Raw genomic sequence first — 144,179 nt, forward strand, 5'->3', positions numbered from 1 at the left:
GCGAGGACAGCGCATTAAACGAGCTCAAGTAAAACCACCAGAGCTCCAACAAGCCTTTCAATGAAAGAAGAGAAAAGGCTTTGGCAAAAATATTCCCATGGATTACAATCTCTAAGCCAAGCCTGTTTGTGTTATTGTTTGAGAAATGTCTCAATTAAAATGTTTCTGGGATGAGATTTTGCCTAAGCTAAAGAAGCAACATACAATATAAAGACATCTCACAACCATTAGCTACCACCCCCTTCAACTCAGGGTTGACTGATTGGGTCTATTTTACAGTAAGAGGTTCCCCACTGGACACACACTGGTTGAATAAACGTTTGTTTCAATGTAATTTGTCAATATATTGTGACGTGGAATCAACATGAAAAATACATTGGATTTGCAGTGCCATGCGGCTTGTGTGCCTGCGATGTATCACTCTGCCTCAAATTGAAGGACAGCCCGATCAGCGAATGAGTGTTAAGGTGGGACTCCTGAGCCTCCAATGGTTGTGGATATGTAACCCGATACCGCAAAGTCATCCGAGGCCAACTGAATTGAAACAGGGAAGCGGGGCTGTCAGCCAGAACAATCACAAAGCGAATGGGCCTAACAAAAGTAAAATTATAAGTGAATTACCCTGATAAAAACAATTGCATTATAACGAAAGTCCCTTAAAAATAGGGGACTTAATCTTTAAGAGGTCTACTATCATTCGTCCATGGTTGATTGGATCTGTGAAGTTTCTACTTTTACCTTTGGATATTGTCTTTAACATGTTATTCATAATATACACTATACAAGCAGAAGATACATTTCCTTCAAATGTTGATATTTGGTTGCATTCACAATTCAATATCCATGTTGGATTCACGCCTCCATCTCTACCAAAAACCTAAGTTAAAGAAGAGCACTAAATAAAATCAAACTTTAAATGCACTTCAAATAAAGTTTAGTCCTATTCTTCAACTGGTTGAAATGGAGGGGTGAACCCAATAAATTAATAACTTGTAGAAAATTTGAAATCAACCAACCATCCTCGATATACAAGACAATATCCAAAGGTAAAAGTGTATTATTAATATCATGAATTTGGCATCCTATTCATAGGACTAATGTTAATGTCTAAACTTCCAAAGATCCAATCAACCGTGGATGAATGATAGTATACTTAGCCACACGTTGAAATGATGGTGTCCTTTGTTGGGCAAATCAGATGTCAATGTAACCTACAAACTCAACCTCAACTCTGAATTAAACTTTCCCATACAGCTTGTGTAAGAAACATTTACAGGAGTTACCTTCAACTATTCAATGTTGTTTAGGTAGTCCACGCAAATGAGTATGGAAGCTGATCATTGTCTGAATGTGTTGACATGATAGCTCAGCTGAAACGAATACAGCTTGTTTCCTAAGCAAACCAGGGTACTCAGGAGGTAGGCATTTGGAATTTAGACTCATTATTTCAATATACCGCTATTGTAAATAAAATGTGTATTCAAATAAAAAAATCTATCAGTTTCAACCGCCCAATATACTGTATATAGACACTGAATGAAAACAGTACTGGTTGATGACTTTTTTCAAATCCAATGTACACTGCACATACCAAACAGTCGGAACACCTTCCTAATATTGAGTTCCATCCCCCCTTTTGCCCGGTAAACTGTTGTGTGACAAGCCCAGCAGCGTTGCAGTTCTTGATACAAACCTCTGTGCATGGCACCTACTACCATACCCTGTTTAAAGGCACTGAAATATTTTGTCTTGCCCATTCACAAATGCACAATCCATGTCTCAATTGTCTCAAGGCTTAAAAATCCTTATTTAAACTGTTTACTCCCCTTCATCTACACTGATTGAAGTGGATTTAACAAGTGACATCAATAAGGGATCATATTGTAGCTTTCACCTGGATTCACCTGGTCAGCCTGTCATGAAAAGAGCAGGTGTCCTTAATGTTTTGTGTACTCAGTGTATTTTCCACGTTGATCTCACATCACAATACATTAACAAATTATGTTGAAACCACATTGATTCAAACAGTGTGTGCCCAGAAGGTCTTGATTGGAATCAAATTGGCCAGATAATGAAAGAATTCAACCTGGCTTTGATCTCTGTGCCACCTGCACACCTACTCTCTAACCCCCGCCAGCCTTACAAAGGGCAGGAGGCTATTTCTGTTGCTGCCTCTCCACTCTTCAGCTGACTCTGTCACAATCAAAGCTGCTAGGCTACATCCCAAATGGCACCCAATTCCCTAATTAGTGCACAACTTTTGACCAGAGCCCTACTATATAGGGAATAGGGTACCAGTTGGGAAGCAGCCCTATACTCCTTATAGATTCATCTACACTCATCTCTCTCCAGCTTGTTTCCATCTTATGAATGTGTATGTATGTCTCCCTGGGGTTAGTGTGTGACAGATGCCATGGGGTCTGGTATGCCTTTCATCCAGCTGATTAAAGTGGTTATTGTTTTCGGGGGAGTTTTAAAAATGCCCCGTCATGCCAGGGGTATATTTATGTCTCGGAGCTTGTGACTGCTTCTCAGACACGTCAAGCTGCACCCAGATCCCAGATCAACCAGACTCCCATATGGTAAAAGAATAACATACATGCCTGTCCTATTTTGTGTGTGAGATTAAACTAAACAATGGTAAATAACAGAGGAAAGAGATTTTGGCTTTGTCCCAAAAGGCACCCTTTTTCCTATATAGTACACTGCTTTTGATCCTTATGGGCCCTGGTCCTATAAAGGGGATAGGTTACTAATGGGGTCTCAGCCAGCACAACCAAGTTTGTTTATCTCCCTACAGTGAGCCCTCCATCCCAACCCCCATCACATAACCCTCAGTATAGTATAACCCACCACTTAAAGTTCTTCCCAGTCTCTTACATAACCCACTGACAAAGGTATTCACACCCACACAATGACCTCAAACTGACCGGCCCTCCCAGCTGGCATGAGAGAGGACTGCCGGGCATGGTGACAGAGTAGAACCAGGGGGAAGAAAGAGAGAGCGAGAGAGTGAGCGAGAAAGAGAAAGAAAGAGAGAGAGACAGAGAGAGGGGGTACATGGGACAGCTGACAAGCGACAGGCCTAAATGCCAGGGTGTGGTGTATGGGGCTAGTGTTCTCCCTCCTCCAGAAGTCCAAGCCTGCTGGGTGTCTGTTTGCTCTGGTCAAAAATAGTGTTCTATATAGTGAATATTTGGAATGCAGAGGGAAGATGGTGGTGTAACGGTTTTCTGTATGAGGAGGAGAGTCGGACCAAAATGCAGCGTGTCGATTGCGATCCATGTTTTAATAAACAAACGTAAAACACGAATCAGTACAAACACTACAAAATAAAGAACGTAATGAAACCTGATGAATGAAAACCTAAACAGCCTATCTGGTGAAAACACAGACAGGAACAATCACCCACAAACACACAGTGAAACCCAGGCTACCTAAATATAGTTCCCAATCAGAGACAATGACGAACACCTGCCTCTGATTGAGAACCATATCAGGCCGAACATAGAACTAGACAAACTAGACATGTAACATAGAATGCCCACTCAGATCACACCCTGACCAACCACAACATAGAAATATACAAAGTAAACTATGGTCAGGGTGTGACAGTACTCCCCCCCCCCCCCCCCCCAAGGTGCGGACTCCGGCCGCAAAACCTGAACCTATAGGGGAGGGTCTGGGTGGGCATCTGTCCGCGGTGGCGGCTCTGGCGCTGGACGTGGACCCCACTCCATAATAGTCTTAGTCCACCTCCTTAGCGTCCCTAGATAGGTTACCCTCCTAAATGACAGCTCGGGACAGAGGGGCAGCTCGGAACAGAAGGACAGCTCGGGACAGAGGTAGCTCGGGACTGATGGGTAGCTCAGCACTGAGAGGAAGCTCAGCACTGAGAGGAAGCTCAGCACTGAGAGGAAGCTCAGCACTGAGAGGAAGCTCAGGCAGGTAGTTGGATCCGGCAGATCCTCAAATCAAATCAAATCAAATTTTATTTGTCACATACACATGGTTAGCAGATGTTAATGCGAGTGTAGCGAAATGCTTGTGCTTCTAGTTCCGACAATGCAGTAATAACAAGTAATCTAACTAACAATTCCAAAACTACTGTCTTGTACACAGTGTAAGGGGATAAAGAATATGTACATAAGGATATATGAATGAGTGATGGTACAGAGCAGCATAGGCAAGATACAGTAGATGGTATCGGGTACAGTATGTACAAATGAGATGAGTATGTAAACAAAGTGGCATAGTATAGTATAAAGTGGCTAGTGATACATGTATTACATAAGGATACCGTCGATGATATAGAGTACAGTATATACGTATGCGTATGAGATGAATAATGTAGGGTAAGTAACATTTATATAAGGTAGCATTGTTTAAAGTGGCTAGTGATATATTTACATCATTTCCCATCAATTCCCATTTATTAAAGTGGCTGGAGTTGAGTCAGTGTCAGTGTGTTGGCAGCAGCCACTCAGTGTTAGTGGTGGCTGTTTAACAGTCTGATGGCCTTGAGATAGAAGCTGTTTTTCAGTCTCTCGGTCCCAGCTTTGATGCACCTGTACTGACCTCGCCTTCTGGATGATAGCGGGGTGAACAGGCAGTGGCTCGGGTGGTTGATGTCCTTGATGATCTTTATGGCCTTCCTGTGACATCGGGTGGTGTAGGTGTCCTGGAGGGCAGGTAGTTTGCCCCCGGTGATGCGTTGTGCAGACCTCACTACCCTCTGGAGAGCCTTACGGTTGAGGGCGGTGCAGTTGCCATACCAGGCGGTGATACAGCCCGCCAGGATGCTCTCGATTGTGCATCTGTAGAAGTTTGTGAGTGCTTTTGGTGACAAGCCGAATTTCTTCAGCCTCCTGAGGTTGAAGAGGCGCTGCTGCGCCTTCTTCACGATGCTGTCTGTGTGAGTGGACCAATTCAGTTTGTCTGTGATGTGTATGCCGAGGAACTTAAAACTTGCTACCCTCTCCACTACTGTTCCATCGATGTGGATAGGGGGGTGTTCCCTCTGCTGTTTCCTGAAGTCCACAATCATCTCCTTAGTTTTGTTGACGTTGAGTGTGAGGTTGTTTTCCTGACACCACACTCCGAGGGCCCTCACCTCCTCCCTGTAGGCCGTCTCATCGTTGTTGGTAATCAAGCCTACCACTGTTGTGTCGTCCGCAAACTTGATGATTGAGTTGGAGGCGTGCGTGGCCACGCAGTCGTGGGTGAACAGGGAGTACAGGAGAGGGCTCAGAACGCAACCTTGTGGGGCCCCAGTGTTGAGGATCAGCGGGGAGGAGATGTTGTTGCCTACCCTCACCACCTGGGGGCGGCCCGTCAGGAAGTCCAGTACCCAGTTGCACAGGGCGGGGTCGAGACCCAGGGTCTCGAGCTTGATGACGAGCTTGGAGGGTACTATGGTGTTGAATGCCGAGCTGTAGTCGATGAACAGCATTCTCACATAGGTATTCCTCTTGTCCAGATGGGTTAGGGCAGTGTGCAGTGTGGTTGAGATTGCATCGTCTGTGGACCTATTTGGGCGGTAAGCAAATTGGAGTGGGTCTAGGGTGTCAGGTAGGGTGGAGGTGATATGGTCCTTGACTAGTCTCTCAAAGCACTTCATGATGACGGATGTGAGTGCTACGGGGCGGTAGTCATTTAGCTCAGTTACCTTAGCTTTCTTGGGAACAGGAACAATGGTGGCCCTCTTGAAGCATGTGGGAACAGCAGACTGGTATAGGGATTGATTGAATATGTCCGTAAACACACCGGCCAGCTGGTCTGCGCATGCTCTGAGGGCGCGGCTGGGGATGCCATCTGGGCCTGCAGCCTTGCGAGGGTTAACACGTTTAAATGTCTTACTCACCTCGGCTGCAGTGAAGGAGAGACCGCATGTTTTCGTTGCAGGCCGTGTCAGTGGCACTGTATTGTCCTCAAAGCGGGCAAAAAAGTTATTTAGTCTGCCTGGGAGCAAGACATCCTGGTCCGTGACTGGGCTGGGTTTCTTCCTGTAGTCCGTGATTGACTGTAGACCCTGCCACATGCCTCTTGTGTCTGAGCCGTTGAATTGAGATTCTACTTTGTCTCTGTACTGGCGCTTAGCTTGTTTGATAGCCTTGCGGAGGGAATAGCTGCACTGTTTGTATTCGGTCATGTTACCAGACACCTTGCCCTGATTAAAAGCAGTGGTTCGCGCTTTCAGTTTCACACGAATGCTGCCATCAATCCACGGTTTCTGGTTAGGGAATGTTTTAATCGTTGCTATGGGAACGACATCTTCAACGCACGTTCTAATGAACTCGCACACCGAATCAGCGTATTCGTCAATGTTGTTATCTGACGCAATACGAAACATCTCCCAGTCCACGTGATGGAAGCAGTCTTGGAGTGTGGAGTCAGCTTGGTCGGACCAGCGTTGGACAGACCTCAGCGTGGGAGCCTCTTGTTTTAGTTTCTGTCTGTAGGCAGGGATCAACAAAATGGAGTCGTGGTCAGCTTTTCCGAAAGGGGGGCGGGGCAGGGCCTTATATGCGTCGCGGAAGTTAGAGTAACAATGGTCCAAGGTCTTTCCTCCCCTGGTTGCGCAATCGATATGCTGATAAAATTTGGGGAGTCTTGTTTTCAGATTAGCCTTGTTAAAATCCCCAGCTACAATGAATGCAGCCTCCGGATAAATTGTTTCCAGTTTGCAGAGAGTTAAATAAAGTTCGTTCAGAGCCATCGATGTGTCTGCTTGGGGGGGGATATATACGGCTGTGATTATAATCGGCTGGCTGGCGGTTCTGGCAGATCCTGGCTGACTGGCAGATCTGGCAGATCCTGGCAGAGTCTGGTCGACTGGCAGATCTGGAAGAGTCTGGTCGACTGGCAGATCTGGAAGAGTCTGGTCGACTGGCAGATCTGGAAGAGTCTGGTCGACTGGCAGATCTGGAAGAGTCTGGAAGAGTCTGGTCGACTGGCAGATCTGGAAGAGTCTGGTCGACTGGAAGATCTGGAAGAGTCTGGTCGACTGGAAGATCTGGAAGAGTCTGGTCGACTGGCAGCTCTGGCTGCTCCATGCTGACTGGCTGCTCCATGCTGACTGGCAGCTCTGGCTGCTCCATGCTGACTGGCTGCTCCATGCTGACTGGCAGCTCTGGCTGCTCCATGCTGACTGGCTGCTCTGGCTGCTCCATGCTGACTGGCTGCTCTGGCTGCTCCATGCTGACTGGCTGCTCCATGCTGACTGGCTGCTCTGGCTGCTCCATGCTGCCTGGCTGCTCTGGCTGCTCCATGCTGCCTGGCTGCTCCATGCTGACTGGCGGCCCTGGCTGCTCCATGCTGACTGGCGGCCCTGGCTGCTCCATGCTGACTGGCGGCCCTGGCGGCTCCATGCTGACTGGCGGCCCTGGCGGCTCCATGCTGACTGGCGGCCCTGGCGGCTCCTTGCAGACTGGCAGCTCTGGCGGCTCCTTGCAGACTGGCAGCTCTGGCGGCTCCTTGCAGACTGGCAGCTTTGGCGGCATCCTGCAGACTGGCAGCTTTGGCGGCATCCTGCAGACTGGCAGCTCTGGCGGCTCCTTGCAGACTGGCAGCTCCTTGCAGACTGGCAGGTTTATGCAGACTGGCAGCTCTATGCAGACTGGCAGCTCCTTGCAGACTGGCAGCTCCTTGCAGACTGGCAGCTCCTTGCAGACTGGCAGGTTTATGCAGACTGGCAGCTCCATGCAGACTGGCAGCTCCATGCAGACTGGCAGCTCCATGCAGACTGGCAGCTCCATGCAGACTGGCAGCTCCATGCAGACTGGCAGCTCCTTGCAGACTGGCAGCTCCTTGCAGACTGGCAGTTCTGAACAGGCGGGAGACTCCGGCAGCGCTGTAGAGGCGGAAAGCTCTGACAGCGCTAAACAGGCGGGAGACTCCGACAGCGCTGGACAGGCGAGGCGCACTGTAGGCCTGATGCGTGGTGCTGGCACTGGTGGTACTGGGCCAAGGACACGCACAGGAAGCCTGGTGCGGGGGGCTGCTACCGGAGGGCTGGGGTGTGGAGGTGGTACTGGAAAAACCGGACCGTGCAGGCGCACTGGAGCTCTTGAGCACCGAGCCTGCCCAACCTTACCTGGTTGAATGCTCACAGTCGCCCTGCCAGTGCGGCGAGGTGGAATAGCCCGCACTGGGCTATGCAGGCGAACCGGAGGCACTGGGCTATGCAGGCGAACCGGAGACACCGAGCGCAAGGCTGGTGCCATGTAAGCCGGCCCAAGGAGACGCACTGGGGACCAGCTGCGTAGAGCCGGCTTCATGGCATTAGGCTCGGCTCAATCTAGCCCGGCCGACACGCGGAGCTGGAATATACCGCACCAGGCTATGCACCCGCACTGGAGACACCGTGCGCACCACTGCATAACACGGTGCCTGTCCGGTCTCTCTAGCCCCCCGGTAAGCACAGGGAGTCTGCCCAGGTCTCCTACCTGGCGTAGCCATACTCCCTGTTAGCCCCCCCCCCCAAGAAATTTTTGGGGCTGCCTCTCGGGCTTCCATCCGCGTCGCCGTGCTGCCTTCTCATACCAGCGCCTCTGCTTTCACCGCCTCCATTCTACGATAACCTTCCTCGCACTGCTCCAGCGAATCCCAGGCGGGCTCCGGCACTCTCCCTGGGTCGGCCGCCCACCTGTCGATCTCCTCCCAAGTAGTATAGTCCATACTCCTGCTGTCCATAACGTCCTCCCATGTCCATTCCTCTTTACGCTGCTGTTGCTGCCTGTTGACACGCTGCTTGGTCCGTTGGTGGTGGGTGATTCTGTAACGGTTTTCTGTATGAGAAGGAGAGTCGGACCAAAATGCAGCGTGTCGATTGCGATCCATGTTTTAATAAACAAACGTAAAACACGAATCAGTACAAACACTACAAAATAAAGAACGTAATGAACGTAACGAAAACCTAAACAGCCTATCTGGTGAAAACACATAGACAGGAACAATCACCCACAAACACACAGTGAAACCCAGGCTACCTAAATATAGTTCCCAATCAGAGACAATGACGAACACCTGCCTCTGATTGAGAACCATATCAGGCCGAACATAGAACTAGACAAACTAGACATGTAACATAGAATGCCCACTCAGATCACACCCTGACCAACCACAACATAGAAATATACAAAGTAAACTATGGTCAGGGTGTGACAGGTGGAGCGCTACAGTAGGCTAGGTAACGGCTCCTCATATACAGTGGCATCCGAAATTATGAACACCCTTGATAAAGATGAGCAAAAAAAAGGGTTGATAGGGGACAGAATGTGGTGGGACCATCAAATAATTGCCATATAGAGTGCCTTGCAAAAGTAGTCATCCCCTTGGCGTTTTTCCTATTTTGTTGCACTACAACCTGTATTTTAAATACATTTTTATTTTGATTTCATGTAATGGACATACACAAAATAGTTTTCATTTCACTTCACCAATTTGGACGAACGTTTGTCAAAAAAATTTAAGAAAAAATATAACTGAAAAGTGGTGCGTGCATATGTATTCACCCCCTTTGCTATGAAGCCCCTAAATAAGATCTGGAGCAACCAATTACCTTCAGAAGTCACGTAATTAGTTAAATAGATTGCACACAGGTGGACTTTAAGTGTCACATGATCTCAGTATATAAAGTGGGGAGAACAATTATTTGCTAACCTGCAAAATCTGCAGTGTTTCCTACTTAAAGCATGTAGAGGTCTGTCATTTTTATCATTGGTACACTTCAACTGTGAGAGGCGGAATCTAAAACAAAAATCCAGAAAATCACATTGTATGATTTTAAGTAATTAATTTGCATTTTATTGCATGACATAAGTATTTGATTACCTACCAACCAGTAAGAATTCCAGCTCTCACAGACCTGTAAAGTTTTTCTTTAAGAAGCCCCCCTGTTCTCCACTCATTACCTGTATTAACTGCACCTGTTTGAACTTGTTACCTGTATTAAAGACCTGTCCACACTCAAAAAGACTCCAACCTCTCCACAATGTCCAAGACCAGAGAGCTGTGTAAGGACACCAGGGATAAAATTGTAGACCTGCACAAGGCTGGGATGGGCTACAGGACAATAGGTAAGCAGCTTGGTGAGAAGGCAACAACTGTTGGCGCAATTATTAGAAAATGGAAGAAGTTCAAGATGGTCAATCACCCTCAGTCTGGGGCTCCATGCAAGATCTCACCTCGTGGGGCATCAATGTTCATGAGGAAGGTGAGGGATCAGCCCAGAACTACACGACAGGACCTGGTCAATGACCTGAAGAGAGCTGGGACCACAGTCTCAAAGAAAACCATTAGTAACACACTACGCCATCATGGATTAAAATCCTGCAATGCACGCAAGGTCCCTCTGCTCAAGCCAGCGCATGTCCAGGCCCATCTGAAGTTTGCCAATGACCATCTGGATGATCCAGAGGAGGAATGGGAGAAGGTCATGTGGTGTGATGAGACAGAAATAGAGCTTTTTGGTCTAAACTCTGTGTTTGGAGGAAGAAGAAGGATGAGAACAACCCCAAGAACACCATCCCAACCGTGAAGCATGGAGGTGGAAACATCATTCTTTGGGGATGCTTTTCTGCAAAGGGGACATGACGACTGCACCGTATTGGGGGGAGGATGGATGGGACCATGTATCGCGAGATCTTGGCCAACAACCTCCTTCCCTCAGTAAGAGCGTTGAAAATGGGTCGTGGCTGGGTCTTCCAGCATGACAACGATCCAAAACACACAGCCAGGGCAACTAAGGAGTGGCTCCGTAAGAAGCATCTCAAGGTCCTGGAGTGGCCTAGCCAGTCTCCAGACCTGAACCCAATAGAAAATCTTTGGAGGGAGCTGAAAGTCCGTAATTGCCCAGCGACAGCCCCGAAACCTGAAGGATCTGGAGAAGGTCTGTGTGGAGGAGTGGGCCAAAATCCCTGCTGCAGTGTGTGCAAACCTGGTCAAGAACTACAGGAAACGTATGATCTCTGTAATTGCAAAAAGGTTTCTGTACCAAATATTAAGTTCTGCTTTTCTGATGTATCAAATACTTATGTCATGCAATAAAATGCAAATTACTTAAATCATTTTTACTAGATTCCGTCTCACAGTAGAAGTGTACCTATGATAAAAATTACAGACCTCTACATGCTTTGTAAGTAGGAAAACCTGCAAAAATCGGCAGTGTATCATATACTTGTTCTCCCCACTGTGTGTATATATATATATATATACACATACACACACACACACACACACACACCTGTTCTGAAAGGCCCCAGAGTCTGCAACACCACTAAGCAAAGGGGAACCACCAAGCAAGCAGCACCATAAAGACCAAGAAGCTCTCCAAACAGATCAGGGACAAAGTTGTGGAAAAGTACAGATCAGGGTTGGGTTATAAAAATAATCTGAAACTTTGAACAACCCACGGAGCACCATTAAATCAAAATAAAAAAATGGAAAGAATATGTTACCACAATAAACCTGCCAAAAGAGGGCCGCCCACCAAACCACACGGACCAGGCAAGGAAGGCATTAAATGAGAGAGGCAACAAAGAGACCAAAGATAACCCTGAGGGAGCTGCAATGCTCCACAGCGGAGATTGGAGTATCTGTCCACAGGACCACTTTAAGCCGCACACTCCACAGAGCTGGGCTTTATGGAAGAGTAGCCAGAAAAAAGCCATTGATTAAAGAAGGAAATTAGCAATCACGTTTGGTGATCGCCAAAAGGCATGTGGGAGACTCCCCAAACATATGGAAGTAGGGACTCTGGTCAGATGAGAATAAAATGTAGCTTTTTGGCCATCAAGGAAAATGCTGTGTCTGGTACAAACCCAACACCTCTCATCATCCCGATAATACCATCCCCACAGTGAAGCATGGTGGTGGCAGCATCATGCTGTGGGGATGGTTTTCATCAGAAGGTACTTTGAAACTAGTTAGAATTGAAGGAATGATGGATGGCGCTAAATGCAAGGAAATTCTTGAGGGAAACCTGTTTCAGTCTTCCAGACATTTGAGACTGGGACGGAGGTTCAACTTCCAGCAAGACAATGACCCTAAGCATACTGCTAAAGCAACACTCGAGTGGTTTAACGGGAAACATTTAAATGTCTTGGAATGGCCTAGTCAAAGCCCATACCTCAATCAAATTGAAAATCTGTGGTATGACTTAAAGATTGCTGTACACCAGCGAAACCCATCCAACTTGAAGGAGCTGGAGAATAAGTATTTCCTAGAAGAATGGGCAAAAATCCCAGTGGCTAGATGTACCAAGGTTATAGAGACATACCCAGAGACTTGCAGCAAAAGGTGGCTCTACAAAGTATTGACTTCTGGGGGGTGAACAGTTCTGCACGCTCAAGTTCTGTTTGTCTTATTTGTTTGTTTCACAAAAAATATTTTGCATCTTCAAAGTGGTAGGCATGTTGTGTAAATCAAATGATACAACCCCCCCCCCCCAAGGGGGTGAAAACATATTACTCTTACAAAATGTCCACATGCCAGGATATTGGAAATTTAATCAAAGCCTATTGGATGATAACTTGTTTTTAACTAGGACAGAAGAATTGTCCGACATAACATCGGTACAGCAGGTCCCCTTATTGTATGGAACACTTTTAAATGTGACTTTAGAGGCCATGCAATTTAGTACTCATCTCTATTACAAAAGCAAATTAAGTCAAGAGTCCCCATTTACAAAGGAAAAACACTACCTGTACCTTAGAGGCACAGAATAAGTTTGAGAAAAAAACAAAAAGAAATGGAGGAACTTATTCAAGAAAGATCAAGTTTATTGTATTATAAAAAAAAAATAAGTGAACTGGATGGAATATCGGGAAAAATGCACCAAATTATTTTTTCTCATTTTCAACATAGAAATGCTACCTAAAATAATTTTGTGACACTTGTTACAAAGGGCAAGTTTCACCATCCAACCTGACAGAGCTTGAGAGGATCTGCAGAGAAGAATGGGAGAAACTCCCCATCCAACCTGACAGAGCTTGAGAGGATCTGCAGAGAAGAATGGGAGAAACTCCCCATCCAACCTGACAGAGCTTGAGAGGATCTGCAGAGAAGAATGGGAGAAACTCCCCAAATACAGGTGTGCCAAGCTTGTAGCATCATACCCAAGAAAACTTGAGGCTGTAATTGCTGCTGAAGGTTCTTCAACAGTGTACTGAGTAAAGTGTCTGAATACTTATTATTACATTTACATATGTTACTAATTTGCCCAAAAAATTTAAAACCGGTTTTTGCTTTTTTTAAATGAAGTAGTGTGTTTAGATTGATGAGTGAAAAAACAGATTTATTCAATTTTAGAATAAGGCTGTAACGTAACAAAATGTGGAGAAAGTCAAGGGGCCCGAATGCACTGTATATATTTACAACAAAAAATATTGGGGGGGGGGGGATTGGAAATAACAGACAATTACATTGATGGAAGTTACAATCTGCAATTCCCCCCCCCCCAAAAAAAAGAATGAGCAAAAATTACTGTATAAAATAAATAATTCAAATACTGAGCTATATCATATGGTCTAAGAAACAGGGAAATTATATTATTATATACCAATACAGTTGCTTCTACTAGTCTTGGGACCCTTAAGGTCAACGGCATCATGAACGTTACCCAGTACCAGGATATTTTAGCCCAAAAACCTGGTTGCGTCTGCAGGAGGATGAAAGCTGGCCACAAGTGGATCTTCCAGCAAGACCCCAAGTACACTTCAAAATGGTTAAGTGGCCTCAAAATCTACATTTTGCATTGGCCATCTCAGTCGCCAGTCTTGAAACCCATTGAAAACCTGTGGCTTGAATTGAACAGCGCAGTCCATAAGCGCAGACCAAGGATATGGAAGGGTTCTGTATGGACGTACATAAAACATTTTAGAAAAAGGTTCAGTGCTGTTACCCTCGCAAGGGGAGGAATTGAAAGGTATTGAAAACAGGCGTGTGAATTTCCTTTGAGGAAAAACAGATTTACTTCTCAAACAAAATATCTTTCCCTGAGCAATTGTATTAGTAGAAAATAATATCATTTTTTTTGGAGCATTCAAATATAGGTCAGTATTAGATTTATTTGATACATATCACTACTCAAGATATGACCCAGATGCAGACACAGGAGGCGGATGGTTCAGTTCTCAGATCATTTATTATAACACAGGTCGCAGGCAAAGGGCAGGTCGAGGACGGGCAGAGTTTCGTAACCTGATCAGAGTCCCGACAAGTACTGGACGGCAGACGAGTTCAAACACCAGGTCAGAATCAGAAAGGTACAGAACAGTAGGCAGGCTCAGGGTAGGCAGAAAGGTCAGGACAGGAAAAGCTAGAAACAAAAACACAGGAAACACGCTGGGACAACCTGACAATACAAGACAAAACAGAAAACGCAGGTATAAATACACAGGGGATAAATGGGAAAAATGGGGGACGCCTGGTCGGGGTGGAGACAAGCACAAGACAGGTGAAACAAATCAGGGTGTGACAAGACTGCTGAGGAGAGGTGGAGTTCCACTCTGCACAGTTTCAATGAAAGGGAGAGGTACTGACTGTTGCTCTCTTTGCCCGATACAGGCTGTTGTCTATCAACAGAGTTGCAGTTTGTTTGATTATCTGTTGATCGTCTATAGGGGGCTAGCCAAACAAAGTGTAACCGATGTCAGTGTTTGTTTTTTAATCTATTAATTTAATATCTTATTCATTTTTGTGTCTAACATAGGGCATGCAGGGTTCCGTTTCCCGTTTATTTTGGGAAGAATAGTTAGGTAGTTACTCATACAAAGTCCTCTTTATTTAGTCTCAGGTTTCTCAATTTATAGCTTGTTGCTAGTTGTCAGGGCCTTGAAATACATATAGGTACACCGCCAATTGAGTCCAATGATGTCAATTAGCCTATCAGAAGCTTCTAAAGCCATGACAATTTTCTGGAATTTTCCAAGCTGTTTAAAGGCAGTCAACTTATTGTATGTGAACTTCTGACCCACTGGAATTGTGATACAGTGAATTAACAATTGTTGGAAAAATGACTTGTGTCATGCACAAAGTAGATGTCTAACCGACTTGCCGAAACTATAGTTTGTTAACAAGAAATTTGTGGAGTGGTTGAAAAACAAGTTAATGACTCCAACCTAAGTGTATGTAAACTTCCGACTTCAACTGTACATAGGTTGACCCAAACAGTACAAACATCTTCTTAGCACGACTCCTAATATTTGAAATGTTTTTTTTTTTTTTTTCCCCAATCGAGAGATGCATAGAACCTTGTCACTGACATTGTTTTGAAAAGTTCTCCAATCACTGCATTAGACTGAAAATCGATAAGCTCAAGTTGCAGGTCAGTGGGAGCGTTATCCACATTGAAGGTGAAAGGAGAGGAACCAACAGCATGTCATTTTCCAATACTTTGAAATCCTAAAAACGGCGAGAAAACTCCCCGTTCAAAGCACACAGCAACGATGTATACTTCTCCCGCTGGTCAAAAAGGCCCTTCCCTTATAGTTTGACATTCAGTTCATTCATGAGGGCCATGAGGTCCACGGTGTAGTCAAGATTAGCCGACCATTCCTTATCTTGCAGTTGAGGGAAATCCACATTTTCCCTTTCATCTGCAAAAACGCAGCAATCTCTGACTTCAGGTCCCACACCCTTTTAAGCACCTTGCCCAAACTCAGCCATCTTACGTTTGTGTGGTAGGGGAGATCTGCAATACCCGACTCTGTCTCTTTCAACAGTGAGACAAACTGCCTGTGGTTTAAAGATTTTGCTCTTATGAAGTTTACCACTTTAGTGACTGTATCCACAACATAGCTCATTTTCAGAACACATTTACAGAGCACCTCCTGGTGAATAATGAAATGCAGGAAAATAATTTTCTGATCTGGGTTCAGCTCAGCTACTTGATATTGTGTCCTTTTCAAAAGGCCAACGTTTTTTTCCTGTCAAGTCTGGGCACCCATCAGTGGTCCCAGCTTTGCCACACACCTATTCATCTCCTCCAATGAATATTTCCCTGTGGTTGTGCTCTTCATTGACTGCACTGAAGCAAGCTCCTCTGTAATTTCAAAGTCTGGGATTATGCCTCGTAAGAATATCAACAACTGCGTCGTGTCATGTGCATCACTGCTCTCATCCAGGGCCAAGGAGAAATAGGTGAAATCCTTTACCTTGTCTTTCAACTGTTGTTACATATTCTCTGCAATGTCCTCACACGCCGTGTCACTGTTCATCTTGAAAGGGAAACATTTTCAAACAACTCTTTCTTGTCGGAGCAAAGTATTGCTGTAGAGCCAATGAAACATTCTTTAATATTCACTCAATTAGTATTTGGAGCACTGCTTTTAAATCGTTTAACTTGGGTCAAACGTTTTGGGTAGCCTTCCACAAGCTTCCCACAATAAGTTGGGTGAATTTTGGCACATTCCTCCTGACAGAGCTGGTGTAACTGAGTCAGGTTTGTAGGCCTCCTTGCTCGCATACGCTTTTTCAGTTCTGCCTACACATTTACTATAGGATTGAGGTCAGGGCTTTGTGATGGCCACTCCAATACCTTGACTTTGTTGTCCTTAAGCCATTTTTCCACAACTTTGGAAGTATGCTTGGGGTCATTGTCCATTTGGAAGACTCATCTGCGACCAAGCTTTAACTTCCTGACTGATGTCTTGAGATGTTGCTTCAATATATCTAAATAATTTCTCCTCCTGATTCCATCTATTTTGTGAAGTGAACCAGTCCCTCCTGTAGCAAAGCACCCCCACAACACGATGCTGCCACCCCCGCCCTTTAAGGTTGGAATGGTGTTATTTTTCCTCCAAACATTATGCCATTATGGCCAAACAGTTCTGTTTTTGTTTCATCAGACCAGAGGACATTTCTCCAAAAAGTACAATCTTTGACCCCATGTGCAGTTGCAAACCGTAGTCTGGCTTTTTTTATGGTGGTTTTGGAGCAGTGGCTTCTTCCTTCATGAGCGGTCTTTCAGGTTATGTCGATATAGGACTTGTTTTACTGTGGATACAGATACTTTGTACCTGTTTCCTCCAGCATCTTCACAAGGTCCTTTGCTGTTTGTCACGCTATGACCTTTTAATATCTCTGTTTTCTTTATATTTTGGTTAGGTCAGGGTGTGACGAGGGTGGGTATGCCAGTTTTTGTTGTACTTCTTTTGTATGTCTAGGGGTTTTGTAGGTCCAGGTATTTATATGTCTATGGTGGCCTGATATGGTTCCCAATCAGAGGCAGCTGTTTATCGTTGTCTCTGATTGGGGATTATATTTAGGTGGCCATTTTCCCTTTTGTGTTTGTGGGTTCTTGTTCTATGTTTAGTTGCCTGTCTGCATTACTCATATTAGCGTCACGGTTCGTTTTGTTAGTTTGTTCAGTGGTCATTCTTAAATAAAGAAGAATGTACCACGCTGCACCTTGGTCCCCGTCGTATGACGAACGTGACATTGTTTTTCTGGGATTGAGTTGCAGGTTTCGCACTGAAGTATGTTCATCTCTAGGTGACAGAACGCGTCTCCTTCCTGAGTAGTATGACGGCTGCGTGGTCCCATGGTGTTTATACTTGCATACTATTGTTTGTACAGATGAACGTGTAACCTTCAGGCATTTGGAAATTGGATGAACCAGACTTGTGGAGGTCTAAAAAAAAAAATTCTGAGGTCTTGGCTGATTTCTTTTGATTTTCCCATGATGTCAAGCAAAGAGGCACTGAGTTTGAAGGTAGGCCTTGAAATTCATCCACAGGTACACCTCCAATAGGCTAATTGACATCATTGGAGTCAATCTGAAGCTTCTAAAGCCATGACTTCATCTTCTGGAATTTTCCAAACTGTTTGAAGGCACAGTCAATTTTGTTTATGTAAACTTCTGACCCACTGAATTGTGATACAGTGAATTGTGTGATACAGTGAAATAATCTGTCTGTAAACCATTTTTGGAAAAATTACTTATGTCATGCACAAAGTTGATGTCCTAACTGACTTGCCAAAACTATAGGTTGTTAAGAAGAAATTTGTGAAGTGGTTGAAAAAATAGTTTTATTGACTCCAACCTAAGTGTATGTAAACTTCCGACTTCAACTGTACTTAATTTCGTCGTTCAGGCACGACTCGGTGAAGCATAAGATTTTACCGTTTGAAATGTCCTGTTGGTAGGATAAACGTGCTTTCAGTTAGTCCCATTTATTTTCCAATGATTGAACGTTAGCTAGCAGGACGGAGGTTAAAGGCAGATTAGCCACTCGTCGCCTGATCCTCTCAAGGCACCCTGATCTCTCCGCGAAGTCTAATTTTCCTTCTCCAGCGAATAACGGGGATCTGGGCCTGGTCGTGTATCTGTATTATGTCCCTCTCGTTCGACTCATTGAAGAAGACCTCTTCGTCCAGTGTGAGGTGAACAATGTCCAGGATCTTTTTTTCCGTCATAAGAGATGGTAGCAGAAACAATATCTAAAAAAACAAGGAACGAACAACGCAAAAAAAATCAAACAGCATGTGGTTGGTTAAGAGCCGATAAGACAGTAGCCTTCCTCTGTTGTTTTTTATATTTTGTTTTAAGCGTATCCCAAACCTTAACCCTTACCTTAACCAATCAGAGAATGTCTAACCTTAAATTGAGTTAATGCCTAATATTAACCTTTAACACTTTGAAATTTCACATTTGGAAAAACATGGATGAACATCTAATTTTGACGTGAGACTAGCTATCGATTTCCCCCCCACTTTTCCCTCTTGCTCTGTCACACCCACTCTCTCCCTCTTTCTCTCTTCCCTCCCTCCTCTTTACCCTCCCTCTCTCCATCCCTCTCTGAGAGATGTGATGTGGCAGGATGAGACTATATGATCTCAACTCCCTGGCTCTGTGGTGGGGCCTGGAGGCAGACAGCTAGTCTTCTGTCTGTTTGACACTCCTCCTGCCCTGCCTGGGTTCTCTGGGTGACTGAACACTTACAACACCTGGAATACGCTTACGTCATCACTTGTGGTTAGCGGTTTGTGTGTGTGTGAGAGAGAGAGAGACTGTGTCCCTATGACTCACATGCTGGGAACATACCACATACATGTATTCTACAGTCATTAAAGTGTTAAATTCCATTAAACAATATGTTCATAACATACAGTATAACAATATGTTATGTATCTCTTGGTGTACATTATGTCTAATTGTACAATTCAAAGCAACTGTAGAATATCAGATTGCCTTGACATTCCACATGAAAAAATACTACAGTTTACTACACTTACTATAAAATTCTATAGTAACACTTTTTTACCTATAGTAAAAACTACACTTTGATTTGCATGTTCCCTGCTAATTTCCCACTAATATTGCAATTTGTGCTACCCATAAGTGAGAAACCTACATGCCAAGTATAGACCATATATTGTGTCTCCTACAGGTTATAGAAAATATCAGAAGCTCTGAGGCAAAGGCCTGTGACCTGATCCAATATGGCCCATGGAATCATGCTCCGATCACATAAAGAATTTGCTATAGTAAACTTTTGAAAACATATTTTTTATTCAAATTAAAAGCCAAATGAGTTGTGTCTTTGTGTAATGATTTAACTCCCACCACATGTGGGACATTTATTTGAAGGCACATATAAATAGCAACTACACCAGGAGAGACAGTGACTGACAGGTTGACACACACGTCACAGCTACAAATAGTAGCTAGCCTTTTGTGACTAGAGGGCAGTAATTTTCATTTTTAGAAAAATAACATTCCCATAGGAAACGGGATATTTTGTCAGGACAAGATGCTAGAATATGCATATAATTGACAGCTTAGGATAGAAAACTCTAAAGTTTCCAAAACGGTAAAAATATTGTATGTGAGTATAACAGAACTGATATTGCAGGCGAAAGCCTGAGAAAAATCCAATCTGGAAGTGACTCATCTTTTGAAAGCTCTGCGTTCCAATGCGTCCCTATTGAGCAGTGAATGGGCTATCAACCAGATTACTTTTTCTCCGTATTCCCCAAGGTGTCTACAGCATTGTGACGTAGTTTTACTGAAAAACCAATTGTCCCGGTGGATATATTATCAAATAGATATTTGAAAAACACCTTGAGGATTGATTATAAACAACTTTTGCCATGTTTCTGTCAATATTATGGAGCTAATTTGGAATGTTTTTTGGAGTTTGTGACTGCAATTTCCGGATTTCTCAGCCAAACGTGAAGAACAAACAGAGCTATTTCGCCTGCAAAAATAATATTTTTGGAAAAAAGGAACATTGGCTATCTAACTGGGAGTCTCGTGAGTGAAAACATCCGAAGCTCATCAAAGATAAAGGATTTAACTTGATTGCTTTTCTGATTTCCGTGACCAAGTTACCTGCTGCTAGCTGGACAAAATGCTATGCTAGGCTATCGTTAAACTTACACAAATGCTTGTCTAGCTTTGGCTGTAAAGCATATTTTGAAAATCTGAGATAACAGGGTGATTAACAAAAGGCTAAGCTGTGTCTCAATATATTTCACTTGTGATTTTCATGAATAGGCATATTTTCTAGGAATATTTATGTCGGTTGCGTTATGCTAATTAGTGTCAGTCGATGATTACGCTCCCGGACCCGGGATGGGGAGTTAGAGGCTAGCTAGAAATTGTGCAAAAATTAGTTTCAAATATTTCAAAGAAAGGGAAAGTAGACATCGAAATATTTATTTGAGGTATCAGGGACATCTGTGTGCAAAGAGCATCGTTGTCTTGACAGACTAACTTGTCCTGACACTTCCAGACCAAGCATGCAGAGAAATATAGGAATATGTCTTCTGAGCAGAGGGCAAGTGCATCGAAAGAGTTGCTGCTTTTGCAACTGAGAAAGCAAGGATTTTTCACAAAACTGCATTCAGCAATTGACGTAATTGCGAGAGCTAGTTATGTACTGTCCCACAAAATTGCTAAACATAGCAAGCCATTCGCTGAGGGCTAGTCCATTAACTTCTGACCCACTGGGAATGTGATGAAAGAAATAAAAGCTGAAATAAATCTCTACTATTATTCTGACATTTCACATTCTTAAAATAAAGTGGTGATCCTAACTGACCTAAGCCAGGGAATTTTTACTCTGAGTAAATGTCAGGAATTGTCAAACTTAATTTAATTGTCTTTGGCTAAGGTGTATGTAAACTTCCGACTTTACAACTGTACGTACAGCCATACAGCTAGCGGGTGACACACTATCGGCAGAACAGATCAGCAGCCACTGGTAAGACACGGGGCAGGGCCCTATGCATTTATGTAAGCAACAGCTGGTGCACGATTTCTAAGGAAGTCTCAAGGTTTTTGTCACCTGAGGTAAAGTATCTCATGATACGCTATAGACCAGCTGAGATGGTTCGTCGGAGGTCATAACAGGATTTCTAATAAGCTTCCGAGTTAGAGTCCCGCTCCTTGAAATTGGCAGCTCTACCCTTTAGCTCAGTGCGAATGTTGCCTGTAATCCATGGCTTATGGCTGGGGTATGTACGACAACTGTGATCACGCTCTCCAAAGCCGATGTGAATAAGACCTTAAAACAGGTCAACATTCACAAGACCGCAGGGAAAGACTGATTACCAGGATGTGTACTCCGAGCACGCCCTGACCAACTGGCAAGTGTCTTCACTGACAATTTCAACCTCCCTTTCCTAGTCTGTAATACCGTCATGTTTCAAGCAGACCGTCATAGTGTTGTTGGGCACAGGGACTAAGGTAACCTGCCTCATGTCTGTAGCCATGATATGCTTTGAAAGGCTGGTCATAGCTAACATCAACACATTACTAGACCTACTCTAATTTGCATACCACACCAACTGATCCACAGATGATGCAATCTCTATTGCACTCCAAACTGCACTTTCACACCTGGACAAAAGGAACACCTACAGTGGGGCAAAAACTTGCACAATTGGTGGCTGACTAAATACTTTTTTGCCCCACTGTATGTGAGAATGCTATTCATTGGCTACAGCTCAGCATTCAACACTATAGTGCCCTCAAAGCTCATCCCTAAGCTAAGGACCCTGACGGGACGCCCCGGGTGGTAAGGGTAGGTAACAACACATCCGCCACATTGATCCTTAACACAGGGGTGCGTGCTCAGTCCCCTCCTGTATTCCTTGTTCACTCATGACTGCATGGTCAGGCACAACTCTAACACCATCATTAAGTTTGTTAATGACACAACAGTGATATATGTATGCCCGATCACCGACAACAATGAGACAGCCTATAGGGAGGAGGTCAGAGATCTGATCATGTGGTGCAAGGACTAAAACCTCCCCCTTAACGTAATCAAGACAAAGGAGATGATTGTGGACTACAGGAAAAGGAGGTTCGAGCACGCCCCCATTCTCATGGAGCAGGTTAAGAGCTTAAAGTTCCTTGGCATCCACATCACCAAGCACACCAAGACAGTCGTGAAGAGGGCACAAAAAACCTATTCCCCTTCAGGAGACTGAAAAGATTTGGCATGGGTCCTCATACATTTTTACAGCTGCATCACCGACTGGTATTGCAACTGCTCGGCCTCCGACCGCAAGACACTACAGAGTGTAGTGCGTACGGTTCAGTACATCACCGGGGCCAAGCCTCCTGCCATCCAGGACCTCTATACCAGGCGGTGTCAGGGGAAGGTCCTAAAAAAACTCCAGCCACCCTAGTCATAAACTGTTCTCTGCTACCGCACGGCAAGCGGTACCGGAGCGCCAAGTCTAGGTCCAAGAAGCTCCCAAATAGCCATAAGACTCCTGAACAGCTAGTCAAATGGCTACCCAGACTATTTGCATTGACCCCCCCCCCCCCCTTTATGTTAGTCTGGGTTGTGATTTTTTTTCCAGTCCTTACATTCCAGATCATCAGTGTTTGGGATTCCTTGATGTATAGGGATGTCTAGGTCCTGTCTGTCTGCTATGTTTCTCTCCTCCCCTTGCCTGCCTATCTGCCTTCTCAGGAAATTGATTATCCATGCCTACCATCTAATCAAGCAGTTTAATAACAGTGATACAGTCATTCTGACAACAGACACTGTGACATTGATCTGCCATCTGTGGCTGGAGTTACAGCGCAGATATCCATTTGTTTGTGTTACTGTAATTGAGAAATGGGTGATTATTGAACTGTCTGCATTGTTTGGTGGATGTCTGCTCTGCTTCTTGTGGTATCACTCCTCAGTAATTATTCTGCCGCAGGTCAGTGGCACTTTATCCGTGTCCCAAATGGCACCCTATTCCCTATATAGTGAGGGATATATCCGATATATCCTGGAGAATAGGATGCCATTTCGGACACAGCCATTGTGAATTCTGCCAAGTCATCAGAGCAAAGACGAAAGGGAATGATCTGTTGCACCATGAGGGCTGATCTCTCTCTGCAACTCTGTAGCACTGTCTATGATTTCTCATTTCACTCTGCTCCTCTCTTTTTCATCTCTCTCCCTCTTGCAGTGCATGCTGGGAGTGTTTGGCGTGCAGGGCACTGTCCTAACTTATTTACTTGATTCTCTCCTTGGTCTTTTCTTTCAATTTTTATTTTCTGTTGTGGAGGGTTAAATGCACTATTTGTTTTTTAGGTACCCACTGTTTTTTTTTCAAAGTTAGGGTGGAAGAGGACAGCGTTTTAGTTTCCTGGGGTTTGGAAGGTGTGGTGTGCACGATGGCTTCTCAGCCTAGTGTGGAAGAGACACTGTCGTTACGGCATGGATTCAGGTGTGTTACTGAGAACGGAGTTAAGATATGAGCTGAATTTATACATTCTACTTCCAGAATAAACAAAGCTGTGGTTGTGTTCATGAAAAGGGCAAATTTGATGAGTATGTTCATTGCTCGTGGAATATTTGTAAGGGGTGTGTTGGTGCCAATTTTGACTCTTTCTACCCCTTCGACCAGGGTGGTAGTTGCAAATTTGCCTTTTGGTGAGGGTATAAGCCTCAGTGGGGGAAATCGAGGTCAACGTGCAGGGAGCAATGAGATGCAGGCAGCAGAGGTTGGGCCTAGTCATGCCAGGGATGTTGGTGTAGATGAGGCTGGGTCTAGTCAGGCTACAGAGGGTGGTGTAGATGAGGCTGGGCCCAGTCAGGCTATAGATGGTGATGTAGCTGAGGCTGGGTCTAATCAGGTTATGCTAGTGGATGAGGAGAGTATAGTGGGGAAGTGTGAAAGACTAGGGGGGAGGAGGGTGACAAGTGGGAAAGGAAAAAGGGGGAGAAGAAAGGAGGTGGGAGGGGAGGGGAGAGGCTGGGGTGGTCAAAGGCACCAATAAACTTTTGCCTGGTGCTGGGGGTGGGAGGCCCTGCCCAGAGAGGAAGGTCAGGTGGTCAGGATGGGAAATGAGGAGGAAGGTGAGTCTGAGGAAGAGGATGATGAGGCCTTTGGTTCCGGAGCTGACAGCCTGTTAAGCAGAGGGGTAGTACACGGTGAGGGAACTGACAAGTTCCTGAATGAGACCAAGGGAGAAAAGTTAATTGAGGCTTTTTTTCTGATCCGAGAAAGTTTAAGATCAGTACAACATGCTATGAAAAATGAGAGGCATGGTGTCCTCTCACCCAAGGAACGGTTTAGGTTGAGGAAGTGGGTAACAATGGTGCGCAAAGGTCTACCTTCAGACACTTTAGATTAATAGTTTCTTTCTAGCACTGGGGATTTTTGAGCTTTGCTATTGGTCTCTTTCTTTGCTGTCTTTCTCCCACTTCTTATGGAGACTCTTTGGGTAGGCTCGCTTAATATAAATGGTGGCAGAAATGCAGGAAAGAGGAATGTGTTGGGTGAATATGTAAAACAAAAAAAAGTACAGGTGTTGTTTCTGCAGGAGACACAGTGACATGGTGAATGAAGTCGATTGGGGGTTCTGGTGGAAAGGGGAAAGTGCGTTGAGCCATGGGACAAATTGTAGTGCAGGGGAGGCAGTCCTTTTTGTATTGGGTCTGTCTGTATTGGGTCTGTCTGTATTGGGTCTGTCTGTATTGGGTCTGTCTGTAAAAGGTTGTGTGTAGGGATAGGCTGCTTGTTGTAAAAGCAGAAATGACCAACATGGGTTTTGTCTTTTATAAATGTGTATGCGTCTAACACAGGGAGAGAGAGGGGGGTTCTATTTGGGTGTCTAAGACCGGAACTCTCACAGGTAGCGCCAGAGGAGACGCTAGTGGTCGGTGGGGACTGGAACTGTACAATGGATTTTTACAAAAGACAGAAATGGGGTCTCATTCAGGGTCAGCGGGAGTGTTAAGGGACATCATTAATCAGTTTGACCTAGTGGATGTTTGGAGAACTAAACATCCTGACACATGACAGTATACATGGGTGAAGGTTGTTGGGGCTAGGGTAAGTGCAGCCCGACTTGATCGTTTTTACATGTCCAGGAATCAGAGAAATAGGCTGTTGGGCGCTACCATTCTCCCGTTGGGTTTTTCGGATCACCACATAACCATGGCTCAGCTCAGCTCATAACCAACAACCTATTGCTCTGACACATTTCACCAGGGCCTCGTCATGCATCCTATTGGAAGTTTATTAAAATCGAACAAGTCCTCCAGACCCCCTTGCCAGTCCCAAGTCTCTGCTGTCACCTGCAGTGGTGGAAACATTGGTGGTCCCTCCCCCTTTGGCCGCTCAAACACCTCCCTTTCCGGCTTAGTCAGTGCCTCCTGGACCATCTCCAGGAATCTCTCCAGTAGCCTAAGAGACATTATTCCCGTTTGTTGTGCCAGGACTTCCGGAGTTTTCCACCCCTCCTCTCCCAGCAGTCGCTGGGTCACCCCACCTTAATAAGCCTACTGCCATCAGCCGCCTCTGCAGGGTTGCTGACTGAACTGATCTCAAAAGGGATGACTGGGTTGTGGAAGATGTACAATGCTACTGCATTGCAGGTCTGCGAGCAGACCAGCGGGGGGGTTGAGGACAGCCAGTTTATGCCACAGGGAAAATGCCACCAGGTTGTCAATTATCAGCACCCTCCCTCTATATGACACTTGGGACAGGAGCCTCCTCCACTTGTCCAGTCTTGACACCACTGCCTGTGACAGCCCCTCCCCGTTCTTCCTAACCTACCTCTGAGTCCAGGTATACCCCCAAAGTGTTAAGCCCTTCACAACCCCATGTATTCTAGTGTCAAAATTGACCACAAAGTGTAAATATGATCATTTTGGCCATAGTCAGTTTTGTCCAAAACTGAGATTTGCGAGATAATGAAGAAAAAATTGTATCACGGAATGAATGGTAACGTAACATTTTCCTTGGGTTTGGGTTTATTTCAATCCTGCCCACATGCCCTGAATTCAGAGCCCAGTGGCAGCCAACCCCATTGTAATGCCCATGGTTAATTTGGTTTGACATTTGATATCCCTATGGGGCTCATTAGGGACCATCAGGAAATTAGACAATGTACATGGGACAATATTTTAAAATGTCAATAGCTCCAAATTGAATTTACTTAACCTCAAACCAACTATAAATTCTAGAAATTCAAATAAATATTGAAGCATTTAATGAGACAACTAAAATATGTGCACCATGAAAATATTGTCCCCTTTACATCGCATAATTTATTGAAGGCCCCTAACTAGCCCCACAGATAGGCTATCCAAAGTCAAACTGATTTTGCCACAGTCACACCCTGGCTGGATGAAGGTAATTGGCTTGCTATCTTGTCTAGGCTCCTACCAGACAAAACTTAACCTGGTTAAACTGTTTCATCTAAAAGGGGGCGTGACTGTAACTGTGTAATGTTTGTCAGCATGAAAGTACACACACTTCTACGTTTGAACACACACAAGAGACACCCACATCAAGCACAGTTCCAAAACCCAAATCTCATTCTCAGTTTCATTTTCTAATGAAGATCATTCAAACCGAGATTAAATCAGGAAGTTGAAGAAGTGCCTTTGTGCCAATGATTCACCATCTAACGGGTAACGATATGCAGTTCAGAGGCATGATAGGAAGTGAGAGCCTTGGAAACAAGCAAACCCAACACTTAATCCCTAGCCGGGTTCAATGAGAGCAAATTAAAGGTGAGGGCCATGCAGTCTCTATTGATTGGCTGACACATAATGTTGATACCTGTGGGGCAGAGGCATCTAGCCTTGCGTCAGGTAGCCTAGTGGTTGGGCTAGTAACCAAAAGTTTGCTAGATCAAATCCCCGAGCTGACAAAGTAAAAATTTAATTTTGTCCCTGAACAAGGCAGTTAACCCGCTGTTCATAGGTCGTCATTGTAAATAAAAATGTGTTCTTAACTGACTTGCCTAGTTAAATCTAGACATTTTACAGATCCTCATCTGTGCTATGCTATGATTACATTGATTATTGTGTGTGTGGTGTGTGTGCGTGTGTCATGTGCAGGGATGAAGAATGGCGCCAGAGGGGATGGCTGACGTTTTATGTGCTCCTAACCAACTGTGCTATTTTGTTAGTTTTCACGTTGTTTGGAACTTATTTTTGTTACTTATTTTGTACATAATGTTGCTGCTACCGTCTCTTATGACCGATAATAACTTCTGGACATCAGAACAGAGATTATTCACCTCGAACTGGAAGAAGATATTTTCTTTAAGGAGTCCGACGCGAAGGATATGCTGCTTTCTCTGACCACTTCCATATTGTGCGAATCACTGGTACTTCCTACTTTAGATTTAGCTTGTAAACAGGAATCAGGAGGATATAATTATGGTGAGATTTGCCAAATGGAGGGTGGGGGAGAGCTTTGTATGCATCTCTGTGTGTGGAGTAAAGGTGTTATTTTTCCTCTGGTTGCACATGTGACATGCTGGTAGAAATGAGATAAAACGGATTTAAATTTGCCTGCATTAAAGTCGCCGGCCACTAGGAGCGCCTCTTCTGGATGAGCATATTCTTGTTTGCTTATGGCATACAGCTGGTTGAGTGCTGTCTTAGTGCCAGCATTGGTTTGTGGTGGTAAATAGACAGCTACGAATAATATAGATGAGAACTCTTGGTAGATACAGCTTATCATAAGGTACTCTACCTCAAGCGAGCAATACATCGAGACTTCTTTAATATTAGACATCGGAGAACAGACGCACACCCCCACCCCTCGTCTTCCCAGATGTAGCTTCTCTGTCCTGCCGGTGCATGGAAAATCGCACAAGCTCTTTATAATCCGTGTAGTCGTTCAGCCACGACTCGGTGAAACATAAGATGTTTCAGTTAAAAACATCTTCGGGCTAGGGTCCTTTTTCTCAATTTCTCAAAGAAAACACTCTGAAGTTTGTAGAAATTGTAAAATAATGTAGGAGACTATAACACAATAGATATGGTAGGAGAAAATCCAAAGAAAAACCAACCGGAGCCAATGCTCTTACAATGGAAAATATAGGGAAATAATGGAATCTAGCTCCCAGTATGCCATTCCTATGGCTTTCACTGGGTGTCAGCACTCAATGTTCAAGGTTTCAGGCTTATTTCTTCCAAAACGATTAAGAATAATGTGTTTTAGTACTGGGACACACTATTGGAAATTTGTGTATGAGCGCGCGATGAAGACGAGACGCACCTGCTAACATCGTTTTCCTATTGAATGTACTTCTTTCCGTATGAAATATTATAGTTTGATTACATTTTAGGGTATCTGAGTATACATTTATTTTGACTTGTTTTATCAAAGTTTAGGGTAGATTGTTGGATACCTTTCTCTACATGTTGAACGAGTGGATTACACAAATCGATGGCGCCAACTAAACTGACTTTTTGGAATATAAAGGATTATATCTAACAAACTGACACTACAAGTTATAGCTGGGACCCTTTGGATGACAAATCAGAGGAAGATTTTCAAAAAGTAAGTGAACATTAATCGCTGTTTTTGAATTTATGAAACCTGTGCGTGGAAAAATGTTGATGTCGGGCGCCGTCCTCAAACAATTGCATGGCATGCTTTCGCTGTAATGGCTACTGTAAATTGGATAGTGCACTTACATTAACAATAATTTAAGCTTTCAACTGATATAAGACAATTCTATGTACCTATGTTTAATATCCATAATTGTAATAATTATTTATTTGAATTGCGCACCCTCCAGTTTCACCGGAAGTTGTCCCACTAGCGGGACGCCTAGCCTTATTAATGTCCCGTTGGTAGGATAATCTTGATCTTAGATCTGCTGCCTGTGGCTGGAACGAATTGCAAAAATCGCTGAAGTTGGAGACTTATCTCCCTCACCAACTTCAAACATCTGCTATCTGAGCAGCTAACCGATCGCTGCAGCTGTACATAGTCTATTGGTAAATAGCCCACCCAATTTTACATACCTCATCCTCATACTGTGAAGAATAAACAGAGCAATTTCGCCTACAAAAATAATATTTTTGGGAAAAAGGAACATTTGCTATCTAACTGGGAGTCTCGTGAGTGAAAACATCCGAAGCTCATCAAAGGTAAATGATTTAATTTGATTGCTTTTCTGATTTCCGTGACCAAGTTACCTGCTGCTAGCTGGACAAAATGCTATGCTAGGCTATCGATAAACTTACACAAATGCTTGTCTAGCTTTGGCTGTAAAGCATATTTTGAAAATCTGAGATGACAGGGTGATTAACGAAAGGATAAGCTGTGTCTCAATACATTTCAGTTGTGATTTTCAAGAATAGCAATATTTTCTAGGAATATTTATGTCCGTTGCGTTATGCTAATTAGTGTCACGCGATGATTACGCTCCCGCATGCGGGATGGGGAACAGCTTCTACCCCCAAGCCATAAGACTGCTGAACAATTCATCAAATGGCCACCGGACTATTTACATTGACACCCCACCCTCTCTCCACTTGTTTTTTACAATGCTGCTATGCGGTACCTGTACCCCTCTATATAGCCTTATTGTTATTTTATTGTTTTCATTTTTTACTTTATTTGGTAAATATTTTCTTAACTCTTTCTTGACCTGCACTGTTGGATAAGGGCTTGCATGTAAGCATTTCACGGTAAGGTCTACACGTTGTATTCGGCGCATGGGACAAATAAAGTTTGATTTGATATGAAAGTGTAATTAATTTCACTGATAAAATAACCAAAGCCTCTATTAAATTCGTTTTAAAAATGTCTTTGTGCATTGATTGGGGAAAAAACAGCTTCCAATCAAGAGAAAATGTTGCTATGAAAGTCTCAAAGGAAATAGAAGTTTCACAGAAGAATGGACAATGAAATAGGCATTCTTACCATATTTCTCCATTGTTAAACCAGTGTCTTGTTTGAAACTAAACGGTCGTCTGCAAATAATTAAATATTAGACATCCTTATGAATCTAAGCATGGCACTTTCAAAAGTTATCTTTCCACCCAGACAGAGGCTCGACTGAAGAAGAAAAAGTTCAGCTTCTGTCACACCCTGATCTGTTTCACCTGTCCCTGTGATTGTCTCCACCCCTTCCAGGTGTCGCTTATTTCCCCAAGTGTATTTATCCCTGTGTTTCCTGTCTCTGTGCCAGTTCGTCTTGTATGTTTAGTTAAGTCAACCAGCGTGGTTTTCCCTGTACTCATTTTCTATTCTCTTTTGCTAGTTTTCCAGTTTTGACCACTGCATGACTCTGGACTACTTTCCCGCCTGCCTGGTCATCCTGCTTGCCCTGACCTTGAATCTGCCTGCCCTCCGGTACCTATTGGACTCTGAACTGGCTTTGACCTTTTGCCTGTATACAACCATTCTCTTGCCTACCCCTTTTTGGATGAATAAAGATTGTAAGACTCCAACCATCTGCCTCCTGTGTCTGCATCTGGATCTCGCCTTGTGCCTTGATAGCTTCAACTGCTTGCTAGGCCTACTCGTCAGTTGCTTAACCCAACAACATAAAAGGTGTGTGGATTTAAACATCTCTTTTCAGCAAATAAAAAGCTAAATTAATGGTGATAGAACAGCAAAGTCCAATTTTCTTTCTCCTCAAATATTGAAGGCTGCAGATCAGCTTCAGAATGTCAGAGATTAATCAATATACTGTATCTCTATATGCATCAGTCATGTCTTTTGTGTACATTAGCGAGTTAAGCATTATTTATAGAACGCTTTATTTTATCCCAAAATATGGGTATGATTTTAGCCCTTTATCAAACGGTATGGCATACCCTCACTCAATTTGAGCCCAGATGGCTACCTAATCCTGATTTATAGAATCCCTATTAATTCAATAACATCTCTGTGTGCCTAGTCAAAAATGTGTCATTTAACTTTTAAAACGTATTACCTTTTATTGTGGCATAAACACAACCAGTCATGATGTTTTCATCTGATTGTCAAACATTAATTTCATGTTATTCTAGGCTACCAACATATTTCCAGCCCCCAAACAGGTAAATGGAAAGAGACATCTGTTACACAAAACCCCAAAAAGGGTAATGACATTTGGGGGATTGTCATTAGGGCAGAATTAATGCCTCCACTGCTATCCGTCAGCGTCTCGGTGTTGCCACTCATCTCTGCCTTGACAACATTTTGGAGTTTAGGCCATACCACCCGTTTTCAGGTTCATTCGCTCATTGTTCATGCCTCTGACATATGCTACTGATAAATCATGGTGTAATAGCCTACAGTTTTCTTGACATTTCATTTTCATTATTGTGAAAAGCTCATGTTTTACCGGCAAAATAAATACTGGGAGCACACCGTACTGGTAAAACATGAGCCTTTCACAATAATGAAAACGAAATGTATCGGACCATAATGTACCAGACCATACCGCCTTACTTTCTCCCCTGGTTGCGTGTGCTTACGTGTGTGTGTCTTTGTTTGCATGCTCGCGTGTGTCCGTGCCTGTGCACGTGTGCGTGCATGCATGTTTGTGCCTGAACTTGCGTGTGTCTACATGCATGCTTCACGCTTCATTCTCAGCAACACCTCACATACTATGAGTCACTGTCCTGCTCTGGCTTTCCCTGATATTCAGGAGATCATGCTCAAACCACAGCTCTTTGATTGACACTCCAATATTTGGAGAGTAGGGGATATTCTCTTTTTCTAAATCAGTTTAATAGCTCAGCCCTGATCTTCCATTCACTCCTTAAGGCCCCGATGACAGCAAGGTTCTTCTGCACTTTATAGCCCCCTGCTCAGAGACAGTGAGATAGTATTTAACATTCTACTGTGACATCATAGGCCATTGACCTAGCATTTCATGTTTCCTAATGAGGCCCAATCTGCCACATAGCTATTGATGGCTGTGCACCCGCACACACACATTCCTGCCTGCCTGCTGGAAAATGTGATGCTAGCTGCATCGCTAAGTCAGCCCAATGAAGGCAACAAGTCACCGTTTTATTATCAGAAAACCTTCAAAGAACAGGCACACAGGTTGGGGGAGATGTTTTTATTTGCTACTGAGGAGATGATGTGGTTTTTGTTGCAATAACAAGTGTTACTTCTTTGAATACATATCCAAGAAAGCAGTTCAATTGGTTGATTAGTTGATTGAATAGTTGATAGGTCCCATACAGTATGTATGAGTGCCATTTGACTGTTTTGCTATGCAACATACATGTAAAATGCAACATGTCATACCTGTTTGTTTTTATCATTTTCAATGTCTCAAAGGTATACTATTTTAGGTAGTGTATATCAACAGCCAAACCTACATGTTACAATAAGACAAATCTACACACAACTTAATACACACAACACAAATCTACACACAACGCAACACAAATCTTTACACAATGCAACGAACACCTACACGTTAACGCAACACAACACAGCACAAATCTACAAGGAATAACACACATGGAGTCAATTTGAGTTCAAAAGAATTGGACCAACAGCCAAGTCAACTGCTGCTGGCTCAGATTACTGCATAGTAGTCATGGTGGCCAAAAGAGTATCAAAACTCGGCGCAGAGAAAAGATGACAAGAACAGAGAATGAAAATTGTTTGACCAAAAAAACTTTAAGATTGGATGCAAACATCAATGACATGCTTTCAAAACATGTTTCATATACATTCGACTGTATTTCCATTTCAAATGGCATTGCATCACTTTCGCGTTTTTTCTTTTCATTTATGATATTTTTTATTTTGGCCCAATTCTTTTGAAATCAAATTGGCATGGGCTCCATAGATGCAACACAAATCTCCACACAACGCAACACAACTGTATCACTGCAGAATGCTGTGGGAGCCATGCTGTTTAAGTGTACTTTGAATTCTAAATAAATCACATGCCACCAGCAAAGCACCCCCACACCATAACACATCCTCCTCCATGCTTTACGGTTGAAAATACACATCCGTTCACCCACATCGCGTCTCACAAAGACACAACGATGGAACCAAAAATCTCCAATTTGGACTCCAGACCAAAGGACAAATTTCCACCAGTCTAATGTCCATTGCTCGTGTTTCTTGGCCTAAGCAAGTCTCTTCTTGTTGTTGGTGTCCTTTTAGTGATGGTTTCTTTGCATCAATTCAACCACGAAGGCCTGATTCACAGTCTCCTCTGAACTGTTGATGTGTCTGTTACTTGAACTCTGTTTGGGCTGCAATTTCTAAGGCTGCTAACTCTAATTAACTTATCCTCTGCAGCAGGTTACTGTGGGTCTTCCTTTGCGGTGGCGGTCCTCATGAGAGCCAGTTTCATCATAGTGCTTGATGGTTTTTGCGACTGCACTTGAATAAACTTTCAAAGTTCTTGAAATGATCCGTATTGACTGACCTTCATGTCTTAAAGTAATGATGAACTGTCATTTCTCTTTGCTTATTTAATCTGTTCTTGCCATAATATGGTATTTGTTTTAGGGCTATCTTCTGTATGCCCCCCCTACCGTATCAACACATAACTGATTGGCTCAAATGTATTAAGAAGGACAGACATTTCACAAATGAACTTTTAACAAGGCACACCTTTTAATTGAAATGCATTCCAGGTGACTACCTCATGAAGCTGGTTGAGAGAATGACTAGAGTGTGCAAAGCTGTCATCAAGGCAAAGGGTGTCTATTTGAAGAATCTCAAATATAAAATACATTTTGATTTGTTTGTCATTGTTTTTGAATACTACATGATTCCATATGTTTTATTTCATAGTTTTGATGTCTTCAATATTATTTTACAAAGTAGAAAATAGTACAAATAAATAAAAACCCTTTAATGAGTAGGTGTTCTAAAACTTTTGACCGGTAGTTTATTCTCTCCCAACGATTGAGGGAGTGTGCACAAAGAACAAGGAAACAGGTCCTCCCATATCCTTAATTTAGAGTTATTTATGCAAGTTGTGATTGATAGTTGTGATAGTTGTGATACAAACGTTGAGCTCAATGTTTAAATTTTTAAAACGTTCTAAGGCTGCATGATGTGACTAATGATGATTTGAAGACAGTTGCATGAAAGGCATGAGCTCAGATTTGTTTTTTTTTGTTGCATAGACTGCACACAATTCTTAAGTCTCTCATTTACAATTTGACAAACAGTTGAAAATGCCTTTTGCTGGTATGCCCTTGGGCTGAATATAATAATTACAATTCTCTTTTCCCGGTTGCACCTATCACTCACATGACTCTCTCAGATATCTCAATTCTTATTGTCCGTCACGTGATCGGTTCCTTCTAACAGGCTGCAAGTGAAGATGGACACAACTGCGCGCAAATTGAAGATGTTGGAAGAACTGTCTACATTTTACTTTTCGTCAGCCAGAAAAGGAGCAGGCCTAACGAACAGAAAAAAGCACTAGCCTATGCCAGTCTACTATCCCCTATAGTACAAAAGTGTACCTATTCTATTCTGTGCAATAAATAAATATTCCAAACAGTTGTGGGATGCTATAGATCCCAAATTAATAAAACCACGAGCATCAAAATACATTTTAAAAGCAATGAGGCTGACAAAACAGATCAGAATGTTTAGCTTAAAATGTTGATAAGCTATTAGGCTATTTCTTCACATTACAAGCGCAGCAATGCGCACAGGGCAGTAAGCTAGATGCACGAATGTTCCAAAATACAATCAATTAGAGTGAAATGCTTTTATTATAAAGTGATAGGCTAATATTGTCACCCATCAGACTATTCTTGATTTAATTTTGTCTTGACATATACTAAATAGTATAGGTGTGAAATGTATTTTGATTTAGAATGGACCATGCTCAGAATGGACCAAGCACTCGAAACAAGGGCAGGGGAAAAAAATGTCATCTTTGCACATCTTTGGAATTTGACTGCAGTCATGATTCATGACCACTGGTGAGGCTGTAATATGGTCACCGTAACAGCCCTAGTAGAGTGGTAACCCACACCAAATGGAAGAGTTAAGTTGAGATCTAGGTTTTCTGAAGAAAGCTGCTAAATGCTAAGCTAGTAAACCAAATAGACTCGTGAAGAGGAGTAGAAGGAGGAAACCAGAGCATTGTGGGGTGCCTCTAACGCTTTGAGTGGCATGTTATGCGTGATTGAATTAGTCTTCAGCCAAGTCTTCGAACCGAATCGACTGACAGAGGACCACACAACACAAATCTATTCACAACGCAACACAAACCTAGACACTAAGGTCCACTCTGGATCAAAACTACCCCAGAAATAGAAAGCCATGGGTCTGGTGGTGCATGCTGGAAAGAATGAGGGAGGAAAGAGGAAATTGTGAAACATAAAAGTGGAAAAAGAAAAGTGTAAACCATTAGATTCTTCCTGCCTGTGAGCGAGGGGCATGTGGTGCGGGTGCCTCTGCCTCTCAGGCAAGGCAATTAATGAGATTTTGATTTAAAGCCTGGTCTGAGATCAGTCGTCGTCAGCACAGTCTGTTCCTTTGGTGTGGTTGTATTTTCAGACATGTTAATCATGCCTACAAATGATTCTGCCATACATTTAGAATATGGCTGCCGTCTGGATGCAGTTTGATCCATTAATATATCCCTGTAATGGCGCTAGGGCCCAGGCTTTACTTAGTGCTTCAGACACACAAGCAAGCACACATAAAACAGACACATGCAGGCAGACACGCATATAGTCAGGCACGAATGCACACATGCACGCACAATAAACACTGCACAGGAGAGCAGAGATCACAAGCATGAGTTCACTTTAGCTTTTAATCCACAGAGGGTATGTTGTTTGATCAGGCTGGTCATTGTATTTGTCCATTGTAGAGATGACTTTTTTGGCAGATTTTATCTCCACACTCCCTTAGAGATTCCACCACCTTTTCACTTTACATTTTTCTACATATATTCCAATATGTTTTTTGGAGATGATTGATGATGTGCATACATGTATACCCAAAGCCATTTGCCTTCCTGCCAGCGAGCAAACCACCAATATAAAGGAATCTATAACTTTTAATAAGGTGTTCATTACTTTGAAATGTTTTTTTTTAAGTGTGCTGTCAAATCTGGGATTAAATGAGAAGAGGATGGGTGAACTAAGGGTCATAAACTGTAATTACACTGCATGCTTGTCACTTTCCACTCCGAATGTGTACACAACACCTAAACCTGCACTTCAATGATTTTGTTTTCTGATTGAATGCATAAATGAGCAACATCTGTATAATGCCATTTGAATACAGTGTGTGTATTTGACACATGTATCCACCGTCTGGTCGCAGCTGTCATCTGTCTTCCTCGTGATTAAAACGTTGTCCCTTTGGAACAGCCTTCATTCCGCATTTTTAAATGAGCTCATATGCTTCGATCAAATCTCAAGCAAAGGAGGGTGCGAGGGACGTCAGGACATCAGTGGTTCCATCACAAAGGTCTGTCAGGCCACATATTCCATCAGTGGAGAGGAAGAGAGGGGGGGGGGGAGAGACAGAGGGAGAGAGTCAGCGTGCCTCGGCTTGTTTGTGTGACAATAACATTACTCTGATACAAAAACATCTGTTCGCCCACCTCGGTTGCAGGGCTGGCGCTATACCAGGATGCACCCCAAAGGGCAACCTATTCCCTTCATAGTAAAGGACTTTGACCAGAACTCTGGTAAAAAGCAGTGCACTATAAAGGGTATAAGACAGCCCTGCCTCTACACTCAACGCAGAAGGTAAAAGCATTTCAATCTGGCCTCCTGTTTAAGTTTCATAGATTCAGATGAAGAATGGACCCTCTTAATTTACATGTGTCCTGGGGCTGAATAAATGAATATAAATGGTACTTTATTTCTCTGTGGTGGACAGGCAAATATTTTTTGATAACCTGGAGATGGAATGGAGGGGTCTATGCTCACAGGATGATCCATAGGGGCTTTGTGTGGCTTTAGCTTGATAATTATAATCCTGGTTCTATTCAAAATGTCCATTGTAATGTTGAGACGTTGGCATGGTCCCATGGTCCCATATTGAGGATTGTTAGATTTGTTATCAGACCTATAAGACCTTGTGAGTGTTTCTATGACTTATTCCACTGGGATTGCCTATTCTGTGTTAGAGGTCTTTACGGAACCGCCTGTACCTGAATACCCGAGACCCAATCAGGGACCAGTGCAGTTCTGGATCTAGAATTCTTAATAATGTCACAGGTCTGTGTAAGATCTGAGATGATTGTCACGGCTCTCAGGTTTGTGTAGTTTTAACGGACTTGTCCGAAAGGGCCCATACAGATCCAAATGCGACTGCTGCAGTAGAGCAAGAGAGAGAGAAATTATATCATTTATGCTGCTGCTCTTGCTTTTCACAAGTTCACAAGAGCGCTTGTAGCATGTTGTTGTCGGCCAATCATAAGTCATCAAAGCGGCAATAGGCTACGAACGTGTCCATGTGTGACAAAAATGAGGAGATATCTAAACAATGGAAGATGGAATTAAAGTGACAGAATTAAAAGTTAAAGGAGAAGGATAGGCTACAATGACCAAGAGCCAACAGGTAGACTGCTACTTAATATTCTGAATGGAGTTGTTGTTGTTATTTGTAACTGTAGGATGAGAACGTGCATGCTCTACAGTCTTAAATTAGCCTAGTTAGCTAAAATTAGCTAGCTTAACTAGCTACTCCTGGTTTGATGCAGTTAAGAGAGGTACTGTGTAATCATATTTGATGATAAATAACCTAGCTATGGCAGCTATTAATTTACTATAGCGCGAGTCGGCTTGGTTGGTTGTTGTCTCTCGTCTCTACCACCCTCCCTGCTTGCTGTGTCACAGCCTCACAGTACGGACCCTCCCCCGCCTGCTAGAGCAGCACCTCTCCCCCCTCGTGCTCGGATCGAACCGTGTCCAGACCCAGCCAGGTCTATACGGAATGTGTCTAATTGTCCTCAGGTCCGTTTGGAACAGGTCTCTATGTAAAAAAAGACCTCCTACCCTGTGTGACACATACAGCTGTACTGTAGCACCACATAGCTACACTTTGACTAGTGCTCTACATTTCACCTATGGTTAAGTTCAAGAGTACACAAGACAGGCCTTGGAGAGAGAATGCATGCAGGTCCTCTGTCACCTCATCAGCCCTACTCTAAGAAGCCGCTAATAATATTAACCACTAATATTTTATACGATATTCTCTTGAAACTTTGTGTAATGTTTACTTTTTCTGTGTGTAATAGGTTTTTGCACTTTGTTGATTTTTGTTGTTTGTTTATTTCGCTTGCTTTACCAATGTAAACACGATTCCCATGCCAATAAAGCCCATTTTAATTGAATTGAAAGGGAGGGTAGGGGGGAGGGGGAGAGAGAGAGAGAATCCTCTGTCACCGTATCAGCACTACTATGCTCTGTTGATCCAGCCAGCCAGTTCCTCCCATCATGTCCATCAGAAAGTAACACACTTTATCAGATCAGCCAGGCTGGTTATGATCTGTTCACTGATGGCTGACACACACACAGGGAAGGTTGCTCCAGTGCACACAAACCCAGGGAGCAGAGCCCTGTTCAAAGCTAGTGCACTTTGTAGGAAATAGGGTGCCATTTGGGATCCCAATGTTTTTCTTAATTCGGGCCTGGAATAGCACAAACGCTCTCATGTGACGAGGCGTTCAAATTGTTTCCAGCCTTACAATATGGCCTTGCTTGCTGATTTAATGTCGCAGGCTTGTATTTGCCACTATGCTGCGAGCTAAAGTGCTTCCAGCAGCAACTCTGTAGGCAGAAGCTGTAGGCTTGAAACAGACGCACACTCCTTCCTCAGTATAGGGATATATTGTGAGGTCCAAATGGCACTTTATTGCCTTCATCGTACACTACTTTTGACTAGGGCCCATAGCCATTTGTGTAGTATTATCCTTATGGCTATATTTGTTCTATTTAATCTTTCTCTGGGTTTTGTTGGCAAGGAAAGAGCTCCCCTTAAACTAGTAAGAGAAACTCTCATTACCGGACCTCAGACTGTTTAGATGCTTTTTATGAGGTATATTCTGGGATTTATGACAACATATTATCATTCTATTAATTGTTTATGATATGCTTAGAGTACCCTAGAAATGTATACAACCATGACAGTCTACAGTTTGTCATTCACAAATGACTTTGCCATGCTGCGCTGGTGCTTGAGAACTTGGCCCAGTGCTTCATCGGCACACCCCTTTTTAAAAGAAAGCTATTAATTATTTTCCTGAGACATGAACATAGTGGGCTAAATGCAGGAAGGCTTTTAATAATCTGTAAAAAAAAAAAAATCCATTTATATTTTAGTATACTAAGAAAGGGCCTGTAGTTTGGCTCGAGATGAAGAGTTAATCCCTTACTTTTTAACAGTTTTTTTTAAAGAGTTTTGACAGACCTCGGGAAGCCCCCAAATACAGGTCAGGTCCTTATAAGTGAGGACCTGACTTGTACCGCTGTAGAATAGTCGCTGTGCGGGTTCCAAATGGCACCCTATTCCCCATAGAGTACACTACTTTTGACCAGAGCCCTTTAGACCAGCAACCCCTGTGTTCCGTATTTACTCTCGATTGCTCTTTCCATCCTCCCCCCCCCCCCCCCCCCCCCCATCTAGACCTCATCTGTTAGCCGGTGCAGAGCATGGTCATTAGCAGGTAACAATTCCTCAGCTTTCAGAGAACGGAAAACTGTCCACAGTGAGCTGTAAAAACTCCCACATGTGCCATACAAGACCAGCCACCAGCCATTTGCATGTAGCTCTGCAGGGTATTCATTTGCCTTAGCGCTTAGCTATCTTTTCCCCTCTCAGGCCCTCTTTCTATATATGGGACAGGATACAGTTGCTGGATGTTATCGTATGACGGCACACGCACATCACTTAGCATGGCAGCAAAGGGACCACAAGAGAGGGCTGCTACAACCAAGCTACACACCCACATGCACGCAAGCATACGCACAGAGACACACACACACACACACAACCATCTTTGGTAAAGCAAATGAATGGCTTGAAAACAGCCTAGTCAGCCATGCTCTTACAAAACATAATGTACCATCAGACAGAACCATTCTAATGTCACTCCCACTTTCTCCCTGTCTCTCCATAGTTTCCCTTACTTCCCCCTATTTTAACTCTGTAGTTGCTGAGTAGCATGGACAAGCTGGTGATCGAGAGTCTGCTCTCAAATCTGCTGCTGTGTATACAGAGCAGTCATAGAATGGTGGAGAAAACCACTCAACACTGAACCTAATGGCGGATGTTTGTGAATGACCTATGCTTCTCAAAGAGCAAAAATGTTTTGAGTCAAGTATATCGCAGAGAATTCCAGCTAGAAAGAGGAACGGAGTGCAATGCAATAGTCAAGAATCTTAAATCCCTTTGCCTGTTTTCCCCCGAAGCAATGCACTTAACCTCAACCATGCAAATAAACAACAACTAGCTTATGGTTGTGTCCCAAATGGTATCATTTTCCTTATTGGCCCTGGCAAAAATGTTGCACTACATAGGGAATAGGGTGCCATTTGGGGGGTAATATTTTTAACAGTCTCCTGGTTGTTTTATTAGCCCAGTTCAGGCTTCAGCCTCTTACATAAATGTTAATGAATGTTTGATTGGAATATTAAAATGGCTCTGTTGATCCCTTTGAACTGGGTTGAACTGTTGGCCCTCAGGGCATAAGTAACCATTAGGCCTCTCCCCAACACTGCTCTACAGCTCACAGCAGTGGGCTGGCTATAAACATGCGCACACACTGGCTGCATATCTCTCTCTCTCTCTCTCTCTCTCTCTCTCTCTCTCTCTCTCTCTCTCTCTCTCTCTCTCTCTCTCTCTCTCTCTCTCTCTCTCTCTCTCTCTCTCTCTCTCTCTCTCTCTCTCTCTCTCTCTCTCTCTCTCTCTCTCTCTCGCTGGCTGGCTGGCTGGCTGGCTGTGAGCAAAAAAGATAAATGATGACTACAAAGGCTAATCCGTGGTTTAATGGCAGCAAAGCATGGTATTTTGAGGGGTTGTTAATGCACTGGATCACCACTGTAAAGTTGATGTTTGCTTTCTAGAGAATGATGTGTAATTTAAATATGCACGACATTACCCAAAGTGTGTGGACACCTGCTAGTCTCGTTCCAAAATCATGGAGTTTGCTGCTATAACAGTCTCCACTATTCACTAGATGTTGGAACATTTCTGCGCAGACTTGCTATATGTGCTAATTAGAGGTGATTGATTTATGCTCTTCACTTTTTTGTATCTATCTTATTTTTTTCTTATTTTTTGTTGTTGTTTATACACCTTGTGGGGGGGGGGGTTAAAAAAAATTGGGAGAAGACTAGTATTTTATAGTTGAATTCCTCATCATACAGTGTATAAGAATGTAACATTATGTTGCCTAAAAAGTTCAAGCCTGTTATTGTTTCCCTTCAATAAAATGCATTCAAAACTACTTTCTGCACATTTCTGCTACTTTCTTAGGCTATACAAGTGCTATCTCTTGCAAAAAAAATGCATGTTTACACCTATGCAGTAATAAACCTTTACTTTAGTAAAGAAAACAATTATGACAGGTGTGTTTTCATAAAAACGAGTGGTGTCCACTGATTAAATGCACTTCCTGCATTGTGAAGAGGGAAAACCCAGATATTCACAAAGTTTGTGATGAATGACAGGTTGTTCCTTCATGCAAAATAGATTTGGGGTTTAAAGTTAAATTAGGATGAGTGAAGGCAGGTCATTTTGACCCTTAGGACAAGGGGAGTATACAGAATGCCTACACAAGTGTTAAGTAAAAATGTTCTTCATCAACGTATACTCCATGATGACAAAGCGAAAACAAGATGTTAATTTTTTTTGCTAATTTATAAAAAATATTTAAAAAACAGATACTTATTTACATACACTACCATTCAAAAGTTTATGGTCACTTAGAAATGTCTTTGTTTTCCATGAAAACATACATGAAACGAGTTCCAAAATGAATAGGAAATATAGTAAAGATGTTAACAAGGTTATAAATAATGATTTTTAATTTAAACAATAAATTGTGTCCCTCAAACTTTGCTTTTGTCAAAGAATTCTCAATTTGCAGCAATTACAGCCTTGCAGTCCTTTGGCATTCTAGTTGTCCATTTGTTGAGGAAATCTGAAGAGATTTCACCCCATGCTTCCTAAAGCACCTCCCACAAGTTGGAGTGGCTTGATGGGCACTTCTTATGTACCATACGGTCAAGCTGCTTCCACAACAGCACAATAGGGCTGAGATCCAGTGACTGTGCTGGCCGCTCCATTGTAGATATAATAACAGCTGACTGCTTCCTCCCTAAATAGTTCTTGCATAGTTTGGAGCTGTGCTTTGAGTCATTGTCCTGTTGTAGGAGGAAATGGGCTCCAATTAAGTGCCGTCCACAGAGTATGGCATGGCGTTGCAAAATGCCTTCCTTCTTCAAGATCCCTTATACCCTGTACAAATCACCCACTTTACAGAATGCCACCAAAGCACTCCCAGACCATCTCATTGCCTCCAAAATGCTTGACAGATGGCGTCAAGCAGTCCTCCAGCATCTTTTCATTTTTTTCTGCATCTCACGAATGTTCTTCTTTCTGATCCGAAATCCTCAAACTTAGATTCGTCTGTCCATAACACTCTTTTCCAATCTTCCTGGTATCCAGTGTCTGTGTTCTTTTGCCCATCTTAATCTGTTTTTTATTGGCCAGTCTGAGATTTTTTATTGGCCAGCCTGCCGCCCCAATGTACTTGTCCTCTAGCTCAGTTGTGCACCGGGGCCTCCCACTCCTCTTTCTATTCTGGTTAGAGCCAGTTTGCGCTGTTCTGTGAAGGGAGTAGTACACAGTGTTGTACGAGATCTTCAGTTTCTTGGCAATTTCTCGCATGGAATAGCTTTCATTTCTCAGAACAAGAATAGACTGATGAGTTTCAGAAGAAATGTATTTGTTTCTTGCCATTTTGAACCTGTAATAGAACCCCAAAATGCTGATGCTCCAGGATACTCAACTACAGTGCCTTGCAAAAGTATTCATCTAACATTCATTTTTCCTTTTTTGTTGCATTACAACCTGTAATTTTAATAGATATTTATTTGGATTTCATGTAATGAACATACATAAAATAGTACAAATTGGTGAAGTGAAATTTAAAAAAACAAAACAAAATTACAAATGGAAAAGTGGTGCGTGCTATGAAGCCCCTAAATAAATAAATACGATTTGGTGCAACCAATTACCTTAATAATTAAGAGGTGTTCAGGGACAAAGTTGTGGAGAAGTACAGATCAGGATTGGGTTATAAAAAAAGACAGGCCGAGTGTTTAATCTCTTTCAGTCCCCGTCTCTCTCTCTCTCTCTCTCTCCCTTTGAGCGAGACAGTTGTTCGCTGAACCTTAACGGCTATTTCATCATTTAGACGTCTCTCCCTCTCTCTCTCTCAAACACTTTGCTACTTCCCCTTCCGCTCTCATTCCACAGTGTTTAATATCACACTGGTCTGTGTGGGTTATGTTTCCCTGGCCCTTCCACTGCAGGTTGGCTGTGTTGATCCTGTGTATTTGCGTGTGTTCCTAGCTTACCTCTGTATCTGAGGCAGCTGCAGACATACAAAGTGTGGGCAGCAAGGTTATTATAGTTATGTGTTTTTATTTCTATTAGTTTTGAGATTCAGTTGGTTTACAGATCCACTTTATTAAAAAAAAGTATTTTTTAAATTAGTTTTGCGACGACCGTTGGTGGAAGAAGGTGAGGACCAAGATGCAGCGTCGTAAGTGTTCATCATTATTTTAATAAACTGAGCACTAAATACAACAAGGAACAAAATAAACAACCGAAACCGCTCCGTCAGGTGCAAAACACACTAAACAGAGAATAACTACCCACAACCCATAGTGGGAGAACAGGCTGCCTAAGTATGGTTCTCAATCAGAGACAACGATAGCCAGCTGCCTCTGATTGGGAACCATAGCAGGCCAAACACATAGAAATAGAAAACATAGAACACAAAACATAGAATGCCCAACCCAACTCACACCCTAACCAAACTAAAATAGAGACATAAAAAAGGAACTAAGGTCAGGACGTGACAAGTTTTATGTTGATAAAACATTTATTTTGTTTTTATATTATTTTGTTTTCATGTTAGGGACAGAAAGAAGTCTATGCGTGGGAGGCTAGGAGCCCGTTTTTGTGTTATTTACTTCACTCCCCTGTGGGGCAGTAATGCATAAGTAGATGGGTCAAGTCATAGGTTAGTTTAGGTTTAAAGGAAGAATCGGCAAAATGAAGTAGATGCTGAAGTAAACTGTAGTGGGTCAATTTCTGCAACAACCAGGAGCATTTATATTTTGTATCTGCCAAAGCAGCAGCTACTCTTCCTGGGGTCCAGCAAAATGAAGGCAGTTTATACAGTGGTAAAACATTACAATACATTCATAGATTTCACAACACACTGTGTGCCCTCAGGCCCCTACTCTACCACTACCACATATCTACAGTACTAAATATTTGTTTATGTATAGTGCAAATGTTATCGTGTGTGGGTGTGTGTGTGCGCTCGCGCGCATGTGTCCCCGATGTTCCATAAGGTGTTTTTTTAATCTGTTTTTTAAATCAAATTATTTTACTGGTTAAGTAAGTTACTTGATGTGGAATCGAGTTCCATGTAGTCATGGCTCTATGTAGTACTGTGTGCCTCCCATAGTCTGTTCTGGACTTGGGGACTGTGAAGAGACCTCTTGTGGCATGTCTTGTGGGGCATGCATGGGTGTCTGAGCTGTGTGCCTGAGCTGTGTGCCAGTCGTTTATACAGACAGCTCGGTGCATTCAACTAGTCAATACCGCTCATAAATAAAAGCAGTGATGAAGTCAATCTCTCCTCCACTTTCAGCGAGGAGAGATTATTAATAATGTGCATTTCAAACTCAGAAAAAAAACGTCCCTTTTTCAGGACCCTGTCTTTCAAAGATAATTAAATTTTTATGATTTAACTTCACAGATCTTCATTGCAAAGGGTTTAAACACTGTTTCCCATGCTTGTTCAACGAACCATAAACAATTCATTAACATGCACCTGTGGAACGGTCGTTAAGACACTAACACTCCCTGCTCATCTGCGTGAACGTGCCTTGGTCATGCTGCAAGGAGGCATGAGGACTGCAGATGTGGTCAGGGCAATAAATTGCAATGTCTGTACTGTGAGACACCTAAGACAGCACTACAGGGAGACAGGATGGACAGCAGATCGCCCTCGCATTGGCAGACCACGTGTAACAACACCTGCACAGGATCTGTGTTAGTTCCCCAGTTTCTGTGTTGTAGTTTGTGTATTTGAGTGTGTTTCAGGAGATGGCTTCCTGAAATCCCCCAGCAGCTGAATGGTCAACTCCATGATTAATTGGAGAGCTGACCCCGCCCCCTCGTGAGGACGCAGCTGTCTCCAATTTCCAATGCCTTCTGAAGCAAAAAAAGCCAGTGTTCTGTTGTTCAGGGCGGAGATTGATTGTGATATAGATCATTGCTGAGAGAGGAAGTTGATGGCTGAGGGGTATAGGATGTTGGTCATTGGTATGTACTATGTTAGTTGTTGTTGGTAGCAGCTTTTGTATGTTCTGTGTTTGTTGCTTTGTCAAAGCTTCTTTAATGGCCTGAGTTAGTTTTTTCTCAGTTTTGTTGTGAAGTGGGTTGTTTAATATTCTGTTTCATTTGTTCCCAGGGGAGAAGGGGAAGGCACCTAGGGAGTGCTTAGGCAAGAGGTCCGCGGGCATACATATACCCGTAGTATATTTACTGTCTAGGCACACTAGGTAAGACCTGGGCGGACCACCCCCTGTATATTTTGGTTAGGGCACCAGGTGGTGCTAAATTAGGTAAGTAGTGGGTAGGCAGGTAAGGTAGGACAGGGGGCTTTGAGATTTACTTTCTTTGCTTTGGTTCCGTCCAGCCCCTTTTCCCCATATTACCGTGTGAAGGAATAAATTCCTAGTAAACGGTCAAATCTCTGCCTTTTGTCATCCTTACTCACACCTACAGTCCATACCTCTTTCACTTCACGGAGAGTTGAATTGTAGCAGGGTGTTGCGTTCCCTCTTCATAGAGGCGTGCATACATCCAAACATCACACCTGTGGGACAGGTACAGGACGGCAACAACAACTGCCCGAGTTACACCAGGAACGCACAACCCCTCCATCAGTGCTCAGACTGTCCGCAATAGGCTGAGAGAGGCTGGACTGAGGGCTTGTAGGCCTCTTGTAAGGCAGGTCCTCACCAGACATCACCGGCCACAACGTCGCCTACGGGCACAAACCCACCGTCGCTGGACCAGACAGGACTGGAAAAAAGTGCTCTTCACTGACGAGTCGCGGTTTTGTCTCACATGGGGTGATGGTCGGATTCGCGTTTATCGTTGAAGGAATGAGCATTACACCGAGGCCTGTACTCTGGAGTGGGATCGATTTGGAGGTGGAGGGTCCGTCATGGTCTGGGGCGACGTGTCACAGCATCATCGGACTGAGCTTGTTGTCATCGCAGGCAATCTCAACGCTGTGCGTTACAGGGAAGACATCCTCCTCCCTCATGTGGTACCCTTCCTGCAGGCTCATCCTGACAAGACCCTCAGTATGACAATGCCACCAGCCATACTGCTCGTTCTGTGCGTGAATTCCTGCAAGACAGACCCCCCCCCCCAGAAATGTCCGGGAACTTGCAGGTGCCTTGGTGGAAGAGTGGGATACCCTCTCACAACAAGAACTGGCAAATCTGGTGCAGTCCATGAGGAGGAGGTGAAGTGAGGTACTTAATGCATCTGGTGGCCACACCAGATACTGACTGTTACTTTTGATTTTGACCTGTGGAACTTGTTCAGTTGTTGTTGTTTCCTGTTATGTTAATACAAATATTTACCAATCTTATGTTTGCTGAAAATAAATGCAATTGACAGTGAGAGGACATTTTCTTTTTTTGCTGAGTTTATTAGCTCACTGTGTACCTCCAGGGGCCAGCCATGCTGCCCTGTTCTGAGCCAATTGCCAATTGCAAGTCCTTTTTCATGGCACCTGACCACACGACTGAACAGTAGTCAAAGTGCAACAAAACTATGACCTGTAGGACCTGCCTTGTTGATAGTGTTGTTAAGAATGCAGAGCATCACTTTATTATAGACAGACTTCTCCCCATCTTAGCTACTACTGCATTAATATGTTTTGACCTTGACAGTTTACATTCTAGTGTTACTCCAAGCAGTTTAGTCATCTCAACTTGCTCAATTTTCACATGATTTAGTTGAGGTTTAGGGGTTGGTGAGTGTTTTGTTCCAAATACAATTATTTTAGTTTTAGAAATATTTAGGGCTAACTTATTCCTTGCCACCCACTCTGAAACTAACTGCAGCTCTTTGTTGAGTGTCATATCAGTCGCTGTAGTAGCTGACATGTATAGTGTCGTTAGTAAAAAAGTTAAAAAGCAAGTGACCTAAACAGCTACCCTGGGGAATTCCTGATTCGAACTGGATTATATTTGATAGGCTTCCATTAAATAACACCCTCTGTGTTCTGTTAGGTAAGTAACTTGTTATCCACATTTATAGCAGAGGGTGTAAAGCCATAACACAAGTTTTCCCAGCAGCAGACAATGATCGATATTGTCAAAAGCTGTACTGAGGTCTAACAAGACAGCCCCTTCAATAATTTTATCATCAATTTCTCTTAGCCAATCATCAGTCATTTGTGCTGTGCTTGTTGAGTGTCCTTCCCTATAAGCATTCTGTTTGTTTACTGTAAAATCACATTGTATCTGGTCAAACACATTTTTTTCCACAAGTTTACTAAGGGTTGGTAATAGGCTGATTGGTCGGCTATTTGAGCCAGTCAAGGGGTCTTTCATCTTCTTGGGTAGGGGAATGACTTCAGCTTCCCTCCAGGCCTGAGGGCACACGCTCTCTAGCAGGCTTAAATTGAAGATGTGGCAATATCGTCTGCTATTATCCTGAGTAATTTTCCATCTAGATTGTCAGAACCTGGTGGCTTGTCATTGTTGATAGACAACAATATTTTTTTCACCACTTCCACACTGATTTTACGGAATTCAAAAGTACAATTCTTGTCTTTCATAATTTGGTCCGATTTACTTGGATGTGTTGTGTCAGCGTTTGTTGCTGGCATGTTTTCCCTAAGTTTGCTTATCTTGCAAATGAAAAAGTAATTAAAGTTGTTTGCAATATCAGTTGGCTTTGTGATGAATGAGCCATCTTATTCACCACGTTGGCTTTTTTTCCCCAAAATTTCATTTAAGATGCCCCAAAGCTTTTTATTATCATTCTTTATATCATTTGTCTTTGTTTCGTAGTGTGGTTTATTTTTATTTTGTTTAGTCACATGGTTTCTTAGTTTGCAGTACGTTTGCCAATCAGTTGGGCTTTCAGACTTAATTGCCATACCTTTCGCCTCATCCCTCTCAACCATACAGTTTTTAAATTCGTCATCAATCCAAGGGGATTTAAGTTTTTACAGTAATCTTAATGGGTGCGTGCTTATTAGTAACTGGAATAAGTATTTTCATAAATGCGTCAAGTGCAGAGTCTGGTTGCTCCTCATTACACACCACAGACCAGCAAATATTCCTTACATCATCAACAAATGAATCACTACACATCTTCTTGTATGACCTCTTACACTATATTAGGCCCAGCCTTTGGAACTTTGGTTTTCCTAGATATGGCTATTATATTGTGATCACTACATCCAATGGATTTGGATACTGCTTTAAAGCAAATATCTGCAGTGTTAGTAAAAATGTGATCAATACATGTTGATTATTTAATTCCTGTGCTGTTTGCAACTACCCTGGTAGGTTGACTGACAACCTGATCCAGGTTGCAGGCATTGGTTACAGTTTGTTTTTTTCCTGAGTGGGCAGCTTGATGATAGCCAGTCAATATTTAAATCACCCAGAAAATATACTTCTCTGTTGATATCACATACATTATCAAGAATTTCACACATATTATCCAGATACTGACTGTTAGCACTTGGTCTATAGCAGCTTCCCACAAGAATGGGCTTTAGGTGAGGCAAATTAACCTGTAGCCATATTACTTCAACATTATTAAACATGAGATCGTCTCTAAGCTTTACAGGAATGTGGTTCTGAATATAGACCGCAACACCGCCTCTGTTGGCATTTCTGTCTTTTCGGTAGATGTTATAACTATGTATTGCTACCACTGTATCATCAAAGGTATCATCTAAGTGAGTTTCAGAGATAGTCAGAATATGAATGTCATCTGTTACAAGCAAGTTACTGACTTCATGATCCTTGTTTCTTAGGCTACATATGTTAATATGGGCTATTTTTAGCACTTTTCTGGGTTGCTTGATTGTTTTTAATGCTTTACTGGGAAGCTTATCAGAGGTAGACTTACTCATGTTATTTACATTGGAGCTGATAGAGCATTGAAGCTAGAGTCAAAATGTCTCTGCTGTTTTGGTTCCATAGCTTCCATGTTGTAGCTATGAAACCAAAGCACATGCACCATAGCACATGCACAAATACTCTTGTGCATGTCTCCTTCCTGAGTGGTATGATGGCTGTGTGGTCCCATGGTGTTTAAACTTGCGTACTATTGTTTGTACAGATGAACGTGGTACCTTCAGGCATTTGGCAATTGCTCCCAAGGATGAGCCAGATTATGGAGGTCAACAAAATAGATTTCTGAGGTCTTGGCTAATTTATTTAGATTTTCCCATAATGTCAAACAAAGAGGCACTGAGTTTAAAGGTAGGCCTTGAAATACATCCACAGGTACACCTCGAATTGACTCAAATTATGCCAATTAGCCTATCAGAAGCTTCTAAAGCCATGACATTTTCTGGAATTTTACAAGCTGTTTAAAGGCACAGTCAACTTAGTGTATGTAAACTTCTGACCCACTGGAATTGTGATACAGTGAATTATAAGTGAAATAATCTGTCTGTAAACAGGTAAAATGGTAAAATGACTTGTGTCATGCACAAAGTAGATGTCCTAACCGACTTGCCAAAGCTATAGTTTGATAACAAAACATTTGTGGAGTGGTTGAAAAACAAGTTTTTTAATGATTCCAACCTAAGTATATGTAAACTTCTGACTTCAACTGTATATATCTACCTTAATGACCACGTATCTGTAAGGTGTACGCTAATAAAGGGGGAAGCAAGTGCAGGGAGTGAGTTTAATAAATAAATGAACATGGAACAAAAAAGAAACACGAGTAACGTACATATAAACAATAACGCCTGAGGAAAGAACCAAAGCGAGTGACAGATATGGGGAGGTAATCAGGAAGACGATGGTGACACGTGTGCGTAATAATGAGTACACTGGCGACAACGAGTGCCATAGAAGAGGAGCGGGAGTAGATGTGACAATACCGCCGCTTCGACAATAACAACACTGTGTAGTGTGTGAGGGCCCCACCTACCCAGAGAACTGGATGATATCTCTCTCTCCGAGGCCGACATGAGTAACGTCTTTAATCAGGTCTAGGCCGCGAAGGCCAAACAGTAGTCCAGGGCCCTTTCTCAGAGCATGCGCAAAACAGCTGGCACGCATATTCAGTCATTTTCAAGTCTGTAATCCCCACATCTTAAACTGACCACCATCGTTGCTGGTTCCAAGAACTCTTAGGCTTCATGCCACAATGAGTACTGCCCTGTAGCACTCACATCTGTAATCATGAAGTGCTTTGAAAGGCTGGTTATGGCACACTCCATCATCCCAGACACCTTAGAACCACTCTAATTTGCATACCACCACAACAGATCCATAGATGATGCAATCTCAATTGCACTCCAAACTGCCCTCACCCACCTAGATAAGAGGAATACATATGTGAGAATGCTGTTCATTGACTACAGATCAGCCTTAATTATGGCTGCGATCCCTGTACAGGGACCAAAATCAGCGGAAATTTCAGAGCGCCAACTGTAGTACTCTATAAAACTCAAACTTTCATTAAAACACACATGCAGGGTACTCAATTAAAGCTACACACGTTGTGAATCTAGCCAACATGTCAGATTTGTAAAATGCTTTTCGGCGAAAGCATGAGAAGCTATTATCTGATAGCATGCACCCCTCGAAATACCTGAACGAGACGCAAACAAAATAATTAGCGTAGCCGGCGCTACAACAAAACACAGAAATAAAATATAAAACATTCATTACCTTTGACGAGCTTCTTTGTTGGCACTCCTATATGTCACATAAACATCACAATTGGGTCTTTTTCCCAATTAAATCCGTCAAAGTATACCCAAAATGTCGATTTATGAAGCCCGTCTGATCCAGGAAAAAGCGCCTTTCCAAAACGCAACGTCATTGTATAAAATTACTAAAAGTTACCTATAAACTTTTACAAATCACTTCAAACTACTTTTGTAAACCAACTTTAGGTATTAATAAACGTTAATAATCGATAAAATTGATCACGGGGCGATCTGTATTCGATAGCAGCAAGTCTTGAAATCATCGTCCATATTTTGCCTTTCATAACTTCCTTCGGTGGACCCCAAGACAGGAAGTGCCTATTCGTCATCACACCAAGGATAAACTAAACTAATACTAATAAAATGCCAGTACTGGCGACATCGTGTGGAAGCTGTAGGCATTGTAAACGGGTCTCTATCTATCTATTTTCCCTTGCCGTAGATTCAATACAAGATACAATACATAGACTGGCGGATGAATATTTTTTTTGTGTTTTTTGTGAACAGTTTTCCTCTGGATTTTTACTCCTAAACACGTTCTGTTAAAGCCACAGACATGATTTAACCAGTTTTAGAGACTTCAGAGTGTTTTCTATCAACACATACTAATCATATGCATATACTATATTCCTGCCATGAGTAGCAGGACGTTGAAATGTTGCACGATTTTTAACAAAAAAAAGGTTTTAACACCAAAAAAACAGGTTTTAACACCATTGTCACCTCCAAGCTTGTCACCAAGCTTAGGACCATGGGTCTGAACACCTTCCTCTGCAACTGGATCCTGGACTTCCTGACGAGCCAACCCCAGGTGGTGGGGGTAGGCAACATCACCCCAGCCACTCTGACCCTCAACACAGGGGCCCCACAAGGGTGTATGATTAGTCCCTTCTTTGTACTCCCTGTTCACCAATGACTGCGTGGCCACACATGACTCCAACACAGCGGTGCTAGTCCTGATCATTGGCAAGGATAAGACAGCCTACAGGGAGGAGGTCAGTGACCTGGCAGTGTGATGCCGGGATAGCAACCTCTCCCTCAATGTCAGTAAGACCAAGTAGCTGATCCTTAGTGTTCAAATCACTAAGGACTTAAAATGGTCCACACATGCGCACAGTCATGAAAAAGGCGCGACCGCACGCCTCTTCTCCCGCAGGAAGTTGAAAGGTTTGGCATGGGCCCTCAGATCCTCTTGACTGCTTTGTATGGCAACACTACCACCCTAGCTCGCATGGCTCTACAGAGGGTGGTGTGGACAGCCCAGTACATCACTGGGGCCTGAGCTCCTTACCATCCAAGACCTCTATATCAGGCGGTGTGAAAGGAAGGACTCCAGCCACACAAGCCCATTACTGTTCTCTCTGCTTCCACACTGCAAATGGTACCAGTGCACCAAGTCTGACACCAACAGGCTCCTTCCTGAACAGCTTCTATCCCCAAGCCATAAGACTGCTAAATAACTAACAAAATGGCTACACGTGTTGACCCCCCCCTTAATCTCTATGCACACACACAGGACTCTACACACTCATACACACTTGACACTCCAACACACACAACATGCACACACATGTATACTGACTCTACACACATGTACACACACTCACAATCATCATATATGCTGCTGCTACTCTGTTTATCGTCACCTAACCTCTATCACTCCAGTATCCCTGCACATTGTAAATATGATATTGGAACTGAGCCTGTATATAACTTACTTACTTTCTCATGTTCTTATTTCTTGTGTGTTTTTGTTCTAACTTATGTTATTTTTAGTACTACACTTATATTGAAAACTGCATTGTTGGGTTTAGAGCTTGCAAGAAGGGCATTTCACTGTACTTGTGTAAGTGACATTAAAACGTGAAGCATTTCACTCTACCTGTTGTATTTAGCACGTGACAAATACAATTGGATTTGATTTGCATTGGGGTGGATGGGGTAGTGAGATGGCCCCTGTTCCCTTCCTCTACTCCATGTGTTAAGGAAAGGGGACCCGATGGGACTCCTGGGCTGTGTCCTAAATAGCACCCTATTCCCTATATATTGCAATACTTTCACCAGACCCCATGGGCCATGTTGAAAAGTAGTGCACTATATAGTGATTTGGGTGCCATTTGGGACAAAGGCCAGATATTCTTGCGGTCAGTGAATCTTGTAACATCCCATAGACAGCTCTGTAACATAGGTAGGGCTGCTTATTGTTTGTGTAGGTTATATTATATCTGGTGATGGTCTATTAGATATTAATACAACGTAGCCACATGGAACAATCTGTTGTAGTCTTGATTTTTGGGCCACAAAATTTTTTGTAATTCAGTGGATTAATTCCACACGGCACCCTATTCCCTATTAAATGCACTAATCTCAACCAGAGCCCGGGTCAAATGTAGTGCACTATATAGGGAATAGGATGCCATTTGGGATCCAGACAGTGTCAGGGTAGTAGGCTAGTACTGCGAGAAGTGGTTTCTGTGAGCAACAGTTTGGTGTTTTTAGGATGTTGGTTTCCAAGTGTAAAGGATGTCACGCTGCTTGCTTAGCGAGTACCACTTCCTCCTGATTTGGCTCACACCGAAGCTCGAACCCAGGACCTCTTCTTTGCTAGCACATGTGACCACCCTCCTGAAACATCTATTTAGTCACACCACACGAAAAGTTAGCTATTTGGCGGCGCAAGTGGGGACACTTCAGGCTGAGGAGTATATTTCACACATCCCCATGTGCTACACAAGATTGATTTACATCTATTCATTCAGCCAGCAAAACCTCCTCCGTCTCCATTTACCCTGGAGCACTTCAATCAGTAACCCATTCAAACAACACAACTACTCAGGTGACCTGCAATAGATTCTTGCAGGGAGTCAGTCAATGTGGCTATTCTACAGATTGGGGATAATCTCTGTTGTTTGTGTGTTAATCCCAGTGTGAGGTATGTTGCTTTTTTTGTGCCTGTGGGTGAATACCCCATTATTAGATTCAAGGGGAGTGCTATTGTGTGCGTGTGTGTCCCAGTGTTTGTGACTATTTGTCCCCTCTACCCTCCCTGTGTAGGTAACGGTGGGGACACAGAGGGATCTAGTTGCCTCTGTGTGGGTGGGTGTCAGCTCCACACTATGCTGCTCTAGGTAATTAAAGCTCCAGGGGCTGCAGGAGGTGGGTTACAGCTTTAACTACAAAACGTGTCCAATGACTCCTCACCATCTACTCCCCCCTAGCTCCTCCACCCCCTACCACCTGCCTGTGGGAATTCGGTTTAGTCACATTCTGCTTGCCTGGAAAACAAGCTGGAGGAGCAGTGTGTGGGGAATAGTAGAGGGCGAGGTTTGCATCCCAAATGGCTCCTTATTCCCTATATAGTGCACTACTTTTGACTAGGACCCATAGGGCTCTGGTTAAAAGTAGTGCATTATGTAGGCAATAGGGTGCCATTTGGCTGAAGGCAGCATAGAGTGAGAGTATCAAGGGGAAGCAGCATTGAAAACGGGTGTTTAATAGGCTGTCTCGTCCCTCCAAGCCAATTACTAAAAAGAAACATGCAGGTGACTTATAGAGCCTACAGCCACTTTCCTCTCGTAACAACCTTGATGCAAACAGCTTGTTGTGAGCCCAAAGGTGTCATGATTTCAAACTTTATCAGGCTTTCTCCATATTTGTTGGCCATAACAGAGATATAGCTAAGTGATCTGTCAATGCAAAAATAAAGGTTTCCCCACTGCCAGGGAGTGAAGGCAAAACGCATTCAATGTTAAAGTAGCATTCCTCATTACTATAAAGCTTTAAACCCAAAACGGCAATGATAGCCAATAAAATATACTTCAGAGCTGCAGCTTCAGCGTAGCAAAGAAATAAGCTGCTCTAAAAAAGTGTGACAGAATTACTGTTTTCATAACATCAGAGTCTAGGCCAGGGCTCTCCAGCCCTGTTCCTGAAGCTGTTCCTGAAGAGCTACCCTCCTGTAGGTGTTCACGCAAATCCCTGATTCAGTTTATCAACTAGCTAATCAGGTGCGCTAGATTAGGGTTGGATCGAAAACCTACAGGACAGTAGCTCTGCAGGAACAGGGTTGGAGGGCCCTGGTCTAGGGCGAAGAGTGAATTTGCCAGGCCTTTATCATTTTTATGCATGTCGATAGAAGTCTGACTATACAGTTTACTCCAGACTGTCCTGAAACTGTTGTCTGGCATACATGCTGCCAACTAAACTCTCTCTCTCTCTCGAGTGCTTGAACCCTGAATGTTTTTTAACAGACACAATCTGGAATCCATTCAGGCTGTAACACACATACACACATATATGCAATTACAGCTGATGTCCTGCTCAACCAATTTTATGTTGTGTACTCTAAATATGGTAGCTTAGGTTTTACAGTCCTAGTTTCAGGGATCGTTGCTCTTATTTCCTCTCTGACAATGTTTATAGAACACACTCATTCCCCTCACATGTGATCCTCTTCCTGGGGCTTGCTACAAACAGATCTGGGGATAAATCTACGCCGTAAAACAGGGACTAACCTTAATTCACCTCTCCTCTTATTTATTAACATGGTGTTGAAAAAAGGGTGCAGGGCTATCTGAGGACACAGGGCTGTTCCGGTTGATTAATGGCGAAAAGTCTGAGGAACAGTGATTCATGCTTAGATTATCCCACTGGGCACAGACGTCAGTGCAAGCTCTTGTTTTGATTTATATTTAGCTGAGTTGTCAACGAACATGAATTCAACGGATTCAGTTTAAAAGTTGGGTGGGGAAAAAATGCCCTTGCGTTGATTTTTTGCAAATCCAATCAGTTTTCCACATTGATTCAACGTCATCACATAGATTTTTTTCAGGTTGAAATTACGTGGAATCAACATTGATTCAAGAAGATTTTTCCCAGTGGGATGTTTCTTTACCCCTTGCTTACTCCTCCCTATGACACGACACTAGAACTACAAATATGATATAATTAGTATCATGAAAAATAATCAGTTAAATAAGACAAACAGCAAAACATGCCTACCTGTTCTGGGCCAGCTGCAGTTTTTCTAGGTCCTTCTTTGCAGCACCTAACCATATTTAACCTTTATTTAACTAGGCAAGTCAGTTAAGAACAAATTCTTATTTACAATGACAGCCTAGGAACAGTGGGTTAACTGCCTTGTTCAGGGGCAGAATGACAGATTTTTTTTTACCTTGTCAGCTCGGGGATTTGATCTAGCAACCTTTCGGTTACTGACACAGCGCTCTAACGACTAGGCTACCTACCACCCCACTGTTTTTAGTATTAGAGATGTTGAAGACTAGTTTATTTTGGGACACCCATTCTAAAACTGACTGCAACTCTTTGTTTAGGGTTGCAGTGATTTCACTAAACGTTGTTAATGTGGAATCATTAGCATACATAGACACACAGGCTTTACTTAAGACTAGTGGTAGGTAATTAGTAAAAATAGAAAACAGTAAAGAGCCAAGAGAGCTCCCCTGCGGTACACCAAACTTAACAAGCATTATTTTCCATAACAGATTATGGTAAATAATATTAAAGGCTGCACTAAAATCTAACAATACAGATCCCACAATTGTTAACAATTCTTTCAACCTATCAGTCATTTGTGTCAGTGCAGTACATGTTGAGTGCCCTTCTATATAACCATGCTGAAAGTCTGTTAATTTGTTTACAGAGAAATAGCATTGTATCTAGTCAAACACAAGCCGATTGGTCGGCTGTTAGAACCAGTAAAGGGTGCTTTACCATTCTTGGGTAGAGGAATGACTTTGGAGGACAAACATCGCCAGACTCAGATTAAAGATGTGACAAATAAGAGTGGCAATCAAGTCAAAGTGTATTTATTGGTCACTGTTATGTACGCCTCTTGGTGGAGGGAGCGCAACACCCTGCTACAACTCAACTCCCCATAGAGTGAAATAGATGTGTTTGTAGGTGCAGGTAAGGTTGACAGAGACAGAGAATATTACCATTTACAGGGAGTTTATTCTCTTCACACGGTAAAGTGGGGAAAAGGGGCTGGACAGAACCAAAGCAAATAAACTAAAAAAGTTAAAGAACCCTCTCTCCTACCTACACACGACTTAACTAATCTTAGCACCACCTGGCGCTAATCAAAATACAGGGCACGGCCCGCCCAGGTCTTACCTAGTGTGCATAGACAGAGTAAATACTACGGGTTATGTACGCCCACAGGCTTCTTGCCTAAACACTCCCAAGGTGCCTTCCCCCCTGAGAACAAATGAAACAGAATAATTCACCAAACTTAGTGAACAATTTAAATAAATCAGAAAACACTAAGTACTATGGTTTACACATACAGGCACGGCTACAAAACACTTTCAACAACTTTACCAGACCAACAACCAACACAGGACATACAAAGAAGATCTCTCCTAACAAAGGAACACAGGCTTTTCAAGCTGCAGAAGGAGTCGGTAATTGCAGACAGCTGTATCTCTTGATGAGAGGGCGGGGTCAGAGCTCCAATCTGCAATAGGGCCGACCAATCAGCTGCTTGGAATCCAGGAAGCCATCCTGAAACATATACACATACATACAAACTCACAACAACACAGAAACTGGGGAACGTAACAGTCACGTACACAGAATTACAGATGTTATCGCAGGTGCAGCATAATGCTTGTGTTTCTAGCTCCAACGGTGCAGTAATACATAACAATAATAATTAAAAAACAATACACACATAATCCAGAAAAATAAAGAAACTAAGAAATATCAGAACAAGCAATGTCAGAGACCAGAATATAACAGTGACTTGGGCTAGTGTGACTGTTTTTAACAGTCTTATGGCCTGGAGATAGAAGCTGTTTCTCAGTCTCTCAGTCCCAGATTTGATGCACCTGTACTGCCTTCCAGATGATAGTGGGGGGGCCATGCCAAATGTTTTCAACCCCCTGAGATTGAAGAGGCGCTGTTGCACCTTCTTCACCATGCTGTCTGTGTGAAGGGACCATTTCAGTTTGTCAGTGATGTGTACGCAGAGGAACTTTAAGCGTTTGACCCTCTTCACTGTCAAAATAGTTATATAGTCATTGTGTGCTAGGAATACTAGGAATATGGGATCAAATACTCAACTTTTGACTACTTTGATACACATGTAGGTGAATTTGTCCAAATACTTATGACCTTCAAATGGCGGGACTAGATACATAAAGTGCTTTCATTTCTAAATGGTAGAATAGGTAAATAAAAACCTTACAAGGAGCGTGGAGGAGTGTTAGAACACAGTGGTGGCACAGCATTCACCCCGACTGTCTGTCTCCTATACACACAGCCAGACCCTCCCCTCTGCCCTCTACCTCTCTCTTCTCCCCTCTCCTCCTCCTCCCCCCGTCAGCCCTCTGCTCCATCACTCCATCCCTCTCCAGCCCACCCCAATCCCATTGTATCCTCTCCTTCGTGGCCATGCATTTATGTCACCAATCTATCCCCCCTAACCCAAATGCATGCCTCCCTCCCACCTCTCCCCCCAGTCATCCCTAAAGAACACTCCACTCCCCCATGGCCCTACGACCCCTACCTCTATCAGTCTTCCCTGCCTGTCTGCACACATTAGAGTGCGGAGGGTGGTTGGCAGTGTGCCTGGGTCTGCCTCTCGTAGCTCCCCTACCTGGCTGGCTGTCTGGTGGCTTGCAGGCGGGCTGGTCCACTCCATCGCTGTCCTCTGACCACAGAGATGCAAATGACACATTGTGGAAGTGATAAAAGTTGAATGCATGTCCCCCGAGCAATTAAATATTAACAATCATTCCCACTTTATTTCTCAAATTCAGAGTCTGCCGTGTGCCCACAGATGGAAATTGCTCTCATATTACAGGTCAGAAACATTAATAAAGGTCTCGTTAGACATCAGAAGCCTTTTGTTTCATTAATGGGATCAATATTCAGCTGCCACTTATGGAGTTCTGGAGGAATATAGTGTACAAACTGGAGTACCACACACCACTGCAGCACCCGCAAAGCGGAGGTGCCCCAAGCCCACAGTTTTTAGCATATGAACACTTCATAAGCCATGGCAAAAAAATATATAATAATAATGGAAATTTGCTGAAAAAATGCTAAATGTTTTCTCAGCCCATGGCAATATGCGTAGAATAAGAGGAAATTTGCTTTTAAACAGCAACATTTTATTTCAGCCTCATTGCAAAATGTGTAGAATTGTGCAAGATTAGCTATGAAACTGCTCATTTCTGGGGGCTTGAGGGGGTGGGGGCCTTGTTCAGACCATGCGGTATGCCACTGACCATCCCTGCCCATCCCCTCTGAATAATAGGTTATTGTAGCCCACTGACAACGTTAAAAATGTAGTTCAGAAATTAGGGAGACATGTTTAATTAGAGGAGAATGGATTTACTTTTTCAAAGCTAGTTAAAGATAATATAGTTTTCACGTTGGATTTATTAACTACAAAAAGGTAAGATGTGTTTTTAATTCTAGTGCTGCTCTGCACACACAGGCTTGTTAGCTAGCTAGCTAACGTTTGCTCTGGTCCAACATTAAACCAACTTTGAAGTTCAAAGACATTAAAAGTTCCTCCAGTTCTGTGGGCCTAATTCAGATAATGCATGTCATAACAAGATGCCCAGACCTTCAAGGCAAGCATCATTCATCCTCTCTCGCTCTCTCCTCACCCTAAAAATAACTGGCGGCACAGTATGTGTGTGTTTGTCCTTCACTATGATTAACCTCTTGAAACTAGGGGGCACTATTTTCATTTTTGGAAAAATAATGTTCCCAAAGTAAACCGCCTATTTCTCAGGACCAGATGCTAGAATATGCATATAATCGACAGCTTAGGATAGAAAACACTCTAAAGTTTCCAAAACTGTAAAAATATTGTCTGTGAGAATAACAGAACTGATATTGCAGGCGAAAGCCTAAGAAAAATCCAATCAGGAAGTGACTCATGTTTTGAAACCGTTGTCTTCCTTTGCACCCCTATTGGCCACTGAAAGGGATATCAACCAGATTCCTTTTTCTACGTATTCCCTAAGGTGTCTACAGCATTGTGACGTAGTTTCACGCCTTTATGTTGAAGAATGAGCGTAAATGACTACATTGCGTAAGTGGCCAGCTGAGGGCTCTCAGAGTGATTCTTGCGTAAAAGACAGAGGTAGTCATTTTTCCTCTCGCTCCTACTGAAAAGCCAATTGTCCCGGTTGATATATTATCGAATAGATATTTGAAAAACACCTTGAGGATTGATTATAAAAAATGTTTGCCATGTTTCTGTCGATATTATGGATATAATTTTAATTTTTTGGGGGCGTTGTCATGACCGCTATTTCCGGTGGATTTCTCAACACAACGTGACAAACAAACGGAGGAATTTTGGGTATAAAATAATCTTTATGGAACAAAAGGAACATTTGCTGTCTAACTGGGAGTCTCGTCAGTGAAAACATCTGAAGATCATCAAAGGTAAACGGTTAATTTGATTCCTTTTCTGATTTTCGTGACCAAGCTTCCTGCTGCTAGCTGGACATAATGCTATGCTAGGCTATCGATAAACTTACACAAACGCTTGTCTTGCTTTGGCTGTAAAGCATAATTTCAAAATCTGAGATGACAAGGTGATTAACAAAAGGTAAACTGTGTTTCACTATATTTCACTTGTGATTTCGTGAATATGAATATTTTCTAGTAATATTTTTTGACCGTTGTGCTATGCTAATTAGTGTAGTTATGCTAATTGCTGTTGCAGCAAAATAAAATTAGCTCTAAATGACTTTCCTGTAAAGATGACATTTGCTTACCCGCTCCACAGCAAGCTGCTCTATCCGCACTGATTAGTGAAGTAATTTAATATTGAGCTAAATGTAAAAATATATATTTGAGGTTAAAAAAGGAACAGAAAAGAACGATATAAACCAGTACTTTTTGGGGGTCAAACCGGTTCAGAAGAATGACTCTCATCATGTACAGTATATGTTAACATAAACCATAATGGATCATATTCTTTGGACATTTGTGATTATCCAGAGAATATTATTTCTCATGTGTCATGCTGTGTTGTAAATAGTGTCAACACACAGCCTTCATAGTTCTTCTCTTTTCCTCCAATGTGCTAGAGAGAGAGAGAGAGAGAGAGAGAGAGAGAGAGAGAGAGAGAGAGAAAGAGAAAATATAATACTCTCTTGTCTGTGAGAGAGAATCAAATCCCTTCTGGTAATTGTAACAGACTAAACAAAAAACAACACGAAGAGCTGTCTATCCAAAAATGGAGACGTCTCCAACCTTTTCGGCCATATAACTAAGGACCAAGAACAAAAACATATACATGATATTTTACAAAACTTAGAATCAGCTATTAAAGACCACCAGAACCCATTGGATCCTCCAATTACATTGGATGAGCTACAGGACAAAATACAATCCTGCAAACCCAAAACGGGCAGTGTTGTTGATGGTATACTAAACTAAATGATAAAACATACAGGCTATTCTTAAACTCTTCAACATTATCCTCAGCTCTGGCATCTACCCCAATAATTACAGTGGAATCTGCGACAACAGCAATCTCAGAAAAATGATATGCAGTATCATCACCAGCAAATTCCAATATTTCCTCAGTGAAAAGACTGTCCTAAGCAAATGTCAAATTGGCTTCTTACCAAAATACCACACGGCAGACCACGTATACACCCTAAACACCATCATTGACAAAAAAAAGAAAGAAAACAAGGTATTCTCATGCTTGGTTGATTTTCAAAAAGCTTTTGACTCAATTTGGCACAAGGGTCTGCAAAACTAATCCATTGAAAGCGGTGTTGAGGGAAAAATGTTTATGACATTATAAAAGCAATGTTCACAAACAGTTGTGCACTTAAAATTGCCAGTAAACACACAGATTTCTTTCCTCAAGGCCGTGGGGTGAGACAGGGATGCAGCTTGAGCCCCACCCTCTTCAACAAATACTGTATTTCACGGAATTGGTGAGGGCACTAGAACAGTCTGCAGCACCGAGCCACACTCCACTTGACTCAGAAATCAAATGTCTACTGTTTGCAGATGATCTGGTGCTTCTGTCCTCAACAAAGGAGGAGTTACAGCAGCACCTAGATCTTCTGCACATGTTCTTTCAGACTTGGGCCCTGGCAATGAATCTCAGTAAGACAAAAATAACGGTGTTCCAGTTGCCAGGACAACAAAGACAAATTATATTTATACATTGTTGCCCTAGAGCACGCAAAAATTATACCTACCTCGGCCTAAACATCAACACCACAGGTAATTTCACTAGGCTATGAACGATCCAAGAAACAAGGCAAGAATGGCCTTCAATGCCACCAAAAGGAATATAAAACTGACCTAAAAATACTTTAGTCAGTTAAAGAACCCATTGCCCTCTATAGTTGTGAGGTCTGAGATCCACTGACCAACCAAGAATTCACAAAATGGGAAAAACACCTAATTGAGACTCTGAAAAAAAAATCTATTGTCTACAATATAAAACACCAAATAATGCATGCAGAGCATAATTATGACTACTCCTAATAGTTATCAAAATCCAGAAAAGAGCTGTTCAATTCTACAACCACCTGAAAGGAAGCAATGCCCACACCTTCCATCACAAAGCCCTCACTCACAGAAAGATTAACCTAGAGAAGAGTCCCCTCAGCCAGATTATAAGAAAGCAAAAAGATAACTATCTGACACACTAGAAATAATTTTTAAAAAAACAGAGCAAATTGGAATGCTATCTGGCTCTAAACGAAGAGTACACAATGTCAGAATATCTGAACACTGTGACTGGCCCATTCGTGAGAAAATCCTTGACTATGTACAGTGAGCATAGTCCTGCTATTAATAAGAGAGGTCGCCAAACAGCAGGTAGACATGGCTCTCAAGAGGACAGGATATGTGTCCACTGTCCCCAAAATGATGTGGAAACCGAGCTTCACTTCCTAACCTCCTGCCAAATTAATTGCCACATTAAAGACACATATTTCCCACAGATCCCAAAGACCCCAAATGAATTTTAAACAAATCAAACATTGATAAACTCCCACATGTTTGGCGAAATGCCACAATGTGCAATCACAGCAGCAAGATTTGTGGCCCATTCCCATGAGAAAAGGGCAACCAGTGGAGCACAAACAATATTGCAGTGGTGGAAAAAGTACTACAACACTCTGACATTCATTTTTCAAACAAAGCGTGTGTTTAGTGAGTCTGCCAGATCAGAGCCAATAGGGTTGACCAGGGATGTTCTCTTGATAAGTCTGTGAATTGGACCATTTTCCTGTCAAAATGTAACAAGTACTTTTGGGTGTCAGGGAAAATGTATTGAGTAAAAAGTACATTATTTTCTTTAGTGAAGTAAAAGTAAAAATTGACAAAAAATTCAATAGTAAAGTACACATACCCCAAAAAAGAAGTAAAAATGCTTTAAAGTACTACTTAAGTACTTTACACCACCGCAATATTGTGATTACCACCATTTTTTTTTTTTTTTTACAGTTTATTCATCTTTATTCGTACTGCAATTATTTGCACATTGCTAAAACACTGGACATAACTGATAATATAACACTTGAAATATCTTATATTTTTTAAACCTTTTTGAGTGCAACGTTTAGTGTACATTCTACATTTTTTATACTTTTTTATTGATGTTAAATTTGTTTCTTCTCACTTTTGTTTGTTGTTTATTTCACTTTGGTAATATTAACAGATGTTTCCCATGCCAGTGAAGCCCATTTGAATTTAATTGAATTGAGCAAGACAGAGAAAACCGAGAGAGAGACTATCCATGGTGTCTTCCACTGGCCAGCTGAAGAAAGGAAAGAGGGAAGAAAGGAGAGATGAGAGGGGATGATTAGCTTTCATTGACTTGCTAATGTTACTGTGGGGGCAGCAGCATTGCTTCTGCTCCTGGCTGGCTGGCTGACTGGGGCCTCACTCGGACACCAGATGGGAGGCAGGCCAAGTCCTGCTGGGCCTCTGAGAAGAGGGGGAGAGGGGGAACATAGATAGAGGGGAGTAGGGCAGGGTTGTGGAGGTGTTGGAGTTATAATATAAAAGTGGCCCATGCATGAGAATGACCCCAGGCCTTGCCCCCCAGCACCCAAACCACTTTCAATACCTCACTTTTCGAGGATAACAGCGCTGAGACCTTTTTCTAAAATGTTTAATGACGTTGAGAACACATTGGGAGGGATCTTAGACCATTCCGTCGTACAGAATATTTCCAGATCCTTGATATCCTTCGCCTTCGCCTGTGAACTGCACTCTTCAGTTCAAACCACAGATTTTCAATGGGAGACTGAGATGGCCATTGCAAAATTATGATTTTGTGGTCAATTAACCATTTATTTGTGGATTTTGATGAGTGCTTGGTTCAGGGTTGGGCTCAATTCCAATTGAAGGCATTCAATTCAGGAAGCAAAAATATTACAATCAAATAAGCTAAAAAAAACAAACATTTATTTTCAATGACTTCTCAATCAACTGAAAAGTAGAAGCTGTTTATTTCAAAAGTGATTGACTTCCTTTCAATTAGAATTGAATTCTGTTGCGCTTACAGTCTTGCTGGAAGATCCACTTGGAGCCAAGTTTGGGTCTCCTGGCAGAGGCAACCAAGTTTTGGCTTACATGTCCTAAGATTGTGTAAAGTTCATCATGCCATTGACCTTAACAAGGGCTGCAGGACCAGCAAAATAGTCCCATAACTTCAAAGATCCCCCACCATGTTTTACAGTAAGTATGGGGTTCTTTTCTGCTTATGCATTCTTACAGTGAGCTCCAAAAGTCTTGGAATAGTGACAAATGTAATTTTTTGGGCTTTGTACGCCAGCACATTGGATTTGAAATTGTATAATGAAATAATGCAGACAGTCAGCTTTAATTTGATGGTATTTTCATCCATATCGGGTGAACCAGTTTAGAAATTACAGCATTAGGCCTCCCGGGTGGTGCAGTGGTTAAAACCTCTTGGAACTCTAGGGGCGGTATTTCATTTTTGGATAAAAAACGTTCCCGTTTTCAGCGCAATATTTTGTCACGACAAGATGCTCGACTATGCATATAAGTGACAGCTTTGGATAGAAAACACTCTAACGTTTCCAAAACTGCAAAGATATTGTCTGTGAGTGCCACAGAACTGATGCTACAGGCGAAACCAAGATGAAATTTCAAACAGGAAGTGCCCCAGATTTTGAAGGCGCTGTGTTCCAATGACTCCTTATATAGCTGTGAATGGGCCACGAATGAGCTTAGCATTGTGACGTATTTGTAGGCATATCATTGGAAGATTGACCATTTTAGACTACATCTACCAGGTGGTCGCTTGGTGTCCTCCGTCGCAATTATTACGTAATATCCAGCTGCAGAATTTTTCCGTTTGCTTCTGAGGAGAAACCCAACTGCCACGAATGATTTATCATCGAATAGATACAGTGCCTTGCGAAAGTATTCAGCCCCCTTGAACTTTGCGACCTTTTGCCACATTTCAGGCTTCAAACATAAAGATATAATACTGTATTTGCTTGTGAAGAATCAACAACAAGTGGGACACAATCATGAAGTGGAATGACATTTATTGGATATTTCAAACTTTTTTAACAAATCAAAAACTGAAAAATTGGGCGTGCAAAATTATTCAGCCCCTTTACTTTCAGTGCAGCAAACTCTCTCCAGAAGTTCAGTGAGGATTTCTGAATGATCCAATGTTGACCTAAATGACTAATGATGATAAATACCATCCACCTGTGTGTAATCAAGTCTCCGTATAAATGCACCTGCACTGTGATAGTCTCAGAGGTCCGTTAAAAACGCAGAGAGCATCATGAAGAACAAGGAACACACCAGGCAGGTCCGAAATACTGTTGTGAAGAAGTTTAAAGCCGGATTTGGATACAAAAATATTTCCCAAGCTTTAAACATCCCAAGGAGCACTGTGCAAGCGATAATATTGAAATGGAAGGAGTATCAGACCACTGCAAATCTACCAAGACCTGGCCGTCCCTCTAAACTTTCAGCTCATACAAGGAGAAGACTGATCAGAGATGCAGCCAAGAGGCCCATGATCACTCTGGATGAACTGCAGAGATCTACAGCTGAGGTGGGAGACTCTGTCCATAGGACAACAATCAGTTGTATATTGCACAAATCTGGCCTTTATGGAAGAGTGGCAAGAAGAAAGCCATTTCTTAAAGATATCCATAAAAAGTGTTGTTTAAAGTTTGCCACAAGCCACCTGGGAGACACACCAAACATGTGGAAGAAGGTGCTCTGGTCAGATGAAACCAAAATTGAACTTTTTGGCAACAATGCAAGACGTTATGTTTGGCGTAAAAGCAACACAGCTCATCACCCTGAACATACCATCCCCACTGTCAAACATGGTGGTGGCAGCATCATGGTTTGGGCCTGCTTTTCTTCAGCAGGGACAGGGAAGATGGTTAAAATTGATGGGAAGATGGATGGAGCCAAATACAGGACCATTCTGGAAGAAAACCTGATGGAGTCTGCAAAAGACCTGAGACTGGGACGAAGATTTGTCTTCCAACAAGACAATGATCCAAAACATAAAGCAAAATCTACAATGGAATGGTTCAAAAATAAACATATCCAGGTGTTAGAATGGCCAAGTCAAAGTCCAGACCTGAATCCAATCGAGAATCTGTGGAAAGAACTGAAAACTGCTGTTCACAAATGCTCTCCATCCAACCTCACTGAGCTCGAGCTGTTTTGCAAGGAGGAATGGGAAAAGATTTCAGTCTCTCGATGTGCAAAACTGATAGAGACATACCCCAAGCGACTTACAGCTGTAATTGCAGCAAAAGGTGGCGCTACAAAGTATTAACTTAAGGGGGCTGAATGATTTTGCACGCCCAATCTTTCAGTTTTTGATTTGTTAAAAAAGTTTGAAATATCCAATAAATGTCGTTCCACTTCATGATTGTGTCCCACTTGTTGTTGATTCTTCACAAAAAAATACAGTTTTATATCTTTATGTTTGAAGCCTGAAATGTGGCAAAAGGTCGCAAAGTTCAAGGGGGCCGAATACTTTCGCAAGGCACTGTAAATACAGCAGAAATGTTACTTTTAAATTTAAAAAAAGGTAAGGATGCCACACAGTGCTCTCACTATCGCCCTCTATCCTTGATAAACAGATATTAAATCATTTGAAAAAAACTCTGTTGTCCCGTCTCTAAACGTACTTAAGCAAATTGATACATCTGGACCAAAGCAGGTTTGTTAAAAAACGATTATCCTCAGATAACCTTCGTCATCTATTACATATCTTACATCAGCTTCATCAGAAATCAAAGCTACTTGGGGAGCTCTCGATACAGAAAAAGCTTTTGATAGACTCGAATGGTCATATCTTTGGTCATGTCTTTGGTCAGTTTTGGAACATATGGGACTTGACTCCAATCCCACAGCCATAGTAAAAACAGGAAATACCTGCTGTGTCCCGTTCAGAATAACTAGAAGTAGCATTCAAAGGTGATCCCATCTCACCACTGCTATTTTTATTTTCTATGGAGCCCCTGCCCAGAGCAATTAGAATTTCATGTTGTGTAAATATATAAAATCGGAATAGTTCCCATGCCTGATATTAGTGTACATTCCTTTTTTTTGTTGTAAGCACCCTTTTAATTGTCACACACTTTCTTCTCCTTCTCTATTCCTTCTCATAAACATCCCCTGCTCCCCTTACCTATTCCCTTTCTACTGTATCTATGTGGAAGAGGTAGGTTAATGTAAAATCGTCCCATGAAAATCCTCATGAATCTGATATATTAAAACACAGATATTGAGTTTATATAGTCACAGACATTGCAATATCATGGTCTTCTACCTGTATCTTGTGATTTTATGCAATTCATTGATTTATGAACTTTTTATCTGTTGATTTGTGAATGCTGTACATTCTAGCTAGTTACTGTACATGTCTCTGTACATGTCATCATTGGGCTAGCATGGCTAGCCTTGTCCCCTGTTATTAATTTATACTTTACAGAGAAGTTGGTGCATACGGGCAGCACAACATTTCATTTATGGATGTTGTTTGTTTCTTTATCAGAAAATAAAGCATCATTAGACCAACTCTGATTCTCGGGCCATCTGTTCGCCAATCAAAACACAATGCAGAGGTCACACTGATATCATGGACAGTCATGGTTTGAGAACATTCCAAGATTTGAAAGACACATATGCATTGTCAGGCAGCTCATTTTTTTTGCATATTTACAATTTAGGTCACCTATGCTGGCCTATGGAATCCTTTGGGAAACCCAACTACCAAATCAGCCAATGGTGGGATTCCTGAATATATTATCTAGGCTCCTGGAAGGACTGATCTCTATAATATATAAACAACTTTTGGAAAGATCATATTCTGAACTAGCCATTAAGAAAGTATGGTCCACTGAACAACCCTTTAACTGGAACAGAATATGGAAAATTATGACATCCCGTAATCCGAACCATCAATTTATACATTTTAAGTTTGTTCACAGAATATATTTCACACCAAGGAAATATTTTTACTGTTCCCCTAAATCAGATTCCTTCATATCATGTTGGAGTGCCCTGAAGTTAAATACTTCTGGGTCAATGTTAAAAAAAATATTTTGAAGTGCTTGAATGTAAATGTGTTGAATCTACTGCTACTTAACGATTATAGCTCCTTGAATCTCTCAACCAATCAGAAATGATTCCTACTGCCAGGCATCACTGCCGCAAAAAAAAGATGTTGGCTCTCACTCGCAATCACCCTACTCTCTCCCAATTTGCCAGTACATGCAGTTACTGTTAAAAGTTACAACATTAGAATTATCGACAGCGAGAATGGTGTTAGTCAAGAAACAATTGATGCCAGGACAAATGTATTTAACTCTGTTAAGAAAATTCTCAGATAAAGCCTGACACATACAGCGTACATATAAACAATCTATATACACAGAGTATACCAAATATTAGGAACACCTTCCTTTAAATTGAGTTGCGCAAATCCACAGGGATGCTGGCCCTTGTTGACTCCAATGCGTCCCACAATTGTGTCAAGTTGGTTGGATGTCTTGACACACAGGAAACTGTTGAGCATGGGAAAAACCCAGCAGAGTTACAGTTTGTGACCTACTACCATACCCAGTTCAAAGGCACTTAAATCTTTCGTTTTGCCCATTCACCGTCTGAATGGCACACATACACAATCCATGTCTCAATTGTCTCAAAGGCTTAAAAAATACTACTTTAACTTGTCTCCTCCCCTTCATCTGCACTGATGATGAGTAAGATGGCGCCGCACTGGATGTACACCGTTTTGCAACCTCCAACTCAACTTTGCTATTTTGTGATTCTCTTGTCATTTATTTTTAAACATCTGGTGCACCTCAGCCACGCTCAAGGTACTAAACAATATTATAACCGGCATCGATAAAAGATTGTACTGTGCAGTCGTCTTCATCGACCTGGCCAAGGCTTTCGACTCTGTCAATCACCGTATTCTTATCGGTAGACTCAACAGCCTTGGTTTCTCAAATGACTGCCTTGCCTGGTTCACCAACTACTTTTCAGACAGAGTTCAGTGTGTCAAATCGGAGGGCCTATTGTCCGGAACTCTGGCAGTCTCTATGGGGGTACCACAGGGTTCAATTCTCGTGTCGACACTTTTCTCTGTATATATCAACGATGTTGCTCTTGCTGCTGGTGATTCCCTGATTCACCTCTATGCAGACGACACCATTCTGTATACATCTGGCCCTTCTTTGGACACCTCCAGACGAGCTTCAATGCCATACAACACTCCTTCCGTGGCCTCCAACTGCTCTTAAATGCTAGTAAAACTAAATGCATGCTTTTCAACCGTTCACTGCCACCCCCCCGCCCGACTAGCATCACTACTCTGGACGGTTCTGACTTAGAATATGTGGACAACTACAAATACCTAGGTGTCTGGCTAGACTGTAAACTCTCCTTCCAGACTCATATTAAACATCTCCAATCCAAAATTAAAACTAGAATCGGCTTTCTATTCCGCAACAAAGCCTCCTTCACTCATGCCGCCAAACATACCCTAGTAAAACTGACTATCCTACCGATCCTCGACTTCGGCGATGTCATTTACAAAATAGCCTCCAACACTCTACTCTGGATGCAGTCTATCACAGTGTCATCCGTTTTGTCACCAAAGCCCATATACCACCCACCACTGGGTGGTATACAGTCTATGCTCTAATCGGCAGACCCTCGCTACATATTCGTCGCCAGACCCACTGGCTCCAGGTCATCTATAAGTCTTTGCTAGGTAAAGCTCTGCCTTATCTCAGCTCACTGGTCATGATAACAACACCCACCCGTAGCACACCGCTCCAGCAGGTATATCTCACTGGTTATCCCCAAAGCCAACACCACCTTTGGCCGCCTTTCCTTCCAGTTCTCTGCTGCCAATGACTGGAACAAATTGCAAAAATCGCTGAAGCTGGAGACTTATATTTCCCTCACTAACTTTAAACATCAGCTATCCGAGCAGCTATCCGATCTCTGCAGCTATACATAGCCCATCTGTAAATAGCCCATCCAATCTACCTACCACATCCCTATATTGTTTTTTATTTACTTTTCTGCTATTTTGCACACCAGTATTTGTAATTGCACATCATCATTTGCACATCTATCACTCCAGTGTTAATTTACTAAAATGTAATTGCTTGCTACTATGGCCTATTTATTGCCTTACCTCCTCACACCATTTGCACACACTGTATATATACTTTCTTTTTTTCTATTGTGTTATTGACTGTACGTTTGTTTATTCCATGTGTAACTCTGTGCTATTGTTTGTGTCGCACAGCTTTGCTTTATCTTGGCCAGGTCGCAGTTGTAAATGAGAACTTGTTCTCAACTAGCCTACCTGGTTGAATAAAGGTGAAATAAAATGTAAAAAATAAATAAACCTGGACTTTATTTAGGGTGGATGAATTCAGAGAAAGCCGGCATCTCATCATCTCATCTCATCTCGTCTTCTCTCACTCCTCCATCAAAGCCCTATGAACTCTGGTCAAAAGTAGTGCACTACATAAGGAATAGGCTTCCATTTGGGATGCACTCCATAGCTACATGCCAGCGTGATAAGATAAAGGTGAGAGGCTGAGCAGCAAATGTGTGAAGGGGAGTAGAGAGTGGGGGAGATGAATGGTCAGGCCTTGAATGACATCCAGAGGAGCCTTGCTGCTTATTGCCCATTCCTCACCAACACTAGGCCCTGTCTGGCCCTAATAAAGTGCAGGCGGGGCCCAGGAAGCGGCTCTGGATTCCGGAAGGGGGACCTCTGGTCACCCCTGGACGGGTAACGGGCTCCCTCTAACCCCCGACAACCTCTCTCTCTCTCACCCCAACACCCCTCCCCCCATCCCTTCTGTCCTCTCTCTCTCTCTCTCTCTCTCTCTCTCTCTCTCTCTCTCTCTCTCTCACTCTCTTGCTCCCAAACCCTGCCCCCCTCTGGATCTGAATCTCGTTCACAGATGTGGGCTGAGTGGCTGACCCCCGCTTTCCTGCCTTGGTCTGGAATACATAAAGCAGTCAGTCCGGAGGCTGCCCCGTAAATAAATACATTCATGAGCAATGGGCTGTAAACCTTTAGGCTCTTGATCACCCTGCTGCCCCAGACCCGACTTGCTTCCCAAATAGCACCTTATTCCCTATATAGTGCACTACTTTTGACCAGGGCTCTGGTCAAAAGTAGTGCTCTCTTGCAAAGGCTGAACTGAGCGCTAGCTACAATTCCCTTTGAAGACCGCAGCTGCTCCCTCTCTCTCCTATTTCTCTCTCCCTCTCTTCGCTCCTTACATCTCTCTCCCTCTCCTCCTTCTCCTCTGCTGCTCTAAAGGTGAATGATGATGTTATTTATTTCCAGATTTGTATGTTCTGTAACATACAAACTCACTTTCACTTTAATTTGCCAGTTTGGCGTTAATAGTTTTTTTTAAAAGGCCTTCTTTAAAAAATTAAGAAAAGTGAGAATGATAACTGCTGTTTGCAAAGCAGTACAAAGTTAGACTGGGGGACCAACACAATAATAAAAGCAGAATGGTAGAATCGAAAAATAAAACCCTTGCAAGCCAGGCACCCCAGAATATTTTTTTCTCCAACAATATAAAATCTAATTTTAAAGCGCTAGCATGTCAATAAATCCCCTGCTGTGACAACTACTACAATGGTCCGATCACACCCAGCAAGTCTTGGGTGAAAGAAAGAAAGAAAGAATAAAGAAAAAAGAGAGCGAGAGAAATCCCTTCCGAATACTGCTTTTTTTCATGGGTTTGTCATTGATTAATCGAATCCTCTGGAGGTTGTTTCATTATTCAAAGAAGTAGTTGTTCCGACGTGGGTCTTCATGGTATTCCTGGTGGAAGAAAAACGGCTTTGCACGTTCGCCATGACTGCTGTTGCTGCTCACAGAAAACCCCTGATGAAAAGAGTAAAGTAAAAACACACAAATATGTTTAACTCATGTAAAATATACTGTGTCCGTAAAATAGGTTCAAAATATTTCTGGAACATCACAGTACAGTTAAAAAAAATATATAGAAAAAACAAAACTGTATGGTCTTCAGAGATCAATGGAAGAGGTTAAGGGTAGCTGAAGGATGGGACTAAAAACAAACAAAAGATAACTAATCTAAGATATACTGTGTCTGTAAAATGTATATACTGTGTTATGTATAAGCGGGAACTACAAGCCTAAGTGTTGTTGTCCATTAGCTTACTTCAATTAGGGGAGGGGTGGTAGGGTTAGGGGAAATAATAAAATAAAGTATAAAGTATCTTTATATATTATTATGACAGAGAAATTGCACAAAAGGTCATTAAAGAAATATTAAGAAGCCCATGGGCCACCTGTCGTTTCCCTTTTTTGTGTACATTTCGACTAGCCACCTTACTAAAAGATGGCATTTGCCAGAATTTACAGATGGCCAGTCCACCCCTGATACTGTATGTTTGCAACCAGTAATATGTCATTTATTTTGGTTATCATAGCCTCCACCCACTGTCACCTCCACTTATTCCCAATGGATTCCACCTTAACAAATAGAAAAATACAATCGTACTGAGCCTCCCAACGATGCTTTCATCAACCAATTCCAGACTGTAATGCATGACCATGGGATAGAGCTTTAGGGATATGTGTGTGTGTGTGTGTGTGTGTGTGTGTGTGTGTGTGTGTGTGTGTGTGTGTGTGTGTGTGTGTGTGTGTGTGTGTGTGTGTGTGTGTGTGTGTGTGTGTGTGTGTGTGTGTGAGCTAACATTTCCAGTGCTGACAATGGTGGGTTTATATGAACACCTACAGGTCACTCTGACTTATTACTGACCTGTCAACCTGGCCTGTCTTCTCTCCGTGCAGACAGAGAACAGTGGCTACAACTAGCATGCACAGCATACACGTTGCCATTGTGATGTCTTAGGATACGTAACAATTGGCCCCCTATACAGAGTACTACTTTTGACCAGGGCACATAGGGCTCTGGTCAAAAGTATTGAGAATAGAGTATTGAGAATAGAGTTGTCATTTGGAACTCAATCTAAAAGATTGGGGGTGTTTGGGTGGCGGCTGTGCACCGATGAGCTGGTATTTAGCGCTACGCTATTTGCAGTATGATTAGTTTGGCCCCATCTCACCATAGCCTTGCCTGGGAATAGTTGATCGGAGCAGAAGTGGTTGTTGGATGGATGCTGTTTCTAAAAAGAGAGAGATCCACTTTTCAACCTCATATTCATAATCTTCAGCCCCAAACCACTTTCTACATACACAACATTACCAAAAGTATGTGGACACTTGCTCGTCGAACATCCAAAATCATGGTTATTAATATAGAGTTTGTCCCCCTTTGCTACTATAACAAGGGAAGGCTATCCACTAGATGTTGGAACATTGCTGTGGGGACTTGCTTCCCATTCAGCCACAAGAGCATTAGTGAGGTCGGACACTGATGTTGGGCAATTAGACCTGGCTCGCAGTCAGTGTTGCATTTCATCCCAAAGGTGTCCGATGGGGTTGATGTTTGGGCTCTGTGCAGGTCAGTCAATTTCTTCCACAACGATCTCGACAAACCATTTCTGTATGGACCTCAGTTTGTGCACAGGGGCATCGGCATGCTGAAACAGGAAAGGGCCTTCGCCAAACTGTTGCCACAAAGTTGGAAGCAAAGAATTGTCTAGAATATCATTGTATGTTGTATCGTTAAGAATTCCCATCACCAGAACTAAGGGGCCTAGCCCAAACAATGAAAAACAGCCCCAGACAAATATTCCTCCTCCATCAAACTTTACAGTTGGCACAATGCATTGGGGCAGGTAGCATTCTCCTGGCATCCGCCAAACCCAGATTTGTCCGTCAGACTGCCAGATGGTGAAGTGTGATTCATCACTCCAGAGAATGCTTTTCCACTGCTCCAGAGTCCAAGCCCTTACGTTGCGCGTGGGGATCTTAGGCTTGTGTGCGTCTGCTCAGCCATGGAAACCAATTTCATGAAGCTCCCAAACAACAGGTCATGTGCTGACGCTGCTACCAGAGGTAGGTTGGAACTCAGTAGTGAATGTTGCAACCGTGGACATACGCACTAAGCTCTTCCGCACTCGCGGCCCCATTCTTTGTGCTTGTGTGGCCTAACACTTCGCGGCTGAGCCATTGTTGCTCCTTGACGTTTCCACTTTACAATAACAGCTGACCGGGGCAGCTCCAGCCGGACAGAAATTTGACAATCTGACTTGTTGGAAACGTGGCATCCTATGACGGTCCCACGTTGATAGTCACTGAGCTCTTCAGTTAGGCCATTCCACTGCCAATGTTTGTCGATGGAAATTGCATGGCTGTGTGCTCGATGCTAAACACCTGTCAGCAACAGGAGTGGCTGAAATAGCTGAATCCACTGATCTGAAGAGGTGTCCACATACATATATGTGTATATAGTGTATCTGACAGAATGGTGCCGTAAGGGTGTGGCTGCCGTTTTACAGGGGCACCTAACCAATTGTGCTATTCTGTGTGTATTTTAGATGTATTTGATTTTTTTACTGTTTTTGTACATAATATTTCTGCCACTGTCTCTTATGACCCGAAAAGAGCTTCTGGACATCAGAACAGAGATAACTGGACAAATATGTTTTGTTTATTGAAGGATAAAGATTTACGGCTGCTCCTGGGCCAGGCCCAAATCCCCGTAATTTGCATTACAAGCAAAAACTCAAGCAAGAGGCTACAGGACTGTAATTCAGATCCTTTACTCAGCACTTTGTAGAAGCACCATGGCAGTGATTACAGAATCAAGTCTTCTTGGTTATGATGCTACAAGCTTGGAAACATGAATTTGATGAGTTTCTCCCATTCTTCTCTGCAGATCCTTTCAAGATCTGTCAGGTTGGATGGGGAGCATTGTTGCACAATTATTTTCAGATCTCTGGTGCCAGGTTTCCTCCAGACGTGACACTTGGCATTCAGGCCTAAGAGTTCAATCTTGCTTTAATCAGACCAGAGAATCTTGTTCCTCATGGTCTGAGAGTCTTTAAATGCCTTTTAGCTAACTCCAAGTGTGCTGTCGTGCCTTTTACTGAGGAGTCGCTTCCATCTGGCCACTCTACCATAAAGGTCTGATTGGTGGAGTGCTGCAGAGATGGTTGTCCTTCTTCCCATCTCCACAGAGAAACTCTATAGCTATGTCAGAGTGACCATTGGGTTATTGGACACCTCCATGTCCAAAGCTCTCCTCCCCTGATTGCTCAGTTTGGCCAGGCAGAGTCTTGATGGTTCCAAACTTCTTCCATTTAAGAATGATGGAGGCCACTGTGTTCTTGGGGACCTTCATTGCTGCAGAATTTTTTATGTCCCCTTTTCCAGATCTGTGCCTTGACACAATCCTGTCTCTGAGCTCTATGGACAATTCCTTCAACCTCATGGCTTGGTTTTTGCTCTGGCATGCACTGTCAACTGTGGGACCTTATATAGACAGGTGTGTGCCTTTCCAAATCATGTCCAATCAGTTGAATTTACCACAGGAAGACTCCAATCAAGTTGTACAAACATCTCAAGGATGATCAATGGAAACCGTTTTAACTTAAGAACTTTTGGATTTTATATTTTTTTCAACAAAACTTAGAAATGCGCCTTTTTCACAAATGTTGACACTTGTATTGTATTGGAGAAAATTAAAATTGTCAAGCCCTGATCTTTCACCTGTCCTGGTGATTGTCTCCACCCCCTCCAGGTGTCGCTTATTTTCCCTGGTGTATTTATCCCTGTGTTTCCTGCCTCTCTGTACCATTTCCTCTCGTCTTGTCAAGTCAACCAGCATGTTTTTCTTGTGCTACTGCTTTTTCTATTTTCTCTTTTGCTAGTCCTCCCGGTATTGACCCTTGCCTGCCCTGACTCTGAACCCCCCTGTCTGACCATACTGCCTGCCCTGACCTCGAGCCTGCCTGCCACTCCGTACCTCCTGGACTCTGACCTTGTTATGATCTGTCCACAACCATTCTCTTGCCTGCCCCTTGGATACTAATAAGTTTCAGAGACCAGAACCATCAGCCTCCCGTGTCTTAATCTGGGTCTCGCCCTGTGCCCTTATAGAAAATTATGCTGTAGGCCGTCTTGTCGTTGTTGGTAATAAGCCTACCACTGTAGTGTCATCTACAAACTTGATGATTGAGTTGGAAGCGTGCATTACCACGCAGTCTTGGGTGAACAGGGAGTACAGGAGAGGGCTGAGAACGCACCCTTGTGGGGCCCCCGTGTTGAGGATCAGCGGGGTGGAGATGTTGTTTCCTACCCTCAACACCTGGGGGTGACCCGTCAGAAAGTCCAGGACTCATTTACACAGGGCGAGACCCAGAGTCTTGAGCTTAATGAAGAGTTTGGAGTGTACTATGGTGTTAAATGCTGAGCTGTAATCGATTAACTGATTTCTTACATAGGTATTCCTCTTGTCCAGATGGGTTAGGGCAGTGTGCAGTGTAATTACGATTGCGCCGTCTGTGGACCTTTTGGGGAGGTAAGCAAATTGGAGTGGGTCTAGGGTGTCAGCTAGGGTGGAGGTGATATGATCCTTGACTAGTCTCTCAAAGCACTTCATGATGACGGAAGTGAGTGCTACCGGACGATAGTCAGTTACCTTAGCTTTCTTGGGAACAGGAACAATGGTGGCCCTCTTGAAGCATGTGGGAACAGTAGACTGGGATAGGGATTGATTGAATATGTCAGTAAACACACCCGCCAGTTGGTCAGTGCATGCTCTGAGGACGCGGCTAGGGATGCCGCCTGGGCCGGCAGCCTTGCGAGGTTTAACACGTTTAAATGTTTTGCTCACGTTGATTGCAGTGAAGGAGAGCCCGCAGGTTTTGGTAGCGAGCCGTGTAAATGGCACTGTATTGTCCTCAAACTGAGCAAAGAAGTTGCTTAGTTTGTCTGGGAGCAAGACGTTGGTGTCCGCAACGGGGCTGGTTTTCTTTTTGTAATCCATGATTGACTGTAGACCCTGCCACACTTCTCGTGTCTGAGCCTTTGAATTGCGACTCTACTTTGTCTCTATACTGACGCTTAGCTTGTTTGATTGCCTTGCGGAGGGAATAGCTACACTGTTTGTATTCGGTCATGTTTAAAAGCAGTGGTTCGCGCTTTCAGTTTTGCGCGAATACTGCCATCAATCCATGGTTTCTGGTTGGGGAAGGTTTTAATAGTCACCGTAGGTACAACATCACCGATGCACTTCCTAATAAACTCGCTCACCGAATCAGTGTATATATATCAATGCTGTTGTCTGAGGCTATCCGGAATATATCCCAGTCTATGTGATCGAAGCAATCTTGAAGCGTGGAATCAGATTGTTCGGACCAGCGTTGAACAGACTTGAGCACGGGTTTCCTGTTTTAGTCGTGGCCAGATTTGCCAAAAGGAGGGTGAGGGAGGGCTTTGTATGCGTTGCGGAAGTTAGAGTAGCAATGATCCAGAATGCTGCCAGCCCGGGTCGCGCATTCGATATGCTGATAAAATTTAGGGAGCCTTGTTTTCAGATTAGACTTGTTAAAATCCCCAGCTACAATAAATGCAGCCTCAGGATATGTGGTTTCCAGTTTACATAGAGTCCTACGAAGTTCTTTCAGGGCCGTTGAAGTGTCTGCTAGGGGGGGATATACACGGCTGTGATTATAATCAAAGATAATTCTCTAGGTAGATAATGTGGTCTACATTTGATTGTAAGGAATTCTAGGTCAGGTGAACAAAAGGACTTGAGTTCCTGTATGTTGTTAGGTTCACACCACGACTCGTTAATCATAAGGCATACACCTCCGCCCTTCTTCTTACCAGAGAGACGTTTGTTTCTGTTGGCGCGATGCGTGAAGAAAACGGGTGGCTGTACCGACTCTGATAACGTATCCCGAGTGAGCCATGTTTCCATGAAACAGAGAATGTTGCAATCTCTGAAGTCTCTCTGGAAGGCAACCCTTGCTCGAATTTCGTCTACCTTGTTGTCAAGAGACTGGACATTGGCGAGTAGTATACTCGGAAGCGGTGAGCGATGTGTCCGTCTTCAGATCCTGACCAGAAGATCGCTCCGTCTGCACCTTCTGCGGCGCCGTTGTTTTGGGTCGCCTTCTGGGATCCGATCCATTGTCCTAGGTGGTGGTCCAAACAGAGGATCTGCTTCAGGAAAGTCGTATTCCTCATCGTAATGTTGGTAAGTTGACATTGCTCTTATATCCAATAGTTCTTCCCGGCTGTATGTAATAAGACCTAAGATTTCCTGGGTTAACAGTGTAAGAGAAAATACATAGAAACATTAAATACTGCATAGTTTCCTAAGAACGCGAAGCGAGGCGACCATCTCTGTCGGGGCAATGTCTCTGATAAAGATGCATCATTGACAAAACTAGCAACTATCGTTAGACAAAATCTCACATTTTTGCTAATCTGTTTCACACGCATCCATGTGGTTTTATGGAAAAAAAGATGAAGGTCTATACAAAATTTAAGTTAATCAGACAATAGTTGAAGACCCTTATGGACTTCTCAAATCTCTGTCATGTACCATCATACTCATTACTTCCTGGTGGCACACACCGCCAAAGTGGTTGATATGAAAACAACAGTGCACATTAACCGTGGGTTTGAGCCCTCCTTTTTGTTAGAGAAAACTGTTCACTGCTGATGCTCGAACCAAATAATCCATATGTGATGAAGTGGATGATTTGAATAATGCATATAAATCATTTGCAAATCTAAGTATAGCTTGCAGGTCTATGTAATATACCTAGCCTGTAGTTGCAACAATTATTTATGTATTATGGCCAGTAGCCTATGTGTCAGCAAGAGGAACTCCAATTTGACGAGTGCGCTGAGAGTCGGGAAGCAAGTTCAGGGAGTGAGTGTTTTAATAAATAATGAACACAAAACACAAACATGAAAACAGAGTCAATAACACCTGAAGAACGAACCAGGGGGAGTGACAGATATAGGGAAGATAATCAAGGAGGTGATGGAGTCCAGGTGAGTGTCATGAGGTGCAAGTGCGCAAGACAATGGTGATAGGTGTGCGGGATAATCAGCAGCCTGATGACCAGTGGGAGTATGTGTGACATCCAACAAGAAACTCCTTATTAAATGTATTTGTAATCTTTATTTACAAGGTCTTGTCTGCACTTCTCTTCTTAACAAAGTACCTCAATAAATGTAATTGTACATTTCTAACGGGGGAAAAACTCATGTGAGCTTCAAACCCTTGTCACCATCTGGGACAATTACTTGGAGCTAGGCACTCTACACAGCGAGCTATTTGACCAGCCAGTCAAACATACGTGATCTAGTTGCTTTGATTATCAGAAAGTGCGATTGGACAAGGACGCTTTTGTGAACATGTGTTGGATCACGTCCAATTGCGTCAATAATTTTAATTGAATGTTGCTGCAATTTGAAGCGGATATAATTACGACCAGCTGTGCAGGTTAAAAGCTTACATAGCGTTTGATCACATACAACTACATCAACAATTTTAATTGGCTGATGCTTATTTTGAGACAGAGAAAAGTTTAAACTTAAACTTATTCTAATATTCGCAAGTATGGTCCCACAGTGACATTGTTTGCAGCGAGGATTACATTGATTTGTTGCATGTGTTTGTTGTTATCAGTGCATCCAACACTAAATCAGCTGCATGAAGAGATATCCTGTTGCTATCCTGTTGCATACACACACACAGCACACAGGCACGCACATTCAGTTTTTCTGTTTTCCTCAGTGTTTCTCTGTTTATGCAGCTGTCTTAATCATAATGATCATGATGATTATCGTGATTAAGATTACTTACCGAGGGCTTTCCTCACATATCCAGAGACATGTGCAGCCTCAGAATCTCTCTCTCTCTCTCTCTCTCTCTCTCTCTCTCTCTCTCTCTCTCTCTCTCTCTCTCTCGGCATTAAGACCACCTCTATGTGGAGAAGGACCATGATCCTCTCTGATGCACCAGTTATTCATGGCTGTTTCAAGTTGGCTATCAAATTATGCTCAGCCATACCTGCCTACCTAAGACATTAAAGACATGAAGAGAAGAAATCTGGCAGGGATGTGTGTCCTTGAAAACAATCACAATAGTGACAAATTGATGCAGCACATATCTGTAGACTTAACACCAACGAAACGCAGGTCTTAGCGGTAACGTGGTTGCTAAAGGCATGGATTTGGTGAGTGGAAGCGCAACCTCTTCAACTGGGATGCACACAGAACTAGAGAAGAGATGTGCTTTTTGTGCCAGTAACCCTTGTATTAAAATGTTTTTTTTTTTGTCCATTTCGTTTCATTTGATTAAAAACCAAGCATAGCCTCCCTCCCCTCTGCTCAATGCTCTTTTATTTAGTCTTTTATTTTTTTGTCCTGCCCAATGCGTTCGCAAAGTAGCCAGGCCTAAATGTTAATCACCGAAAATGTGTGAGCGGACATCCCATTTGTATCTATGCATTGTAGATACATTATTTTATCCAGTTCCCATTCTGGATGTGCCTAAAACCCCCTCCATGTAGACTACATGTGTCCATATGCCCATCATGTAACGAGAGATGAGATGATGCTGGTGACCCTCGTATTTAGAAGTTATTGTTCTGTAAGAAGTTATTGCTCTTGTTTTCTTTGATTAAAAACCAAGCCCTCTATAGGCTACCCTTACTCTAGACCTATAGGCTACTATAACGACGCCTTGTTCAACAGCAATGCCCATGTCTTTTTTATCCTGACGATTTTATATCATGTTTCTGACCCCAACCTATGTAGAAATATTGCTGTTTAAAAAAACTTGTTTTTTGTTTTAATTTGATTAAAAAACAAAGTTATTAGAATGATTCACCGTCCTGGCTTTATGATGAGAACGTCCATGGTTAGGAGCCATCTGCTATTTCTGGAGAGGTGTGAATGTGATCTGTAAGATGATTCACTTATGCCATAATGACATTTACAGTAGGTCTAGCCCCTATATCAGTACTGTTTAAAAAATATATTTCTATATTGAAGCCGTACAACTATGTGCACTGAAAAACATGTTCAACATATTTATCAAAGATGGGATAGGCCTTCATGCTGTTATTTTGTTTATTTAGGCTATTTAATAAACTAGGCTATAACGGAATAACATTCAAATTGGAGTTGATGACAACGCAATACATTAAAAAAACATGAATACACAACCTAAAGCAACAAAATATGTAGAAATGGCGCATGTTTTGATTCGCCAGTGAGGGGTCAAGCCTCAACACACCTAGAACTTATTTATTAATCAAAAGCCAGCCCTACAACTTATTTATTTATCAAAACCCAGCCCTAATTCCTGCTGTGAAAATTGCTAAAATATTTTGGACACACCCATGGACCTATAGCGCTACCACCAGCACTAAGATTTACTATTGCATTAGATTTGTTCAAATATAGCCTTAACTAGTTGTAACTACTAGTGATGCTTTCTTTTAGTTCTTGACTGTTTTATGTAAGTGTCTTTGAGTGTCATTAAAAGCGTTATACAAACATAATGTATGATGTGCATGTTTCCATTTTTCCTTTCACTCTTACATAATGTAATGTTGCCTTTTAACAATATAGAAAGTGCAGTAGGTAAATATGTCAATAAAATAAAAAAGGCAGGACATAAAACATGATTCACCAGCCGGCGGACCGCAGGGGATATATTTAACCCCCCCCCCCCCCCCCCCCCCCCCCTGCAAATCAGCTCCAAGTCACTTCTATTTGAAATATGTTCCAAACTATTCCCATGCATAATAGAGAACTATACACTGAGTATATAGAGCATTAAGAACACCTGTTCTTTCCATGACATAGATTGACCAGGTGAATCCAGGTGTAAGCTATGATCCCTTATGGAAGGGGAGGAGACAGGTTAAAGAAGGATTTTTAAGCCTTGAGACAGTAGATACATTGTGTACGTGTGCTCTTCGTAGGGGGAATGGGCAAGACAAAATATTGAAGTGCCGTTGAACAGGGTATGGTATAGTAGTATGTGTCAAGAACTACAATGCTGCTGGGTTTTTCATGCTCAACAGTTTCCCATGTGTATCAATAGTGGTCCACCACCCAAAGAACATCCAGCCAACTTGAAACAACTGTTGTAAGCATTCGAGTTAACATGGGCCAGCTTTGGAGTCAACATGGAATGCTTACGAAACCTTGAGGTGTCCATGCCCTGATGAATTCAGGCTGTTCTGAGGGCAAAAGGGGGAGGGGTGCAGCTAAATATTAGGAAAGTGTTCCTATTTTTTGGTGTACAAATGTAAGCAAGGGTTGAAATTATTATGTTTTAGTCAAATATTATATATGTATGTGCTTCTTGCGGTCAATTTGCAGTCTAAAAATAATTTGTAATTATGTTCCGGCCTCCTGACCAAAAAATCGCCCTGACTGAATATACAGTACCAGTCAAAAGTTTGGACACAACAAATCATTCAAAGGATTTTCTTCATTTTTTACTATTTTCTACATTGTACAATAATAGTGAAGACATCAAAACTATGAAATAACACGTGGAATCATTTAGCAACGGAAAAAGTGTTAAAACATCAAAGTATGTCTTATATTTGAGATTCTTCAAAGTTGCCTCCCTTTGATGACAGCTTTGCACACTCTTGGCATTCTCTCAACCAGCTTCACCTGGAACTGATTTATTTTATTTTACTAGGCAAGTCAGTTAAGAACAAATTCATATTTTCAATGAAAGCCTAGGAACAGTGGGTTAACTGCCTGTTCAGGGACAGAACGACAGATTTTTACCTTATCAGCTTGGGGATTTGAACTTGCAACCTTTCGGCTACTAATCCAACGCTCTAACCACTAGGTTACCCTGCTGCCCCAATGCTTTTCCAACAGTCTTGAAGGAGTTCTCACATATGCTGAGCACTTGTTGGCTGCTTTTACTTCACTCTGCGGTCCAACTCATCCCAAACCATTTCAATTGGGTTGAGGTTGGGTGATTGTGGAGACCAGGTCATCTGATGCAGCACTCATCACTCTCCTTCTTGGTCAAATAGCCCTTACACAGCCTGGAGGTGTGTTGGGTAATTGTCCTGTTGAAAAACAAATGATATCCCACTAAGTGCAAACCAGATGGGATGGTTTATCACTGCATAATGCTGTGGTAGCCATGTTGGTTAAGTTAGCCTTAAATTCTAAATTAATCACTGACATTGTCACCAGCAAAGCACCCCCACACCACCTCCTCCATGCTTCACTGTGGGAACTACACATAGAGATATTATTTGTTCACCAACTCTGCATCTGACAAAGACAAGGCGGTTGGAACCAAAAATCTCAAATTTGGACTCATCAGACCAAAGGACAGATTTCCACCGGTCTAATGTCCACTGCTCATGATTCTTGGCCCATTAGTGTTCAAAGCTGTCATCAAGGCAAAGGATGTTTAACTCTTTTTTTGGTTACTACATGATTCCATATGTGTTATTTCATAGTTTTGATGTCTTCACTCTGATCAGTCTCTACACAGTACCCCAACATCAATTTGATCATGTGGGCAGATGTCATTCTTTGTTGTGTATAATTATTTATCTCTATTGTACCATTTTGTAAACTCTAGATACTCTAAAAATCTAAAAAGCCTGACAATTTACTGCATCACATTAAAGGGTGAGAGATTCAGTTTGGGGTTGGCCAGTATATAGTCAAAATAAAGAAAAATCCTTGAATCAGTATAGGTTTCCAAATTTTCGACTGGTACTGTTGTTGATGATCCCTGATAAGAAAAGCTGTTTCTGACGGAATTACCAATAGGCTAAAGGCTCTCACCACATGGACAACTATTACCATTTCAAAACTAGAAGAAAAGTGGAAATGCATTAGGTAAACAGTAAGCTCCTTTATGTTGCAAGAGGGAGCAGCATCCATAGAAAACTGCAGTACAGAGCATTCTCCTCCTCAGGGCCACAACAGCATTACCGGCACCAATGTTCCTCTCTTCTTCCTGCTCCTCCCCCTCCTCTTCCTCCTCCTCGGGGGACCAGCTCTCATTACTCTGAAAGTTCAAATGTAATCTTGACTTTCATTTATTGTGAAAAGAGCACCTCCAGAAAGCATGTCATTATTTCTCCCATCTCCCCTCCAAGATCAAAGCTGACACCACTGATTACAGTGGCAGTTCTCTTTGCATGTTGCACTCTTAGAAATAAAGGTTTACAAAAAGGTTATTCGGGTGTCCCCATAGAAGAACCCTTTTTGGTTTTAGGTAGAACCCTTTTTGGTTCTAGGTAGAAATCTTTTGTGTTCCATGTACAACCCTTTGGTGAAAGGGTTCTACCTGGAACCAAAAGAACCCTTTTAGGCTCTAGATAGCATCTTTTTCTAAGAGTATGGAGATGGTATAAACAGGGACCGGAGCGAGTTGGCTGGCTGGCGATGGGATGAGAATGACATTCGGCAGCAGGCAGGCACCGGGCATCACACCCATTCTCTGTGTCTGAGAGGCTTAGCTTGCCTGCGTTGAATCTCAAATCTAGGATTTGTCAGCAAATGGTATGCAGTCACTCTACTTGTTTTAAAGAATCTTGAGAATGTCTCAAAATTTGACAGATTCCTAGATCCCATGTATTAAAGCAGTCTCAGCTATCACTTGTTTCCATGAATATCAAGAGTAACTTGAATTTAAATAAACATTGAACAGACATTGAACAGATTCCCAGATCCCAGTTTGGGCCCTCTGATGGGGCTTTCATCCTTCTCTCGCTTGCAGAATCACACAGGGATCAACAGTCCACCCAGACCTCCTGAGACACTGCTTAAAGGGCAAACAGGTCTCTCCACTAACAAACGCATCCATCCTGATACATAGTGCATCCCAAACACCCTGTTCCCTAAGTAGTGCACTACTTTTGACTAGATCCTATGGGTGTAGTGCACTACAGTAGTGGGGATAGGGTGCCATTTGGGACTTACACTTAGGGCTCTATTCAATCGGATTCGGATGGTTGTTTTGACCGTGTTGGAGCAGGTGGAACTGCTCTCGCGCTGTCAAACCTGCAAGTGATTCCTGGCATTATAGTGGACATTGCCTGTCACATTAACCCTATCCGAGACCCCAGCAAAAATTGAATTTCAATTTAGTCAACTTTCATTTATCTGTGTGTCCCGCCCTAATACTGAACAAAGATATAAACGCAACATACACATGTTTGAAAGACTAAGTTACAGTTCATATAAGGAAATCAGTCAATTGTAATTATTTAGTTAGGCCCAAATCTATGGATTTCACATGACTGGGAATACATATATGCATGTGTTGTTCACAGATTCCTTAAAAAAAGGTAGGGCTCATGCAGCATGACACATCTCCTTCGCATAGACTTGATCAGTCTGTTGATTCTGGCCTGTGGGATGTTGTCCAACTCCTCTTCAATGGTTTTGCGAAGTTGCTGGGTATTGGCGGGAACTGGAACACACTGTCATACATGTCAATCCAGAGCATCCCAAACATGCTCAGTGAGTGACATGTCTGATACATGTCTGATACAGGCCATGGAAGAACTGGGGCATTTTCAGCTTCCAGGAATTGTGTACAGATCCTTGTGACATGGGGCCGTGCACTGAAACATGAGGTGATAGCGGCGGATGACTGGCACGACAATGGGCCTCAGGATCCCATCATGATATCTCTGTGCATTAAATTTGCCATAGATGAAATGCAATTGTGTTCATTGTCCATAGCTTATGCCTGCCATACCATAACCCCACTGCCACCATGGGGCATTCTGGTCACAACGTTGAAATCAGCAAACTGCTCGCCCACAAGACACCATCTGCCCAGTACAGTTGAAACCATGATTCAACCGTGAAAAGCACACTTCTCCAGCGTGCCAGTGGCCATCGAAGGTCAGCATTTGCACACTGAATTCGGTTTACGACGCAGAACTGCAGTCAGGTCAAGACCCTAGTGAGGACGACAAGCACGCAGATGAGCCTCCCTGTGACAGTTTCTGACAGTTTGTGCAGAAATGATTTGATTGTGCAAACCCACAGTTTCATCAGCTGTCCGGGTGGCTGATCTCAGATGATCCCGCAGGTGAAGAAGAGTTATGTAGATGTAGAGGTCCTGGGGTGGAGTGGTTACACGTGGTCTGCGATTATGTGGCTAGTTGGACGTCCTTCCAAATTCTCTGAAACAACGTTAGAGGCGGCTTATGGTAGAGAAAATAACATTCAATTATTTGGCAACAGCTCTGGTGGACATTCCTGCAGTCAATATGCCAATTGCATCAACACGTGAGACGTCTGTGGCATTGTGTGGCAAAACTGCACATTTTAGAATGGCCTTTTATTGTCCCCAACACAACGTGCAAATGTGTAATGATCATTGTGTTTAATCAGCTTCTTGATATGCCACACCTGTTGTAACGACGTTCGTCTGTAGGAGGAGAAGCGGACCAAAAAGCAGCGTGGTGGTTATTCATGTTCTTTAATGGACAACTGAACGATACATGAAATAACTCAAATCTACAAAACAACAAACGGAACGTGAAAACCTATACAGCCTATCCTGTGACAACAAACACAGTGACAGGAACAATCACCCACAAACACACAGTGAAACCCAGGCTACCTAAGTATGATTCTCAATCAGAGACAACTAATGACACCTGCCTCTGATTGAGAACCATACTAGGCCTAAAACATAGAAATGCCCCAAAACATAGAAAAACAAACAGACTGCCCACCCAACTCACGCCCTGACCATACTAAATAAATACAAAACAACGGAAATAGAGGTCAGAACGTGACAGTACCCCCCCCCCCAAAGGTGCGGACTCCGGCCGCAAAACCTTGACCTATAGGGGAGGGTCTGGGTGGGCGTCTGTCCGCGGTGGCGGCTCTGGCGCGGGACGCGGACCCCACTTCACCATTGTCTTAGTCCGCCTTATTGTCCGCCTCCGTGGCTTACTCACCATGGCCACCCCTCTCAATGACCCCACTGGACAGAGGGACTGCATGGGACAGAGGGGCAGCTCGGGACAGAGGTGAAGCAGCTGCTCGGGACAGAGGGACAACTGCTCGGGACAGAGGGGCAGCTGCTCGGGACAGAGGGGCGATCGCAGCTCGGGACAGAGGGGCGGCAGCTGCTCGGGACAGAGGGGCGATAGCAGCTCGGGACAGAGGGGCGGCAGCTGCTCGGGACAGAGGGGCGGCTGCTCGGGACAGAGGGGCAGCTGCTCGGGCGGCCCCTGGCTGACTGGCGGCACTGGCGGCCCCTGGCTTACTGGCGGCCCCTGGCTGACTGGCGGCACTGACGGCCCCTGGCTTACTGGCGGCCCCTGGCTGACTGGCGGCACTGGCGGCCCCTGGCTTACTGGCGGCCCCTGGCTTACTGACGGCCCTGGCTGACTGGCGGCACTGGCGGCCCCTGGCTGACTGGCGGCACTGGCGGCCCCTGGCTGACTGGCGGCACTGGCGGCCCCTGGCTGACTGGCGGCACTGGCGGCCCCTGGCTGACTGGCGGCACTGGCGGCCCCTGGCTGACGGGCGGCACTGGCGGCCCCTGGCAGACGGGCGGCACTGGCGGCTCCTGGCAGACGGGCGGCACTGGCGGCTCCTGGCAGACGGGTGGCACTGACGGCGCTGGGCAGACGGGCGGCTCAGGCGGCGCTGGGCAGACGGGCGGTGCTGGTGGCGTTGGGCAGACGGGCGGCGCTGGCGGCGCTGGGCAGACGGGAGGCTCAGATGGCGCTGGGCAGACGGGAAGCTCAGATGGCGCTGGGCAGACGGGAAGCTCCGGCAACGCTGGACTGAGTAGCTCTCGTAGCGCCGAACAGGCGGGAGACTCCGGCAGCGCCGGAGAAGAGGAAGGCCCTGGTAGCGCCGGAGAGACGGGAGACTCCGACAGCGCTGGAGAGGAGGAAGGCTCCGGCAGCGCCGGAGAGGCGGGAGACTCCGGCAGCGGCGCCGGACAGGCGGGAGGCTCCGGCAGCGGCGCCGGACAGGCGGGAGGCTCCGGCAGAGGCGCCGGACAGGCGGGAGGCTCCGGCAGAGGCGCCGGACAGGCGGGAGGCTCCGGCAGAGGCGCCGGACAGGCGGGAGGCTCCGGCAGCGGCGCCGGACAGGCGGGAGGCTCCGGCAGAGGCGCCGGACAGGCGGGAGGCTCCGGCAGAGGCGCCGGACAGGCGGGAGGCTCCGGCAGAGGCGCCGGACAGGCGGGAGGCTCCGGCAGAGGCGCCGGACAGGCGGGAGGCTCCGGCAGCGGCGCCGGACAGGCGGGAGGCTCCGGCAGCGCTGGAGAGGAGGGAGCCCCTGTAAGGATGGGCCGGAGAGACAGCCTGGTACGGGGGGCTGCCACCGGAGGTCTGTTGCGTGGAGGTGGTGACGGATAGACCGGACCGTGAAGGCGTACTGGAGATCTTGAGAGCAGGGCTGGCACCAACCGCCCTGGCTGGATCTTCACCCTAGCCCGGCAGATGTGGAGAGCTGGGATGTAGCGCACCGGGCTAAGCACGCGTACTGGGGATACCGTGCGAACAACTGCATAACACGGTGCCTGACCAGCACCACGCCCGCCACAGTTAGCACTGCTAGGAGCACTGTAGTGATGAGATGGCACAGGACGTGCAAGGCTAGGGAGATGCACAGGAGGCCTGGTGCGTGAGGCTGGCACAGTCTTCACCAGACCCCTCGCACGCACCTCAGGATGAGTATGGAGAGCTAACCCCGGTGCCATTAAATCCCTGACACGCTCCGTCGGGCGAATGTCGTGCCTCATGCACCAAAAAACCAGCAATTCCCTCATATCTCTCTCCTCCAATTTCCCCATTAACTCCTTCACAGTCTCTGCTTCGCTCACCTCCAACACCAGCTCTGGTTCTGAGCTCCTCCTTGGCTCCTCACGATAAACGGGGGGAGTTGGCTCAGGTCTGACTCCTGACTCTGCCACACTCCCCCTGTGCCTCCCCCTAAGAAATTTTTGGGGCTGACTCTCGGGCTTCCATCCGCTCTGCCGTGCTAGTTCCTCATAATGCCGCCTCTGCTTTTGCTGCCTCCAGCTCGGCCTTGGGGCGGCAATATTCTCCTGGCTCTGCCCAGGGTCCTTTCCCGTCTAGAATCTCCTCCCAAGTCCATCTCTCCAAGTAGTGCAGCCTCTCCCACTGCTGCTTTTGCTGCTGCTGCTGTTGCTCCTCCTGCTGCTGCTTTTGCTGCTGCTGCTGTTGCTCCTGCTGCACCAGTCGCTTCTCCTGCTGCTGCTGTTGCTGCTGCCTCTGTTTACCACGCCGCTTGGTCCTTGGTGGGTGGGTGATTCTGTAACGACGTTCGTCTGTAGGAGGAGAAGCGGACCAAAAAGCAGCGTGGTGGTTATTCATGTTCTTTAATGGACAACTGAACGATACATGAAATAACTCAAATCTACAAAACAACAAACGGAACGTGAAAACCTATACAGCCTATCCTGTGACAACAAACACAGTGACAGGAACAATCACCCACAAACACACAGTGAAACCCAGGCTACCTAAGTATGATTCTCAATCAGAGACAACTAATGACACCTGCCTCTGATTGAGAACCATACTAGGCCGAAAACATAGAAATGCCCCAAAACATAGAAAAACAAACATAGACTGCCCACCCAACTCACGCCCTGACCATACTAAATAAATACAAAACAACGGAAATAGAGGTCAGAACGTGACACCTGTCAGGATCTTACTAAAAGGGATGTAAACAAATTTGTGCAAAAGAGAAATCGGCTTTTTGTGCAAATGGAATATTTCTAGGATCTTTATATGTATCATTTATAGGCTTGTTATGGTGTATTTAGCCTCACAAATGTCCATTTAAAAAAGTTCAGCGAAAGCAAAAACCGGATAAAAACGAATTTATATGAATGCTGTTATTACAGAAATAATTTACTCACTGGGAAATTTTAACATCAAACTAAACAGTGACAACTGTCTTTTCCCTGTCTTTGGTTATTTAGGATCACCACTTTATTTTAAGAATGTGACATGTCAGAATAATAGTAGAGAGAATGATTTATTTCAGCTTTTATTTCTTTCATCACATTCCCAGTGGGTCAGAAGTTTACATACACTCAATTAGTATTTAGTAAGATTTCCTATAAATTGTTTAACTTGGGTCAAACGTTTCGGGTAGCCTTCCACAAGCTTCCCACAATAGGTTGAGTGAATTTTGACCCATTTGCGACCAAGCTTTAACTTCCATACTGATGTCTTGAGATGTTGCTTCAATATATCCACATCATTTTTCTTCCTCATGATGCTATTTGTTTTGTGAAGTGAACCAGTCCCTTCTGCAGCAAAGCACCCCCACAACATGATGCTGCCACCCCCGTGCTTCACGGTTGGGATGGTGTTCTTCGGCTTGTTGATATAGGACTCGTTTTACTGTGGATATAGATACTTTTGTACCTGTTTCCTCCAGCATCTTCACACGGTCCTTTGCTCTTGTTCTGGGATTGATTTGCACTTTTCACACCACAGTATGTTCATCTCTAGGAGATAGAACACGTCTCCTTCCTGAGCGGTATGATGGCTGCGTGGTTCCATGGTGTTTATACTTGCGTACTATTGTTTGTACAGATGAACGTAGTACCTTCAGGCGTTTGGAAATTTCTCCCCAAGGATGAACCAGATATGTTGAGGTTTACAAGGTCTTGGCCTATTTCTTTAGATTTTTCCATGATATCAAGCAAAGAGGCAGTGAGTTTGAAGGTAGGCCTTGAAATACATCCATCGGTACCCCTCCAATTGACTCAAATTATGTCAATTAGCCTATCAGAAGCTTCTAAAGCCATGACATAATTCTCTGGGCTTTTCCAAGCTGTTTAAAGGCGCAGTCAACTTAGTGTATGTAAACTTCTGACCCACTGGATAAAATGAAAATAATCTGTCTGTAAACAATTGTTGGAAAAAATACTTTTGTCATGCCCAAAGCAGATGTCCTACCTGACTTGCCAAACCTTTATTTTGTTAAAACCTCTTGAAACTAGGGGGCACTATTTTTATTTTTGGAAAAATAGCGTTCCCAAAGTAAACCGCCTATTTCTCAGGACCAGATGCTAGAATATACATATAATCGACAGCTTAGGATAGAAAACACTCTAAAGTTTCCAAAACTGTCAAAATATTGTCTGTGAGTATAACAGAACTGATATTGCAGGCGAAACCCTGAGGAAAATCCAATCAGGAAGTGCCTCTTATTTTGAAACCGTTGTGTTCCTATGCACCCCTATTGGCCATTGAAAGGGATATCAACCAGATTCCTTTTTCTACGTATTCCCTAAGGTGTTTACAGCATTTTGACGTAGTTTCACGCCTTTATGTTGAAGAATGAGCATAAACGACTACATTGCGTAAGTGGCCAGCTGAGTGATTCTTGCGTAAAAGCAGAGGTAGTCATTTTACCTCTCGCTCCTACTGAAAAGCCAATTGTCCCGGTTGATATATTATCGAATAGATATTTGAAAAACCCCTTGAGAATTGATTATAAAAAATGTTTGCCATGTTTCTATCGATATTATGGATGTAATTTGAACGGCGTGTTGTCGTGACCGCTATTTCCGGTGGATTTCTGAACATAAGGTGACAAACAAACGGAGGTATTTTGGATATAAAAATAATCGTTATGGAACAAAAGGAACATTTGCTGTCTAACTGGGAGTCTCGCCAGTGAATACCTTTGATGATCTTCAGATGTTAACGGTTAATTCGATTGCTTTTCTGATTTTCGTGACCAAGCTTCCTGCTGCTAGCTGGACATAATGCTATGCTAGGCTATCGATAAACTTACACAAACGCTTGTCTTGCTTTGGCTGTAAAGCATAATTTCAAAATCTGAAACGACAGGGTGATTAACAAAAGGCTAAGCTGTGTTTCACTATATTTCACTTGTGATTTCATGAATATAAATTTTTTCTAGTAATATTTTTTGTTTTGACCGTTGCGCTATGCTAATTAGTGTAGTTGATGACAATTCTCCCGGATCCGGGATGAGTAGTTCCAAGATTAACAAAAAAATTGTAGAGTGGTTGAAAAACGAGTTTTAATGACTCCAACCTAAGTATATGTAAACTTCCGACTTCAACTCTGTGAGCTTTTTACAGTATTATAGATTTTCTATGATATTCTATGTTGATAACCCCTTACCTTCTAATGACTCTTGTGTAGCTTGTAAGTATCATAGAACAAAACATTGCTTGTGCGTGTTCATTAGAGTCTCAGCTTTTCATAAATAGCTTTTAATAATTTGTAGCTCAAACCATTCCGACTCTACATATTGTACGTTTTTGTAAAAATATGCCCCGGACCCCTTTGAGATATGACCTTGTCTCACAAACACCGCTCTAGCTCAGCACCCATTAATCACACAGACTAATGGTTCTACGGATGCAAAATCAAATACACAGTGTTTAAAAGGGGTTACAAGTCCAAAACGTGCCAACGTTACGGTGGGACTCATTTGGTTCACAGAAATCCCATGTAGCCTTGTTTACAAGTTCAAACACTGGATTGTGAGATGTAATCTTCACCTCAATTAGGAAGATAGAAATACTAATTATTTAATTTAAAGATGTTTCAATCTCATCTAAATTATTTTTATATAGCCTACACTTCCTCGTTCTGAACTTCTAATGCAAGGTGGGCGGGTCTGGCTTCGTGACAAAGAGCAGCTCACTGATTTGAAGGCCCCAATGCATTTCCACCTCTGACACCACCAAAATAACCCTTTATGTGGGTGTCTGCTAATGCTTTATCTGATTTAATCTAAGCCTTAGTCTGTTTTTCATTCTTTCCCTCAAAAAAGATGATCATAGTGCTTGGATAAAATAAATGTGAGAGATGCAGTGATAACAAACAGCTGTTGCAACTGCCAATTTAGAGATGTCCTTTTAATTAATATATCCTGATACATTTGTGACTTTTTGTTATTTTAAAAAGTGAGAGAGAGAGGGGAACATTCTTTTGGGCATAAGTCCAACAGGAAACCCACACAGCTGCTTGACTCGGCCCTGACTACTATATCAGTTTTTTTCTGTTTCTCTCATGTTCTTTCTCTCGCCATTTGCCCTACACACACACACACACACAAACATCAGCCTACATAAAACATTCATTCGAGATACATCCAGGACATCATTGGATTCTTTGAAAGGGGTTCCTTTGAGCCATTCATTCCACTCAAGACACGTCTTGAGTTTTGATGCCTTCAGGGGTGTAGCAGGCCACGGTGTCTTGAGTGAGGAGTTCCATGGCATTGTGGTTGCTAGGCAACAGGCATTGTGATTAAGGAAGCGGTCTAGATGGCTATATGGAGGGATACTATCGCTAATTGACAGCACTCTGCCCTCAGGGTCTTGTTATAACCCTAAGACCCCTAGAATGGGAGGAGGAGGCCAGCGCAATGCTGCTCTGCTCTGTATTGCAGTGTGTGCATGCGCGTGTGTCTTTCTATTCTCGTGGGTACTAGAAATCCCCCAAATTCCCCACAAGGATAGTAAAAACAAGGTAAATTCTCCCACGTGGGGACATTTCCCAGGTCCCCATGAGGACAACAGCTATTTAAGGCTCGGGTTAAGGTTACAATTCTGGTTAAAATGAGGGTTAGTTTTAGGGTTAGGGAATATAGGATTTAGAATGGAAATGTAATTTTCGGTCCCACATAATATGTGGACTTGTATTACTATCCTCATGGGTACCAGAAATCTTCAAAAGTCCACACAAGGATAGTAAAGCCTTGTGGATACATTTCCCAGGTCAACACAAAGACAAAGGCTATTTTTGGCTTAGGGTTAGAATTTGGGTTAGGGTTAGGTTTAGAGGTCAAGTTTATGGTTAAGGAAAATAGGATTTTGAATGGAAATTAATTTTTAGGTCACCACAAGGATTGTAAAACATCAAAGGATGTGTGTGTGTTTGCCGTGTGTCGTGTGTGCCTTGTGTGCGTGCGTAAGCATGCTAATGTGTGTGTGTGTGTGTGTGTGTGTGTGTGTGTTTGTACTCAGGGTAGTGTGAGAGAACAATGGTAAAGGGTGGGGTCTGTATGGCTGGGAGATATGTTGGCTGCCAGGCAGGTCAGCATAGATAGAAGGGCTCTGGGGATCCCGCTTTATTTTCTGATGGGGCTGAAGGGTCTTGTTTCGCAGCCTCGTCTCTCACTGACTCACTGACTGCAAAATACTACTCTCATCCCCTCAAAATACTACTCTCTCCATTCAACATAGTACTCTTTCACGCCCTCAAAACATTATTTTCTCACCCCCTAAATATACAACTTATTTCACCCTCTCAAAATACTACTCTTTCACCCCTTCAAAACACAACACAACCCCTTGAAATACATTCCTCTCCATTCAAAAATCACATATTTCCCTTGTCAAACAGATCTATAATTCTCTACCAGCATGAAATATAGGCTGACATTTTCCCCAGTTGGCGTACACTTGAATTTACAGCAAAATCTAAGAAGCAAAGGGACGGAGGGAAGAGAAGAGTAAAGCGGGTCAAAAAGTGGTGCGACAAATCACATTGTGGAGAAAAAGGAGAATCAGCGTTTGATATACTGCATGTGCCGGGGTTCATCTGATTGGTGTGAAGGAGTTGGGAGGAGTTGGAAGGCCTATGATTTAGGTACATTGCCTACATTGCTCAGATACATTGCCTACATCCCAAATGGCACCCTATTGCGTATGGATCTTCGAAAAGTATTCAGACCCCTTGACTTTTTCCACATTTTTGTTACGTTACAGCCTTATTCTAAAATTGATCAAATTGTAAAAAATTCTTCATTAATATACACACAATACCCCACAATGACAAAGCAAAAACAGAAATACCTTATTTACATAAGTATTCAGACCCCTTGCTAGGAGACTCGAAGTTGAGCTCAGGTGCATCCTGTTTCCATTGATCATCTTTGAGATGTTTCTAGAACTTAAATGGAGTCCACCTGTGGTAAATTCAATTGATGTCAAACCAGTCTATATACAGTTGAAGTCGGAAGTTTACATACACCTTAGCCAAATACATTTAAACTCAGTTTTTCACAATTGCTGAAAAACATCCACAGGTACACCTCCAATTGACTCAAATGATGTCAATTAGCCTAACAGAAGCTTCTAAAGCCATGAAATAATTTTCTGGACTTTTCCAAGCTGTTTAAAAGCACAGTCAACTTAGTGTATGTAAACTTCTGAACCACTGGAATTGTGATACAGTGAATTATAAGTGAAACAATTGTTGGAAAAATGACTTATGTCATGCACAAAGTAGATGTCCTAACCGACTTGCCAAAACTATAGATTGTTAACAAGACATTTGTGGAGTGGTTGAAAAACGAGTTTTAATGACTCCAACCTAAGTGTATGCAAACTTCCGACTTCAACTGTATATATGCAGTTGAAGTCGGGAGTTTACATACACCTTTGCTCGCACATGCTTTTTCAGTTCTGCCCACAAATCTTCTATAGGATTGAGGTTAGGGCTTTTAGTAATGCACGTTCAAGTTTTCTGTTTTTTTGTCTTGTTTCACACAAAAACAATATTTTGCATCTTCAAAGTGGTAGGCATGTTGTGTAAATCAAATGATACAAACCCCCCAAAAATATATTTTAATTCCAGGTTGTAAGGCAACAAAACTGGAAAAATACCAAGGGGGTGAATAATTTTGCAAGCCCCTGTATACACACTGTACTGTATAAGCCTACCTGAAACTGAATGACATGAACCATCCTCATGCTCTCTCCCACCTTGGATAGAAGGTTGTGGTGTGTAAAACCGGTCTATTTTTGCCAAATAGTCTTGTCAGTCCATTGTCAAAACACTAGTGCCATGGATTATTTCATTATGCAGTGTAATCTACTATCTATAGCTATATGCAGTATTGAGCTGCTATTTAAACTGCTCAAAAAAAGAAACACAACATGTAGTGTTGGTCCCTGAGCTGTTTTATGAGCTGAAATGAAAGATCCCAGAAATGTTCCATTTGCACAATAAGCTTATTTCTCTCAAATGTGTTTACATTCCTGGAAATGAGCATTTCTCCTTTGCCAAGATCATCCATCCACTTGACAGGAAGTGCATGTCAATAAGCTGAATAAACAGCATGATTATTATACAGCTGCACCTTGTGCTGGGGACAATAGAAGGCAACTCTAAAATGTGCAGTTTTAACACAACACAATGCAACAGATGTCTCAAGTTTTGAGGGAGAGCGCAATTGGCATGCTGACTGCAGGAATGTCCACCAGCGCTGTTGCCAGAGAATTTAATGTTCATTTCTCTACCATAAGCCGCCTCCAATGTCATTTTAAAGAGTTTGTCAGCACATTCAAGTGGCCTCACAACCGCAGACCACGTGCAACCACGCCAGCCCAGGACCAGGACATGCAGGATGGTCTGTAACGAGCCACCTGGACAGCTGTCAGAAACTGTCTCAGGGAAGCTCATCTGCGTGCTCATCTTCCTCACCAGGGTCTTGACCTGACTGCAGCGTTGTAACTAACTTCCAATGCTCTCCTTCGATGGCCACTGGCATGCTGGAGAAGTGTGCTCTTCGTGTTTGAATCCCATTTTCAACTGTACTGGGCAGATGGCTGACGACGTGTATGCCGTTGTGTGGGCGAGCAGTTTGTTGAGGTCAACGTTGTGAACAGAGTGCCCATGGTGGCGGTGGGGTTATGCTATGGGCAGGCATAAGCTATGAACAACGAACACAGTTGAATTTTTTATGGCAATCTGAATGCACCGAGATACCGTGACAAGATCCTGAGGCCTATTGTCGTGCCATTCGTCCACCGCCATCACGTCATGTTTCAGCATGGTAATGCACGGCCCCATGCTGCAAGGATCTGTACACAGTTCCTGGATGCTGAAGATTTCCCAGTTGTACCATGGCCTGCATCCTTCCCAGACATGCCACCCATTGAGCTTGTTTGGGATGCTCTGGAGAAACATGTACGACAGTGTCTTCCAGTTCCTGCCAATATCCAGCAACTTCGCTCAGCCATTGAAGAGGAGTGGGACAACATTCCACAGGCCACAATCAATAGCCTGATTAACTCTATGTGAAGGAGATGTGTCGCGCTGCATGAGGAAAATACTGACTGGTTTTCTGATCTATTCCCCTACCTTTTTTATAAGATATCTGTGACCAACAGATGCATATCTGTATTCGCTGTCATGTGAAATCCATAAATTAGAGCCTAATGAATTACAGTCATTTCAATTGACTGATTTCCTTATTTGACCTGCTATGTTTGCATGTTGCGTATACATTTTTGTTCAGTGTAGCTGCTATTTCTAAACTTTTTTATAAACACATCAAATAGCCTAACATTTCTCCCGAAGTATTCCTTGCTGCATCTATCTCTATGTCCCCGGTCTGTGTCTCTTGTTCACTTTTGTTGTCCACCAAATATAATATCTGTTTGAGTCTGCCAATGTATTAGATGTCCAGTATCCAAACCACCTGTCCCCAGAGCTTCCTATACAGTTAATCGCTTTCTGTAATGTGTCGAGGCCAGGCAATTAAAGAGAATGAGAGGCTCATTCAAAGATGCAGAACTGCTTATTTGAAGCACCACTCCCTTTTGCCAAGTCTCCCTGATGTTGCTACGGCAATCATATCAAATCAAAGTATATTTGTCACATGCGCCGAATACAACAGGTACAGTGAAATGCTTACTTACAGGCCCTAACCAACAGTGTGATTTTTAAGTAAAAAAAATGGTATTAGGTGAACAATAGATAAGTAAAGAAATAAAAACAACATTAAAAAGACAGTGAAAAATAACAGTAGCGAGGCTATATACAGTAGCAAGGCTATATACAGGTACCGGTTAGTCGGGCTAATTGAGGTAGTATGTACATGAATGTATAGTTAAAGTGACTATGCATATTGAGAGTAGCAGCAGCGTAAAAGAGGGGTTGGGGCAGGAGGGGTCAATGCAAATGGTCCGGGTAGCCATTTGATTTCTTGTTCAGGAGTCTTATGGCTTGCGGGTAAAAACTGTTGAGAAGCCTTTTGGTCCAATCAAGCTGTTTTTAACTATCCCTGTAACTGTCGCTTCTGCAGAGAGATTGTTTTATAAACTAAAACGAATAAAGAATTACCTTATAAGCATTAGGCTCTCGGGACTGATATGCTCTTTTGAACACCTGAGTAAACTCCACTCATTGCACGGGCACCATCGTAGCTCTGACCACGCCATTTGTTCACCGATATGCCCTAACTTTCAGTTAAATTATTTCTGGGGCCCCAGAGCCCATGCTGTACTGTGCAAGTAGGTTGACAATAGGCCTACTATTAGAATAGATAAATGAGGCTGTCAACTGAGTCAGAAATTCACAGGTTTCGTTTAAAAAAAACACACATCAGGAGACCACTTTTGAGGTCTGGGAAAAATCAAAATACATTTTTGTTACCCTTTAAAATTCAACTGCGCAGGCAGCTACCACTGATGTTTGGTTAGCAGTGTTTCTGATGCAACAAATCATGATATCATTCTGCCAAGTAGGCATAGGCTACTTTGTAGCTAGTTAACATTTAATTGAGAAGGCTTTCAGAAAAGCCTTTCCATCTATCAGAAGACATTTTGGCCTATCATTAGCATAGCTATATTTTTCCTGCTCCTTAATTGTTTGAAACCTGGACGTTTTACTTCATATTATGTTGCTTCAAAGTAGACAAGGAAAAATCCAACCATAGAAATGTTGAGGGAAATATATTTTATTAACACTTCCTAATATGCGCTCTCCTGTTACTGCATATTGTCTAGCAGCCAAAGGTATTATCCTACTCATATTAGAAACCCTTGATAGTTTTCGCATCTTTAAATTTCGAATGGATATTTCCATCTCTGTCCATGAAACCGCTAGCATGTGCAGTTCGCATTTGACTAAAATTGCATTTTGGAACATTTACACGTACACTGACCTCCGTGTGCACATTGCTGCGCTTAAAATGTCAACAGATAATAGGTTATCAATATTTTAAGCTAAATATTCTGATCTGTTCCATCAGCCTTAATAATTGATACAGTGTATACCTCCACTACACTGCTTTGATATGCATCAGTGGGGATTAAGAGTATATGCAATGCCCACAGGAAAAAAAGTTTGAATACGGCATATACCTCCTGTCAGGACTTCCACCGAAGTTGGTCAGCGGTTGTCATCTCAGGCCTACTAGCCACCGGATCCCTTTTTCATTTTCTCTTTGTTCTGTCTTATTAGTTGCACCTGTGTCTATTTGTGTGTGCTTGATGGGCTTCCTTATTTAAAGTGCGTATACCCGCCCTTGTTTTGTGCGGGATTATTCTTGTGTTACGTGTGCGTGTTATTTAGGTGTGTTCGTGTTCTAGACCTGGTACCCTGTGTTTTGGGTTGGTCCATATTTTTCCGCACCCTGTGTTGTGGGCATTGCTTTTTTGTGCCGTATTAAAGTGCACTTCTTCCTGTGGAACTCTCTGCTCTCTGCGCCTGATTCTTCCTCACACACCTAGTCCCCCGTGACACCTCCGCTACACCACTGCCTGTTACCCAAAGATAGACAGGCTAGAAAAGTTTAAACAATGTATTTATTTTTGTGAAGCGTGCATTCAATAACCATCCTAAATCAGCCATTGCATACTACAAGCTTCCATTCCCCATTCCATTATTGGCTGATTTAAGATGAAATTGTCAACACTGTTACTTTATTTGGCACTTACTAGGCAGTTACATATTTTTTATTTAACCTCTTGGGATGGGAAAAATGACCATGTGCTCTTCATGATAAAATATTAAAATTAGTTTAAATCAAACATTTACACTACCCAAAAGGGACTCATTTTGTGGAAAAACCCAGTAACGTTGAAATATTGTTTTCCATTGATTAACCACTAATATTAACCTATTAAATCAACTTTGTATTGAGCAACAATTTATGGCATCTCGTTGTGGTTTTAAATCAATGTGTTTTTCATTAGTAAATGGTGTTTAGGGATATACTAAGCCAATTCATGTTTAATCAATACAACCCATTTACTAAAGCAATAAACATATTTAGATTGTCTATGTGTGCGTACGTGTGTGATTTTATGTGTGGAGGCATATAGGCGCTCAGAATGAAGATACTACAACACGTTTCCCAAAATGCATTTGAAATTACTTGTGTAAATGACCCCATTTAAAACCGTTGTCACATATTTAATCGGAGGGGGGAAATTGCATTTCTCACAGTATGGCTGTTTTGCGATAAAACCATGACATTTCCACAATAATTATCTCCATATTATTGTTGAATGTACGCTAAAAGGATTATGTCTTCGTCTCTAAGCTGCTCCGAGCTACAGCCTCTCTCTCCCTCTCTCTCTCCCTGCTCCATCTTCCCAGCTTGTCATTTCAATGTGTTGACGTTGACATTGTCATCTATGCCACACTTGCCCTGCATACCAATGCATCTTGTCCTCCTCTCAGTCCCCCACCTTCTTTCCCAATCGCACAGACGAGAACTCACAACCTCATCCTGGGTCATTTAAAATGTTAATGACCGGTGCTTGTTCTACATTAAAGTGCAGATGAGAGGAGTGGAGAGGAAAGGAAAGGGGAGGACTTTGTGGAGTCCATTCAGATGACTGACATCCACCCTCACCTTCCTCCAGACCTCTACCTAGTTATAATTAGAATAGGAGGAACATGCCTCGACTCCCCTTGAATAAGTTATCAGTTTACTGATTTAAATCAAGGACATCAGAGAGTGCAGACTGTATAAAGGACTCATTTCCTAGCATTATTAATTGGCCGGGAGGACAATGTTACAGATCAGGAACTCCTTCTAAATTTAGTTGAGCTAGCTAACTTCTCAGCAGGTAAAAACTAGGGCTGGGAATTGCCAAGGACCTCACGACGCTTATTCCGACGCTTAGGTGTTGATACGATATGTATTGCAATTCTCATGATTCGATATGTATTGTCATTCGATAATGTGATTTTATTGCAATTCGATGTTCCAAATGTATTGCTCACCATATTTCTGCTGCAGAGGGACAACTGAGAGCCATGATAACATTAGATTTGATCAGTCATGGAAATAAAAGTGCTGAAAACAAATTGGCTCCCAATCTAACCCACCAAGGTCAATGTCGGCGCTCTTGCGGATATCTAATAAGCACAGAAATCGGCAAAAAAGTCCATCCGTTTAAGCTAGAGCTATCTGTTTGGATTGGATACATCTCAATCCACCGCATCCGCTTATGTCGCACTTTCGCATCTGCTGTGAAAGGTGACAGAGCTAGAGCGGTATATGTCAGACCATGAAACATCCCAAAAATGTATCTACCTTTCTATGCAAAGGTGAGAATCTTATTGCCAAAAATAAGGGGTTAAATACATATAGAAAAGGACAGACCAACTTAATTTCATTTTTTTTTTGCGGGGGACTAACTGTTGTTCCATTTAGAGAATCTGTTATTTAATGCATTTTTATATACAGTGCCTTGCGAAAGTATTCGGCCCCCTTGAACTTTGCGACCTTTTGCCACATTTCAGGCTTCAAACATAAAGATATAAAACTGTATTTTTTTGTGAAGAATCAACAACAAGTGGGACACAATCATGAAGTGGAACGACATTTATTGGATATTTCAAACTTTTTTAACAAATCAAAAACTGAAAAATTGGGCGTGCAAAATTATTCAGCCCCTTTACTTTCAGTGCAGCAAACTCTCTCCAGAAATTCAGTGAGGATCTCTGAATGATCCAATGTTGACCTAAATGACTAATGATGATAAATACAATCCACCTGTGTGTAATCAAGTCTCCGTATAAATGCACCTGCACTGTGATAGTCTCAGAGGTCCGTTAAAAGCGCAGAGAGCATCATGAAGAACAAGGAACACACCAGGCAGGTCCGAGATACTGTTGTGAAGAAGTTTAAAGCCGGATTTGGATACAAAAAGACTTCCCAAGCTTTAAACATCCAAAGGAGCACTGTGCAAGCGATAATATTGAAATGGAAGGAGTATCAGACCACTGCAAATCTACCAAGACCTGGCCGTCCCTCTAAACTTTCAGCTCATACAAGGAGAAGACTGATCAGAGATGCAGCCAAGAGGCCCATGATCACTCTGGATGAACTGCAGAGATATACAGCTGAGGTGGGAGACTCTGTCCATAGGACAACAATCAGTCGTATATTGCACAAATCTGGCCTTTATGGAAGAGTGGCAAGAAGAAAGCCATTTCTTAAAGATATCCAGAAAAAGTGTTGTTTAAAGTTTGCCACAAGCCACCTGGGAGACACACCAAACATGTGGAAGAAGGTGCTCTGGTCAGATGAAACCAAAATTGAACTTTTTGGCAACAATGCAAAACGTTATGTTTGGCGTAAAAGCAACACAGCTGAACACACCATCCCCACTGCCAAGCATGGTGGTGGCAGCATCATGGTTTGGGCCTGCTTTTCTTCAGCAGGGACAGGGAAGATGGTTAAAATTGATGGGAAGATGGATGGAGCCAAATACAGGACCATTCTGGAAGAAAACCTGATGGAGTCTGCAAAAGACCTGAGACTGGGACGGAGATTTGTCTTCCAACAAGACAATGATCCAAAACATAAAGCAAAATCTACAATGGAATGGTTCAAAAATAAACATATCCAGGTGTTAGAATGGCCAAGTCAAAGTCCAGACCTGAATCCAATCGAGAATCTGTGGAAAGAACGGAAAACTGCTGTTCACAAATGCTCTCCATCCAACCTCACTGAGCTCGAGCTGTTTTGCAAGGAGAAATGGGAAAAAATGTCAGTCTCTCGATGTGCAAAACTGATAGAGACATACCCCAAGCGACTTACAGCTGTAATCGCAGCAAACGGTGGCGCTACAAAGTATTAACTTAAGGGGGCTGAATAATTTTGCACGCCCAATTTTTCAGTTTTTGATTTGTTAAAAAAGTTTGAAATATCCAATAAATGTCGTTCCACTTCATGATTGTGTCCCACTTGTTGTTGATTCTTCACAAAAAAATACAGTTTTATATCTTTATGTTTGAAGCCTGAAATGTGGCAAAAGGTCGCAAAGTTCAAGGGGGCCGAATACTTTCGCAAGGCACTGTATACAGTGGGGAGAACAATAATTGTATACACTGTCGATTTTGCAGGTTTTCCTACATACAAAGCATGTAGAGGTCTGTCATTTTTATCATAGGTACACTTCATAGGTACACTTCAACTGTGAGAGACGAAATCTAAAAATCCAGAAAATCACATTGTATGATTTTTAAGTAATTTATTTTCATTTTATTGCATGACATAAGTATTTGATACATCAGAAAAGCAGAACTTAATATTTGGTACAGAAACCTTTGTTTGCAATTACAGAGATCATATGTTTCCTGTAGTTCTTGACCAGGTTTGCACACACTGCAGCAGGGATTTTGGCCCACTCCTCCATACAGACCATCTCCAGATCCTTCAGGTTTCGGGGCTGTCGCTGGGCAAAACGGACTTTCAGCTCCCTCCAAAGATGTTCTATTGGGTTCAGGTCTGGAGACTGGCTAGGCCACTCCAGGACCTTGAGATGCTTCTTAAGGAGCCACTCCTTAGTTGCCCTGGCTGTGTGTTTCGGGTCGTTGTCATGCTGGAAGACCCAGCCACGACCCATCTTCAATACTCTTACTGAGAGAAGGAGGTTGTTGGCCAAGATCTCGCGATACATGGCCCCATCCATCCTCCCCTCAATACGGTGCAGTCGTCCTGTCCCTTTTGCAGAAAAGCATCCCCAAAGAATAATGTTTCCACCTTCATGCTTCACAGTTGGGATGGTGTTTTTGGGGTTGTACTCATCCTTCTTCTTCCTCCAAACACGGCAAGTGGAGTTTAGACCAAAAAGCTCTATTTTTGGCTCATCAGACCACATGACCTTCTCCCATTCCTCCCCTGGATCATCCAAATGGCCATTGGCAAACTTCAGATGGGCCTGGCCATGCGCTGGCTTGAGCAGGGGGACCTTGCGTAGCTGCAGGATTTTAATCCATGACGACGTAGTGTGTTACTAATGGTTTTCTTTGAGACTGTGGTCCCAGTTTTCTTCAGGTCATTGACCAGGTCCTGCCGTGTAGTTATGGGCTGATCCCTCACCTTCCCCATGATCATTGATGCCCCACGAGGTGAGATCTTGCATGGAGCCCCAGATCGAGGGTGATTGACCGTCATCTTCAACTTCTTCCATTTTCTAATAATTGCGCCAACAGTTGTTGCCTTCTCACCAAGCTGCTTGCCTATTGTCCTGTAGCCCATCCCAGCCTTTTGCAGGTCTACAATTTTACCCCTGATGTCCTTACAAAGCTCTCTGGTCTTGGCCATTGTGGAGAGGTTGGAGTCTGTTTGATTGAGTGTGTGGACAGGTGTCTTGTATATAGGTAAGTTCAAACAGGTGCAGTTAATACAGGTAATGAGTGGAGAACAGGAGGGATTCTTAAAGAAAAACTAGGAGATCTGTGAGAGCCAGAATTCTTACTGGTTGGTAGGTGATCAAATACTTTTGTCATGCAATAAAATGCATATTAATTATTTAAAAATCATACAATGTGATTTTCTGCATTTTTGTTTTAGATTCCGTCTGTCACAGTTGAAGTGTACCTATGATAAAAAAATTACAGACCTCTACATGCGTTGTAAGTAGGAAAACCTGCAAAATCAGCAGTGTATCAAATACTTGTTCTCCCCACTGTATATATTTTACCCCATTTTCTCCCTAGTTTCATTGTATCCAATTGGTAGTTACAGTCCTGTCCCATCGTTGCAATTCCCGTACGGACTCGGGAGAGGCGAAGGTCGAGAGCCACGTGTCCTCTGAATCACGACCAGCCAAGACGCACTGCTTCTTGACACAATGCCCGCTTAACCCGGAAGTCAGCCGCACCAATGTGTCGGAGGAAACACTGTACACCTGGCAACCGTGTCAGCGTACATTGCGCCCGGCCTGCCACAGGAGTCACTATTGCACGATGGGACAGGAACATCCATGCCGGCCAAAACCCTCACCTAACCCGGACAACGCTGGGCCAATTGTGCGCCGCCTCATGGGTCTCCCGGTCGCAGCCGGTGTTATTTAATACATTTGCATGGACTAATAGCACTAAGGCCAAATAAAAATGTTCAGCAAATACATACAGTTTTTGGGGGGATATTTTAAGGGTCTTAAAATTCAAAATCAAATAGCAAAATGATCCTTGGTATGACCTTCTTAAATCAATTCCATATAGCAATTCCACATTTGTTTCATTACAAAACGGGAGAGAAATATCTGTTGGTGACGTTACGGTGACCGCATTACCTTCACACCGTAGGACACGAATAACGACATTTAGGTTTCTCCAAGCTCTGATGCTGCTGATGGTCATTAATAGCCTACCAAATATGCCAACTGCCTGATACTCAGCACTCTATTGTCCCTCTAATCACTCTGACATCAATGCAAACGCAATTGAAAATCTAATCAAACACTTCATGAGAGCCCATAAGCTCATGTTGCACAACATTTCTATAGGCTATGCAATTGCGTGAGAAATCAGGAACATTTGCATAGATGACACATAGATGCATGATAAAGGTCCATTCTAAATCAAAACAAATTTCACACATATATTATTTAGTATACGTAATGACAAGATTAAATCAGGAATAGTCTGATGGGTGAAAATATTAGCCTATCACTTGTGAATTATATATTATCACTTGTGAATTCTGCCCAGTTTGTGTGCAGTAAGGCAAGAAACAGCCCATGCCTTTTTTGTGTGACTTTTTCAAATCATAGTCGCACACCTCATGTAGCCTAGCCCGGAAGACTATATGTTTTGATAAGGTTTGTATAACAACTAAAGTGGCCAAATAACTTCTTAAAATGAAGCACATTAATCTGCTGTACAACTGGTGTAGAACCTAACTGGCTACGTGAGTTTCAAGTTTGAGGAAGATCATTTTCACCATAAAAATGTACCTTTATAATAAAAGCTTTACATGCATAATCGCATTGAAGGTCAATTTTGAGAATGGTTTTCCCACTGATTGCATTTGGGATCATTCGCACTTATAGCCTACTGCCGTGTGCATATTGCTGCTCTTATAATGCGAAGAAATAGCTTAATAGTTTATCCAGATTTTAAGATAGACGTTCTGATCTGTTGCGTCAGCTTCATTGCTTTTACAAGGTTTTTTATGCTCGTGGTTGTATTAATTTGGGATCTACCGCATCCCACGACTGTTCTAGACTATGTTTGAAATATATTTTTCTTGCCCAGAATAGAATAGGTAAACTTTTGTACTATGGGGGATAGTAGATTGACATAGGCTTTTGCTTTTCATTAGGCCTACTCATCTTGTTGGCTGACAGAAAGTAAACGTGGACAGTTCTTACATCTTCAATATGTCCCTCCGATAAGGACATGTGCAGTTGTGTCCCCGATGTGTCTGTTTTCACTTGTAGCCTGTTAGAAGGAACCGATCACTTGACGGGCATTGGCTAAGAAGAATTGAGATATCTGAGAGAGTGAGAGGTGCTTCGGAGCACACAGCCGGGAGAAGGGAATTATAATTAGTATATACTGCCAGTGGTGACCCGTCATTCAAGACAGGTGGGGCTCTATTTAGCTTTAAAAAAGGTAGTGTTTTTTTGGGGGGTGTTGACTGTTTTGCATGTTATTTGATAATGTTCTCTAGTTGCGCCGTGATTATCTGTGTTCTGTCACTCATGGGGAAACTACGTCACCGCCAAATCTAAGGGTAGAGCAAAATAATTCAAGCCCCTTAGTTGCTGCCATAGAGCTACATTTAAACTGCCCATCCAAGAAGGCTCAAGGTCATTGACCACAGATAAAATTACATCAAATCACGTTATATCTATAGTAGCTTTGATTGAACTGATCATGTCAACATCATACTTTCAAAATCTTAGCTAGCAGTTAATCAAGTCAACAATCTACTGGCAAATCCTGGGTTTAAGGATCTATTTTCCAAGCTTAAAAGGATAAACATTCAACATTAGGCATACTTGTCAACTGGAAACTTGGAACAGGGAAATCTGATTTCAATTAGTTCAAAACAACTGGGAACTAGGGGAAAAAACGAGCTCCGACTGTGAAAATACTTTTGAATGGGCATCCAACTCGGGCCTCTTTCTAGATTTCCCAGTTGTCCTGAAGCACCATAAATCCAGAGAATGACTTATTTTTTTTTTTACAGTTTGATAACCAAATTTACCCAATAAAGACCACCAAGCCACCTTCCTGTTCAAGTAAGCACAACACAACATGGTGAGTCCAAAAATGTCTTGCTGCATAGCCACTGTATTCACCCCAAGGCCACAATGGCCACGGACTCAAAAAACATAGATTTTTTTAAGGGATTATGGTCACACAAAGGGGATGCCACTGGGAAATTCGAGGCATTATCAAGTGCTTGTCAAATTGTGAATGAGAGACTGATGAAGTGTGTGCAGCATGTGCAAAAAAAAACAAAGCAGAGCTAATGCCTTTCATACAGCTTTTTTTAAATCATCATTAGAGTTGCATCATGCAGCCTTAGAACGTGTTGAAAATCCAAACATATAGCCCAACATTTGTATCACAACTAAAGTTGCATAAATAACTCTAAATTAGGCATATAGGAGGACCTGTTTCTTTGTTAACCGCTCAACATAGAATATTTTGCACTCTCTCAAATCATTTGGAGAAAATATCCTTTCTATTTTAATTCAGCTATGTTCAGTTGTGTTCTTCATACTACAAATTATAATATTATATTGCCATTGAATTCTAAGCAAATCTTGTCTGCTAAATAAAATATGGAGCCCACAGCCATTTGGCATAGCTAGATCAGAGCCTAACATAAGGACAACTCAGAGGACGCTATTCTGTTCTTCTGAAATAGACTACGTTTTCTTCTTGTAGGCTATGCGACACTAAATGTATTTGTGTTAATTAACGGTAATACAGTACACGCTTTTAGTTTTTGTAGTCCTAGGCTACCTGGCTAAAATACATGCTCACTAGCTAAAATACTTTTTCACTTGCTCACATTCATGGGCAACGATACACCAGGCCAGCTAGTTAGCATTAGCATACTACATCTAGAACTTCCATCCTCTCAGACCAGGGACACATTGTATGAATTTATGGGTGGATCAGAATCGCCGTTATAATCATTGGCCAGTACTGAGAATTAAGTCCAAATCCTTGTCTCCATCCATGGCGAATTTAGGAAAGGGACGATTTTAGCTAAGTAGCCACCGGAGGACAACAACACAACGAGATGCAACAATACTAGTTTTTCTGTCAGTAATGACGCTTGGCCTTTGATGTGATTGGTCTCACTCAGTTTAGCTCAACGCTGATTGGCTATTATTTTATTAACTTTTTATCAAGGGAGGGCAAATGCAAATGCTTCCATTGCATTCAATGCTACGGGCGGCAACAATGTTATACTCTTTCTGACCAGACAGCATCAGATAGATGGTGTCAAACATACTGAGACAGAAGGCACTGTTTCGTTCCCTCAGATTCTTTCTCTGGTGAGATACAGTGCATTCGGAAAGTATTCAGACCACTTACATTTTTCCACATTTTGTTATGTTACAGTTTATTCTAAAATGAATTACAGGTTTGTAGAAATAGTTGTAAATGTGCAAATAAATAAATAAAGAACTGAAATATGCCATTTACGTAAGTATTCAGAGACTTTACTCAGTAATTTGTTGAAGCACCTTTGGCAGTGATTACAGCCCCGAGTCTTCTTGGCTATGAAAATTATAAGCTTGGCACACGTTGGATGGGGAGTGTTGCTGCACAGCTATTTTCAGGTCTCTCCAGAGATGTTTCATCGGGTTCAAGTCCGGGCTCTGGTTGGGCCACTCAAGGACATTCTGAGAGCCAATTGTGCATTGTCTTGCTGTGAGCTTAGCGTCGTTGTCCTGTTGGAAGGTAAACCTTTGCCCCAGTCGGACATCCAGTGCAGGTTTTCGTCAAGGATCTCTCTGTACTTTGCTCCGTTCATCTTTCCCTCAAATCTCACCAGTCTCCTTGTCCCTGCCACTGAAAACCATCCCCACAGCATGATGCTGCCACCACCATGCTTCATCATAGGGATGGTGCCAGAATTCCTCCAGACATGACGCTTGACATTCAGGCTAAAAGAGTTCAATCTTGGATTCATCAGACCAGAGAATCTTATTTCTCATATTGAGTTATTAAGGTGCCTTTTGGCAAACTCCAAGCGGCCTGTCATGTGCCTTTTACTGAGGAGTGGTCACTCTACCATAAAGGCTTGATTGGTGGAGTGCTGCAGAGGTGGTTGTCCATCTGGAAGGTTCTCCCATCTCCACAGAGGAACTCTGGAGCTCTGTCAAAGTGACCATCGGGTTCTTGGTCACCTCCCTGACCAAGGCCCTTCCCCCCAGATTGCTCCGTTTGGCCGGGCGACCAGCTATAGGAAGGGTCTTGGTGGTTCCAAACTTCTTCCATTTAAGATTGATGGATGTCACTGTGTTCTTGGGGACCTTCAATGCTGCAGAAATGTTTGGTACCCTTCCCCAGATCTGTGCCTCGACGAAATTCTGTCTCGGAGCTCTACGGACAATTCCTTCAACCTCATGGCTTGTTTTTTTCACTGTCAACTGCACTGTCAACTGTGGGACCTTTATATAGACAGGTGTGTGCCTTTCCAAATCATGTCCAAACAATTGAATTTACCACAAGTGGACTCCAATCAAGTTGTAGAAACTAGTATAAAGAGGAGGAAGGGAAGCACTATTAAGTTAGACAATAGTACATTTTGGTAGATAGAAGGTGCTCTTTGGTAAAAGGGGTAAATTGGTCATCAAATATAATTGATTAAAATGCCTTTATTAGTATGGCATGTTCAATAGAAGCAACGTTTTTAAAAACCGACGCGTTTCGGCTGCATGGCCTTCGTCAGGGAGTACAAAAAAAGGAATACAATGTCCTCTTTTGAACAGCTTTTCAATTAGCCCTAATTGGAAGAGGGAGTGGTTACACAATTGATTGGACACACCTAGTAAGCAATACTATACACATTAAAGGTGAAATACTGTAGCTATGTTATCATAAAAATACAACTCCAAGCTAGAAGTATCAGAACACTAAAAGGTAGTTCAAACCTTAAAACTTCTCATGGTATAGGGGACGCTTGCGTCCCACTTGGCCAAAAGCCAGGGAAAATGCAGCGAGGCAAATTCAAATAAAATTATATAAAAATAAAAAATATAAAAAATATATGAAAAAAATTCATTAAATCACACATGTAAGAAATTAAATTAAAGCTACACTCGTTGTGAATCCAGCCAACAAGTCAGATTTTAAAAAGGCTTTTCGGCGAAAGCATAGGAAGCTATTATCTGATGATAGCACAACAGTAAACAAAGAGGGTAGCGTATTTCAACCCTGCAGGCGCTACACAAAACACAGAAATAAAATATAAAACATGCCTTACCTTTGACAAGCTTCTTTTGTTAGCACTCCAATACGTTCCATAAACATCACAATTGGTCCTTTTGTGGTAGGAACTAAAAACAAGTTCCTAAGAAATATAGTTTCCCAATGAGAAATCACTGAACAGACAGAGACCTCAAAAAAAGAAAATTCTGAACGCTTAGTCCTCGGGGTTTTGCCTGCTACATAAGTTCTGTTATACTCACAGATATGATTCAAACAGTTTTAGAAATGTCAGAGTGTTTTCTATCCAAATCTACTAATAATATGCATATCTTATATTCTTGGCATGAGTAGCAGGAAGTTGAAATTGGGCATGCTATTTATCCAAAAATGAAAATGCTGCCCCCTATACCTTAAGAAGTTAAATATGACTGGGAGAAGTGTCAACAATAAGATAGCAATATATTACATAGTACACTAGAACACAGCAAAACATGAACAACAGTCTAACCATAGCTGAGGGCAATTGAGCAAAATGTCCACTAGATAACAGCAAATGGACCCATCACAACCCTACAGGAAGGGTGAGAAATCCATATCTTCATTTAAACCAGGGTATTTAGTGGCCTGTAGTTTGTAAATCCCAAAACTTTCCCTTTGGTTTAACTGTTTAAGACGGTCCCCTTTTCTAATTGAGGCCGGAATATGATCAATACCCATAGCTTGTAGGGAGGCTGGGTTGCCATGGTGTAGCGACTTGTAGTGCCTTGCCATGGGGTAGTCTTCATTGCCTACCTGTATGGCATACGTGTTCCGCTAAGTGGTCTTGAAGGCGTCTCTTTGTGTTCTAGAAACATCTCAATCATGATCAATGGAAACGGGATGCACCTGAGCTCAATTTTGAAGCTCATAGCAAAGGTTCTGAATACTTATGTAAAAAATGTCATACACTACCGTTCAAAAGATTGGGGTCACTTAGAAATATCCTTGTTTTTGAAAGAAAAACATTTTTTTTTGTCCATTAAAATAACATAAAATAGATCAAAAATACAGTGTAGACATTGTTAATTTTGTAAATGACTATTGTAGCTGGAAATGACACTCCAGGATGCTGACCTTCTAGGCAGAGTTGCAAAGAAAAATCCATATCTCAGACTGGCCAACAAAAAGAAAATATTAAGATGGGCAAAAGAACACAGACACTGGACAGAGGAACTCTGCCTAGAAGGCCAGCATCCCGGAGTCGCCGCTTCACTGTTGACGTTGAGTCTGGTGTTTTGTGGGTACTATTTAATGAAGCTGCCAGTTGAGGACTTGTGAGGCGTCTGTTTCTCAATACTAGACACTCTAATGTACTTGTCCTCTTGCTCAGTTGTACACCGGGGCCTCCCACTTCTCTTTCTATTCTGGTTAGAGCCATTTTGCGCTGTTCTGTGAAGGGAGTAGTACACAGCTTTGTGCGAGATCTTCAGTTTCTTGGCAATTTCTCGCATGGAATAGCCTTCCTTTCTCAGAACAAGAATAGACTGATGAGTTTCAGAAGAAAGTTCTTTGTTTCTAGCCGTTTTAAGCCTGTAATCGAACCCACAAATGCTGATGCTCCAGATACTCAACTAGTCTAAAGAAGGACAGTTTTATTGCTTCTTTAATCAGAACAACAGTTTTCAGCTGTGCTAACATAATTGCAAAGGGTTTTTTTAATGATCAATTAGCCTTTTAAAATTATAAACTTTGATTAGCTAACACATTGTGCCTTTGGAACACAGGAGTGATGGTTGCTGATAATGGGCCTCTGTACGCATATGTAGATATACCATTAAAAATATTCCATTTCCAACTACAATAGTAATTTACAACATTAACAATGTCTACACTGTATTTCTGATCAATTTGATGTTATTTTAATGGACAAAAACAAGGATATTTCTAAGTGACCCCAAACTTTAGAAAATGTATAAAAAACACTTTTTGCCTCTTCACATAGTGATTGACTTCAGAAAGGCAGGCATTCTACAGTCTTTCCTTGTCTTGCCAATATCAACAGAAAGGTCTCTAGGGTTTGGTCAGAAGGTATATGTAAGGTTTCATTCATCCTCATGATCCCAAATATAGCTGAACAGGTATTAGATTAGACCCTTTCGTTCAATCCAACTGACTTGATTACACGCACGCACGCACGCACGCACGTACGCACGCACGCACGCACGCACACACACACACACACACACACACACACACACACACACACACACACACACACACACACACACACACACACACACACACACACACACACGCGTCCAATAACAGAGAATGCACATCAATGTGATTTTAATGGTGAGTGAACCAAATCTGAAGTGATAATGAGAGAGGCGGAGGGGGCTTGTAGCCGGGCAGATCAGACACAGAGAGGTAAAGCGGAGGAAACGGTGTAATTCATCTCACATGTTATTTAGATCCTGTACAGCCAGAGCTACATATTTCATTTCCTTTGGATGCTCTTTGTAATGGCAGCCTGAGAAGGAGGGGATTTCTGAAGCTCTGGGATTTTACTGTGAGACTGAGACGCTGTTGTAGGATACATCTGGCACATTAAGGGAGAGGGACGCGTAGCAACAAATAGATACACTGCAGGACGTGTCCCAAATGGTACCTGATTCCTTATATAGAGCTCTGGTCAAAAGTAGTGCACTACGTAGAGACTTGGGTGCGATTTGGGATGCAACCAGAGACCACAGCCAATCTCTGGGCTGTCAAGCCTTTCAGAGACAGGGGAGAGAGGATATTGAGGAAGAAGCATCAAATCCATTGTAGATGTCACATCTGTGCATAATTTCTCATCCTTCTCTTTTTTCATTGCCTCTTGTAATAAAGCGGTACAGCCGACCAGGGTATCAAAGGTTTAGTGGTCGAGCTTTACGGTAGAAACAGAAGTGTCTCTGTGATTTGACTCCTCATCTCTTTTCTCCTCCTCTTCTTTTCTCCTCTCCTCGTGTCACACTGCTTCAAAGAAGCCCATGTTGCAGAAAGGCCATAACAATAAAGCAGTGGTAAAAGCCAGAACATCGCCTTGTACGACTAACGTTACACATAGGGTGATCCGGCAGTCTTGTCGACTCGTGTTAGATTTGGCAACATTTTAGCGTGGTAGGCAAGTGGGCACCTGGGAGGTTGCGAGCAGCGCTGTGGCCGCTGCCTAGGAGGCCCACTTTCTCGTTCTCAAGTGTCTGTTAAGCTGAATCCCTTCTGGTCTGTAACTCAGCTTGAAATAAAATAAAAACATGATACATCTGAGTGTTCCTGCTAAGAGGTATTTTAAAACCATACTTTTGTACATTTTGACTTGGAGGCCAGTATATGGTTTTCATTTTATAAAGCAATACTCAAAGTAAGTACATTTTGTAAAAGGTGGTTATTGCTCAGAGAAGGACACCTCTTATGTTTTACTATACAGGCAAACTGATGAGACAAGCCTAGTCATGCTTACTGTAAGTTGTGTCCAGAAAAATGTTTTATTTGTATTTATTAAGGATCCCCATACTCTTCCTGGTGTCCAGCAACATCAAGGCAGTTATTTAAAATATTACATGACATTTCACAACACATTAAGTGTGTTCCCTCAGGCCACTACTCTACTATTTCCTACAGTATCTACAATACAAAATCAATGTGTACCTGTGTGTAGAGTGCATGTCTTGTCATGTGTATGTTTGCCTGTGCCTCTTCACAGTCCCCGCTGTTCCATAAGGTGTATTGTTATCTGTTTTTTTTTATATTTTTCTACTGCTTGCATATAAGTTACTTGATGTGAAATAGAGTTCCATGTAGCCATGGCTCTATGTAGTACTGTACACCTCCCATTGTCTGTTCTTGACTTGAAGATTGTGAAGAGACCTTTGGTGGCATGTCTTGTGGGGTATGCATGGGTGTCTGCATAGCGCAAAGGTCAAATAATCTTACAAAAAAATATTCATATTCATGAAATCACAAGTGAAATATAACGAAACACAGCTTAGTCTTTTGTTAATCACCCTGTCATCTCAGATTTTGAAATTATGCTTTACAGCGAAAACAATACAAGCGTTTGTGTAAGTTTATCGATATACCAGAAAAACATTATGTACACCTTGCGGCAGGTAACTTGGTCACGAAAATCAGAAAAGCAATCAAATTAATCGTTTACCTTTGATGAGCTTCGGATGTTTTCACTCACGAGACTCCCAGTTAGACAGCAAATGTTCATTTTGTTCCATAAAGATATTTTTTATATCCAAATACCTCCGTTAGTTTGATGCGTTATGCCTAGGAATCCACCGGAAATAGCGGTCACGACAACGCAGACAAAAATTCCAAATTATATCCATAATATCGACAGGAACATGGCAAACGTTTTTTATAATCAATCCCGAAGGTGTTTTTCAAATATCTATTCTATTCGTCTAAAGGCTGTAGACACTTAAGGGAAGCCACAGAAAAAGGAATCTGGTTGATATCCCTTTCAATGGGCAATAGGGACGGATAGAAAGACAGGGGTTTCAAAATGAGTCACTTCCTGATTGGATTTTTCTCAGGATTTCGCCTGCAATATCAGTTCTGTTATACTCACAGACAATATTTTTACAGTTTTGGAAACTTTAGAGTGTTTTCTATCCTAAGCTGTCAATTATATGCATATTCCAGCATCTGGCCCTGAGAAATAGGCAGTTTACTTTGGGAATGTTATTTTTCAAAAAATAAAAATAGTGCCTTCGAGCTTCGAGGTTAAACAGACAGCTTGTGCATTCAGCATGTCAACACTTCTTACAAAAACAACTAGTGATGAATTCGATTTTTCCTCCACTTTGAGCTATGAGAGATTTACATATTAATGTTAGCTCTCAGTGTACATTTAAGGTCCAGCCGTGCTGAACTGTTCTGAGCAAATTGTAATTTCAGAGGTCCCACACAACTGAACAATAGTCCAGCTGCGACAATACTAGAGTATGTAGGACCTACCTTGTTGATAGTGTTATTAACAAGGCAGAGAATGTTTTATTATGGACAGACATCTCCCCATCTTAGCTACTGTTGTATCAACATGTTTTGACCAAGACAGTTTACAATCTAGGGTTACTCCAAGCAGTTTAGTTACCTCAACTTACTCAATTTCCACATTATTTATTACAAGATTTAGTTGAGGTTTAGGGTTAATGAATGATTTGTCCCAACTACAATGTTTTTGTTTTTTAAAATATTCAGAATGAACTTCCTTGCCAACCATTCAGAAATTAACTGCAGCTCTTTGTTAATTGTTTCAGTGATTTCAATCGCTGTAGTAGCTGACGTGTATAGGATTGAGTCATCCGCATACATAGACACACTGGATTTACTCAAAGCCAGTGGCCTGTCATTAGTAAAGATTGAAAAAAGTAAGGGGCCTGGACAGCTGCCCTGGGGAATTTCTGATTCTACCTGGATTATGTTGGAAAGGCTTCCATTAAAGAACGCCCACTGTGTTCTGTTAGACGGGTAAGTCTTTATCCACAACATAGAAGGGCGTGTAAAGCCATAACACATACTGTACGTTTTTCCATCACGTGTTGAATGTCTTTCCCTATATGCGTGCTGAAAGTCTGTAAAATGTACAGTAAAATAGCATTGTATCTGGTCAAACACTATGTTTCCCAAAAGTTTACTAACGGTTGGTAGAAAGCTGATTGGTCGGCTATTTGAGCCAGTAAAGGGGGCTTTATTTTTCTTGGGTAGCGGAATTACTTTTTCTTCCCTCCAGGCCGGAGAGCACGCACTTTCTAGTAGGCTTAGATTGTAGATATGACAAGTAGAAGTGGCAATATTGTCTGCTATAATCCTCAGTTACTTTCCATCTAAGTTATCAGACCCCGATGTCTTGTCATTGTTGATAGGCAACGATAATTTGTTCACCTCTTCCACACTCACTTTACGGAATTCAAAATGACAATGCTTGTCTTTCATAATTTGATCAGTTATACTTGGATGTGTAGTGTCAGCGTTTGTTGCTGGCATGTCTTGCCTAAATCTGATGATCTTGTCAATGAAAAAAACATTAAAGTAATTTGCAATATCAGAGGGTTTTGTGATGAATGTACCATCTGATTCAATGAATGATGGAGCCGAGTTTGCCTTTTTGCCCAAATTGTAATTTAATGTACTCCCAAGCTTTTTACTATAATTATTTATACAATTTCAATTTGTTTCATAGTAAAGTTTCTTCTTCTTTTCATTCATTTTAGTCACGTGATTTCTCAATTTGCAGTACGTTTGCCAATCGGTTGTGCAGACAGACCATTCATTTTGCCTCATCCCTCTCAAACATGCACTTTTTCAATTCCTCATCTATCCACGGGGATTTAACAGTGTTTACAGTCATTTTCTTAATGGGTACATGCTTGTTAGTAACTTGAATAAGCAATTTCATAAATGTGTCAAGAGCATTGTCTCGTTGCACATCATTACACACCACAGACCAACTAATATTCTTTACATAAACAACATAGGAATCACTACTTAACTTCTTGTATAGCCTCTTATACACTATATTAGGCCCAGCCTTTGGAACTTTGGTTTTCCAAGATATGGCTACTATATTGTGATCACTACATCCGATGAATTGGATACTGCTTTATAGTCAATTTCTGCAGCATTAGTAAAGATGTGATCAATACATTTTGATGTGCTGTGCTGTTTTTAACTACCCTTGTAGGTTGATGGTTCAGGTTGATGACCTGAACCAGGTTGCAGGCACTAGTTACAGTTTGAAGCTTTTTCTTGAGTGGGCAGCTTGAGGAAAGGCAGTCAATATTTTAATCACACAGAAAATATTCCTCACTGTTTATCACATACATTATCAAGCATTTCACACATGCTATGCAGATACTGACTGTTAGCAGCTTCCCACAAGAATGGGCTTTAAGTGAGGCAGATGAACCTGTAGCCATATTACTTCAACAGTATTTAACATGAGATTGTCTCTAAGCTTTATAGGAATGTGGTTTTGAATATAAACGACAACACTTCCATCATTGACATTTCTGTATTTTCTGTAGATGTTATAACCATATATTACTACCACTGTATCATCAAAGGTATTATCTAAGTGAGTTTCAGAGATTGCCAGAATATGAATGGAATCTGTTACTAGTATATTATAGATTTCATGAACCTTGTATCTTAAGCTACATATGTTAACATGGGCTATTTGTAGCACTTTTCAGATGCTTGATTGTTTACATTGTTTTCCTGGGAAGCTTGGCAGAAGTAGACATGCTCATGTTATTTATGTAAGTGCAGGGTGAGCTGCACATAGTGGACTTCCTACTAGGGCACACCGCCTCAGTGCTAACAGTATAATTCTGGTTCATAGGCCCATGATTACTGCATGCAATAGCTGTAGGATCAGCTACCCTGGGGCGGCAGGGTAGCCTAGTGGATAGAGAGTTGGACTAGTAACCGGAAGGTTGCAAGTTCAAACCCCCGAGCTGACAAGGTACAAATCTGTTGTTCTGCCCCTGAACAGGCAGTTAACCCACTAGGCCGTCATTGAAAATAAGAATTTGTTCTTAACCGACTGGCCTAGTTAAATAAAGGCCATTATCTCATCGCAGCCGTATAATGCTGTGAAAGGATCCAGGAACCCAAATGATTTGAGCGGATCCCATCCTTCTTATAAAAGTAGCTTTGTTTCCAGAAGGTACAACCACAGGGCTGCAATAGTCACATAGCCAGTAATGGAGGGCTAAAAGTCTGCTTAAGTCTGCCATGATTTAGGGAGGGCCCAGGCCCAGATATTATGGGGCGTTTGTTGGTGTTAAAACCTGTTATGGCTGCGATCCCCGTACAGGGATCAACATCAAGGGAAATTCCAGAGTGACAACTAAAAATACCCTTCAAAAGATTAGAATCTTGGTAACCAAACTTTGTTTTCCAATTTAAAATAGCTATTACAGAGAACAAATACCATGCTTTTGTTTCAGAAGAGCAATCAACAACAGAAACATTTTCCGCCATGACAGTTTTTACACATTCACATCTGAAGGTAAAATGATGACTTACATTCTGATATCTTGCTCTTATTTCTCTTCCTGCGGGTCCCAGTGATCAAATGAAGTGCCGTTTTCTTTGATAAAATCCATTTTTATAGCCTAAATCGACACATTTTGTAAACCGTTCGTGCCGTGAATTCCATCTCTATCAATTTTTTACGGAGCATTCGACGTGATTCCCTCCTGTAAACAATCGTTTATCTAGTCATGGTTGGTTTCAGTGCATTCCTCTGGATGTTTGCAACACAGCCAAACCTCAGTGTTTTTTTTGCGGGGAGTATTGACCGAAGTGAACTGATGTGAAGACAACGAGCAATGACTACCTTACACACCAATAATTTTAGCGAAGCTTCATTGATTGACTATATTTCTGACCAATGACCACTGATCTTCTTGAAATCTAGCTGGGTAGAGAGCCAATGAGCTGAGGTAAACGTCAGTATGTAATGGTTTTGGGTTGGACCACCATTCCTTGTTTGTAAATGCACGAGTAAGGAACTCAATTCTCGCCTTGGCTATCAGAGGAGTTGCTGACGCTTGTTACGTGTAGCAGTATTTCGCAAAGTTGTATTCTCAACTATTTTATTGAAGACATCAATGCGAATAAATCAGGAAAAGCGAAGTCAAAGTCTAAAGTGAAAGTGAAAAAGTGAAAGTGAGACAGATTTTTTGTTTGAGGAATCTTGGAGTGTTATGATTCAAACGAACTGAGGAGCTGTTTCTGCAAGGACAGGACGTACTTCTGGACGGGTAAGTGCTAATGCCGTTTTATGAAATATATAAAAAAAAATATATATATATATAAAAAATAAAAATAAAATTTTTGCAATGAAATGTGTGGTTTGTGTGTGTGTGTGTGTGTGTGTGTGTGTGTGTGTGTGTGTGTGTATTTTCCCATGTCAGATTATATTTTCAATTTTTTAATTCAAATGGAATGGAGTAGAACAGCAAACACACACATTCCACTGCGCCTGCTACTCCTCTCCATTTCCATATGAAATAGCCATTGGGTGCTGTTCAGGAGAGGGCAGGCCCACAACATGGAACAGCACAGTTGAATGGAACAGCACTTCACCTTAGTGACTGTTCCCTCTGCTCTATACAATACATATCTGTTTATTTTATGTGATGATAAAAGGCTCATACAAAACAAATATTTTTTTATGTTTTCTTTCACAGTGATAGCGACTCCGACTGGGAGCCCCCGGTGCCAAGCTGCCCGCTCTACCTCTGCCCCCAGTGGTGTTCATATGCCACAGTTCATTACTGCAGGCATGACTGTGCCTCAGGACCAAAAGGGCACAGCATGGAGGCGTCGTTGTGTTCTGTGTCGCATGAAATGCACCACTTGTTCAGTTTGCCTCTCCTTTACATCAGAAAGATACTGCTATGGTACATGGCACAGGCAGCAAAATATTGTGACAAGGACTTCCAAAGGGTGTACTGTTTTTTTTAAATATTTCTTTTCTAACATTTTTTTAAAAATTTTTTTTGTGTGTGTGTATGCGTGTGTGTGTGTGTGTGTGTGTTAGAATTGCTTTTTGATATGTTGTATATAGTTATTTGCACTGCTGTATATAGTTATAGGACATTTCACCAATTCGGCCACTTGGGTACATTTGGGCAACTTGTGTGGGACACCTAGGTGACTTCATGCTAAATGTAAAGATGGATTTTAAAGAATCTATCTTCAGCTGTGCTGAGCTGCTTTTCGTAATGTTATTGAATCCCACATGAACTATGAAAGACTCATTTCCTGATTCAGGTTTAAAATGTTTTGGAGCAGCTTATTGATGTCCTGTACTCGTGCTCCTGGACAGCACAACATTTTTGCTCCAGGGACTGAGACCTTTCTCACCATTGAACTGCCCAATGAAATGGTCAGAGAAGGGGATGGAGAAATCTGCCCAATCTCACACAATTCGTGGAACCTTTCAGCATAGTTGGAGTCAGCACAGCACAGTCCCGCGATGAAGGCACAGGTAGATCAGGCACCAGTGTGGCAAAGCTATTCTACATGTCAACCTTTCTGACACTCCAGGCCGCTTAGTAGCATGCCACTGCCTTTGGTTTCCACGACTTGTGACACAAGATCAGCGCTGAATGGAACAATCCTCTTGCTATTCTCCATCTACTCCACTACAAGATGGCTACAAGAGACAACTTCCTTTGCAAGCAAGTTCCAGGTAGCACAGGCCATTTGGATAAGGACAGGTGACAAGGCAGGGATACATTCATCAAGCCTGAGCGGCATCCAGCCACAGGTCTTGAGAACAAGAAAGTTCCCATTTTTGTTTTCCCTATAAGTTTGCGCAGAATTGAAATTTGCTTGCAGGCCGAAACAACAGGTCAAGGCTCAGGAGCTATCTGAGTTTGTGACAGGAGTTTGTGACAGGAAATTGCGAAATGGCTCAGTGGTACAATCACTTTTTCTGAATTTGACTTTTATTGAAGGCAACTGATAGAATCTCTATCATCAGTGGCCTGATTGAATCAGTCCACACACACCAGCAATAAACTCATACACAGCAGATCATGTGGAGAGAAAGCGAGAGGGATCAGTGATTTAACTGAAAGGGGTTTTGAAGGTGTCACGATCATCTCTACCTCCATCACATGCTTGAATTAACACACCGTCCTTTTTGAGGGCTAAAAATCAACAGCTGCTTTGGCCCTATTGGCACTGGTCAAATGTAGTGGGGAATAGGGCACTGCTTGGGACACAGTCAATGGTTATAATCATAGCCCCTTGTGTGTGTGTGTGTGTGTGTGTGTGTGTGTGTGTGTGTGTGTGTGTGTGTGTGTGTGTGTGTGTGTGTGTGTGTGTGTGTGTGTGTGTGTGTGTGTGTGTGTGTGTGTGTGTGTGTGTGTGTGTGTGTGGTTACCTCACACATGCACTTCCCCATCCTACAAGAATCCCCATTCTTACGAAAGATGTATTGGTACTAATAAAGTACTCTGTTAAACTGTTACATCTGCAGTTGTCATGAACAAATAATGAGACACTCACTGGGAGAATGAAACATCTGTGTGTGTGAACGACAAGTCCTATTATGAGTGATGACACACCTCTAGTTGATGATCTCATTCCTATCTTTAACATCTCTCTCGCCACTCTTAATCAGGATTTTTTTGAGCAGAGAGAAGGGACGCACAAACCAACCAATAAACCAACCAACCAACTGCCGGCCTGGGATGAATCATGAACCGTGAAAATCGAGACCTCCCCTCCCCCGCATCACTCACACTGTCGAAGTGCAGCCTGAATACGTGACTCCTTCCTCTCAGAGACCACTCAGTAGAGGTAGTGTTAGAAATGGTATCCCACAATCCCTAGTGACCCTGGGAATGATGCAACCATGGAACCCTGTCACATGCTCCTAATTGGTATAACTGTACAAGGCCCACCACTTCATACAACATCAACTTAACAAAGACAGTTGGCTACAGATAAGCTAATCTATACATGACAGTATAGTAAGTAGCCTTGTCCAAGCCAGAAAGGCCCATAGGGCAGGATTCTAGCTCCCGTTTTTGTAGCGTGAGGCAGCTTGATGTACAAGTACACCTTCTGGACAGGATGCTAGTCTATCGCAGGGCCTAGATGACAGTAAAACAGTATAGGCTTCTATGGTCTCCTATTCCTGATAGCAGGTAGGAAATAGACATGGAGTTAGACAACTACTCTTTGCAGTATAGGAAGTGATTAATGGCACAGTGTTGAAAATAACAGATGTGATTTTCTGCGCAGGTGCACCAGATCTGTCTCCTCAAACCCCATCCCTGCCCATTCTCACACACACACCCACACGCACGCACGCACATACACACACTACCTCAACCCTGGTTAATTATTCCAGTGGGCAGGCCACTCTGTATCCCTGGATACCTGTGTACCATATTCCCTATATAGTACACCACTTTGGACTAGGGCCCATACCTCTCCGGTCAAAAGTAGTGCACTATTTGGAATAGGGTGCCATTTGGGACGCAATCTCTGAAGTCACTGCATGGCTCGGAAGTAGCCGATCTCTCATGTTAGCTGTGGAGGCCCATTTCTTTCCATACCCACTGTGGGATTGTACAGTATGGAAAGAGTACGATGTGTGAACAGGTGTTTTTGAAGACCCCTCTGAAGAACACAGTATTTTTTCTAGATTTGAACACGATATCCCAGAAACCCTAATTAGTTTCAATTTAATTTATTTCAAAAGGGCTTTATTGGCATGGGAAACCTATGTTTACATTGCCAAAGCAAGTGAAATAGATAATAAACAAAAGTCAAATAAACAATAAAAATGAACAAGTAAACATTATACTCACGAAAGTTTCAAAGGAATAGAGACATCTCAAATGTCATATTATGGCTATGTACAGTGTTATAAAAATGTGCAAATAGTTAAAGTACAAAAGGGAAAATAAATAAATATAAATATTGTATTTACAATGTTCTTCACTGGTTGCCCTTTTCTTGTGGCACCAGGTCACAAATATTGCTGGTGTGATGGCACACTGTGGTATTTCACCAAATAGATATGGGAGTTTATTAAAATTGGATTTGTTTTCAAATTCTTTGTGGGTCTGTGTAATCTGAAAATGTGTCTCTAATATGGTCATACATTTGGCAGGAGGTTAGGAAGTGCATCTGATTCCACCTAATTTTGTGGGCAGTGTGCACATAGCCTGTCATCTATTGAGAGCCATGTCTGCCTACGGTTGGCCTCTCTCAATAGCAAGGCCATGCTCACTGAGCCTGTACATAGTCAAAGCTTTCCTTAACTTTGGGTCAATCACAATGGTCAGGTATTCTGCCACTACTGTGTACTCTCTGTATGGGCCAAAGAGCATTCCAGTTTGCTCTGTTTTTTGGTAAATTCTTTCCAATGTGTCAAGTAATTATCTTTTTGTTTTCTCATGATTTGGTGACAGTAATTGTGTTGCTGTTGCTATCATGGGGCTCTGGAGTCAGGTCAGCCTTCTTGAATTGTTTGGGCTAAGATATAATTCAAACTGAAAATGGATCCTTGGTGTCTGTTTGTGTTTGTGAACAGAGCCACAGGACCAGCTTGCTTAAAGGACTTCTTCTCTAGATTAATCTCTCTGTAGGTGATGGCTTTGTTATGGAAGGTTTGGAAATTGCTTCCTTTTAGGTGGTTATAGAATTTAACAGCTCTTTTCTGGATTTTGATCATTAGCGGGTATCGGCCTAATTCTGCTCTGCATGTATTATTTGGTGTTTTATGTTGTACACAGAGGATGTTTTTGCAGAATTCTGCATGCAGAGTCTCAATTTGGTGTTCGTCCCATATTGTGAATTATTGGTTGGTGAGCAGACCCCAGACCTCACAACCATAAAGGGCAATGGGTTCTATGGTGTCTATAACTCATTGGTTGCCGCTGCTGGGATGACATAGCATCAACATCCACATTGTTGACTTTGTGGCTGTGTTATCTAGTGGAAACTACCAACGCTATAACAGTTACGGCCAACACTGAAGAAAACTAGATTCTATTTTAGCAACAATGACTTCAGAGAGGTATTCCAATTTTTACATACAGCACCAGTCAAAAGTTTGAACAAACCTACTCATTCAAGTTTTTATTTAGTATTTTTACTATTTTCTATATTGTCGAATAATAGTGAAGACATCAAAACTATGAAATAACAGATATGGAATCATGTAGTAACCAAAAAAAGTGTTAAACAAATCAAAATATATTTTAGATTCTTCAAAGTAGCTACCCTTTGCCTTGATGATAGCTTTGCACACTCTTGGCATTATCTCAACCAGTTTCACCTGGAATACTTTTTCAACAGCTTCGAAGGAGTTCCCACATATGCCGGGCACTTGATGGCTGCTTTTCCTTCACTCTGCGGTCCAACTCATCCCAATCCATCTCAATTGGGTTGAGGCCGGGTGATTGTGGAGGCCAGGTCATCTGATGCAGCACTCCATCACTCTCCTTCTTGGTCAAATAGTCTTTACTCAGCCTGAAGGTGTGTTGGGTCATTGTCCTGTTGAAAAACAAATGATAGTCCCACTAAGCGCAAACCAGATTGGATGAAGTATCGCTGCAGAATGCTGTGGTAGCCGTGTTGGTTTCATGTGTGCCTCCCCCACATCATCACACCTCCTCCTCCATGATACACGGTGGGAACCACATGTGGAGATCATCCGTTCACCTACTCTGCATCTCACAAAGACAAGGCGGTTGGAACCAAAAATCTCAAATTTGGACTTATCAGACCAAAAGACAGACTTCCCCCCGGTCTACTGTCCATTGCATCTGTTTCTTTGCCCAAGCAAGTCTCTTCTTATTATTGGTGTCCTTTAGTAGCAATTCGACCATGAAGGCCTGATTCACGCAGTCTCCTCTGAACAGTTGATGTTGAGATGGGTCTGTTACTTGAACTCTGTGAAGCATTTATTTAGGCTGCAATTTCTGAGGTTGGTAAATCTAATGAACGTATCTGGGTCTTCCTTTCCTGTGGCAGTCCCCATGAAAGCCAGTTTCATCATAGCGCTTTATGGTTTTTGCGACTGCACATGAAGAAACTTTCAAAGTTCTTGAAATTTTTTGGCTTCACTGACCTTCATGTTTTAAAGTAATGATAGACTGTAATTTATCTTTGCTTATTTGATCTGTTCTTACAATAACTTGGTCTTTTACCAAATAGGGCAATCTTCTGTATACCACCCTTACTTTGTCACAACACAACTGATTGGCTCAAACCCATTAAGAAATAAAGAAATTCCACACATTAACTTTTAACAAGGCACACCTGTTAATTGAAATAAATTTCAGGTGACTACCTCATGAAGCTGGTTGAGTGAATGCCAAGAGTGCGCAAAGCTGTCATCAAGGTGGCTACTTTGAAGAATCTCACGTATAAAATATATTTTGATTTGTTTAACACTGTTTTGGTTACTACATGATTCCATATGTGTTATTTCATAGTTCTGATGTCTTCAATATTATTCTAAAATGTAGTAAATAGTTCAAATAAAGAAAAACCCTTGAATGAGTAGGTGTGTCAAAACTTTTGACTGGTACTGTATGTTATAATGTTCACCTTGTAAGCCAGAATAGTAGCTAATGTTAGCAATGTCAAGGTAGCTAACTAACTAATTTAGCTAGCTACATGGTTGATAATAGCTACTGTGACTTCCCCTGCCTGGTACAATATAGCAATATCACGATAGCTTTAGTACATTAGTTATTACATTTGAATAAATAAATACATGTTAAATATTACATTTTGACTTGAATTTTAGCTCTGTATTCATGGCAAATACCTTGGCTCTGGCAAGTCTTTGCCCTTCTCTGACTCTTATACTAGCTATCTAATAACATTACTGAGATGGACCCTTGGTCCTCGAGAGTTATGGCTATGAAGATGTGTATTGATTGTAGAAGTGTAAATTTGACTTTCATAGCTCTGCATTTATGGAAAATAACCTTGGCTTTGGCATGAATTAAATCCTTTGCCCTTCTCTGACTCCTATATTAGCTAGCTAATAGCATTACTGGGATGTCCCCTTGATTCCCGAGTGCTATGGCTATGAAGATGTTGTGTATGAGTTGTAGAAGTGTTTTACTCGACTCTTCAACCATGAAAGTCTGTATTGGTTTTATACATAAAATACCATGTAGTGAACATGACAATACAATCCTAATACGTGCTGTGTACATGTTTTTTCTGTAGGATTCCAGTTTTGAAGAGCCGCAGACCGTCCATGGGCACAGGCAAGGCTGCAGAAAGAATTGGACAGGGAGACCTTGAAAGGGCTGCCCGACTGTAAGAAGGGAGGCTCGACAAGCAGGTGTCCACATACTTTTAGTCATGTAGTGTACTTACGTGCACCAGCTCATGAGTAATGCTTTTAGGATGTGATGGTACAGCTTGGAAAAGTTGATTATACTGGAGAAAATATATTATTTCAGTCATTAATTTACCTACCTCACTATTAAAAATAGCATAATCATCCAATTTCATCTGCTTATGATTTGGATGATTATGGTCATGTCTTTCCTATAGTACGAACGCATGACTCTAAGTTGCTTTGGATAAAAGCGTCTACTAAATGGCATATTCATATTTATTAATAATAATAAATACTATAGGTTCTGTCATACTATTTGTAGAGTAACACCATAGAAAGCATCACATTTCCGTTGCTTCTGTCTCATACGATTACGGCCCTGTCTGAAACAGAGATGACGATCATAGTCCCTGTTCAAACTGGCAGTCCCCCTCTTTGATATTTGATATGGAAGGGAGGAAGAAGAACAGAACAGCCCAGTTACACGGCGCAGGGTTTCAAAGCCATCTGTGTGGAAGAGAGGAGCAGGATCATGACATCAGCTCCAGGCACAGCACGGACCTACAGTTAGTGTTCCTTCTCCCTGCCTGTTGGCATGGCAGAAGCGACTCATCACTTTGGCTTAGAAAATAGTACCTTTACAGCTCTCATGACATCCTCAAAAATACATCTATATAATCATAGAACTGATCAATTTACTCAGTGAGGCTTCAGTGTATTAAATGTACCTTCAGTGGTGCATTTTGAGAAGTACAATTGACCCCAACCTCTCTCTGTATACAGCCAATGTATATGTCAGTCTTCCAGTGAGAATGGGATGTGCAAAAGACACATCTTCTTCTTCTCATGGAAGGAAGACTCTATTTCAGGGGGCTTCCCCCCCCGAGACTGTCGGGGAACAGATTGTGGAATTACCATTAGGCTCCAGGAGTACTCGACCTCCAGGCTCCTGGCACAGGAAGAGTCGCTTGAGCATATGTCGCCAGCATGATTCCTTCATTTAAATGGATCCAGTGGAAATGGTCCAGGTAGCAGCAGTTGCAGTTGTAGCAGCTCCGCGGTGGCTGTCAACAGAACCTCCATCCTCACACACCCGTCTTCCTTCCCCAAACACCTTCCTGCCATATGCTCTGACTGCCAAACACACATACTGTGTGTGAACACATGCATACATGCATGCACATGTACGCATGCATACACACACACTGTCTGATGAGCTCAGACAGATGCAGAGTGTTAGTTGTTTGGAACACACACTTGAAGACATACATTGGAACACTGAGACGTATGCACACTCACTTACACTTGAGTTTAGTAAACATCTTCCTTTAAAATAATAATTATGGTTAAACAACATTCTATTCGGCGGTCCACCATTAATTTGAAAATTCAACACGATTACTACTAAAACATATTTATTTGTATTTATTTCACCTTTATTTAACCAGGTAGGCCAGTTGAGAACAAGTTCTCATTTACAACTGTGACCTGGCCCAGATAGAGCAAAGCAGTGCGACACAAACAAGACAGAGTTAACATGGGATAAACAAACATACAGTCAATAACACAATAGAAAAGTATAAACGCAGTGTGTGCAAATGTAGTAAGATTAGGGAGGTAAGGCAATAAATAGGCCATAGTGGCAAAATAATTACAATTTAGCAATTAAACACTGGCGTGATAGATGTGCAGAAGACGAATGTGCAAGTACAGATACTGGGTGCAAAGGAGCAAAAAATAAATAACAATATGGGGATGAGGTAGTTGGGTGGGCTATTTACAGATGGGCTATGTACAGGTGCAATGATCGGTAAGCTGCTCTGACAGCTGATGCTTAAAGTTAGTGAGGGAGATATGTCTCCAGCTTCATAGATTTTTGCAATTCGTTCCAGTCATTGGCAGCAGAGAACTTGAAGGAAAGGCGGCAAAAGGAGGAGTTGGCTTTGGGGATGACCAATGAAATATACCTGCTGGAGCGCGTGCTACAGGAGAATGTTGCTATGGTGACCAGTGAGCTGAGATAAGGTGAAGCTTTACCTAGCAAAGACTTATAGATGACCTCGAGCCAGTGGGATTGGCGACAAATATGAAGCGAGGGCCAGCCAACGAGAGCATACAGGTCGCAGTGGTAGGTAGTATATGGGGCTTTGGTGACAAAATGGATGGCACTGTGATAAACTACATCCAATTTGCCAAGTAGAGTGTTGGAGGCTATTTTGTAAATGACATCACCAAAGTCAAGGACTGGTAGGACAGCCAGTATTACGAGAGTGTGTTTGGCAACATGAGTGAAGGATAACTGGTTGCGAAAAAGGAAGCCGATTCTAGATTACATTTTGGATTGGAGATGCTTACTGTGAGTCTGGAAGGAGAGCTTACTGTGAGTCTGGAAGGAGAGTTTACAGTCTAACCAGACACCTAGGTATTTGTAGTTGTCCACATATTCTTAGTCAAAACCGTCCAGAGTAGTGATGCTAGACGGGCGGGCGGGTGTGGGCAGCGATCGGTTGAAGAGCATGCATTTAGTTTGCTTGCATTTAAAAGCAGTTGGAGGCCACGGAAGAAGTGTTGTATGGCATGGAAGCTCGTCTGGAGGTTTGTTAACACAGTGTCCAAAGAAGGGCCAAAAGTATACAGAATGGTATCGTCTGCATAGAGGTTGATCAGAGAATCACCAGCAGCAAGAGCGACATCATTGACGTTTACAGAGCAAAGAGTCGGCCCGAGAATTGAACCCTGTGTTCACGCCCATAGAGACTGCCAGAGGTCCGGACAACAGGCCCTCCGATTTGACACACTACTCTATCTGAGAAGTAGTTGGTGAACCAGGCGAGGCAGTTATTTGAGAAACCAAGGTTATTGAGTCTGCCGATACGAATGCGGTGATTGACAGAGTCAAAAGCCTTGGCCAGGTCGATGAATACGGCTGCACAGTACTGTCTTTTATCGATGGCAGTTATGATATCGTTTAGGACCTTCAGCGTGGCTGAGGTGCACCCATGACCAGCTCGGTGATCTGTTTGTTAACTTGGCTTTCGAAGACTTTAGAAAGGTAGGGTATGATAGATATAGGTCTGTAACAGTTTGGGTCTAGAGTGTCACCTCCTTTGAAGAGGGTGATGACCGAGGCAGCTTTCCAATCTTTAGGTATCTCAGACGATACGAAAGAGAGGTTGAGCAGGCCCGTAATAGGGGTTGTGACAATTGCGGTGGATAATTTTAGAAAGAGTGGGTCCAGATTGTCTAGCCCAGCTGATTTGTAGGGGTCCAGATTTTGCAGCTCTTTCAGAACATCAGCTATCTTGATTTGGGTGAAGGAGAAATGGGGAGGCTTGGGTAAGTTGCTGTGGGGGGTGCTGAGCTGTTGACCGGGGTAGGGGTAGCCAGGTGGAAAGCATGGCCAGCCATAGAAAAATGCTTATTAAAATGATCAATTATCGTAGATTTATCGGTGGTGACAGTGTTTCCTAGCTTCAGTGCAGTGGGCAGCTGAGGTGCTCTTGTTCTCCATGGACTTTACAGTGTCCCAGAACTTTTTGGAGTTTGTGTTACAGAATGCAAATTTCTGTTTAAAAAGCTAGCCTTTGCTTTCCTAACTGCCTGTGTATGTTGGTTCCTGACTTCCCTGAAAAGTTGCATATCGCGGGGGCTATTCGATGCTAATGCAGTACGCCACAGGATGTTTTTGTGCTGGTCAAGGGCAGTCAGGTCTGAAGTGAACCAAGGGCTATATCTGTTCTTAGTTCTACATTTGTTGAATGGGCATGCTTATTTAAGATGGTGAGGAACGCACTTTTCAATATCCTTCCAGGATACCCGGGCCAGGTCAATTAGAAAGGCCTGCTTGCTGAAGTGTTTTAGGGAGCGTTTGACAGTGATGATGGGTGGTCGTTTGACCGCAGACCCATTAAGGAAGCAGGCAATGAGGCAGTGATCACTGAGATCCTGGTTGAAGACAGCAGAGGTGTATTTAGAGAGCAGGTTGGTCAGGATAATATCTATGAGGGTGCCCATGTTTACGGATTTAGGGTTGTACCTGTTAGGTTCCATGATAATGTGTGTGAGATTGAGGGCATCTATCTTAGATTGTAGGGACGGCCAGGGTGTTAATCTTATCCCCGTTTAGGTCACCTAACAGCACAAACTCTGAAAATAAATGGGGGGCAATTAATTCACATATGGTGTCGAGGGCACAGCTGGGGCTTAGGGGGGTCTATAACAAGCAGCCACAGTGAGAGACTTATTTCTGGAAAGGTGGATTTTTTAAAGTAGAAGATCGAACTGTTTGGGCACAGACCTGGATAGCATGACAGAACTCCTCAGGCTATCTCTGCAGTAGATTGCAACTCCACCCCTTTTTGGCAGTTCTATCTTGGCAAAAAAAAATTGTAGTTGTAATCACCCTAAAGGTTCTTGGCTTACCGTATATGTTCTTTATCCTGCAGATTTCCACATTCAACACACAGTCAACTCTCATTTTATTTTTATAAAAGCAGAACAGTCTGTGTTAAAATGTTACTTTGTGAAGTCTAGACTAAACAGAGAGCCCATATCAAAGAGTGTGGTCTGGTCTCACATGGCTTTTGTTTGGAAACATGCCCAAGCAATACCCAGTGGACAAGACATACAGTACCTGAGTGACAATTTGATGAAATAAAACCGAGCAGGGTTTCTCTTCGAGTGGAGGGGATCAGATAATACACTGCATTGTTGTGATAGCGGGCAGTGCTACTTTTGTCTAAATGTTTAATAGGGAGGAGAAAGGGAGGAGAATCAGACAGCGCTGTCTGAAATCCTATTCCTTATTTTCTGGTCCCTTATTTCCTCCTATAGCTGAAGGTAATGACTAATCAGTCTGGATTATCCCCACTTTGAACACAGCACTCACTGAAACAGCATGTGCGCTAGACTACAGTAAAAAAAAGACACAAAAACAACATGTTCGTCCCAAATGGCACCCTTTCCCTATATATTGCACTACTTTTGATAATTTTGGTATCTTTCAAAGACGTCTAGTGGCCCCCTTTTGAGTACTTCAGATTTTTACAGGTGTCTGTAATTATCTCTGGCTTTATCACATGTAAAATATATGAAATAATTAAATAAGATTTTTTTTTTTTTAAATAATACAATGACAAAGCTGTACAAAATTTGCCAAATATAAACCATCAACTTAGTAATACTATTGGTGTTTAATATGAGGGTTTCAGCTTGAAATATCCTTTATATATTTTTTCTTTACACATTTATTTTATTTTGTCAGTATGTATTTCTTTTTAATGTTTTTGCGTCAAACTGGCTATTTTCTCTTTAACTATATGGTCTTTCTACTAGAAACTCATGCACAATATGGACACAGATATAACAAGAATCACTATATATGAATAATTTTTACAAAAGTTAAGATAGCTTGCCATAGATTTTCTTTGAGACACTTTGTGTAGGCATAGGAAATCTTGCACGTTGGATGATGTATGTAGGCCTATTGTATATTCCAAAATGATATTATATATACACAGGCTACATGTCTGTACCTACTTTCATTGACAAATGATGACGTAATTAAAAAACAATTGCGCTTCTTGTGGTCTACCCCCCAAAAATAGCACTACACCACTGATCTTGAGGGAATGAATGTACGGTTATGGACCATCTGTAAAGGAGCTATCTTTATCAGCATCAAAACCTGATAGTATTTCAACATCCAAGCCAAACTGAAATCAGAAACATGTTGGGTCATGTTGGGGTGGCAGGGTAGCCTAGTGGTTAGAGCGTTGGACTAGAGCTGACAAGGTACAAAATCTGTCGTTCTGCCCCTGAACAGGCAGTTAACCCACTGTTCCTAGGCCGTCATTGAAAATAAGAATTTGTTCTTAACTGACTTGCCTAGTTAAATAAATAAAAAATGTCAATGCTTTTTATTTCCTTAACCGTTTATAGTTGTTGGAATTGGCATATATTACTGTGGCTGAATTGAAATGTTTCTTACAGAAGAAATATGAAAACGCATATGCATAACCATGGTAGCAATTGAAAGGGAACAGTTTGGAGATCATGGAAAATGATTTGACCAAAGGTGAGGACACAACAGAATCCAAACATTACACCATTGACTTTATGTGCATTTTACATGTACTGTGCGCCACATTTGTTGATGACAACATATGAAAATACTCTGGACACATTCAGTAACATGATAAGAACATTCCTGGAAAACGTGGGGTAGGTGCAATATAAGACAAAAACATGACAAGGGTTTGAGTGAGAGGACTAACTGGTGTCTCCAAGTGGCCACACACCTCTCCAAAGTGTGCACAGTTCCCAAGTCATTTCAAAGCACTTTTATGACTGAAAGAAGAGTCTTCAATTATAAGGTGCTTTTTCTTAGCTCTCCTAGCTGTGCCGCTGAGGAACTAGAGCAATCGCACTTGTACACTGAACAAAAATATAAACACAACATGTTGGTCCCATGTTTCATGAGCTCAAATAAAAGATCCCAGAAATGTTCCATACACCCACATAGCTTATTTCTCTTAAGTTTTGTGTACACATTTGTTTACATCCCTGTATGTGAGCATTTATCTTTTGCCAAGATAATCCATCCACCTGACAGGATGGGGTGCCATTTGGGATGCAGACAATCGTCTGGAGACTTCAGTCTACTCAAAAAGACGCCAGGAACCAGACACTAACCTAAAGGCCTTCCCACACTGTACGTCGGATTAAGTCTTTAATTAACAATGATTACATGTCACACTGCGATGTTACCAAATTAAAATCTTGATATCAACCTGGGCAGATTGTACTATTTGCTTAAATTCTGTCTTCACATTCTGTGATTGGCGAGGCTACATCAGCCGACGTAGGCTACGTCCATTGCAGCAGTGTATTTGATCTGCACATGCGCCAGCACCAGCAGCACAAGCCTCCCTTTATGCCAGGGGTATCAAACATATGGCCAGGGGGTCCAATTCAGCGCACAGGTGGTTTAAGTAATAAACTAACTCAATATACTTTAAAATGACTAAAACCAAATCGAAACTGTGTAGAAATGTTAATTGGACCCAGATAAATACAGTTTCTTGAATCTATCCAGCTCGCTAATAATCACCAAAATGAAAGGTAGAAACTCGGGGAGCATTGAAAATTCTAAAAACGATGGATATCGGACAATTTTTTTTACTCATTTTGACATCTCCCTGGACCTGCTAAATGAGTTTGACACCCCTGCTCTATGCTAAAGTTAAGTTAGTTTGGAAAAACTGAAAGTAGGCATCTTAGAAATAATTTAAGTTCGCATTCAAACTTTATGCCTAAACTCAAGAATCAAATAGGCATCCCATCCCCGCACGTAGCAGTACTTAAATCGGCAGACTGTCGCACTGAATGAGCCAAAATGTCCGACAATCGTTTACAACCTAAGAATTTGCACGTGCTATGGACATTTTGTCTGTTAGGAATAAGGCTGATTAGCAATGTAGCCGCTGGTGCTCTTTGAGGAGCTGCGTTCAACTAGTTAGTACTGCACTCAAGCCTGCTCCTCTCTCCTGATAAAAAAATTAATCATAATTATAATATTGATACATAAAACAGAATTAAAAATAAACATCTGCTTAGGGCAGAGTACGAGGGTTCTGAGGAGACTACTCATCAAGACCCCTCTTCTCTTCTCCTCTCCCCCTTCTTCCTCTCCGCTCTTCTCTTTTCCTCAGCCAGTAGCCCAGCAGGCCGCCAGCCGTTCCCTAGAACATTACATCATCACCCTGCCTGGTGGAGAGAGAGACTCGCCAATCGAACGGCTCCCTTACAGCCTTGAAGGATTACATATCACACTAGTGCTGAGTCTGTTCTGAAACAGACCAAAACAGAGAGAAAGAGAGAGAGAGAGAGAATGACAGCCACACATATGCTCAGGCCTTGAGCAGAGCAACATGCCCAACTGCCACTCCTATACCCGCCCAAGCCCCATCCTGCTCAGAATTCTCTGCTCAAACGTAATAGTCTGAGCCTAAACAACAGAAATAACAACACTGGACACTATTGAATTGCCCTCTAGGTTACAATGAGATGGTAGTCCCATCCACCAAACTACCAGGTACGAAACAGGGAAGAGAGTCTTGGAGGTGACAGTATTCCCTGACAAATATGCCCCCCTAGACACAACTATGACAAAACCACCAACAAAAATGGGTCACAACTGCTGCAGCTCTGTCACATTCTTGCTCTGTACATATGTTAGGCTTTGAGGGTACTCCTACGGTAGGTACACTTACAGCTCATCCCTTGGCAGTACTACTGTAGATTACTTTATTACCAACCTCAACCCATGTCACGACTTCCACCTAAGTCGGCTCGGCTCCTCTCCTTGTTCGGGCGGCGTTCGGCGTCACCGGCCTTCTAGCCATCGCCGCTCCATTTCTCATTGTTCCATTTGTTTTGTCTTGTTCCCCGCACACCTCGTTTACATTCCCTAATCACATTGTGTGTATATTATTCCTCTGTTCCCCCCATGTCCTTGTGTGGAATTGTTTTGTGTTACGTGTTTTATGTGACTGTTTCACTGCAATAATGAAGGTGTAAACTTAGCAGTAGAAAGCCTAAACTTTTACCTTTCAGCTTCCCTATCAAATCAAAAGAATCCAAGCAGACAACCCAAGAAAATTAACACCAATGACAAATGGATTGATGAAGACTGCAAAAACCTAATAAAGAAATTGAGATACCTATCCAACCAAAAATACAGAGACCAAGAAAACCAAAGTCTACACCTTCACTACACTAAAACTGTACAGAAATACACTAAGAAACCAGCTCAATGTAATTGAAGAATCCGTATAATCTAACCATTTCTGGGAAAATTGGAACACACTAAACAAACAACACGAAGAGCTATCCATCCAAAATGGAGATGCATGAATGAACCACTTATCCAATCTTGTTGACCCTATAACAAAGAACAAACAGCAAAACATTATCAATTACATGATCAATTACAAATCTTAAAATCAGCTATTAAAGACTACCAGAACTCACTGGATTCTCCAATTACATTGAATGAACTACATACAGGACAAAATACAAACCCTCCAACCCATAAAGGCCTGTGTTGTTGATGATATCCTAAATAAAATGATAAATATACAGACCACGAATTCCAATTGCCTATATTTAACACCATCCTCAGCTCTGGCATCTTCCCCAAAATTCAGAACCAAGGACTGCTCAACCCAATCCACAAAAGTGGAGACAAATTCAACCCCAATAACTACCTAACTACCATGGAATAAGCGTCAACAGCAACCGCTGGAAAATCCTCTGCATTATTATTAACATCAGACTCCTACATTTCCTCAGCAGGGCTGGATTAAGAAATCATATGCCCCGGGTCAAAAGAAAATCAGCCTTTTAAAAAATGCATTTCATGCAATTCTACGTTATTTACATGACAGAAGATATTAGCTGAATCTTTTTTAATACCATACAATTGACTGAAATGACTGGATACTCTGACTGACAAATTGAAATCAATCTGGTCTTGAAATCAAACAAACAATAGCCCATGTCAATAAGGAAATATTAGGATGAAATATATATACGGTATACTGTATATATCATAGGCTACAGTAGGCTACAATACTGAACAAAAATATAAACCTAACATACAGTATAAAGAGTTGGTCCCATGTTTCATGAGCTGAAATAAAAGATCACATTAATTCTCCATACGCACAAAAACCTTATTTCTCTAAAATGCTGTGCTCAAATTTGTTTACCTCACTGTTAGTAAGCAATTCTGCTTTGCTAAAATAATCCATCCACCTCACAGGTGTGGCATATCAAAAACCTGATTTAAACTGCATGATCATTACACAGGTGTACCTTGTGCTAGGGACAATAAAAACCCACTCTAAAATGTGCAGTTTTGTCACACAGCACAATGCCAGTTGTGAGGGAAGTTTTTAGGGGGCATGCAATTGGAATTTCTGACTGCAGGAATGCCCACCAGAGCTGCTGCCAGATTGAATGTTCATTTATCTACCATTAGCTGCCTCTAACATAATTTTAGAGAATTTGGCAGTGCGTCCAACCGGCATCACAAGCACAGATCACGTAAAACCACGCCAGCCCAGGACCTCCACATCTGACTTCTTCACCTGTTAGATGGTCTGAGACAAGCCACCTGAACAGCTGATGAAACTGATGGATTGCACAACTGAAGATTTCTGCCCAAACTGTACAAAATCTCAGGGACGCTCATCTTTGTGCTCATCGTCCTCACCAGGGTCTTGACCTGACTGCAGTTCGGCCTCATAACCGACGTCAGTGGGCAAATTCTCACCTTCGATGGCACGCTGGAGAAGTGTGTTCTTCTAGGATGAATCCCAGTTTCAACTGTACCCGCCAGATGGCAGACATCGTGTAAGGCGTTGTGTGGGCAAGCGGTTTGCTGATGTCAACGTTGTGAACCGAGTGCCCCATGGTGGGGGTGGGGTTATGGTATGGGCAGGCATAAGCTAAGGACAACAAAGATATTTGCATTTTATCTATCACAATTTGAATGCACAGAGATACTGTGATGAGATCCTAAGGCCCATTGTCGTGCCATTGAAGAGGAGTGGGACAACATTTCACAGGCCACAATCAACTTTATGCGAAGGAGATGTGTCACGCTGCATTTGGCAAATGGTGGTCAAAACCTGATACTGACTGGTTTTCTGATCCATGCCCGTACCTTTTTTTTAAGGTATCTGTGACCAACAGACGCATATCTGTATTCCCAGTTACAGTTGAAGTCGGAAGTTTACATACACCTTAGCCAAATACATTTAAACTCAGTTTTTCAAAAATCCTGACATTTAAACCATGTACAAATTCCCTGTCTCAGGTCAGTTAGGATCACCACTTTATTTTAAGAATGTACAATGTCAGAATAATAGTAGAGAGAACTATTTATTTCAGCTATTATTTCTTTCATCACATTCCCAGTGGGTCAGAAGTTTACATACACTAAATTAGTATTTGGTAGCATTGCCTTTAAGTTGTTTAACTTGGGTCTGTAACGGCTTTCCTCCTGGGAAGGAGAGGCGGACCAAAATGCAGCGTGGTTATAGTTCATGCTTTTTTAATAATAGGAAAACTCAACATGAACATAATACAAAACAATAAACGTGGCAAAACCGAAACAGCCCTATCTGGTGCAACAAACACAAAGACAGGAAACAACCACCCACAAAACCAAACACAAAACAGGCTACCTAAATATGGTTCCCAATCAGAGACAATGACTAACACCTGCCTCTGTTTGAGAACCATATCAGGCCCAAACACAGAAACAGACAAACTAGACATCCAACATAGAATGGCCACTCAGATCACACCCTGACCAAACAAAACATAGAAACATACAAAGCAAACTATGGTCAGGGTGTGACAGGGTCAAACATTTTGGGTAGCCTTCCACAAGCCTCCCACAATAAGTGGGTGAATTTTGGCCCATTCCTCCTGACAGAGCTGTTGTAAGGAGTCAGGTTTCTAGGCCTTTTTGATCGCACACGCTTTTTCAAGTTTGTGGACACAAATTTTCTATAGGCTTGAGGCCAGGGCTTTGTGATGGCCACTCCAATACCTTGACTTTATTGTCCTTAAGCCATTTTGCCACAAATTTGAAGTATGCTTGAGGTCATTGTCCATTTGGAAGACCCATTTGAGACAAAGCTTTAATTTCCTGACTGATGTCTTGAGATGTTGCTTCAATATATGCACATCATTTTCCTGCCTCATGATGCCACCTATTTTGTGAAGTGCACCAGTCCCTCCTGCAGCAAAGCACCCCCACAACATGATGCTGCCACCAGCGTGCTTCACGGTTGGGATGGTGTTCTTCAGCTTGCAAGCATCCCCTTTTTCCTCCAAACATAACGATGGGCATTATGGCCAAACAGTTCTATTTTTTGTTTCATCAGACCAGAGGACATTTCTCCAAAAAGTAAGACCGTTGTCCCCATGTGCAGTTGCAAACCGTAGTCTGGATTTTTATGGTGGTTTTGGAGCAATGGCTTCTTCCTTGCTGAGCAGCCTTTCAGGTTATGTCGATATAGGGCTTGTTTTACTGTGGATATAGATAATTTTGTATCTGTTATCTCCAGCATCTTCACAAGGTCCTTTTCTGTTGTTCTGGGATTGATTTGCACTTTTCGCACCAAAGTAGGTTCATCTCTAGGAGACAGAACACGTCTCCTTCCTGAGCGGTATGACGGCTGCGTGGTCCAATGGTGTTTATACTTGCGTAGTATTGTTTGTACAGATGAACGTGGTACCTTCACATGTTTGGAAATTGCTCCCAAGGATGAACCAGGCATGTGGAGGTCTAAAAAAATTTCTGAGGTCTTGGCTGATTTCTTTTGATTTTCCTATGATGTCAAGCAAAGAGGCACTGAGTTTGAAGGTAGGCCTTGAAATTCATCCACAGGTACACCTTCAATTGACATAAATTATGTCAATTAGCCTATCGGAAGCTTCTAAAGCCATGACATATTTTTTCTGGAATTTTCCAAGCTGTTTAAAGGCACAGTCAACTTACTGTATGTAAACTTCTGACCCACTGGAATTCTGAATTTTAAGTGAAATAATATGTCGGGAAAATTAGTTGTAAACTATCAAAATACAGAAAGTCGCACACTCCATGCATAATCTCCCAGCAATTTAATGGGTATTTACCAACGTTTCGGCATCACTGTGTCTTTCTCAGGGCAATGTCATGAATACTTGAACCAGGTTATATAGACACACAGTGCAATTAGTGTAACCAATGACAGTAGTGATGGGTGTGTCATAATTATTAAGTTAATTAAAATGAATTAGTGAAACTGTTAAAAAAAATAGTATATGGCATATTAAATATATTATGCTATTGTTATCATATAGAAACATAATGGAATATTGTACATCATATTAGCATCAACATATTATTGTTTCATTCAATTTCACATAATAATTTCGTATTTCATTTAATTTTTGTTACATGTAATCTTTTGGTTCAAGTTTAATATATAATGAGCATCATCAACAGGGGGAACATATTAGGTGTACGATAATAAACTGTAAACATATGTTTTTCATTCATAAGACTTGTTCATAAAGGAAAATGTGTTCATAAGAAGGGCCTGAGATCAAAGTCAATATTCAGACCACTAGCGGTCAATGTGTTTAGATAGGATATCCAGTAAGCCTCCCTTTGTAGTAGTAGGATCTCAATGTTACCTCCTCTCCTTGGTAGAGTAACATGCTCAATGCCTGTGTATTTGAGGAAGGAGATGGGATGGTTAGCTTCAACAAAGTGAGCTGATACAGGATAGTCAATGTTCTTACACCTGATTGAGCTGCAGTGTTCAGCTATGCATTGTTTTAATTGTATTTTCGTTTGCCCTACGTAGGCTTCTCCACATGAACAGGTGATGAGATAGATTACGCCCTTAGTCTTGTATGAGATGATACCCCTAACAGGGATCTTTCGACCTGAAGAAATATGTTTTTATAGTGCTATTGCACGGTGCGCATGAGCCACATTTGTAGTTCCCATTTGGGATAGGTGTCAAGAGTGTCTCAGTGGGCATGTCATATCTCAGGGGGCATGTCAGATTAATGAACAAGTATTTGTAGTTATTCCAAAGTGTCTCTCATTAGAAATGTAGTCTTGTTGCGCGGGTGAATGAGGTGTGCGGTCTTCGTTATTTATCTCCTGTATTGAACATACTATTCTCCATCTTAAATGTTATCGTTTATTTAGATATTAGAGTACTTGAGGATTAATTAGAAACATCGTTTGACTTGTTTGGACGAACTTTACTGGTAACTTTTTGGATTAGTTTGTATGCATGTTTTTCTGAGTGAAATACTAAATTAAGCGCGCCAACTAAACAGACATTTTTGGGATATAAAGAAGGACTTTATCGAGAAAAAAGATTTGTTGTGTCGCTGGGACCCTTGCGATTGCAAACAGAGGAAAATCTTCAAAGGTAAGTGATTTATTTTATCGCTATATGTTACTTTTGTGACGCCTGTGCTGGTTTGGGAAAGTATTTTGGTGTGGGGCGCTGTCCTCAGATAATCGCATGGTATGATTTTTTTTTAAATCTGACAACATGGTTGGATTAACAAGAAGTTAAGCTTTTAAATTATGTATAACACGTGTGTGTTCATGAATGTTTAATATTAGGATTTTGTCATCTGAATTTGGCGTGCTCCAACTTGACCGGATGTTGTCGATTTTGATCCCATAATCGAGATCCATGCGCCAAGAGGTTTTAAGAGCCATTCTCTCCTCTCTACTTAGATTATCATAGGATTTGTGTTTCTGCTTGTCTTTCAGTTAGTCACCTACATCATTTTCAACAATCCTACAGAAGGTTTCTGTGGATGCATTACGTTTGGGGGGAGGTACAAATGAAAAATTACTTGTGTCATGCACAAAGTAGATGTCCTAACCGACTTGCCAAAACTATAGTTTGTTAACAAGAAATTTGTAGAGTGGTTGAAAAACGAGTTTTAATGACTCCAACCTAAGTGTATGTAAACTTCCAACTGTATATGACCACTCTGGCATGTCCGACTTCAACTGTATGTGAAATCCATAGATTAGGGCGTAATGATTTTATTTCAATTGACTGATTTCCTTATATGAACTGTAGCTCAGTAAAATCATTGAAATTGTTGCATTTTCCATTTTATATTTTTGTTCAGTGTTTTCAGTGGTACATAGACTCACCTAATGATGAAGAATAGACAATAGACTCACGGGGATGGCCGGTGCGCTTGTTGTGCCAAGAGCCTTTCTCAAGATGAGCTACTTTGAAAACCATGCTGCTGTTAGCTAACAATTAGGAGTTAAGAATGTAAAAAAATATATATTGGTTCTACAGACAGATAAGTCTTATTTTTCAGCAGTAGGCATTTCCTTTCCAAACTGCAGGTTTTTTCCCCATGATTGTATTTTGAAATCAGCAAAAGTCAAACTGACAACTGCAACCAACCATAGAAATAGAAATATAATCCATAGATGCCACTCAAGTCAGGACAGCCATCCAATGCTAGTGTACCCATGAGTTCAACAGTAAAATTGCCAGGGTAAGAGGTTACAAACCCTTCTTACGCACCAAGCTGTATATTTGGTGCGTATGCTGCCCAAACAGTAATCCTCCCAACTGTAGGCATATCTGTAACTGCCAAAATAAAGGAAACACTTTAGTATACAATGGGCACAAAGTACAGTGGCATTAAAAAGTATGTGAACCCTTTGGAATTACCTGGATTTCTGCATAAATTGGTCATCAAATTTGATCTGATCTCCATCTAAGTAACAACAATAGACAAACATAGTGTTATTAAATTAATACACAAATCATTGTATTTTCCTTGTCTATATTGAATACATAAATTAAACATTCACAGTGTAGGCTGGAAAAAGTATGTGAACCCCTAGGCTAATGACTTCTCCAAAAGCTAATTGGAGTCAGGAGTCAGCTCAACCTGGAGTCCAATCAATGAGATGAGATTGGAGCTGCCTTGGTTAGAGCTGCCTTGCCCTATAAAAAAAACACTCACAAAATGTGAGTTTGCGGTTCACAAGAAGCATTGCCTAATGTGAACCATGCCTCGAACAAAAGAGATCTCAGAAGACCTAAGATTAAGAATTTTTGACTTGCATAAAGCTGGAAAGGGTTACAAAAGTATCTCTAAAAGCCTTGATGTTCATCAGTCCACGGTAAGAAAAATTGTCTATAAATGGAGAAAGTTCAGCACTCTTGCTACTCTCCCTAGGAGTGGCCGTCCTGCAAAGATGACTGCAAGAGCACAGCACAGAATGCTCAATGAGGTTAAAAATAATTATAGAGTGTCAGCTAAAGACTTACAGAAATCTCTGGAACATGCAAACATCTCTGTTGACAAGTCTACAATACGTAAAACAATAAACAAGAATGGTATTCTTGTGAGAACACCATGGAAGAAGCCACTGCTGTCCAAAAGAAACATTGCTGCACGTCTGAAGTTTGCAAAAGTGCACCTGGATGTTCCACAGCGCTACTGGCAAAATATTTTGTGGACAGATGTAACTACAGTTGAGTTGTTTGGAAGGAACACACAAGACTATGTGTGGAGAAAAAAAGGCACAGCACACCAACATCAAAACCTCATCCCAACTGTAAAGTATGGTGGAGAGAGCGTCATAGTTGGGGGCTGCTTTCCTCCTCAGGGCCTGGCCAGCTTGCTATCATCGACGGAAAAATGAATTCACAAGTTTATCAATACATTTTGCAGGAGAAAGTTAGGCTATCTGTCTGCCAATTGAAGCTCAACAGAAGATGAGTGATGCAACAATACAATGACCCAAAACACAGAAGTAAATCAACAACAGAATGTCTTCAACAGAAGAAAATACGCCTTCTGGAGTGGCTCAGTCAGTGGCATGACCTCAAGAGAGCAGTTCACATCAGACATGCCAAGAATATTGCTGTACTGAAACAGTTTTGTAAAGAGGAACGGTCCAAAATTCCTCCTGACCGTTGTGCGGGTCTGATCTGCAACTACAGAAAATATTTGGTTGAGGTTGTTGCTGCCAAAGGAGGGTCAACCAGTTATTAAATCCAAAGGTTCACCTACTTTTTCCACCCTGCACTGTGAATGTTTACACAGAGTGTTCAATAAAGACATGAAAATGTATAATTGTTTGTGTGTTACTAGTTTAAGCAGACTGTTGTTGTGACCTAGATGAAGATCAAATTTGCTGACCAATTTATGCAGAAACCAGGTATTTCCAAAGGGTTCCCATACTTTTTCTTGCCACTGTATATGTTATGGTGTAGGGTGCATTTTCTTGGTATGATTTAGGTCCACTTGTAGAATCTATGCAAAAGCGCATTGAAGCTG

The sequence above is a fragment of the Oncorhynchus clarkii genome, chromosome 4 (genome assembly GCF_045791955.1).
Source record: "Oncorhynchus clarkii lewisi isolate Uvic-CL-2024 chromosome 4, UVic_Ocla_1.0, whole genome shotgun sequence".
Classification (NCBI taxonomy): Eukaryota; Metazoa; Chordata; class Actinopteri; order Salmoniformes; family Salmonidae; genus Oncorhynchus; species Oncorhynchus clarkii.